This window comes from Punica granatum, chromosome 2 (genome assembly GCF_007655135.1).
Source record: "Punica granatum isolate Tunisia-2019 chromosome 2, ASM765513v2, whole genome shotgun sequence".
NCBI lineage: Eukaryota > Viridiplantae > Streptophyta > Magnoliopsida > Myrtales > Lythraceae > Punica > Punica granatum.
Genome location: NC_045128.1, coordinates 1,029,992 through 1,164,475, shown reverse-complemented (window position 1 = coordinate 1,164,475; position 134,484 = coordinate 1,029,992). Strand labels below are relative to the sequence as shown.

At 37.9% G+C, this 134,484-nt stretch overlaps 22 protein-coding genes and 2 non-coding genes across 36 annotated transcripts in view; 7 read left to right on the top strand and 17 right to left on the bottom strand.

Moving 5' to 3' along the window:
* The window catches only part of LOC116196423, a 1,706-nt gene extending 1,317 nt beyond the window's left edge, over positions 1-389 (bottom strand). Inside the window, exon 1 of the mRNA XM_031526128.1 lies at positions 1-389. This exon is cut by the window's left edge and continues 347 nt beyond it. Within this exon, the coding sequence (XP_031381988.1) occupies positions 1-249 (249 nt within the window). The 5' untranslated portion in view covers positions 250-389.
* Positions 390-8,872: 8,483 nt separating this feature from the next.
* Positions 8,873-12,329, top strand: LOC116197867 (protein PHR1-LIKE 1-like). 3 transcript variants are annotated; one of them, XM_031528124.1, is made up of 9 exons: positions 8,873-9,029; positions 9,368-9,546; positions 9,990-10,490; positions 10,725-10,881; positions 11,013-11,089; positions 11,185-11,230; positions 11,368-11,425; positions 11,585-11,654; positions 11,749-12,329. In XM_031528124.1, exons 3-9 carry the CDS (start codon positions 10,014-10,016, stop codon positions 12,079-12,081), a joined length of 1,218 nt encoding a protein of 405 aa, XP_031383984.1. In that variant the 5' UTR covers positions 8,873-9,029; positions 9,368-9,546; positions 9,990-10,013; the 3' UTR covers positions 12,082-12,329. The 3 variants fall into 3 exon arrangements, with proteins under 3 accessions (XP_031383984.1, XP_031383982.1, XP_031383983.1); XM_031528122.1 differs by having other exon boundaries at positions 10,707-10,881; XM_031528123.1 differs by having other exon boundaries at positions 9,977-10,490; positions 10,707-10,881.
* Positions 12,330-13,515: 1,186 nt separating this feature from the next.
* LOC116197907 (peroxisome biogenesis protein 12) lies at positions 13,516-17,816 on the top strand. Its single transcript, XM_031528179.1, has 10 exons — positions 13,516-13,804; positions 14,244-14,349; positions 14,687-14,835; positions 15,106-15,355; positions 15,557-15,666; positions 15,892-15,966; positions 16,609-16,695; positions 16,792-16,878; positions 17,070-17,207; positions 17,384-17,816. The coding sequence occupies exons 1-10, from the start codon at positions 13,697-13,699 to the stop codon at positions 17,453-17,455; spliced, it is 1,182 nt and encodes a 393-aa protein (XP_031384039.1). The 5' UTR covers positions 13,516-13,696; the 3' UTR covers positions 17,456-17,816.
* A 3,448-nt stretch (positions 17,817-21,264) lies between these two features.
* Positions 21,265-25,262, top strand: LOC116196478. 2 transcript variants are annotated; one of them, XM_031526218.1, is made up of 10 exons: positions 21,265-21,656; positions 21,831-22,143; positions 22,240-22,498; positions 22,869-23,263; positions 23,369-23,618; positions 23,705-23,870; positions 23,967-24,069; positions 24,186-24,314; positions 24,407-24,622; positions 24,705-25,262. In XM_031526218.1, exons 3-10 carry the CDS (start codon positions 22,270-22,272, stop codon positions 24,981-24,983), a joined length of 1,767 nt encoding a protein of 588 aa, XP_031382078.1. In that variant the 5' UTR covers positions 21,265-21,656; positions 21,831-22,143; positions 22,240-22,269; the 3' UTR covers positions 24,984-25,262. The 2 variants fall into 2 exon arrangements, with proteins under 2 accessions (XP_031382078.1, XP_031382077.1); XM_031526217.1 differs by having other exon boundaries at positions 21,831-22,498.
* Positions 25,263-26,902: 1,640 nt separating this feature from the next.
* LOC116196890 (diphthine--ammonia ligase) lies at positions 26,903-32,872 on the bottom strand. 3 transcript variants are annotated; one of them, XM_031526820.1, is made up of 12 exons: positions 32,645-32,872; positions 32,460-32,531; positions 32,046-32,125; positions 31,288-31,513; positions 31,165-31,197; positions 30,877-30,959; positions 30,703-30,775; positions 29,909-30,251; positions 29,500-29,831; positions 28,407-28,741; positions 27,955-28,294; positions 26,903-27,418 (listed from the first exon to the last, which is right to left on the bottom strand). In XM_031526820.1, exons 1-12 carry the CDS (start codon positions 32,720-32,722, stop codon positions 27,206-27,208), a joined length of 2,208 nt encoding a protein of 735 aa, XP_031382680.1. In that variant the 5' UTR covers positions 32,723-32,872; the 3' UTR covers positions 26,903-27,205. The 3 variants fall into 3 exon arrangements, with proteins under 3 accessions (XP_031382680.1, XP_031382679.1, XP_031382681.1); XM_031526819.1 differs by having other exon boundaries at positions 29,500-29,834; positions 32,645-32,871; XM_031526821.1 differs by having other exon boundaries at positions 29,500-29,834; positions 32,470-32,531; positions 32,645-32,856.
* A 914-nt stretch (positions 32,873-33,786) lies between these two features.
* LOC116196321 (probable serine/threonine protein phosphatase 2A regulatory subunit B''delta) lies at positions 33,787-39,885 on the bottom strand. 2 transcript variants are annotated; one of them, XM_031525986.1, is made up of 13 exons: positions 39,352-39,885; positions 38,347-38,589; positions 38,119-38,224; positions 37,922-38,021; positions 37,440-37,545; positions 37,200-37,290; positions 36,518-36,659; positions 36,057-36,204; positions 35,795-35,904; positions 35,500-35,656; positions 34,985-35,110; positions 34,714-34,864; positions 33,787-34,256 (listed from the first exon to the last, which is right to left on the bottom strand). In XM_031525986.1, exons 1-12 carry the CDS (start codon positions 39,496-39,498, stop codon positions 34,724-34,726), a joined length of 1,617 nt encoding a protein of 538 aa, XP_031381846.1. In that variant the 5' UTR covers positions 39,499-39,885; the 3' UTR covers positions 33,787-34,256; positions 34,714-34,723. The 2 variants fall into 2 exon arrangements, with proteins under 2 accessions (XP_031381846.1, XP_031381847.1); XM_031525987.1 differs by lacking the exon at positions 38,119-38,224 and having other exon boundaries at positions 38,451-38,589; positions 39,352-39,881.
* Positions 39,886-41,876: 1,991 nt separating this feature from the next.
* LOC116196471 (serine/threonine protein phosphatase 2A regulatory subunit B''beta-like) lies at positions 41,877-49,643 on the bottom strand. 2 transcript variants are annotated; one of them, XM_031526204.1, is made up of 13 exons: positions 48,947-49,643; positions 47,267-47,509; positions 47,049-47,154; positions 46,838-46,937; positions 46,294-46,399; positions 45,917-46,007; positions 45,361-45,502; positions 44,921-45,068; positions 44,672-44,781; positions 44,007-44,163; positions 43,385-43,510; positions 43,129-43,278; positions 41,877-42,488 (listed from the first exon to the last, which is right to left on the bottom strand). In XM_031526204.1, exons 1-12 carry the CDS (start codon positions 49,109-49,111, stop codon positions 43,138-43,140), a joined length of 1,635 nt encoding a protein of 544 aa, XP_031382064.1. In that variant the 5' UTR covers positions 49,112-49,643; the 3' UTR covers positions 41,877-42,488; positions 43,129-43,137. The 2 variants fall into 2 exon arrangements, with proteins under 2 accessions (XP_031382064.1, XP_031382065.1); XM_031526205.1 differs by having other exon boundaries at positions 41,877-42,477.
* A 987-nt stretch (positions 49,644-50,630) lies between these two features.
* On the bottom strand, positions 50,631-54,888 carry LOC116197282 (casein kinase 1-like protein 10). The gene is made up of 14 exons (XM_031527378.1): positions 54,311-54,888; positions 54,174-54,214; positions 53,719-53,788; positions 53,488-53,636; positions 53,296-53,391; positions 53,145-53,215; positions 52,814-52,875; positions 52,659-52,722; positions 52,495-52,579; positions 52,216-52,342; positions 51,940-52,013; positions 51,808-51,856; positions 51,548-51,678; positions 50,631-51,159 (listed from the first exon to the last, which is right to left on the bottom strand). The coding sequence occupies exons 1-14, from the start codon at positions 54,384-54,386 to the stop codon at positions 50,878-50,880; spliced, it is 1,377 nt and encodes a 458-aa protein (XP_031383238.1). The 5' UTR covers positions 54,387-54,888; the 3' UTR covers positions 50,631-50,877.
* An 8,867-nt stretch (positions 54,889-63,755) lies between these two features.
* LOC116196879 (pentatricopeptide repeat-containing protein At1g08610) lies at positions 63,756-66,714 on the bottom strand. The gene is made up of 2 exons (XM_031526803.1): positions 66,546-66,714; positions 63,756-66,055 (listed from the first exon to the last, which is right to left on the bottom strand). Exon 2 carries the CDS (start codon positions 65,898-65,900, stop codon positions 64,128-64,130), a length of 1,773 nt encoding a protein of 590 aa, XP_031382663.1. The 5' UTR covers positions 65,901-66,055; positions 66,546-66,714; the 3' UTR covers positions 63,756-64,127.
* Positions 66,715-68,193: 1,479 nt separating this feature from the next.
* On the bottom strand, positions 68,194-76,030 carry LOC116194159 (putative lysine-specific demethylase JMJ16). 3 transcript variants are annotated; one of them, XM_031522909.1, is made up of 13 exons: positions 75,767-76,030; positions 74,262-74,339; positions 73,782-74,103; positions 73,558-73,629; positions 73,244-73,321; positions 72,606-73,133; positions 72,289-72,513; positions 72,011-72,172; positions 71,518-71,886; positions 69,959-71,216; positions 69,783-69,886; positions 69,033-69,230; positions 68,194-68,941 (listed from the first exon to the last, which is right to left on the bottom strand). In XM_031522909.1, exons 3-13 carry the CDS (start codon positions 74,097-74,099, stop codon positions 68,618-68,620), a joined length of 3,636 nt encoding a protein of 1,211 aa, XP_031378769.1. In that variant the 5' UTR covers positions 74,100-74,103; positions 74,262-74,339; positions 75,767-76,030; the 3' UTR covers positions 68,194-68,617. The 3 variants fall into 3 exon arrangements, with proteins under 3 accessions (XP_031378769.1, XP_031378768.1, XP_031378767.1); XM_031522908.1 differs by lacking the exon at positions 75,767-76,030 and adding an exon at positions 75,686-75,735 and having other exon boundaries at positions 68,559-68,941; XM_031522907.1 differs by lacking the exon at positions 75,767-76,030 and adding an exon at positions 75,246-75,597 and having other exon boundaries at positions 68,559-68,941.
* Positions 76,031-76,664: 634 nt separating this feature from the next.
* On the bottom strand, positions 76,665-79,734 carry LOC116194160. Of its 2 annotated transcripts, none has more exons than XM_031522911.1 (10): positions 79,539-79,734; positions 79,159-79,246; positions 78,946-79,050; positions 78,755-78,832; positions 78,586-78,641; positions 78,148-78,205; positions 77,873-77,998; positions 77,569-77,664; positions 77,299-77,370; positions 76,665-77,040 (listed from the first exon to the last, which is right to left on the bottom strand). In XM_031522911.1, the coding sequence occupies exons 1-10, from the start codon at positions 79,640-79,642 to the stop codon at positions 76,978-76,980; spliced, it is 846 nt and encodes a 281-aa protein (XP_031378771.1). In that variant the 5' UTR covers positions 79,643-79,734; the 3' UTR covers positions 76,665-76,977. The 2 variants fall into 2 exon arrangements, with proteins under 2 accessions (XP_031378771.1, XP_031378770.1); XM_031522910.1 differs by having other exon boundaries at positions 79,159-79,255; positions 79,539-79,733.
* Positions 79,735-79,818: 84 nt separating this feature from the next.
* TRNAR-CCG lies at positions 79,819-79,891 on the top strand. The gene has a single exon. It is a non-coding gene; the product is annotated as a tRNA-Arg (tRNA).
* Positions 79,892-81,321: 1,430 nt separating this feature from the next.
* Positions 81,322-81,394, top strand: TRNAR-CCG. The gene has a single exon. It is a non-coding gene; the product is annotated as a tRNA-Arg (tRNA).
* Positions 81,395-81,618: 224 nt separating this feature from the next.
* On the bottom strand, positions 81,619-83,031 carry LOC116194162 (transcription factor MYB15-like). The gene is made up of 3 exons (XM_031522912.1): positions 82,693-83,031; positions 82,396-82,525; positions 81,619-82,274 (listed from the first exon to the last, which is right to left on the bottom strand). The coding sequence occupies exons 1-3, from the start codon at positions 82,823-82,825 to the stop codon at positions 81,860-81,862; spliced, it is 678 nt and encodes a 225-aa protein (XP_031378772.1). The 5' UTR covers positions 82,826-83,031; the 3' UTR covers positions 81,619-81,859.
* Positions 83,032-90,537: 7,506 nt separating this feature from the next.
* On the top strand, positions 90,538-92,163 carry LOC116195431 (phosphoenolpyruvate carboxylase kinase 2-like). The gene is made up of 2 exons (XM_031524618.1): positions 90,538-91,431; positions 91,593-92,163. The coding sequence occupies exons 1-2, from the start codon at positions 90,630-90,632 to the stop codon at positions 91,640-91,642; spliced, it is 852 nt and encodes a 283-aa protein (XP_031380478.1). The 5' UTR covers positions 90,538-90,629; the 3' UTR covers positions 91,643-92,163.
* Positions 92,164-98,404: 6,241 nt separating this feature from the next.
* On the bottom strand, positions 98,405-102,745 carry LOC116195430 (serine/threonine-protein phosphatase PP1 isozyme 2-like). The gene is made up of 5 exons (XM_031524617.1): positions 102,299-102,745; positions 100,794-101,353; positions 100,017-100,238; positions 99,672-99,749; positions 98,405-98,891 (listed from the first exon to the last, which is right to left on the bottom strand). Exons 1-5 carry the CDS (start codon positions 102,471-102,473, stop codon positions 98,868-98,870), a joined length of 1,059 nt encoding a protein of 352 aa, XP_031380477.1. The 5' UTR covers positions 102,474-102,745; the 3' UTR covers positions 98,405-98,867.
* A 1,971-nt stretch (positions 102,746-104,716) lies between these two features.
* LOC116197399 (ethylene-response factor C3-like) lies at positions 104,717-105,723 on the bottom strand. Its single transcript, XM_031527543.1, has one exon. It carries the CDS (start codon positions 105,662-105,664, stop codon positions 105,065-105,067), a length of 600 nt encoding a protein of 199 aa, XP_031383403.1. The 5' UTR covers positions 105,665-105,723; the 3' UTR covers positions 104,717-105,064.
* Positions 105,724-109,361: 3,638 nt separating this feature from the next.
* LOC116196726 (peptidyl-prolyl cis-trans isomerase CYP19-3-like) lies at positions 109,362-111,311 on the bottom strand. The gene is made up of 2 exons (XM_031526596.1): positions 110,825-111,311; positions 109,362-110,025 (listed from the first exon to the last, which is right to left on the bottom strand). Exon 2 carries the CDS (start codon positions 110,006-110,008, stop codon positions 109,478-109,480), a length of 531 nt encoding a protein of 176 aa, XP_031382456.1. The 5' UTR covers positions 110,009-110,025; positions 110,825-111,311; the 3' UTR covers positions 109,362-109,477.
* LOC116196725 (tRNA N(3)-methylcytidine methyltransferase METTL6) lies at positions 111,067-113,508 on the bottom strand. Of its 2 annotated transcripts, none has more exons than XM_031526594.1 (7): positions 113,250-113,508; positions 112,917-113,026; positions 112,301-112,506; positions 112,128-112,213; positions 111,846-111,948; positions 111,622-111,764; positions 111,067-111,477 (listed from the first exon to the last, which is right to left on the bottom strand). In XM_031526594.1, exons 1-7 carry the CDS (start codon positions 113,442-113,444, stop codon positions 111,376-111,378), a joined length of 945 nt encoding a protein of 314 aa, XP_031382454.1. In that variant the 5' UTR covers positions 113,445-113,508; the 3' UTR covers positions 111,067-111,375. The 2 variants fall into 2 exon arrangements, with proteins under 2 accessions (XP_031382454.1, XP_031382455.1); XM_031526595.1 differs by having other exon boundaries at positions 112,301-112,341; positions 113,250-113,507.
* A 454-nt stretch (positions 113,509-113,962) lies between these two features.
* On the bottom strand, positions 113,963-117,567 carry LOC116197948 (AT-hook motif nuclear-localized protein 14-like). Of its 2 annotated transcripts, none has more exons than XM_031528230.1 (5): positions 117,104-117,567; positions 116,004-116,056; positions 115,009-115,140; positions 114,694-114,846; positions 113,963-114,496 (listed from the first exon to the last, which is right to left on the bottom strand). In XM_031528230.1, the coding sequence occupies exons 1-5, from the start codon at positions 117,471-117,473 to the stop codon at positions 114,329-114,331; spliced, it is 876 nt and encodes a 291-aa protein (XP_031384090.1). In that variant the 5' UTR covers positions 117,474-117,567; the 3' UTR covers positions 113,963-114,328. The 2 variants fall into 2 exon arrangements, with proteins under 2 accessions (XP_031384090.1, XP_031384091.1); XM_031528231.1 differs by having other exon boundaries at positions 114,694-114,840.
* A 1,589-nt stretch (positions 117,568-119,156) lies between these two features.
* LOC116195625 (60S ribosomal protein L18a-like protein) lies at positions 119,157-120,104 on the top strand. The gene is made up of 3 exons (XM_031524916.1): positions 119,157-119,410; positions 119,517-119,634; positions 119,742-120,104. The coding sequence occupies exons 1-3, from the start codon at positions 119,253-119,255 to the stop codon at positions 119,814-119,816; spliced, it is 351 nt and encodes a 116-aa protein (XP_031380776.1). The 5' UTR covers positions 119,157-119,252; the 3' UTR covers positions 119,817-120,104.
* On the bottom strand, positions 119,977-121,956 carry LOC116195626 (c-Myc-binding protein homolog). Its single transcript, XM_031524917.1, has 5 exons — positions 121,588-121,956; positions 121,410-121,482; positions 121,263-121,311; positions 120,444-120,567; positions 119,977-120,338 (listed from the first exon to the last, which is right to left on the bottom strand). Exons 1-5 carry the CDS (start codon positions 121,603-121,605, stop codon positions 120,258-120,260), a joined length of 345 nt encoding a protein of 114 aa, XP_031380777.1. The 5' UTR covers positions 121,606-121,956; the 3' UTR covers positions 119,977-120,257.
* Positions 121,957-121,986: 30 nt separating this feature from the next.
* LOC116195623 (putative GPI-anchor transamidase) lies at positions 121,987-126,111 on the bottom strand. Its single transcript, XM_031524914.1, has 11 exons — positions 125,759-126,111; positions 125,396-125,437; positions 125,145-125,289; positions 124,369-124,598; positions 124,111-124,168; positions 123,850-123,927; positions 123,638-123,726; positions 123,370-123,451; positions 123,098-123,283; positions 122,865-123,007; positions 121,987-122,336 (listed from the first exon to the last, which is right to left on the bottom strand). The coding sequence occupies exons 1-10, from the start codon at positions 125,935-125,937 to the stop codon at positions 122,867-122,869; spliced, it is 1,230 nt and encodes a 409-aa protein (XP_031380774.1). The 5' UTR covers positions 125,938-126,111; the 3' UTR covers positions 121,987-122,336; positions 122,865-122,866.
* Positions 126,112-126,489: 378 nt separating this feature from the next.
* On the bottom strand, positions 126,490-129,865 carry LOC116195624 (GRF1-interacting factor 1). The gene is made up of 4 exons (XM_031524915.1): positions 129,228-129,865; positions 128,049-128,125; positions 127,739-127,823; positions 126,490-127,273 (listed from the first exon to the last, which is right to left on the bottom strand). Exons 1-4 carry the CDS (start codon positions 129,306-129,308, stop codon positions 126,812-126,814), a joined length of 705 nt encoding a protein of 234 aa, XP_031380775.1. The 5' UTR covers positions 129,309-129,865; the 3' UTR covers positions 126,490-126,811.
* Positions 129,866-134,484: the final 4,619 nt, after the last annotated feature.

Sequence of the window (134,484 nt, the reverse complement as noted above, 5' to 3'; positions counted from 1 at the left end):
GAGGGCGTAGATCTCGATCGTGACTTCGGAGGTGTTGGACTCCAAGGCAGCATCATCGACGCGGAACACAAACTTCTCGTTCCAAGTGGGGTTGGCTGCGCCGTTCTCATCCACGCGTGTCGTGAGCTTGCGGTCGGGCGTGACCCACGCAACAGCATAGGTGCGCATGGACTTGGACACCGGGGCCAAGTCCTGGGCCGAGATCAGGCTGAGCTCCAGAAGCCTCCCGGTGGAGACTTGAGGAGCCATTGATGTCGCACCTCAAGCGGCAGGGTTTTAACCAATGGAAACTCTAGGTCAACGAGACGTGGAGGCCGGTGGCGTCAGGGAAGGCGGCGTTCCAGCCCACACGCCACCGAGGATGATGGTGAGGGAGGTAAAGAAGAGGTCTCTTTTGGTCGTGGTCCTAGGAACATTTGATTGAGGGGAATTGTGTGGACTTAAAAGAGAAATGGTTTTTGTTAAGACAGATGGGTCAGCGCGTATTCTTAGGGAAGTCGTCAATGAAAATTTGTTCCTATCACCACTATTTTCTTGCATTTTGACAGAGGTTTCTGGTTGTCTGCTCCTCTCCGTTTTCTGTCAGTTTTCACTTTGGATTTTTTTTATACCCCTACAATAAAGGGGAAAAAAAAAGAAAAAGTTATAGCAAGAAGAAATTAGAGCAAAAGGAAACGGAAAATTTATAATTCCAGATGAATTAAATAAACATAAATTAGGTTTCATCATGGCCGTACATTGCGCGATCGTTTTTATTTATATACTTTGATTGATTTATATTTTAAAAAATATCATTTAATGATGACTTTTTACTAACTAATTTTGTACTCTATATTTTCTCTTGTTATACTGTAAATTGAATTTACAAAGTTTGTACTAATTATAGATGGCATGAAATATATAATTGGAAATTAACCCAGAAAAAGATACATACTAGTAATTGAGAATAGCTTTAATATCTATTATATATATACCATGTGACTGGTTGTCAATGAAAAAATCTTACTGAAGATATTTAAAATGAAATATTTTGTAATAAAATTTAAAGGTATGTAAAGGATGGGAAATATTTTAAAATCGGAGTTCAAGAAATAATACAAAGAAGAAATGATAGAAACAATATTTGATAAAGTCTATTATTCTTTATTCACCCAAAAAAATATAATACTCTTTCTTGGTGAGTATCCTGGTATCTGAAACGGACCATGCTTAATCTAGTTCGAGTCAAGTGGGCTCGCTAAAGGATAAAGCTCTCACAATCAAGAATTTTCTTCATTCATCACAAGATTTGAATTTGAACCTTATCTTAAAGAGATAAGTGTTGAATCGCTTGCACCAACTTTGTTAGTAAAGCTTATCTTCTTTTGATTATGTTTTTTTTTTGTCATTTTAGGTTCATTCTTTTGAGTGCATCTATGGACACTATTTCACTTCAGTAATTTGCTTGATTTTTTTTTTATGACAACTTTGCTTGAAGAATGTTTTTATATATTAATATAATTATACATTATTTCAACCAAATAATAATATTGATTCAAAAAGTTTCAGTTGATTAAAATATATTCTATCAATATGTAAAAGAAAAATATACATAATTCATCTATGAGAATATTAGCCTAATAATATAAGAAAGTTCGGAAAAAATGATATGTAATAATAATCAAGGAGAATTTTATGCCAATTCAAGAATAATTAATAAATATTTATAATAATAATTTATTTTTAATGATTGGGAATGAGGAAAGAGAAAGATGGTGCAAATGACGCAAAAGAGATATGAGGGAGGCTTTTTGGGGTTTGGGAGATTTCGGGGATGGCGATAGGAAAATATTTGGACATTTAAGAAAAATTGAATAATTAGAGAAAATTTTGAAAATTCTAAAATTAATGTAAATATTAATGGGAATATTAATGTACGGGATGCAAAGAACCAATCAACCATGCTGAGAGTTTACCAAAGAGCTTATGTTAAAGCTCTCATAACTTCAATATAGAAGGCTCTTGTGAAAATAGTAATATTGAGGAAAATTTCATTACTCAAATCCAGTGTTTCACCCAATTAATTGTTGAGTCCCAATTAAACACACTTCCGTATCATTCCATTCTCAATCTATTTTATTGGTGAAAATTTTAAATGATTCTATCTACTGACATTGTGAGAAAAAATCAATAAAAATTATTTGATGAAAAATAATTATGACAATTATCCGAATAATTAGTACCAATTTCTCCAGTTCATATAATTTAATTGGTGTTTTTTCACGCCACGTAGCGCAGATAAGATTACCCAATAACTTTTCGTTTTATTGACACATTGACCGCATTAGCTTCCGTGAAGCCTGTGATATGATATTGATGACCTTTTTAGAAGATCAACTGAATAACTATAGCATCTTTTCATCTTCATGACAGATATAAAAACGTAGGTATATTATTGTTGCCATCTCCCATATTCAAGTCCTCTTTCCCTCTTTAACATTACTAAAGGTTAACTTCTACTAATGCGGGGACATTTGCACATCAGTATTTAGTTGATGATTTGTAAATAGGGTCCTACAGTGAGGGCCTTTCGTGTCATTGTTTGACGTATATCTATTTTGCTTGTGATCGAAAAACTTTTAAGTTTTTGAAATTAAATTTATACATTCTTTTGGTAAGGAATTATATTTATACATAAGTTGCGTTCCAAACGACAAATTAGTTTTTGTGTTCTATTTACATTTTATGTGAAAGAACAATCCAATCCTCTTGAGTTTGTGGAATTCTATATCTTAAGGAGAATCTCCTGTAATTTTTATAAGTGATATTTTCAATCAAACAATTGATGACATTTTAAACAATTGATTGATATATAGTCAAATAATATCTATATTCTCTGTTGCTTTTAAAACTGGGATGTTCATTTTAAGAAAAGTGCAACGCCAGTGTCCTACTTCTACCAGAAACTTTTATATCATTTACATGTAATTATATTATGTTATGTTATGTTATTTTGTATTTAGGCTCTTCAATTAATGAGGCTTTCAGTTAGTTGACTGATCTTAATCTATACAATTATACAGTTAATTAGAAGAAAGGTTTTTATCTAACTCTTAGTTTCCAAAAAACTCCTTAAACATAATAATAACCACATGATTAAAAACATAATTATATAACTAAAGTGGATTAGTTCAAGCGGTTCGCACATGTTCTCCTTAAATAAGGTCTCGAGTTCAAGTCTTGTGAATGGAAAAAATCTACGCTGGAAAAGCTCTATCCCTTAGTGAGTCAACCCGACTCGACTAGATTAGTCGGGATCCAATTGAACTTTCGAATATCATGATTTCATACTGAAAAAATATAATGTATTTATAACTTTATCTACATAATTACCCATTTTCCTAAATGTTTTTCTCCCACTCCTCCCCCCTCACTTCTCCTCCTCTCCCCATTTCTTCTGTTCCAAGCTTTATCCGTCCATTTCAATTTTTTGTTACTTTTTCCTTTTCTTTTTAATTTTATTTATAATAAAATTTTAAAGAAATTTTATATACCCCTCTCAAATTTGCTAAGGCGATATTTGGACACTATATATAAGTTTTTAATTTTTTCATTACATGTTTTATGTCATCCCATGCATAACACAGGGGATCGCTAATAGTTCTCAAAGAAAGGAGGGAATCCTGTAGTAAAAAATTTCACGACACTAATTAGTGAGGATAATAAACAATCCAATTTATTAGATCTAATATTACATCTCCATTCAAAACGCATAGCAAAACCAGCGCAACCAAATCCTGATGAAACAAAGTGATGCCAACCAACACTGAAATGACCAAAATATTGAGCAAATCGATAGATTACAATTGTGGGACTCACATCTTATTTTTGCAGTAATTCAAAATATTTATCAAATGCAATAATCTCACCTTTTGACCTACAAACTAGGTAAAATGATTCTATAATTAAATTGTTCCTTCAATCTTCACTTTCCTTGTATTCTAACCATACTCGAACCAAACGTGTCCATGATGTGATTCCGGTGACGATAAATGATGATCAGATTACCCATTCCATTTTGGCATTTTATATATGTATGTATATTTTGTGCGAGAAAGGGGAAGATTGAGAGATGGCAATTGAAAGAATTATATGTGGAAGTCAGCAATCAATTAATTCAACCTGCAACAATTTAATTCGGGCAGACAGATTGTACAGAAATTTTGAAGATTCGATTAACCATAAAACGCATAATTACTGGCGGAGAAGTCTATGTGATGATTTTTCATTGCGCGGACGGAGGTTTATCATCACATAAGTTTGGCGTCTATCTTAATTACCTATATACTATATATAGACAGATTGTCCTCAAAAAAAAAAAAAACAAAAGGTTAACTTCTATTAAAAAGAAACTATAAGAATTGCAAATCCATGTATGAAACTATATACGGGAAAACAAAAAAGGGCAAGTTCAATGGATAGTCAATACTTCGATTACATCGAGGAACAAGCCAGCCCCAATCTGATATCCCATATTGTCTTTCATCCACAAATTTAACTCGAACCATTTCTGCTTCCAATCTTATATTCTTATGAATGTTTTTTCCACTACACAGGGCATATCCTTTGTCTTAGATACGAATATAAGTACATTTTAATGTCATGGACTACCCTTTATACTGTTAGGTCAATTTGCAAAAGAAGTTCTAAATAGTTCATTTTGAAAGACGTGATTTTTGGGATAATTCTCTCACTAATAAAATGTATTTTTTATGATATTTTTTTCTCCATTGCCACTGCAAAATTATTATGCTAGTAGCTACGCATTATTGCGGTTTGAAAATTTTGAATAATGTAAATTTATTTTTAATTTGGAAAATTCTGAAATAAATGTAGATAAATATTTGCGGATATAGATAGTTATAGAGTTTTTAGATGTAAAGCTTCTCTTTTTCCCTTCTTTGCATGAAATATATTGATATGTGTGTATTTCATGTTGGAGCCTAAGTACGTAAAAATGAGTAAACGAAAAAAATTAGAAACATTGTAATTGAAAAGGAAGTTGCTATGAGGATATATGGGACTGCGTTTGTAAAAAAAGGGGAACGCGTTTAATTTAATTATCGTTTGGCTTCAGCCCCTTCTCTATCGGAAAAACATAAAGGAACGGGAAAAAGAACTTTGTAAAGGTACAATACTAAACAAAATAAGAAATGAGTTGGTTTTGATTTTTAAGCACCTGTTTTATTCATAAATTTGTTAGTAGCTTTATGTCTTTACATACATATAAGAAATAACAAGAAATAGGCAGAGTTTTGAGCCCCAAAAAACAAAAAATAAAAAACAATGGGGGGGTGGATAAATTGAAAATCCAGCTATGTATCTTTTATATGAACTTCATTGGAATTTTACTTATAAGTATATATGTTGTCCGCTAAAATTTTAAAAAGATCTTCGCATTTTGCTTAGAGTAAAGGTCTCACTTACATATATCCTATCAAGAATGACGATTCATACTTCGTATGAAGATTATCAAATCTTTTCATACTCTAAATCACTCTTAAGTCCTGTTTGGTACAACGGAAAGGAATAAATTTTTGTATGGTGACTATAATTATATTGAGAGAAAATTATTGATTTTTAGATTGAACTATAATGTTAACTCTATGAAAATAAAGTTATTTGATAGCTTTTATGCATTTATTTGGAGTTAAATTCTCGAGTTTAGGTTAGTTTTAGTAGGTTTATAGCCTAATTAGCATACATTTACATTTTGGTAGGATTTTAGACTTTAAAGAGCTTTTTGGAGTTTTTAGGTATTTTGGGAGTTAGTTCATGAATTGAGTTTTTGCAACCTCTAAGAGTGCGTTTGGATTGAGAGTTGAGTTGAGTTGAGTTTTGATTTTAATTGGTTTGTAATGATTGTATGGTTGAATTATGAGAAAAAGTGTGAAAAATAATAAATAATTGAGAGAAAATAATGATTGTGTTGTTGAATTGTGAAAAAGTAATGAATAGTTGAGAGAATTTAATATTAAAAATTGAATTGAATGGTTAAAAAAATTTTAAAAATAAAAAAAGTAATGATTGTGATGTTGAATTGAAGATAAGTGGAGTTGAGTTGAATTGAGTTGAATATTTTTCCGAAAACAAACACACCCTAAGTTTTCGGTATTTTGAACAGGCTAAACTGGAAGTAAAAATGGTACAAATTGCATATCAATGGAAAGCCCATCGAGTTAGGAGCGTAACAGTTCAACAACTCGTCAATCAGAGTTCGGACAAGGAAGATATGATTGAAAGAAATTCAATGTGCGACAGAAATTACAGACTTGGACGACCCCCGCGAAATTGGAGGGTTGCTGCCTTTAGCTCACTCCGACTCTTTTTAGTTCAAGATTTTTCTGGATACTAATGGTGTGTTTGAATTCAGAGTTAAAGTAACTTTAATTTTGATTGTGGAAAATGACAAATGATATGTGATTATAAATTTGATTTGGGAAACGTGTGTTTTTATTGTGTAGTGTGTTGAGTTAAAGTTAAAGTTAGAATTTTTCACTTGGGAAATGTGTGTTTTTGTTGTGTAGTGTGTTGAGTTAAAGTTAAAGTTAAAGTTAAAATTAAGTGTTTGGGAATCCAAACAGGACATAAGAGTTCTAAGAGGAGGTTAATAGTGGAGATATTTTTACATATTTTTAATTAGATAGTTATAATAATTCTAGAGATAAAAAAAATCCTATTTAGGTGGTTTAAATTAGGAAACAATATCTTTTCATAGAGAGAGATTTCGGACATTCTAGGGATGGCCTTTTTGGACGTTTAACCTAGAAAAAAAGTGTTGAACGTTCATTCACACGTAGAAGGGAGAGACATGAACTTTGGGAGCAAGAAGAGGTGGAGATCGAGATCGTGACAACCGTGGCTCGAATTGAAGAACCGGCTAAATTATTCTTTCTCATTTTTCTTCCAACCCTTGTTACCATGTTCATGTTTTTTTTTCTAGGGATTTGATATTTATCTTTACGATCATGAGCTAAACTCCTTATCTAGGACTTCAATGGAACCTAGTACTTTTATATAAAATTTTGAATTATTTTCTCTATATCTATTGAATTCGATTGAATTGGTTATTCTATCTTGTTCTTAATGCGATTAATTGTCTGATCACCAATTAATTTTATTAGAAAATCTAGAAGAGCTCGGAAGAGGATATTGGGTTAAGTTGTGGATATGATAACCTAAAATTAGTTTGAGTTGGAAAACCGACTAATTCGTGTGAGAGATAGGAATACACCTAAACATTTTAGTTAGTCAATTAGGGTTTTAGGTAATTCGATACAGGGAATACGGTTTTGCAGTACTTAGAAGAGACGTAGAAAGATTATAAAACACTAGGTTAGTAATTCATGAATTTGATAGAATAGGGAGATAAAGACAGATTATGTATAAGGTACTAGGAAAAATTGATAGTTCTAGATTCATCTCCATCGATTTTACTCGTATTTATTTTATCGCTTAGATTAGTTTTTAGATTTAGTTTATTCCACTTGTCAAAAATTGATCGTATGTAAAAAAAACTAGTTGTGATAGTTTTGCTAATTTATTGAGGTCTAGATCAGTCTCCATGGGACGATACTCTTATTCACTCAATATTACTTATTCGATAACGTGCACTTGCGTTGATCATATTTTTATCGCAACATATAGAAATATGAATGATTAAATTTAGTTTGAATTATTTTTCATAATATCATATCATATGTTTAGATATATAAAACTAAAAGAAATGGTGGAATGAGCTCTTAAGTTTTTGAATGAATGACCATCTGTCATGTTGTGAAAAAATATTTCTCCAAATGAAATGTACTTTCTAACTCACACAAGTGTCTCCATATAAAAAATATAGTAGGAAAATATATTTCTATTACGTTTCATTCTCGTATACCAAACGGGATATTAGTTTCCATCAAATATATAATTTAAGTTTTATATAACTATGAAGATAAACATAAATAAGTGAAAATTTGTAATTTAATAAAGATTTTTGCATATCATCCTTGATATATCATATGCTTAGATATATAAATTTCGTGCAGCGTCTAGTAAAAAAAAAAAGAAAAGAAAAAAAGAGGGGGAGAGAGAACTAAAAAGCGAAGTGAGAAAGGAAAGAGCATTTTGACGAGTGGACCAATAAAAGAAAAGGTTCTTAACATCTCAACTGTGGCCCACCGGCGACCTCTCTCTCGGTATCATCGGCTTGCCGCTCACACCATCACCAAAGCCCTCCTTCAAATCACAACCGTCCGATTTAGTCATGCACAACGTCCACGACAAAATCTACGGTCAGAGACTGATGAAGAATCTGTTCTGCTCAGACGCGTCTCCACCTGATAACAACCGCGATGGGAAGACAGAAGTGGCCGAATACGTCCTCTCTTGCATCATTCATCATTCCCCTCGAAATTACCCACAAAGGTTCTTCGCAATTGCCACTATGATGCTCCAATTAATTAACTTATTTATTTATTTTAATTTTTTATTGTTGTTTGTTTATTTTACTTTTGATTACGAAGAGACCATTGCCCAGTAAAGTTATCGAGACCAAAACAAAGTAAACACTCCAAATTCTTTCGATCGAAAATTGAAAGTGAAACATCTTTGATTATATATAAGGGAGTCTCCTACGCTATTGAACTTAAATTTAATCGTTACTTCTTCAATGCGATGAAGAGGCAATTTCAATCTATCAAATTAAAGATGATATATGATCGGATCATGTCCATAGATTGCTTTTATTATATTGATTATTAATATTAATTATTCTTTGTATTTTCTTTTTGGAAAGTATTATTAAGTCAAGAGGGCAAACTTATTTTAAGAAAAAATAATTAATTTAAAAAAAAGAAGAAGGAAGGGGCCAGTGTCAATCAGAATCTCCGTCTTCGCCCTCTTCTTGTTCGAAGCTATGGCTGTTCCTTTTCGATTCTCTGCGTCCGCTTCATCGCCAGCAGCAGCTCCTCCTGTTTCATCGCTCCTCAGCTCCCCCTATCGTATGGAACTTCATCTTTCTTTCATGCTCCCCACTACTTCTTGCTGTCGATTCTCCTCGTTCTATGTTCTGCATGTGTTCGCATAATTACATCGTGTATGTATTTTTTCGATACCCAATTGGGAATCTCATCCAAAAGGGTTTTCTCCCATTCAATGGGCGCTTGCATGCGTGCGTCATGGAATTTTAACGTAAGAATTTGTTCTTCTCTTGTTCGGGGCATTCATGGCGCCGAATTGGCGGTTCTGTGCTCGCGGTATGTGTTTGTCTTTCGTTGTTACCCTTCGACGATTGGAAATTTACGTGCTTTCTGTGTTGTTGTTGTGAATCATTCATCAGGGATTGATCGAGGATCCTGAAATGGTTGGGCTGAGTTGAAAGTGGCCAAATTGATATTAAGCTTTAGGTGGCGAAAGTGAAACTTTCGGTGGTACGGAAGGTTTCTGTGGAAATTCGTATGAGAAATTTCGCCTGATGGTAATTATCAGCTGAGCTGAGAGTCGGCTCTGCTTTAATTGGTAAGTATGGGTGATATGCAGGGACCAAGTTGTTAATATGAAATTCAGGTTCAGATTTGGAGTCTGCTTGCTGAGGGAGAGAGCGAAAACAATTGGCCGAAACCAAATCTAGTTCGTTCAGATATTTGGGAGTAGACAAAGATTTCCTGATAAGTATCTGCATATAATAAGCAATAAAACGGTGCTCATTAGGGGTTAATCTATTGCCTGTTGGTGCTGAGAGAAATGGAATGTAAGTAATGAGGTAGTATTCTAGACAAGCTTGTACCAGATGGATCATTAACTGAAGTTCAGTTCATTGATATTCGATATGGACAATAAATTTTACAGGCCATCTTTATGTTAGGGTCGGGGTCTGAGTTGCTGGTTGAACGGAATTTATGAAAAGCACGTGTCTCATCTTCCCCTTGTTTTTTTCATTCCTTAATAGCTACTCTTTTCAGATTTCGCGAACCAAGAAGCTGATAATGCATCCCCTTTACCCACAAACGACTCAGATGTTCTCTGCAAACAGGATCTGTGGGAACACATGCCCACCTAGTTCGGGGTTCCCCAATGATATATATTACCCTCCCGCTTATTCTGACCTGCAGCATGAAAGGCATCATTCTCGTAATTCTCCTTTCATTCCTCAATCATCTACCAATGCACCTTCCATGTGTGGATCCCAATCTCCGCACCTACTATTGACTGATTGCTCTGAAGAAAGCAGAGGAGTCCCATGGGATACGGACTCGCTCCAAGAATTTTTCAATTTTTCCGAAAATGCCCCTGTCCAACATACTCAGGTAGAGGTTAGCAGCGACGTCATGGCAACTGACGACCAGCCAAAGAGAATTACTTGGCAGGAATTGCCAGAGCAGGTGATATCTGTTGAGGATGCGATGGATTCGGATTGGAGCAAAATTCTGTCGAAGGCTGCTACTATGGACCCAAAACCAAAGGTTTACTTCTCATTTCACCTCGGAGTTTTAATTACCCTGATTTCTACGCGTCTATTCCATCCCTTTCTCTTTGTATTATTCCAGCATCTGTCTCAAGCCTGGCTTGCACGTGATGGAGATCTGCAAAGCTGGTCTTAAAATACATAACTGATACACATCCATAAAAGTTTAAGCATTAGAAGATTGGTTTGCTTTAACATTTCCTAAATTTCTTAGGATGCTCCTCTGCAACAGCCCCAGGTTCATCAGCTACAGCCTTCACATTCAGGAGAGTTCTGCATGGGTCCCCCCCAACAGTCTACTGCAGGCTCAAGCAAACCTCGCATGCGTTGGACACCAGAGCTTCACGAGTCCTTTGTTGAGGCTGTCAACAAGCTCGGTGGTAGTGAACGTGCGTATTGATTTTGATAACCCTGTATAAAAGCTGGGATGTCATGGGAAATCTCATTCTTTCTATTATCATTTTTCCCGTTTGAGGAGGAGGTGTGTGATTTTCTGTTGACTTATGATCTGAACTTTCAGGGGCTACTCCAAAAGGTGTCCTAAATCTCATGAAAGTTGAAGGCCTTACAATTTATCATGTAAAAAGCCACCTGCAAGTATGTCTTGTTTTCAACCGTTTTATTTTTGCATTAATTTCATGATCATTTTGTTTTATGCTTATGATACTGTTGAAATATTTTATGGTTTCCAGAAGTACAGGTCTGCCCATTTCAAGCCAGATTCGATAGAAGGGGAAGGTGAGAATCCTTTCCTCTTATATTTTGGGAAAGTGAATTCCTCTTTGTCCTGATTTTTGCCAAATATGAATGAGGTCAGAATTCAATTGTGATTCCCTTCTATTGATTTCTTTACTTATTAAATGTTTTGTGTCCAGAATCGTCGGAAAAGACATCGGGTACTGTCGAGGACATGAAATGTCTGGACTTGAAGACGTTAGTATATTATTGAGCCCCAATCTTAAAATTACACTGTGCTTTATTAATTTCTATTCCTTGAAGTATTTACATTTCATCATGCATAGACTAGTTCATACTTGGATACTTTGGCAATAATATTGAAATAAAAGATTTATCCCTTAATTGTGTTTGTAGGAGCATGAGTATCACTGAAGCATTGCGTCTGCAAGTGGAAGTTCAAAAGCAACTCCATGAACAGCTTGAGGTAAGCATTTTGGTGTCTAATTAAAGAACAAAGCCCAAAATTTCATTCGAAGATCATAATGACTATCTTTAATTTCCACGATCTTATGCTGCAGATTCAGAGGAAACTTCAGCTGCAGATTGAAAAGCAAGGAAAATATCTGGAAATGCTGTTAGAGAAACAGGGAGAGCTCATGGAGGACAGCAACATAAAGGCCAATTCATCTGCGGTATCAAACACCAGTGGGTCCAGCCTCATGGAAGGCAAGACAGAAGTCTCAGAAGTGGATCACGCGACGAAAGGACTGGATGTGAGGAGTGATGCCTCTTCACTCGAGGACATAAGTAAGAGGAAGAAGGCTTCAGAAACTATAGTAATAGAAGATGATGACTGGGTTAATGGTCACCCAGGTGTCTCATCCGCGAAGCGAGCAAGAGGGGACAATTAGTGAGATGTATGTTAGATTCGTCATTTCGCTGCTTTGGGTGCACTCACTGCCATGTCGAGACAGACATTGAGAATAAATTTGTACTTAGGGGTTCTATAAGCTGTGCAAACAATAAGAGGCATCCATTTTCCATGACAAAGGGCTCTTTTGGGTGCATTTGAATGTGGATAAAGTCATGTTTTATCTGTTTGAGAAGGCTAATAAATGAGGGGAAATCAATGGACACTTGAAGTGACCCTTAAATTGAAGGGTCATGACCATTTCAGTCGATCAAAGTTGATGAATTTTTTCCACGATTTCTGCATCGGATCTAGTGACGATTGGAATTAGGAGCATATTGAACCATTGGTTAATCGGTATGCTAGAAAGAAAGGAGAATCCATGTGCTATAATCAGGGGTGTGCACGGATACCGGTTATATTCGAAACCGGTCGGAGCCTATAATTAGGGTAGGGTTCGGGTAACTCCTATTAAAGATAGAGTAAGATCCATGTATTAAAATAAGGAATCGATGAAAATTAGTTTCGATTTCGGTTCGTATTAAAAATAGAGTAAGGTCCATGTATTAAAATAAGGAATAGATAAAAATCAGTTCCGATTTCGGTTTTTGCATATGGAGTACCTAGAATCGGAACCTATACTCGAACCCTGATAATAATTTCTTCCATTATATATTTATATATATTCAGATGTTCTTATATTTAAAAAATATACTCACTAATTTAAAAAAAATCTAAATGTATGTTAACATTATGTTTTGCGTAATTACTGATTATGAATGAGACAATTTCGAATTTATTTAGCGAGACAAAAAAATTTACAGGTTCCAATAGGGTACTCGGAACCTGTGGTATAATATAGGTTCTGAGTATGTTCCGGTTCTAAGACTCAACAGAATATAGTCCGGTTATCTTGGAATTTGTCCCTTACAGGTAAGGATCCAAGTACCGTATAAAAAAAAAATACTCGAACCCGCACACCCCTAGCTATAATATAAGTGAATTTTTAATAAGTCCTTGGAAACCCAAATTGGTCCAAATTGATCCTCATTTTTCTTATTTAGCTTAACGCGATATATGATGAAGATATGGGAGTGTTTAGGGTCAGAAGGATCCTAAAATGGGGACATTTTTATGGACCTTCTAAAAAATAAAAAGATTTTTATTATTTAGCAAGTCATTTGTTATCCGGTAAGAGACTTGTTATATTTAACATAATTAGTTTTTATATAAAATAATAATTTTATTATTATTTAACAGTAAATATCTTATTATATTTAAAAATAATAATCTTTTTATTAAATAGAAATTATCTGGTTACTATTTAATAAATTTTTTATTATTTTTTTATCGACAATAACCCGATACATGATAATGTAGATCTCTCGAATTTCATTATTTCGTTAATGACAATAGCCTGACCCGTGATCACGTAGCGCTCTCGGATTGTTCTCGGCAAGTAACCCCTTTTAAGGAGCCTCCCGTCCCGAGGGAAGTAATTTAATTTAATCCAAATGAAAAAATAGCAGTGCCCGCTGCCCAGAGGGAAATCGCAGCGGGAGAGAGAGCAGAGCAGAGCGGAGGAAGAGGAAGGAGGAAGAAGGCGGAGGAGGAAGATGTTGTTTCAGGTGGGCGGGCAAGGGACTCGTCCCACCTTCTTCGAGATGGCGGCTGCTCAACAGCTTCCCGCCAGTCTCCGTGCAGCTCTCACCTACTCATTCGGTGTAAGCCCTCCCTTCCCTTCCCTTCCCTTCTCTGCCCTGCCCTATCCTAAACTCCCAATCATTGCTTAGAGCTTCTTGTCTTCTTCTCGTATTCAATCCCGTCAATACCGTTCCTTTTATTCACGGACTGAAGCTTTGTGTATACACTTATCCTAAAAAGAAAATGAAGCTTTTCATAATCTGGAGCAAAACCGAGCAACAGACTAGTGTAGCTTCCGTGTATCATATGTTTATGATTTGGTGAGATTTGTTGAGGAAATCCCTGTTCATGATTCGGTGGAAGGTTTGATCCTAATTATGCTATTCATATGGACGATTATGACTTCCCTTTCCCACATGGGGATTTTAGCTTTCTGGCGAGCTTCTCAATTGTTATCGCATCTTTGGTGGGTGTTGTGCTTTGTGATTGATGGAATTTGTGGTGATGGGTCCTTTGCAGGTGTTGGCATTGAGGAGGCCTTTCTTCCATAAAGTTTTGGATTACGAAGATGAGTTCTTTGCTTTGCTGATGCTGGTTCTCGAAACTCACAGCTTACGGACTACAGGTTTTCTGTCCTCGATGCCTAGTTCTATCGAGAAATTCATAGCCATTTTTGCACTTTGTTATTAATAAATTGTAGTTTTCACTTGCCAAGTGTGTGGTTTGGTACTCTAAAATATGAGCGTTCTCAGGGTTTAGGGTACTCTTCTCTTAGTTTGAGTCCATGTAAATGTGAAATTCTAAGCAGTGCTCTGAAAATGAAATGCTCTAGACTGAACTGCTCGTAAATCTTGTATTTTTGTCTAATTTTTATACCTACTCCGCTGAAATAGTATTTTATAGTCGTTTTCATGAAATGCAGCATGCATTGTGTAAATGTCACCCATTCCTTTCCTTTTCAGATGCTTCTTTCTCCGAATCTCTATATGGCTTGCGAAGAAGAGCAGTGACGATAAGAGCAAAGAAGGATGATGCCCGGCCAAACTCAGGTGATGGGATTCATCACTCTGGGTTAGAAAAGCACCAAAAAGTTCTGTCAGTTGTTTTCTTGGTACAGCCTCAGCTTCTTTCAGTAAATGGAAAGAAATATTTATAGTTATACAATCTAGTTGATCTTGAGTTCATGCTTGCACAGTTTGATATAATATCAAATCTCCCTTTTCTATGAATTCACCATGTGCTCGGTCTTCTGTCACCTATTGTGCTTTATCATTTCTGTTCATGTTCATCAGTTCTGTCTGACAGTGTAGTTGATATGTGTCTTAAGTAGCTTATTTTTGCTCGTGGTTATATGACATGTGAAGTTGGTTTGTGCTATTAGGTCGTCCTGCCATACTTCAAGTCGAAACTGTATTCAATCTACAATAGAGAAAGGGAAGCCAGACTTCAAGCAAGTTTGTGGGGGAATGAAGATGGTAGATTTGAGAATTTGGAGTACTTTGACAGAGGAGAGGATTCTGAAGTCTCGACAGGCACATCCAATGCAGAACTATCAACTAGAACACGCTTGACGAAAAAGATCCAGAAAATTATAGGGGTTTGCTTCCCATGGATTCATGCTAGCAGCGAAGGTATGCCTTTGCCAATTAACTTTGCAAGTGATTAGAATTTATGGCATAATTTTAGAAGGTTTTATCAATTTTAAAATTATCTATTGTGGAGTCTCAAACACTCTGGAACTTTTTTCTAGTTGATATTTATTTCTGTCTTACATGTATGCCATTCAAGAGCGATGAGAAATTTAATCACTTCAAGTTGCACCTGTGAGGCAGGGTTGTCATTTGCGTATCAGTTGTTGTATCTGCTGGATGCCACTGGCTTCTATTCTCTGGGACTACATGCACTGAAGATGCAAGTTTGTCGAGCCACTGGACAAGAACTGGTATAGTCAAATTTGAAGCATTATTGATAAACTCTTGTATTGAACTCACAAATCAGCAGACTAATGATATACGACTTCTAACCTGGATATAATTCCAATTAGCTTATGAATTTTGTGGATTGTGTTGGATGCGATTGCACATCTTATGCTGGAAAATTGAATGTTTCCTGGGTGCTACTTCTCATTTCTCCGATTTTCTTGCCTCTTTTCTCCATGTATGCGTAGATGGATAGCTCTTCAAGAATTTCAAAGATAAGGAGCCAAGAACGAGAGAGGCTTCGTGGTCCTCCATGGTTGAAGGTTTGTCCTTTTCCAATCTCCGGATATATATTGGTGTGTTTGGTTTCAGAGTTAAAATAACTTTGATTTTGATTGTGGAAAAGGCCAAATGATTGTGTAGTGTGTTGAGTTAAAGTTAAAGTTAAAATTTTTGTGATTTTAACTGCGAAACCAAACGGAGCAATAAACTTCTTTCTTCTTTGTTCACTTTGATGTATTATATGTGAGACATGCACTAACCTTATTCGAGACATCTTCCCCCTAGTCTACTTTCTTGAAACTGCAAGATCATATAAAATTTTGGCACTCTTCGTGAAAAAATGAATTGCAAAATAATAATAAAAATAAATAGATGAGATGAAGTAACTTTCACTTTTCCGATCAACCAGTGTCTCAAAATTGATATACATCGTTAACAAGCGGGAACTGCTCTTTTTGGGCTATGGAGAAATCTCTCCTTGTTTTATTACACTTTCTGTAGAATCTCTATCTTATTATCCTGGCTGCGACTGAGGAGCTTTGTGAGGATGCATGATCTTGATTGATATGTATCTTCTTGTATGCATGGTATCTAACAATGTTGATTGGTGAATTTCTATCTTCACATGATCACATATGTCCATGTAATATATGATTTACAGAACGGTGTGCTTCATCGTGCAGGCTATGCAAGGTGCATTACTCACCTGTGCCTATACAATGCTCGACTATGCCCAAACTGGATTAATTGCTGCTGTGTTCTTCTTCAAAGTGAGTCCAGACTCAGACTTTCTTATTCACATGTTTGCATTTTGGAATCCAAAAATGACATGCAAAATGCATTTTCTGGTTATGCACATCTGTTAGATGATGGAGTGGTGGTATCAATCTGCTGAAGAGAGAATGTCAGCTCCAACCGTGTATCCTCCGCCTCCACCTCCTCCACCCCCAAAGGTATTGATCAACGCAGTCTTCTTTTATAACCATAATCTCATCTCTCTAACGAATATTTGTACCAGAGTCCTCACTGAGAATGTTTTAATTCAGTAAGCATAACTTTTATTTGTCGGAGATTAACCATCAGCTGTTGTCCAATTTGATCATAGTTGGTTACCTCATCTGAAACATTTCTTTTCTCCTTATAGGTTGCGAAAGAAGGCATGCCACTGCCAGCAGACAGGACACTATGTCCTCTGTGCTCCCAGAAGCGAGCAAATCCGTCTGTTGTCACAGTCTCAGGATTTGTCTTCTGCTATCCTTGCATATTTAAGTACATTTCCCAGGTGAGATCTCCGCACTTTTATATCATTATGCAACAAAATTATCGCAACAATTCCATTATTGTTATGCTTAGTCAGACCCTGTGCAAGATATCAAACTGAACTTTGATCTTCTCTCTTTCTGCTCCAGTTGGAGGTTCCAGTACCTTTTTCTCACTACTCTGCTTTTGTGCTTACAGTACAAACGATGCCCAGTAACATTAATGCCTGCATATGTAGACCACATAAGGAGGCTCTTCCATGATATGTAGCATGGTACATTTATGACCAACCATCACAGCAGTTGAATCAAGATTGATACAATCGATATAGAGGCCTTTGCAATAATTTTGCAACTTTTCATGGGGTTTCCTTTGTATTAGTAGAAGTTTGTTGTGGTGTCCTTGTTCTACTATGGACACTCCAGGGAGCTGTGTAATGTATATCTTTCTCGGGTAGCATCGGCTCTAACTCTTGCAATAGGAGATGTCATCATTTTTATCACCGTAACATTGTTTTTTCTTTGATCAGTCTGTAGTTGTTACTCGGGCTCTGGCCAATTGAGGCCCCTCTTAGAGTAACATGTCCTCGAGCGATGTTTGCACCTAATGAAATATCTCTCGATTTTCAGCATGTGTTTCAAGAGCCCGTATAAACTACTCATTCAAATCTACCCTGTGAAAGAATAGTTGGTGAGACACTATTTTTTGGGGCAGCTGCTATCAGAGGATCGATTGTTGGGACAGTGCTCCGTGAGTTGACAAAGACTATACAACCAACAATGAAACATGTGAAAAAACATGAACGACAAATACATTAGTTTCTTTCCATGCCTCTTTATGCTCACATGGGCTGAGAAAGGGATGCTATCACCTGCTTGATCTCCAAGTTAAAATGTCGAAGCACTGTGAAACATCGGCAACAGATTTTCCGGTCTTCATGCCTCTCTCTGTTTCATAATTCGGCATCTAACTGAGAATTGAGTTATCGATGATATAACCGGGTCGGTCATTTGCAGTAATCACACGAGTGGATCTCCAATGCTCGTAGGTAATTGATTTTCAAGAAATAAGATCTGGATTCGGGCTGGGAATACTTAATGTTCAAAAGCCGACTTCGCAGCGGTGCAGATGGCTCCCTGTGTTCTCGGTTGTTCATTATATCGTCTTCTCCTTTTGCTACATTTTGCACATTGTTTGCTCCACAGCCATCTCACTACAATTTTTAATCTATTGATGACTAATTAATAAATCATAGTAACTTAAACAGCCATTCATTTAATTAACTTTAGGCTTAAGAATGATTCCTTAATTAAATTGGAAGATCTTGTTTCTGACTTAAAGAAGCTGGGTGAAGAGGTTTCGCGGGATCGAAGCTGCACCCGAGTGGGGTGGACTGTTGCGATCCTCGCCGTCGGGGCTTCATACTATCACGTCGGTATTAGTCTTTTAGATCTAGTTCCCACAGCATATAGAAAGCTCTTCGAGCATCGATTGACATATATTACCTTCATTTGCATTAATATTCAATCAGTCCATTCGTTCATGAATATTATTCTCTTCCTCAACTATCATAGTCTCTTCTAGATTTTAATAAACCTCCACACCGGCAAATGACAGACAATAAAGAAATGTTAATTCGCATGGATACTTCTATATCAGCACGCGATTGCTGCTAGTAATATATCAATAACTTGTGCAAATAATTATTGTTGATTAATTCTTCTAACTAATAATGATATGACGACGACAACGACGATGACGATGATGATCATGCATGGTGATGATAAAGATAATACAACCGGGATGCGTTATATAGCTGTCGTATTCTATGTCTTCATCCCAAGGTCCATTTAAATTTCCTATTTTAGATGTCTTTTATCTTATGATAATCGTGTATTATACGAAATTGCCGTCTGATTGGCCTCTCCATTTGCAGCATTCATATGTACTTCAAAAGTCATACATATGTATGGGAGTTATTGATTAAGCCCAATTTACCGCTACGTCCAGTCAAAATATTACACAAGTGCATGCTCTTTCTTCTAGAACTAAATAATATATCTTTGATTAAATATACATATATAAAAGATAATAAATTTTTATCATCAGTACTAGGAAGGTGATTTCGTTCTTATAAATTATAAATATTTGAGATTTGTGAAGTCAATTTTAAATATTTTTTCTTGGTATAATGACGAGGACAAAAATGGGGAAGAGGAAAAAAAAAAGCAAAAGAAAATAGTATAGATATTACTTTAATTTGTCTAATCCCGATTATATTAGACTCTAAATGGTACAACTCCTCCATCTTATCTTATCCTATAGCAGTAAGCTTTGCGTCTTCATCAATTAAAGTGACCAATGACTTTAATGGCGTCTTATTGCAATTGGCAATATTATTCATTGCTTATTATTGTCACTCTACTCTTCCCTCCTCTCTCCCACCTCACATGCACATATAAATATGTATAGTAAACTAACACATATATATGTGTCTTCTTTTTTTTCTCGAACACACGTAATGTATGTATTAATAGGAGAAATGTTCTTTTCAATCAATGCATTGATTCTCCCTTTCCAATCGTCTTGTTCTTTATACGAGCTCAACGTGTTGCGAGCATCTAATCCCGAAACCCTAGTTAATTATCGATACTAGCTAGTATCGTGGGCTAATTTCTCAGTAGACTTATGATTTTTATAATGCAGACGGATAGCGCGATCTACCATATATATATAATGTTAATCATATATCGGTTTTGTCATGTAACTGTAAAATGCTAAAATGTTCTATATATGTGGTATGGTTAAGTATCATATTTGTTGAATGAATCAACTCATCAATCACTTTTTACAATTCCACGGTTACAACTTAGATTCCCATATCATATCATCTTCGAAATTGAGTGGCTTTTATATTCTGATCTGGAAGAACGAAAAAGAAAAAAAATAATAACAAAAAATCCGTTCAACAAAAAAAAGTAAAAAAAAAAAAAAAAGGTTCCCCGGCTAAAAAAGCCAAAAGAAGCCGTAAAGTCGTTGGGACTTGGGACCATTATATATTATATGTACTTGGGTAAGTGGGGGAGATAATTTATGTTCATTTTCGTTTGAGACACCTGTCATGTGAATTGTTCAATCACTTTGGCTTTCAATAATCTACACGCACCAAAAGTGGATACTATACACCAAAAGAGAGAAGAAGACACTTCTAGAGGAGAAAGTAACTTACTAGCGTATTACCAATTTACCATGAAATTACCCCCCTCAATTTCCAAATTCTTTATGTTAAAAACTTTCTGAAAATAACTCATAATTTAATTAAAATTAATCCAATTAAAAAGACTATGAACACCTTATGAATCTTCGTCTTCACCCAAAAAAAGAACACCTTATGAATTTCACCGTAAAGTACAACACAAAATTATATCATGCGATTATGTGAGTTTTATTTATATTATATATCATCCCTTTACATAGAAGGCTGTCCTGCACTATTTTGTTTATGAAGAAACCAGCTATTATGTGTATATTTTTTGAGTGATTTATTATATGGGGCCCGTAGAGTAGGAGAATGCATACATCTTCATGAACCTGCCCCCAAATGATCACTAAACCAAACTCGTGGAATATTCATTTTTACCATTTGAAGTATGAAAGCTCGGTCGACACGGCTGCGCATCATAACTTTAGAACACGCACCCAAGTGCCAAAACGCTCTAGTGGGTCGATTGAGCAGGATTGGAGACTCAAACATTGTAATTTGTACGTTCAACGACTAGGGAGTGGCTATTCGTCAGTCTGTGGAGCTATGGCTTGTATCCGTAAACACGTTCGACCGAGTAGACGTCTAATCCTAAGCACCTCAACTGCCTTCACCAACGTTAGCGTTACAATCAATTGATTTATTAAAAGATATTTCATTATTGTTGTTACAAATAATTGTCGTTATATATTATTATTCGGGTTTGTTGGCGTAATATTTCGACCATAGCGTGAGCGTGACCAGACCCCTTAGAGACTGCCCCGAATAAACAAAACAAAGAATGAAAATCAACACATAACAAACAGCAAATCAGTCACAGTCGGATAAAATAGACATCTCTGCCCGTTTTGCTTTGTTGCTTGAGAAATTCCCATGGCCATGGCAGCAGCATAACCTAGTTCTTTGCTTCTGACAACATCCCCCATTCATTTTCTGCTAAAAAATCTCCCATTTTCGTTTCCAATATTCTCTCTTGTTCCTGAAAATGGTTGGTCTGGCATTGTGGAGGAGATAAGAGGAGGGACCAGTTCTTTCTCCTCACTTATATCAGTTTTGGCTTTGGGTGTTTGCCGGGGGTTCTGCTTTTCTGTTTTTCATTTTCCTTCTTCCTCTTCTTCTTCTCTCTCTCTCCAGAGGGATTCTTAGCTTGAAGCTTTTTCCTGGGCATCTGTCACCTGCATGCCACCCTTTGGCCTCCTGTCCCAAAGTGTGAGCTCAAAATTCTCCCTTTCCATCAAAACTTTCTTAAAACTGTTCATACTTACATATATTATTCATGAAAATATTATTATTAGAACTGTTTTCCAGCAACCATTGATGCTGTTGTTTTTTTTGTTGGGTCTGCTGTTGCACATGTGATGGAGAATTTCATTAATTTTGCAGTTGAGGGTGAAGATGCAAGTGGACCACGACACTTAATTGTGCTTTTTCTCTTTTACTGCTGGGCTGAAGCTGACAACCTTGGAATTTTCTTGCTCTGATCGTGTGGAGTTGAAGGAAAACAGGGGAAAAAAAAAAAACGAATCTCAGTCGGGAAATTTCTTGTTGGGTTTCCCCTGCTTTCTTTTCATGTGATTGTAGATAAGGAGTTGGGTAGGTGGTGAGCCTGGAAATTAGAGCTTCTCAGTGAGTAGAATAAATTCTGTTTCCTCAGAGAACTCTGGAAAACATGATGGAGGTATCATCATCATAATAGGTAAGAGTTCTCTCTCAGAGATCATGTGATTGTAGGTAGAAGTTGGGTCGGTGAAGAAAGCTTATGGGTGAGTTTTATAAGAATTTATTTTCTTAGAAAACTCTGGAAAACGGAAAACGGGAGAAAATGGAGGTATCATCATCGAATCAGAAGACAATAGAGAGAGTTGTCTCTCAGAGAGCCCTGCAGATGGGCAGCTCTTTCCCATGTCAAATTTGTGTTGTGGGCTTTCTCTGTGGAGTCTGCATCGCCTCTCTGTTCATCGCCGCTCTGACTTCATTCGGGACCTTCGAGTTCGGCAGAGTCTCGCTGTCCATGGGGATCACTCCGTGGAATTCGAGTTCGAATATCATCAGTGAGTGGAATTTCTCCCTGTGTTTCCGTTTTCTTTTTTGGATGAAAAACATATTAATTGCTGAAAATTAATGGTTTAATTATCATAATAAATAACTGCACCTATCATTTTTTCTGTTCAAAAAATATGCTCAAGATGAATTTTATATGCTTTGAGTTTTTTCTATGGTAAAAAGAAAAAAAAGATGGAAAAAAATGGAATGCCCATGATGAAAGTGATCAAAGGGTATGTATGAAGCAAAGCTAAAGCTTTACTTGTCTCTTAAACTTTGACTTGACTGATTTAGCTCGTAGTAAAGTTTAAGGATTACTTTGATGTAAATGATGAGAGTATTCGAGTTACTAATCGTTATCGTCGTCGCATGTTCTAGATATCTTTACGAGCCCCAACACAAGCATTGAGCTGAAAGAAACAGAGAGGAAACAGGATTACGACAACAATAGTCGACAGGAACAGGACGGACACAGAATTGCTCTGCTTTACTCTGCCTGGAGCTCAATGCTTAGAGAGTCGTCGGATGTTGCAGACGAATTCTTGCGTAGCGTAGGTCTAAGCCGATCCACGCTTCCAAACGCACCCTATTTGGAGAACTGCAAGTTGAGCTCCGAATTGAATAGACGCCTCGATAATCAGGCTAAGAATGAGAGTTTTCCCCCTTGGGTGAGCTGGAAGGGAGCACTAGACACTCACCCGGCATCATCAAGCAATGAGCAGCTGAAAGATTTTTGGCATCAAGAAACATCCAAAGGTTCTAATCCTCCATGGGTATGCAATTTGGAGACATTGTAGATGGAAAATTGTGCGATTTCCCATTTCAATTTCCTTTCATTTGCAAGTTTAGTTATTGTAAAGCATGTGGATTATTTGCAGATTACGGGGTCGGACGGGGAAAACTACCCACTCACGAGAAAAGTGCAAAGGGACTTATGGATCCATCAGCATCCCATGAACTGCAGCGACCCTAGCTTGAGGTTTCTCGTGGCAGATTGGGAAACACTTCCAGGATTTGGCATCGGTGCTCAGTTTGCTGGGATGTGCGGTCTTCTTGCAATTGCTATCAGAGAAAAGCGGGTCCTTGTTACAAATTACTACAATCGGGCCGATCACGAAGGCTGTAAAGGTCAAAATGCATTAACTATATATCAATTCTGTGTTGATTTTGTCGGGTGAACTACGTTTAACTAATTAATTTTGTTTGAACTCCAGGATCATCACGGTCTAGTTGGGCCTGCTACTTCTTTCCAGAAACATCTCAAGAGTGCCGGGATCGTGCATTCGAACTTATGAGGAGTGAAGATGCATGGGCTAAAGAAATTGTCACTGTGAAACAGAACTATACTTCTAAGGAAATATGGGCTGGCCGTATACCTAGGTAAATTCTAATATTGATGAAATTCAGTAAAAGAAATATATCTTTTTCAGGTCTGTATGTGTGCTTAAAGATTCGCTTCTTTATCTTCATATATAGGCGCTGGGGGAATCCATGGAGTTACTTGCAGCCTACGACAGAGATAAACGGCAGTTTAATCACTTACCATCGCAAAATAGATAGAAGATGGTGGAGAGCACAGGTAGAAACTGACCGACACATTCTTTTCAAGTTTGCACTCCAGACTCGAGAGTCATTTGTGATCATATGACTATCCAGATCAAAACTTCTTGACAATAGGAATTTTGTGCTCTCCAGGCTTTACGCTATCTGATGAGATATCGAACAGAGTACACGTGTGGTCTAATGAATGAAGCGCGCCACACGGCATTCGGGAAAGAAGCTGCAGAGCATGTCCTGGCAAGTCTAGGCAGAGATTGGCCCAAGGTTTGATTTACGGTGTATTTTGCGTACAAGTTTATCATTTACAAAGATAATTTACTTTTTGATGGCTCGCAATGTAATAACTTATATCGTAGAACGCTGTGGAAAATGGGAAATCGGAAATTGAAGAGTTCGTGTGGTCCAGTCACAAGCCATGGATACCTCGGCCTCTGCTAAGCATTCATGTGAGAATGGGAGACAAGGCATGTGAGATGAAAGTTGTCAAATTTGAAGAATACATGAGTCTCGCGTTTCGAATTAGAAAACGCTTCCCTCACCTCGACAGAATATGGCTATCCACAGAAATGCAAGTAAGTTTTTCTATTGACGCTGAATATTGTAATTCATTACTTGTAGAAAATGTCTTAAGTAAGCCTCCTTTTTGGATTTTAGGAAGTGATTGACAAGTCGAAATTATACCCAATATGGAAGTTCTACTACACGAATGTGACACGCCAAGTTGGGAGCATGTTGATGGCAAATTACGAGGCGAGTCTTGGCAGAGAGACGAGCACGAACTATCCGCTTGTCAACTTCTTAATGGCTTCTGATGCGGACTTCTTCATCGGGGCACTAGGCTCGACTTGGTGCTTCCTAATAGACGGAATGAGGAATACTGGCGGGAAAGTGATGGCGGGATACTTGAGCGTCAACAAGGACCGATTTTGGTAAAAATTTCCTTGGAGTCGGGGTAAACCAGGCCTGTATATATAGCCCCGATTCGGTCCGATTGTTTCGCCGGACTTTCTTCATTTTCATTCCGTATCTCTTTATCTGGAGAGCCCAGATATAGAGCGGAAGAGTCTTTTTGTTCTTGTTGCAATGTATTATAGTAGCCTCGCTGGAGCCACCTTGTATATGTATCGAGCAAAATCGCAATTCAGATCGATGTGTACATGAGAAGACACTGTACTCTTACATGTACTTAATTATCGGTACTTATTCTCGACCCGTCATGTCGATGCTTATTTCTACTCATAAAGAATATGCGATGCCACATGATTTTGGATCGTGGGACAGATGACAATGGAAACGCTTTGTACGTACATGTGGATATGTAATGCCAGTGTTTGATAATTTAAATGCTTAAAAGTGTTTGATAATTTAAATGCTTAAAAATTAAATGCGTTTAAGGTGGTATTTAATAAATTAAATACTTAAAAATGAAACACTTAATTAGTTAAAGGAAAAAAATATATAGGAAGAAGGGATGAACGAATAAAGATAAGAAAAGTTTCGTAAAAGATAAAGAGTATCAATAAGTGAAAAATATTTTATTTTATTAAGTTAAAATTTTCGAATTAAGTTATACCTTTTTCTTAATGATTAAATAGTTTAGATTTTTTATCTCCCATTTTTCCCTCTTTCTTATATTCATTTTCCCTTATGGTTAACTTATAATTAACTTTTAAGCACTTAATTAATTAAATTGAAAAAAATACTACCTATGTTAATTTTTGAAACTGAACGGTGGCTTACACGTTACACGGATGAAAAGAATAATAATAATTAATATCAGGTAGATCACCTTATATTTGAAATTCAAAAATATAATATAGATTAATTATTTAATAAAAGTATTATCAACATAAAGAGTTATAATGAAAAAAAAAAGGAATTTATACTAATAGAAAATATAACTTACGTATTTATAATCAGCTTCATCTCTTATATTAATTTATACTAATAGAAAAATCATATAACTTGCGTATTTATAATCAGCTTTATCTCTAATATTGACTTATAAGGTCCAACGATGAATTGTTCTCTAAATAATATGTAAACCCAATTACATAAGTTTAGATAAGAAAAAATTGAATCTATTCAAGTATAATTTTTTTTAATGTAAACTCGCGATTAGTTGTCAAAATAAAACGACAAATTACTTGTAAGCATAAGTTTGCATAGAATTAGAAGACGATAGAGTTTGAAGGGAGAGGAAAATCTAAAGAAAGAGCTCGGAGGGGAGGAAATGGAATATGAAATTTGTAATTATGCATTAACAATTAAAAGGATTTTATATTATGAATTAAAAAATATAATAGGATACACCATATATGAACTATTTCATTCTCACTCTCATTCTCAAATTAGTAGATATGGCTTTAGGTTAGATTTTCTCTCTTTGTATGGTTTTTAGGGTTACCTTGTGACAATACCCTTATTAGGGTTGAATGAAATCGATGTTTATAATTAAGAGCGACCCACGGAGGATGTGAATATCGACAATGAAAAGCGACCAGTCAACACGAGAGACTTTTTCACAATATATATATACCTCGCAAAATTAACCATCCACTGCGGAGTAATCCTGTATAGACCGAAGGACAGTATGGATTGAGATCCCAATTAGTCGTGCATGCTAACTCAGCTCTTGGTCGGATTAGTGTCTCAAGGGTGTTGGATTAATACTTAATAATAATGAATCCTATGTTAATTCCATGGATTGAGGGGTTATAGAACAACCCGAACAAGTAACTAAAGTTGCCAGGTGAAGGAAATTTTCTCCAAATCGGAACCTGCAGTGGAAATATGATGGCAGGAGGGACGTGGTAGTGTATAAAAACCTCAGAACACAAGGAGGACAAAGATCTGGAGACAACTATAGAATTTAAAATAACACCACTGTGAAGATTGTTCAGGACCATATTCTAAGATTCTTTCTAACTTTCAGGCAATGCCGAGATATAATCTTCGATTACAGCGATCCTTAAATAAATGTCATTCCCTTAATCCTACCTGCCTCCCATGCCAACTTACAGCAAGATTATAAAAGACAATGTCGGTTCTCCAAATCCTTCCCCGTACAAAAAACATCCAATAATCTCTTGATTATTTGCACAGAAAATCTTATTTGAGATAAAAGAATACGGGTACCCGAACTCAACCTCAGATCAGAATCTTTGTGCAAACAGTTCACAGGTTAGTATATCATCCATGGAGGCAGCAGATCTTCCCGCGCCTAAGACTGGAACAAGGTTGAACATGGGTTCCTCTGCATTTACATTCTGACCAGTCTCAATGAGCTCAGTAAACACGCTCTTGAAGATATCTGACAAGGTCTTGTGGGACATGCCAAGTCTCGTTGGGAAATAGAACCTTAGGTTCTGGATGCAAGAAATGAACGAGGAAACATAATAAGTGAATGAGAAAGGCATGACAAGAAATTGGTGCAAAGTCTGGCATCTACGATAGAGTAATATTTTCATTTCCTCCAGCTTACAATGTAACCCTATTTCCAGTGATGCTGATGCCATAGCTCAACTAGATATGTACATGCAAATACTTCATGGTCCTAGAATGATTTGACGTCTAACTCATTGGACAGGTACTGTTATCCAATGACATATTCAAAGAACAATTGCTAAATATGCAATTTGGAAACTGTTAAATCAAATAATAAGAAATAATTAGAGAAAGACTCTGCTCCGTTTGATTTCGCAATTAAAATCACAAAAATTTTAACTTTAACTCAACACGCTACACAATAAAAATACACATTTCCCAAGTCAAAAGTTTTAACTTTTAACTCAACACACTACACAATCATTTGTCCCTTTCCACAATCAAAATCAAAGTTACTTTTAACTCTGAAACCAAACGCACCATTAATATCTTTGAGGACTAAGCTTAGGATTCTAACCATTATCTCTTCCCAAGAGAAGCTGTGCTCCATGAGAATCTTATCAAGAAGACAGATGCAAAATCTTGATATTCTCTCCATTGTTCTCTTCGAAAAGTTAAGTTCGTGGTCTTGACTCTTCTCATCAGCATCAGAACAAATCCCCACAACAACCTCACTTGTAATGGATAAGATTACTGCACAGAACCTTTCGTCGACAACACATTTCTCTATGAGAGAATCATGCCAACTTTCAGGCTGAAAACTCCAACTACTTGGTATCCTTGTCGAAGGAGTGCCTTGACTTATAGTTTCCGCATCCTCTTGTATGTGAAGTAAGGGCTTAACTTCAACCAATGCACTGCAAGAAGTGGTAAATAAGTTTACTGTATATCGTTAAGTTCCAAATAATCAATTCAAGAAAGAAAAGAACAGCACAAAATAAAGGATAGATATGCACCAAATTATAGTACCTCTTCGGCAGGTTAGGCACCAGGGCATACAGAAAAACAGGATCAAGCACCTTAGCAGAAGGTCTGCCTACAAAAGATGACCCCATTTGCTTCAGGAAGGCATGCAGCTTGTCCTGAATTTTACATCTTTCTGATGATGGAATATTTGCGGAGCAGTAAATGACGAAACTAATAGCGGAAGTGGATATCGAACACCCAAATGATTTTGCTACTGCTTCACTATTTCGGAGTGCCTGTTCCACCTCAGCTAAGGGGCCATCGCTGCAAAGATTCATGGTTGGAGGGTCAAGCCCCAATTGCCCAGCCATATGAAGTATGTTCTTGTGCAAGGTAGCCTAAGAACAAAAACATCCATACACAGTAAAGGCGTGTCAGGCAAATGAAGAGAGAGATCTTTACAATTCAAACAAGACATTTCCACTTCCAATAAGAGAAACTCCATCAGAAACTTCGATTTTTTACTTTTAATTGAGTTACTGATGGAAGTCCTTTGTAACCAACATGAACATATCAGAAAAGGAGGATGATTTCACAATCCTCCAAACAGATTCATAATATTCCTGTGAGCAGATCCTTCATATCTTCAACTCCTTTAATAGCCACTAGACCCTATACGTTTTCAGTCCTTGTGACACAAATCATAGTTCTAATAGGATGCCAAACTGGGACGATTTTAAGTCTTCACATGCTTGACTTCAGCATAACTCAAAAATAAAAAACAGTTTTCATTCCAACAACACTAGTAAATAGGGGTGTAAGCAAGTCACACCTACTTGTGAGCTGTTCAAGCTCAACTTAGTGAAAGCTCGAATTTATCTAGAGTAGCTCAGCTCAGGCTTAATGCCTAATTGAGTGAAGCTTGAGCATAAGTATTCTCAGCTAAATCACACATGACCCTACTAGAATAACAAATATAACATTATTTTCTATATTTCTATTTTTGGTTTTAATTATTCTATTTCTGTTAATATTTCTTTATCAGTAATATAATATACTAGTACATATATAATCAGGCTCTGCTCATCTCTGCGCGCTTACACTCGAACTGATAAGCCTAACAAGCACTAATGCTGTAAAAAGCAGATCATCCAACCTGGCTGTATGGTCCAATGCAGCTCGGTGCCCAGCAGGAAATACTTTGAACATGAAGAACTCTTTTACTCTCATCACTTGCAACCAAAACTTCAATGTAAGCCTTCCCCAAACCAACTTGTGAAAGGGGAACTTCAATGGTACTACGGGATGGAACACCAAAAGGGCAGTTGTCCTGTGTGATAAACTTGACATACGTGTCATTTGCCACAGCGAACTCATCCATGTTAGCAATGTAGAGATGAATATAGAAGACATCCTTCCAATGTAAACCATAACAAACAAGCCTTGCTTCAATTTTCCCCAAGACATCTTTCAGATCCTCTTGCAATCCTGCTAAAAAAGGACAATCCTTAATAAGAAAGTTATTTTTATGCTTTCCATGTGAAACTCAAATTTCTCATATCTACCCGTGGAAGCTTCACATGGATCCTGCAAGCAGCAAGAAATAGAAAACTGGGTCTTTTGCTTCACCGAAATCCGAAGCCTATCCTCTGTGGCATCAACTAAAGCAGTGGCATCACCAAGAGATTCACATTTTCCTTCACATCCATCGAGCCCGTCATCTTGAACTTCATAGACTAAACCAGTTCTCTTGTGGTAGAGATCATCGGCTCCAGGATGGATGACTAACAAACTCGATTCTGCCTTATCCTCCAATTGAAAAGCCAAAGGATGCAGGATGCCAACTGGAGCAATAGAATCTGGAGAATGCAGCACAATTTGAAATTCTTCAAGCACAATCCGAGCATTCTGGAAAACATAAAATGTGTACAGATGAGAAAACTTGAACGCCCATATATTTCGCATTCATGGAAAGTTCAGAACACTATAATGCACAAAGTTCAGATAGTTCTTTCTTCCAAGTAAAATGATCAAGGCCAGAAAACTTTGGGATGGGGGCCTGGGTGGGAGGGCGTTTTTGGTTGGGGCCTCATCCAACTCAGCATTCAATTTTTGCGGTATCCCTTCTTTTTAATGTAATCATATAATCGAATGAGATCTCTCACTCTCATCAAGTAGTGCCATTCAAATGTAGATCTTTAGGATTAATTGGTCGAATAGGTTTTACTTGAAAAGTTACACAAAAACAAATTGACAGAAGTCCATTGAAGGTGGAGGGAGAACAATAAAGCAACATGAATGATTCAAGAAAATTGCTATTTACCAGGTAAAAAAAAAAGAATGTTAAATATACACTTACGATGAAAAGGGGACAGTCAAGCGTCAGAGTTTCATACTCCCCTCCTTCTCCGCAAACATTTATCCCATACAGCCTACCAGAGGTTGAAACCAAACATAGTATATTTCAGTACTATATTTGGAAACTAACAAATAGAGTGGGATATAATAGCAATAGAAACAGTCCCTTACATACTCTTTCAACTTATGAAGATATGGAAACAAGATAGATAATTCTTTCCCCAAATGCTTTGCAGGGTCCAACCCCATTGCAGCAACCTGCGACATCAAAAGATCATTTCCCTTGACATACAAACCAATAACTGTCCAAGTAATGAAAGACGCAAAATCATACGGGAAGGGTTCTACTCGTGTACCATTCAACCACAGAGCGAAGGCTGAAGGGATGCAAATGCATTAAGATGTATCCCAAATATGTAAAAGGAGCATAAAATTGAGGCAAAATGTGAATTATCAAGTATACCTTCACCGTGATGGCCTTGATACCGCTATCAATCTGGAGCAGACAATAGAAAGAAAAACTTAATGAGATGAAATAAATCTAAGCAATGATGAGTCTGATCAATACTGCCAAAGAACAATTTACCATTTCTTGAAGGAGCAATGACTGATCCTGTTTCCATAAATAGGCCAGAGAAACAAGCCCTAACCTTGAGCAGACACTTTCCACCCGAAGCCTTTGATAGTCAGAGGCAATAGCACCAGAAGACACAGCTTGGACCGAAGGTATCTGCTGTTTAACCCTTTTCAGTAAAAAGTACATATCCTCCACTTCATCTCCAGGAGTCCGTCTGTAGCTAAGGCTCTGGTGCCTGACACAGCAAATGACACGAGAGTAAAATAATGCTAGATGTGTAGCCACAACTACAGAAGAAAAAAGAAAAAGTGAATATTTCTGCAATTGCGTATTGATCTCTCTCTCTCTCTCGATTAATTGCCTCTTCATCATGCAGTCCTAGTAAACCAATAAAATGATAAGAATTGGCAAAAGCAAGATCAACATAGGCATAAGGAAAAGACTTCTAACACGCATGCGCGCACACTAACACACACATACTCACAAAAGGATACTCCTGGAATTCTCACTTCACCTAATTATAAAAATGTCCACATCATTTTGAAATCAAATCATTCCACTGTTCACTCTCTAATTATATAAAAAAGAGCATAGCAATCAGATATGATGTGACTACCGATAGAGAGACTCATCGACGGCCCCTCACTTTCACTCACAACAGGCAAATCTCTCACAATTTACCTAAAGACTCGACATATATGTCTTTCCTAGATCAGCAATAACCAATATCTTCTATGACATTTGACACGTTTAGTGAAAGGATTTACCTTGTTGATCCCTGTATTCGTCTTCTAAACAGAGGAATGCCCATGCATTTTGCATAACTTTCGATTATTTGGTGGCCAACCTAAGAAAAGCATCGATCATACCATGAAGTTAAAAGAAAGATAACAAAACAAGAGTAACATGTGATATGGTGGTGCGTTTGTAATTCATCCATGTCCTCGCTTAGGCAAACTGAAGCAAGTAAACTATCGGGCAACTCTCAACTAGTTGCCATCCTAAGTTACTGTAGCATGTCGACTTTAACTCACGAAATTGCAGCAGCAAACAGCGACGGCAGTGGGCAGTCGGATAGGTCGCCGAGCTAAGCTCAACTACGGTATTGCAGGGAATTGAGAAAGCATATCCTGAGAGAACGACAAGGGGAGGAGGGGAGAGAGAGAGAGAGAGAGAGATACAGTTTGATACATGTAGCTGTCGAGCTCGTCGACAGAATCATCAGCGGGCATCAAATTCGCCAATGCAACAATCTGCATAACAAGCCAACAGTGAAAAAGGAAGTACGATTCACTTCCTCCTCGATATAATTGAGCTGAGAAACCCAAAAAGAAGCAGAGAGTGGGAGGGATGAGAATGAAAGTACGTCGTGGCCATAGTGGATGCACTTCATCATGGCGAAGCAGCTGTCCTTGCCGCCGCTGACCAGCGCCACCACCTTCATCTCAGCCTCTACCTCCGCCTTGCTTGAGCTTAGGGCTAGAGCCGGCGACACTGGACAAAAAGCACACTGGCCGTCGGCGGAGAGAAGGCTTTCTGCTTCGGAGAGTGTTCCGTATTATTATCACACTATAAGAGTACCCCCACCTGCGTATTTTTATCGTCAATTAGCCCAAACATCGCCATTCCGTCTAATATTTATACCAATTCGTAACCTATAACGAAAAAGTGATATGGCATTCAAAGTGAAGGTAACACCATCATGATATTTTTTGTCACCGAAATTAACGTAAGGATCTAAATGTTAGACGAAATAAAAATATTTTAAACTAATTGATAACAAAAATATGCCGATGACAAAAATAATGGTAATTTAATAAGTGAAGAATGATAGTAATAGTCTACTTTACACTACTACTAACGCATACATGCATTCCAGTAAGGAAAAAAAGGTATTTTTAGGGTTCCCAAAAATCTGTAGTAAAAATTTGAAAAACTAAAATCTACGGTATGTAAAACCTAAACATCGCGTAATTTTAAAAGTGGAAATCTACCACAATGCAAAACTTAAATTACCAATAATGGTAATATAACAAACACCACACCTAAAGAACCCGAATAAGTTTTCAACTATGCAAAAATCTGATTCTTGTTGGGGGCATATCAAACACTTCATGTTGGAAACTAATCATGTACTAGAATGCGTGCAATATAAACGATAAGGTTACCAAATTCAGAAACTTGACCGAAAAGTTGATCAATACATCCACACATACGGAACTTTAAACGGCTAGCAGATTCAGAAACCTGACCGAAAAGTTGATCAATGCATCCTTTACATACGGAGAGATTTTTTAAACTTCAACAATGTGCGGCCATCTCATTCATTCATCTTGCTTAATGCAAATAAATCCGTAATTCTATCAGACTTTCTCACTTTGCATGGAGGATAGTCTTCAGTAGGGTTAACTGCGGTACTAGGAAAAAGTGTTTTTCCGGAAGCACCGCACCGGGCTTGCTTCAGAAAACGTTTTCTTTTCATCTACAGATAAGCTCAGGAAACAAAACTGAGGAAAAATTCGACAGCCAAATACCTCTTACAGCCACAATAATCCATATAAAGAAAATGAAAACAGCTTTGGTACCAATAACTCTCGAGAAAGAACAAACCTATATAATTCTCAAAATTCAATCTGAACCGGAGCCACCAAGAGCTGATTATGATTGAAGCATAACTTACAATCAAGAACAGAAAAATTAAGTACTAAAATCGTCCCAAATTACTCCCACATGAAAGCCTTGGTTAGTTACTCTTCGCTTTCCAATTTCCATCATTGCAGGCACCTCTTGCTCAGTTACCTCGGGCCAAAAGATCCCCAGACTGCCCAACAGAAACCCAAAACTTCCATGAGATTGGTGGGCGGACCGCAGATTTTCTCCACATTAAAAGGCCAGCAAATCTCCACGCAGTTTGTTCCTGAGTTGCCTCTTTCATTGGGTTTGCCTGCTCGGGGAATGATCCAATCTCTGTTAAAATCCTGCCAATAGATCACCAAACCCATCCATCTTGTTATTCAAGTGGTGTGCAGAACAAACCAAGCGACCCACACATGCATTAACTTATTAAAGCTCCACGGTATTCTTTTCTTTTTCCTGACAATCTATTTCCTCTTCTTTTCATTAAGAAATGAGCAATGACAAAACCTTCTCCCACGTGTGATCAGCTATGAAAAACGACTGCTATTATTGCAGTGTTGGGATTATCTAAAAGAAATTCAGGCAACAAAGTCAGATGCTTCATGCCTGATTCAACTATTTCAATATCTCGGAAACTTCAAAAGTGATATATAATCAAGAAAGATTCCTCGTCTCCATTGATCACTAGAGGCCCTACTTGCCATCAAAATGCAGCCCTGATGCAGAAAAACGAGGAGGATCCAAGTCCCCATGTAAAGAATCCAAACCATTCGTTCAGTAGCATAAACACCGACTTACCACAATGTTCTTAGAATGGAGCCTCGAGCGACTCATCCCATACTTCTGCACTTCCATTAGAGGCATCTTCAACATCTTCTTCCATTGAAAGCCTTATATACTCCCTATGTGCAAAGCGATCCCACTCTGTCAGAGTAGGGTTTTCACGTTCCTGGTCCAGGTAAAAAACCATCAGTATACTTCAGGCAAAGGTGGCATATTGTTAAGTAATTAATATCAACTCTCTCCTTGTATTTCATCAACAAAGCTATGAGAAGAGGCCAACCCCTACCTGGCGAATGAGAAATGGATCGCGCGTCTCAAAAGCCATAAACTTGTTGAGGTTGAAAAGAACATTAAAAACACTTCCTGAGAGCTTCGAATTTTTCAGGTCTTGCAGAGTGATATAACTCTCATTCTGCACGTCAAGAAAAAGAACATTCCAACTGTCAAACCGAAGCAATAATTATCCAGGAAAATAAAAAGGATGAATTACATCTAAGAATCAGAAGACTCAATATAAGCTTAATTTCCAAGGCTGTCCGATGTAAATGTAGATAATAGATCTAATTGGAGCCGAAGATTAACGCAATGCTCTATAATCAAATTCAAACCTGCAGGAATCTGTAGTTTGTCTGCAACTATTACATGTACAAAGCCTAATAGAACTTTTTCTTTACTGATGATTAAAGTAAACCTTAATCTAATATGAGAGGCCTTTGCAAAAGTGTCTAGGCAGCTCCCTGACGCATCTGATATATGAATAGGAACTTGAGAAATGAGCAGGAAAAGATAGAAAGGACAAACCTCAGGTCCAATCATGTCAATAATCTGGCACAATATATCCTCGAAGAGTACAGGCTCCTGTGCCATACACTCCATACGATGCAACTGTTCCTCATAGAAGTACTGCAGTTCATTCCGTGTCAAAATTCCATTTCCATCCAAATCTACGCACTTGAACCTAACAAAGGCAATTTAATCATTATAACTATACCACATAAAGACATAATTAGCTACACAAAAGCATCAGTTAATGTAACAAGCGAATATGTATTAGGGATCTCAATAAGAACGTGAAAGACCAAAAATGGTAAATTACCAATATTCAAGGCTAGGCTCCGAGGATTTATCCTCCTCAGACAGTATGAAGTAAACAAAATCTTCGTAACCCATTTTTCCCTCAACTTTGCTGGTAAATTTTCTAGGGACCTGAAATGATATAGAGACAAAATTTGAACTGGTGCATCAATTTCACAATTAGAAAAGATGCTGCACAAGAACTGTAGATGGATGAGCAAAAACAAGCTCTTAATCAAATAGCAGGGATTTTCAAAAGAACAACCATAGGAGTTCATTCGAACCTGAGAAAAAATCCGATCAACAATCCGATATGTAAGTGCATGGTTTCCATATCTGATAAGGTTCTCCTTGTCTATGAAAAAATCATGATCTGTGTCCAGCTCCCAAAACTTGCAGTATATAACATAGAAATGTTCATACGAGAAATACCTGCACATGGTATAAAATATGCTTCAAAGTCCGATAGATCTAGAAACGATAACAAATATCTACAAAAAAGAGCAATCTGAGAACTTTTCTCATGGCATCATGACTAGTTAAGTTAACCACTAATCAATACATACACAAGTAAATTTCTTACTTATACCAACAACTGTAACAGAACTATTGCGAGAAAAACTCGTGATTTTTTTTTTTTTTTGGTTTTGGTTGGGTGGGGTGGGGGCCGGTGTTGGTGGGGGACTGAGCAAACTAGAACAAAGAAGATTTTATTGATTAAAAGACGCTGGCTATATATATTTACCTCAGAACTTTATTGATGTCTTCTTCTTCATCTGCATGTTGCATTGCCTCTACCAAATTTCCACGCTTCAGCTCCCTGAGGGTAAGATGGCCATTTCCTGATCTATTTATGTAGTAAAAGATTCTGTATATTACAGTTTCAGCTGGTGCATACCAACAGATGTTATAGTTAGATGAAGGAAAAACCTTGAACACACACATGATGTAACATTAGAGAATGACCTCAGTAAAATAAGAATCCACCAAAGTTGGCATGCTCCATGATACCTTAATTAGCGACCAATATAATTCAATAAGTTACACAAGAATACCATAAGGCCAGCTATAATTTACCAGAGTTTGTTTTTAATAAGCATAAAATCCAAGTTCTTTCGGATTGTCAAAATTTAGAATTATAGAGTGAATTTGTTCTTGGTAGTCGACAATAAATGAAATATTGTTTGACGGGACAGAACAGGAGGCTCTTATGAGAAACAGAGGTACCAAAAGAGTTAAACAAGTCCTCAAGTGTGAGAAAATATATTTGTACTTTGGGCAGCTTAAGATTCTAATTCAGTCAAAGTCTTTCTCCAGCGTAACCTCTTTTTATGAGATTCCAAAGCAAAATATGCTGTAAAATAATTATAAGAGCATAAAAGAGTTTGAAAATTTGTAACAACACAAATTAAATGTTTGTAACTGACCATATCTTTCCTGAAATTCAGGTGTGCTCTGTAAGAATTCCAGTCCTGGATGAGTAGCCAAAAGTTCTCGCAGCACAGGTTTGAAGTCTTCCTGTTTCAAAGCAGAAAACAACATGATTACTAGGAATTGAAGTATAGTGAGAGCATTCAGAACGCTTGTTTATATCTCTACAAATCTGAGAGGCAAGATATGCTTAAGGAAAAAGAAAAGAAGTAATATGGAAATGAATACTGTGAAACCTGAGTGAGGTACTTGTGATCAGGTTGTTTTAAAATTTTGAAGACTTGTGTCGCTATATCCACTGTCAACATGCTTCCATTGATCCAATAATCAACAAATGCATCCCTAATAGGAAATCAATGAGAATACCAATTACGTCAGGCAATTGACAATGCAATTCGTGCAAAACCGAAAGAGAGGAAAAAAAAGAAAAAGAATGGTACACAGAACAGGAAAAAGTGATTCATTTAGGAAGCTAGGGACAAAAACATGAAAACATTCTGCTTCAGCTAGCCAGCAAAATTATGCACTTCTACTGAGAAGTATACAGAAGAATAATACTCATCCTGCAAATGTTCTGCATAAGAGTTTTTAACTTAGCATATCAAATAGGCAATGATGTCAAGGTCGAGAGAGAATAAACTAGCTGGGGCACAGAGGCCCCAGAGTTCAGCCAAAGAGAAAAACTGAAACAGTCACTTATACGGGAATTTAGAAATACCTGGTTACACAGCCGGTGCCATTGATATCAATCTTTCTGAAAAGGGACGTTGAGAAGAATGATGGAAGCTTGCAAATTTCCCTCGTAACTAACTTGAATTCTGTAAGACCAATGCTTATATTAAAAAATAAAAAAAAAAAGAAAATATAAAAATTTCACATGATCAGACAGCATCACCAGTTTCTTCCCACCCTTACCATTTATCTGCAATCCTTCTGAGTGCCCATAAAAAAACTGATTGATTCTAAACATAAACTGTTCCTTCATTTCTTTAGGTGCCGGGCGGCCATTTTGGAAGTAAAACTGCCAGAGTTGAGGAGGAAACCCAAAAAATAAAAATAAATAAATAAAATCATCATTAATATGAATAAGAAACAGTTTCTCACTGCTCATGAAATATCACAAAAACCACGATTTTCCCAAACCTGTGGTATTATTTCTCTAACTGGCTCGCTAACTACTTTTAAAGGGGAACCTAAATTAGACAGGCCGACTCTCTGCTTAGTCAGACGAGGAGAACCAGATGTACTTCGAGGAGAAAGTGGAGGTGCGGTCCCAGCTGGAAACATTGAAGGTAATGAAGTGCCTGCAGTAGCATTTGGACTGGAACAATTGCCGGGAACATTTAGAGGAATGCCAGCCTTTGCATCATTCAGCAATGATGTTACCTTTCAAATTCAAATAATAGGAGAGCCTGTGAGATTTGTGCATTCCATCTAGAACTTACCAGGGGTTTAATACCAAGAGAACGTGAAGGATAGAATATGAGGAAAAACCAAGTTTTTGCTTTCATTAATGCAGTAAAAGCTATAACTACACCCAGAAGTATGGCAAATTTACATTATAAAATAAGAACATACAGTGATTTCCCCTCTATTTTATATCAACACATCAGAAGACAAAAGAATCACAAGCCTCAGCAAGGGAAACTTAAATTGAGCAGCCGTTTTTTATCAAATCATGATTGGGCAGTCAGAAATTCTCAAGCTTAGATTCTGGTCGAAGACAGTAGGAAGCATAATGAGGTGCGTTACAAATTATCCTCGATCCTTAATAAGGAAACCTCCCTCACTCCATCTCGCTCGCTACATTTTTTTCCCACCAAACCAGGATACTTATTAATAGCATTTAAATCCTTCATCATCATTAGATAACCAGCATAAAGAAAACACGGCCAGAGCTAAATCAACAGTAACCAATTTCAGAAAAATTAGTAATTACCACCCCTCACAACTAATTAAACAATTGTGCGCAGAATTCACCCAAAATTCATAAATACAGTAGAGCACTCATAGGGTCTGGAAAATCCAATCCAACACTCTGCCCAGCTAACATGATATATCAATAACAAGGTAAAAGATTTCGATCAAAGTTTCATATATCTACCCATAAGAGCTCATTATATTATCAACTAGGGATGGAAGAGTCACCAGGCGATTGGTTTCAGGAAGAGAGAGCCACTGCTCGAAGATCTTGTCCACGAACGGGGCATTAGACTTCAGGGCTAACGGAGACACCTCATTGAGCTGCAACAAGTCGGTCTCCAAGGAAGCCGTTTCAGCAACGCTGGAATCCATATTCACTCCCTATCTCTCATCCACGTGAAGAAACAGAACGCGACACATCCAAAGCTGCCGTACGAATCCAACAAGCTCTCGATTCGCCTCCCCGGAGCTCAGAACTTCTTATTGGAAGCCTGGTAGTAAAGCCGAAAGGAATTCGAACCTCACAGCTCGCAGCAAGTAGAATCAACCCTAGATCTTCATCGAATTGGGCAATTGGGTGGCCGTTCCGCCGGTGAAGAGAGAGAGAGAGGAAAAGATGAGAATGGCAGAATACAAGGTATCAAGAGAAAATCCAATTGTTCCTCCTCTGAGCACAGAGACAGAGAGAGAGGGAGAGACGGAGAGACGGAGAAAGGGGGAGGCGGAAAGGAAATATACTTCGTCGGATGATCAGAAAATGGTTGAAGAGGAATGGCGCGACAGCACGTGTCCGTCACGTGCATGGATATTCATTTCATGGCCATGTACATATACATACTATTATTGTTATTATTATTATTATTACATATAAATGGTAGGGAATAACATGTCATGATATTGACTATTCCATAAATATTTAAGAGCATGACTATTGCTTAGGTTGGATTTCTGAATTTCTTTTTACTCTTTTTTTTTGTTTTTTGTAAAGGACCGAATGAAAATTTGAAGTTGAATTATCAAAATAGGTGTTATCGCATATGAATAATAATCTTTATTTAAGATATACCAGAAAACAAGAATTCATTCTTATACTATGTATAGTTTCAAATATTTTCATGAAAGGAAATTGATAAAGTTGGTCCATACTATAACGGAGATGTTCTAAAAGGGAAAATAAAAATAAAAATTGAAGATGAATCCATGTTAGGATAGTGGCATTAGTGACCGTTGTTTGGGACCAAACCTAGAAACTTGCTTCCAAAGGTCAATGATTATGATTTACTAGTAAGTACCAAAACTTGATAGACATCGATAATTGCGTTGCAACTCTATATTGAACTAGTTAAGATTATATGCAATAACCGAAACGATGAAAATCGGGTCAAATATAGTGAAGACTCATTGTTATGACTATATTAAGCAAATAAATAAGTGTCGCTGAACAAATTAAATAAGTCGTGTGTAACCGAAAAATATAAATAAGTCATGTCTTGCACACAAGAGAAATATACTCAGTTTGGTTTCGCAATCGAATTTTAAAATTTTAACTATAATTTTAACTCTACTCACTACACAACAAAAATTAACTCTTCAAAGTCAAAAAGGTGGGGACCATACATAAATCCACATACACCTCCATTATAGTCAATTTAATTTTTAATATTAAATTCTCTAAACTATTAATTATTTTTTCACACTTTTTCTCATAATTCAACAAAATAATCATTACAACCCAATTAAAATCAAAATTCAACTTAACTCAACTCTAAAACAAACACACCAATATATCTGGTCGCTCTGGGGGTAGTGTTTAAGTAAAAGACATATTAATCACACACAAAGAAATTAATCGTATCGCTCAAAAGCAGTCCCGTCCATGCCTTAAGGTCAAGCGACTGAATATTCAGCCACTGCGCTCATACGAAATATTTTCATATTCGGACAATAATGTTTCGTAAAAGGAGAAACATTTTCTACAAGCAGAATTAACATTTCGTATAGAACCATCAATCACTGCATGCATATACGAATCATTCGATTGATGTTTTGTACAAAATGTTTTCGTACTTGAACAATAACGTTTCGCATAAGGAGAATAATGTTTCGAATGAGACCTCAACTGAATATATTGGCCTGTTTGGTTTGTGAATGAAATTTTAGAATCACAATTCTAACTTAATTCTACCCACAACAAAACAAAATAACTCATACAAATTCAAAAAGTGAGCCCCATTTATATCACTTTTTTCCACAACAAAACAAAATAATTCATACAAAGTCAAAGGGTGGATCCCATTTATACCACTCTTTTTCAAAATCAAAATCTGATTTTAAAATCCTATTATGAAACCAAACGCATGATTGGATCCAAAAATTGCCCCATTCTCTAATTCTTGCTTCAGTATATCTCCATGAAAAGTCACGAGCCGAGATGAAGCTGCCACCAGTACGAGGATGATGCATAATTTCTACGGTATCAGAGTAGCTGCCGATCTACCTCATGGATGGATAAATAAAATGTTTAAATTTATGTGATTATATTTTAACAGCGATTTCTGAATACAATCCAGGAGCAGTCGAGGGAGAAAACGAGCGTGGATTAAGAAACCTATCCCTGCTCTGGCCGGGCGAATCGCAATCGATTGGATCAATGGGTCCCACCTCTTTACAACAACAGTAACTAACAGCTATGATTGACTCAATCTACTGAACAATCATATATTGGAAATCGACAGCACAAATGGAATCAATTGGACCAAACCAATGTGACAAAACATTTATTGAACGATTGGAAAACTGTCTCAGAATCCCAATTATAAGGAAAGTAAAAGAACTTATGAGAATCGATCTATCAATGAGCATTCATTAATCTAACCCACCAAGCCAAACAAGAGATGAAGAGAGAAACTATGCCACCTTCCCAGAATAAAAAAACGGACTACTGCCGGTACATTAGGAGGATCGAAACTAACAATTCAAAAATTCAAGCTGGAGAAAACGATCGATGATATAAATCTCTAAAAGAAGAGCATGTAATGGTATATTTTACAATGAAGGGAAAGAATCCATTGGGCATCAATTTTGATCAGTCTCGACTCGTTACCTCTCCTCCCAATAGACCTTCACTTTGGTAACTTCAGAGAGCTGGAGGCTCAGGAAACTCCTGTTGCCAATCATTTTCAAACACAAAAGGTTCGATCATCCTGTGAATAATGAAAGCAGGTTGTGAAGACGGGTGGCCCACAGTAAAGGTTAAAAGTCTCTGCAGAAGCCCGTTTGGGGACTGTTCCAAGCTTCACCCAATAATGAGCTGCTTGTCTCGAAGAATGATCTGGCCCTCAAGCACCTAATCTGCGGCCAAACTGATGAGAAAATAATTGCAGCATTATTACCCATATGCATAAGCTATAACATAATACTCTGGCTCTTTGTAGACACATGATCACAGACAAATGCAACCAACAATACCATGAAAAGATATAAGCCTTCGAGGGAATTCATATTTCCATTATGATACTTTTCTATCACTCAAAAAAATGAACTCTTTCCTAATGTGAGTTGCAAAAGCAATACTCTGCTATCAGGGCATATGAAAATAAAGTCCATGTGTAATGCAAATGCAGTACAAAAAAAAAGGGGCTTTTTTCTTCTTTTTTTTTAAATAATTATTTGTAATGCAAATGCAGAAATGTCATGAATAGGGATAAATATATGTAATGCAAATGCAGTACAAACAAAAAAGGGTTTGCTGGTCCATAAAGACTGGAGAAATCGAAGTAAAGGCAAAGGACAAATAATTCGTGACAAGCACAAGAACAATATATTTTCGTACTGCAAAAGGATTTACATCATCAGAGTCACAAGAGTAAGACTACCCTCTTTGAATTTTCAACAACCCAAATGGTGTGAGCACGTCGGTAAGAGTCCTAACCCAGTGACAAGATGGGGAACAATATTGATGCATTGTTGCATCATTAAGCTGAGAAATAAAGAGTAACTTACTGGGTACTTTCAGAAAGGAGCTTCCAGTGATTCATCCCACACTTCTGCACTGCCATTAGAGGCATCTTCAACATCTTCTTCCATTGAAAGCCTAATATACTCTCGATGTGCAAAACGATCCCATTCAGTCAAGGTGGGATTCTCACGCTCCTGCTCCAAGGCAAAACCAGTTAGTAGAGGCGTGGCAAGTATCATGCTTCTAGTACTTTCCCTGACATTCTAGGGAGAGGTTAGGGAAAGAGCAGGAGATCACTACCTGGCGAATTAGGAAGGGATCACGAGTCTCGAAAGCCATAAACTTGTTGAGGTTGAAAAGAATATTAAAAACACTTCCAGAGAGCTTAGAACCTTTCAAGTCATGTAGAGTAATATAACTCTCATTCTGCAACCAGAAACTCGGAAGTGTTACGGATTATGAAGTTATCAGCTCTATGAAAACTTCCAATTCAATAATATGCCAAGTTGCATAAAAATACATCCGGGAAATTCCAGATCAAGTCACTGTACAATCTTTTGCTAGGTCATTCACATTGAAGTGTACCATATATTACTCAGCAAATAACGGTGGACTGCGAAACCTCTTCTCTGATTTAGATAAGATGGTACTTGGCAAATTATTCAGAGGCAGATATTAAAATTTTATGTTTTCAATATATAAGACGAAGATGGATACTGGAGCTGGCAAGTAAAGTTCATCTATGGCTTATACTAGTCAAAGGAAATTTCAGAAATAAGTTATTTCTCAATTAAAATTTCTCAGATCATTCCATTATAAAAGTGGCCTAGCAATCAAAGTTTCCTGAAAATCTATTGAGATGCTCTCAATAACATGAAAGCATGGAAAAATCATCTGGGGAGAAAAGGAGATGAAAGCGTACCTCTGGACCAATCATATCAATTATCTGGCACAAAATGTCCTCGAACAACACTGGTTCCTGGGCCATGCACTCCATTCGATGCAATTGCTCCTCATAAAAATATTGCAACTCATTCCGCGTCAAAACTCCATTGCCATCCAAATCAATGCACCTGAACCTATCATCATCCACAAAGAAAATACAACTCTGAAATCAGTCACTGATTCAAGTAAGATAATCTCTTATTACCAATCTACGATATAAAACATAAAGGTAACATACAACCCGTGTAAGAAATAAATGCTAGAAAAAACTGTATCATATCACTTCAGTTCACCACTTCTTTTACTTGTTGACCATGAGGCTTCAAATGCAAGCATATATGCCCCATCAATTTCCACAATTAATCATGATTAAAAAAGTCATAATTTCCATCAAGAAAATTAGAAGCAAGTAAGATAATCTCTTATTAACCATATACGATATATAACATAATGGTAACATCCAATCCGTGTGAGAAATAAAAGCTAGAAAAAAACTGCATCATATCACTTCAGTTCACCACTTCTTTTACTTGTTGACCATGAGGCTTCAAATGCAAGCATATATGGCCCATCAATTTCCACAATTAATCATGATTAACAAAGTCATAATTTCCATCAAGAAAATTAGAAGCTTTAAAATACCAGAATTCAAGACCAGGCTCAGACGATTTATCCTCCTCAGACAATATGAAATAAACAAAATCTTCATATCCCATCTTCCCTTCCACTTTGCTAGTGAACTTTCTAGGAACCTGAGTGGAAAAAAGTGAAAATAATTTTACTTAAAGAAAATTGTATTCTTGAAATGCTAAAATAAAAAAGTTAACCATAACAAAACTATCTATCACAAGGCATAAATATCAAACACTAAACTACTACCAGCACTCAAACCTGTGAGAATATTCTTTCAACAATTCTGTACGTAAGCGCATGGTTCCCATATCTGATTAAGTTCTCCTTGTCTATCAAGAAATCATGATCGGTGTCCAGCTCCCAGAACTTGCAGTAAATAACATAGAAGTGCTCATAAGAGAAGTACCTGCAAAAGGAACTTCTGATGAAGAAACCACAAGATATAGAAGAAACAGCTAGTAGTTATCAGATCAGAATTCTTTTGTAAATTTTTCAAAACATTACTATGTCCTCGGCACCAATTTATGACCATTGAAGTATTTCAAAGATCGGCTAGCAAAAGGGCTAGTTTAATTTGGCCCAACCAAATCATAAGGAGAGAAATAAATAATAAAAGCATCTACATAATTTCACAAAATATGTGAAGGCAATCTTTATTTCAGATAATTTCTTGAGACTTGCTCATTGCAGTTATTTACCTCAGGACTTTATTAATGTCCTCTTCTTCATCCGCATGTTGCATTGCATCTATCAAATTTCCACGTTTGAGCTCCCTTAAGGTAAGACGTCCATTTCCAGATCTATTTGTGTAGTAAAATATCCTGTATATAACAGTTTCGGCTGGAACACAACAACAAAGGTCTTATCAGATGATGAGGAAACCTTATAGTAGATGAACCAATACGCTGAGAGGTTGAAAAAAGCAACAGGAGCAAAGCAAAATTTCAAAATAAACCTCATATCTCTGTGTCAGTATCTCTGTGTAACAATAACGTTACTAAAGCTTATAGGTGTTCTCATAGAATACAATAATTAAGCCCTCAGTTTGCAGAACCTTTTTTTTTTCTTTTTTATGGTAAAAGCTATTCAACAATGATAGGAAATGCTAAAGGTTTTCACTACATTGTTTGCAATTTTAGACAGATAATGGTGTTCTACAGAAAGCACCAAGTCAAAGATCAAATATAAATGGGCAGTACGAAGGGAATCATTTAAACAAAACAGCTAACAACAAAGAAGGGATTTGCAACTAACCATATCTTTCCTGGAATTCAGGGGTACTTTGCAAAAATTCTAGTCCAGGATGAGTAGCCAAAAGTTCTCTAAGCACAGGCTTAAAGTCTTCCTGTTATACAGAGGGAAAACGGAAATCATACGTAGCTTTACAAGGTTATCCTAATCAATAAAGATATTAAAGACCAAAGCACAAAGCACCGTAGTTTGAAAGTATTGCAAGAGACAATGTAGCTTGTACATATTAAGGTAAAAATCAAGACACCCTACCCTACATAAATTTCAACAATTAGATACAGTTCGAATTATACACAGCAGAAGTGCAAAATATACAGTTTAAAAATAGATAAGGCAATAAATTTGCAGACTGAATGAACAAATGATGAATGGTGCCAGACCTGAGTGAGGTATTTGAGATCAGGCTGTTTTAAAATCCTATAAACTTGGGTGGCTGTATCCAGAGTCATCATGTTGCTGTTGATCCAATAATCGAGGAATGCATCCCTATTAACCATGTAGCAGAAACCTATTATGGTCAGCAATTAACAAATATTTCTACACACACAATTAGCGCTATATATATGATCCTATATATACATACATGTGTATATATATAGTAAAAACAACCTGCATAATGAAAATGATCAAACTGTGGAGAAATATATTAAAAATCCATTTCCCTTTCTACTGCTATTAACCAAGTTTAAAGAAATACGAACAAGTACTTTGACTACTAAGCAAGGAAAGTGTACAATGGCAGGGGAAAAAAGATCTCCTGGCAATTTGCCAACTGCCTGGAGGACCTTGTAAACTAATCCCAACAAGGATGCCAAAATTTTCGGTACATCCATCACCTCAATGTCAATTATCTTTTTTTTTTTTTTAAATGAATGAGCAGTCAGCGAGAAGATTGTCAAAATGAAGTGGCAGAGAAGTGCATACCTTGACACAAGGCCTGTGTTATTAACATCAATCTTTCCGAATAGGGATGTTGAGAAAAAAGATGGCAGCTTGCAAATTTCTCTCGTGACTAACTTGAATTCTGATAAACAAGAAAATAAATAAGACAATGGTTCTAACAATATCTAACACAATTTATCGACAGTTTTAAGAATTTAAAAAACACTTTATAGCACGAATAACATTATCCTACCAGGTGGCTTCAGTCCTTCAGGGTAGACAAAGTAAAATTGGTTAAGCCTCATTAAACATTTGTCTTTCAGCTCCTTTGGAGGTGGGCGACCGTTTTGAAAGTAAAACTACAAGAATTGAAACACAAGCAACATCACGACAAGATAAAATAAGGAAGAACAGCTGTGCAACTGCAACTTATAAAAAATTAAATAAGAAGATGAAGAATTTTCTCCAAACCTGGGGTATTAACTCTTTGACAGGCTCGCTGACCACTTTCAAAGGAGAACCTAAATTAGAAGGGCCAGCTCTCTGTTTCATTACACGAGGGGATCCAGATGTACTTCTGGGAGAAAGTGGAGGTGCACTGCCGGCAGGAAACATGGACGGCAAAGAATTGCCTGCAGCAGATGCTGTACTGGAAGAGCTGCCAGAAACATTCAAAGAAAGGCCTGCCTTTGCATCATTAAGCAATGATTTTACCTGAAAATAAAGCAGCAGACATCAATGAATTTTATTTGTGCATAGCTGAAGGGAAGGGGGATAAACGCAAGAAAAACTTATCAAAGCAATAATAGATGGAGGAAAATGTAGTTTGTTTCTGTCCAAAAAACAAAATAACAAGCCAAATGCACTGACAAATGAGAATAGAATATCAGCTACTTTCCAGATATGGCAACCTGCTGCGAAAGTATCTCCGTACTTATGGCTAACAATTATCATCATAAAGTATTTTCTTCCATCTATGCTAAGAATCGCATATTCAGTTTTTGGTAAGTATAAATCATCTATTCATTCCAGGATCAAACTTTACTGTTGATATATTAGTAAGTGCGAGTATAATCCATGTTATTGGCTGAAACAAGATGTCAGTTAAATATTATCGAGTGTAAGGTACCCAAATATGAATCTGTGCAGCACTGCCCCAAGCTCACAGAGAGAAATATGTACTTCGGAAAACAGGATATAGTTCCTCCTATTTTCTCGTTATTTAAGGTTATTCTGAGTTTATGTGAAAAATTTTCCCCGTATAGGATTTAATAAACAGCTGTAGAGGGGAAATACAAATATATGAATTTCATTAGACACTACTTAAAATTTGGCATAATATAACCATAAGTGGCAGTAGTCTAGGTTTTGGACGAGGTTGTTTACAACAATAGGGTGTTAGAGGATCTACTGTAACACGTTCACGAACTTTAAATTTAAAAAAGGAATTCTTCGAAAAAGTTAGCAGTCCGTCAAGCATATTATGCGGGCTGATCCTTTAACCCGCTTAAAGGAACTACACATTTTTTCAACTCAATTTTACTAAATATTACTTTCGTAGCCATTCCAGGTCAACCTGAAACGAATTACAGGCTATTAACCCGTACTGCCACGTCTAGTCTATAGCTAGTAGAAAATTAACAACTACCACAAACTTCCAAGACTCGCATGTGCGGCTGAATCCGCCACTGATGGCTCTATACAAGGAAAGAAATTAATGGACTATTCTTTTGTTGGAATTTATGTGCTCCAAATAAGCCAGTAGGAGCAAAACTGTAATAACCGCTAATATGATCCCCAAAATCTCACAATTTCAAAACTGGAAACCAAATGTTGACCGAGAATCACCAGTTACTCCTTGCATTCAGCACAACCGTGTATTCAAAGAACTATCCTAGTGTTCCTGTGCATTGCCGGCTTCGGCAATCATTTCTCATCAGTACACGCGTAAATATAAGGTGTTATACAATATGATTACTGACGCCAACATGCTAACGCCATTGACACATTATTCAGCTTCTAATGATATAATCCGCAGTAATAATCCGCAGTACATACAATCAGCAGAGCAACTGCAACGCATCACCACAAACAAATTAAACATGTATTTGTAAAAGTGTCCATTGAGGTATGAGGTGACAAGCAAAGTACCAGTCGATCGGTCTCGGGAAGTGAGAGCCACTGGTCGAAGACCTTGTCGACAAAGCCAGGGTGCGACTTGAGGGCAAACGAGGACACCTCGTTGAGCTGTAAAAGGTCAGTGTCCAGGGAACACCCGACCTCGCCAACAACAGCATCCGCCATTTTATCATTCATCGAAGGCAACAAAGTTCTCTACAGCTCATCCACCGGAACGACAGAAAACGGCATAAAAAGCAGCTGTATCGCAGATCAGAAAGCCTCAGATTTAGTTATTTCGAAGCTCAAAACTCGATCGCGGCGAGGATTATATCCGCCTAGGGAGTGCTAGAGCGAGCATGGCGAGGAATGCTAACGAGTGGATCGGAGGGGGAGCGGAGTAAACCCTAGATCTTCCATTGAATTGGATGATTGATGGCTTCAGTATTGCTGCGGAGACGGGCGGGCGGGGAGGAGGAGGGAGATGGATGATGAAGGGGGCAGTAAGAGATTACGTAAGAGAGGCTGCTTCCTCGGGATCGATGGAGATGGAGAAGACGCAAAAGAAGAAGAAGAAGATGATGAAGAAGAAGAGAAAATTTTAATCATATGGGAATTATTTTTGCTGGAATTTTGCCGCAGAGAGAGAGAGAGAGAGAGAGAGAGAGAGAGAGAGGGATGAGACGAGAGAGTCGAAGAAGGAGAGATAGATGAGAGAGATTGGGGGGAGGACAGCGAGAGAAAATTAAAAACCATATATATAGTATTATATTTTTTTTAGGAAAAATGGATGACGAATAGAAGGGGCTTGCACGTGCCTGTCACGTGCAGATGATGTCCGTATAGTATGTTCTTTAGATCTTCGTCGAGTACCAAGGGTCCAAGAGGCCACGTGAAGTTTTATTTATTATTATACATCATATCATACATACTTGGCCAAAATACATACATATATATATATATATATCATACATACATATATACATTACATATCGAGTGGAAATGTGCCGTGCGTGTGTGCATGCTCTACCCCATGTTCGTATTTGTCAGGTAATAAGAACACATTGTTAACTTGTTGTACATGAGCATGCTAGATAAAGCTAACTGTGGAAATAAACTTTCCATTTAATGGTACATTAAATAATGGCAGAGTCACAAGCGACTGAGACCACCTAGTTTAAGTATCAAAATAGTTATGAAAGAGGATTCTTTGTCAACTGAAATAACGAACGAACGAACGAATGAGTTTTTTTTCCCTACAAAGGTTTCCTTACATAGAGAAGCATAAAATGCTACAAATGGAAACCGCGCCATAATTGGTATGGAAGATTAGAAGGGAATGGACACCGCTCTACAAGTTATAGATAGATCATCTCATCGCAATCGCTTTTCGTTTTACCGTACCAAGCAAAATAGCGTTGAGAGATTAATCATTACCCAAACTTTAACCACAACCATAAGGCCACCATTGGGAGGGATCTCCTTGATCAAAAATACTTTACAAATGGCAAAAGCCGAGAAATGGACACGATAATTTCACGAAGGGAAAGACGAGAGCCACAGAAAAAGGGTAAAGAGAAACCTTGTGGTCTGTATATGATTAAAGTTGAACAGTCTCTCATTAAAAAAAATTTAAAGGAAAAACCTCAATTAATATGTTAAAAAAATCTTGTGATCTGATCGAGAAATAAAAAAAAAAAATCAGTACAAGCACTCGTATTTTAATTTTTTTTTTCCCTTTGTGATCCTTGATTGAAAAAGTACAAGTGTCTTCTCTCTTCAACAAAGGAACAAAATAAAACCTTACAGTAAACTTCACGAACATTAATCTACAACAACACAACCAGTCACAATTATGAAGCACCATGTCCTCGTAATTTCGAAGATAACAATGCAACAACATCATGAGAAATACTCTCTTTCTTGGACTCAGAGGAACAAACCAGGACAGCCCACTCCAATTATCACTTCCTTTTCTCGGACCCAATAGTGAGGAGCTCGAAGCTACGGAGCTGATTATCGCGTATTCCACGTGACGAAGTCGGCCGGGAGAGGGAGGAGAGTCTGGGCTCAGACTCAGCCAGAATCCTCTGGCTCGTGGAGAGGCGGCCGCTGCTTGAGACCAGGCGACTTATTCTGCTGTCGTTCGGCTCTCCCGAAGAGCTCGGTCTGCTGCTTGAGACTAGAGCCCTCTTCGATGTGCTTCCATGTCGAGAAGTAGAAGTCCGCACTCTCTCGGGATCATGCTGCCGATGCAATGGAGAATGAAGCTTAAGTAAAAAACTATTACTAAAAGGATTGGTTCTGTTTAGATTCATCTTTCACACAAGAAAACATGCAAGTTGGAATTGCCTTCCCAACACCAAATAGAGGACCCCATCACATGCCATCTCACAGTTTTCTGGTGCTGGTTGTGGACTACTTTTTTCTCAATGTTTCAGTCTCCATCTCCAAGAACAAAGACAAATGGAAAATCAAAACTTTCATGTTACAGATCAGGAAATATTTGCACCGTGATAACACGTGGGGGTTGGGGAACTATGAAGGAAACTCAGCGAATGGAATGAGAAAGCTAGATGGTCAACCATAAAATAAAGCAAAGCCATACAAATAGACCCGGTACTACGGATTTACCACGTCTTTGGAGGGACCATCCTCGGGTGCCTTATGCTTTGAATGATCACCATGCACTCCAGCACCCGATGCATTTCTACGAGTGAATACCTCAACTGCACCTGATAACTTGTCGCGAATTTCTTGGCCCACTACATGAAACAAGTAGAACATATAAGAGCCAACTGGAACTAAAAGCCCCAAAAGATGCAATTTCGGTAAGCTTTTCTTCATCATTTCTTAACCCATCTGAAAGTATCCCTTCTTATAAAGACGCATACCTGAATGCTTTTCCGGCTTTTCACCAGATTGACCAGCTCGTCCAGTGGCCTGCGTAAAGAAATGCAAGGAGCTGAATACAGAATTACAGCAAGGAAGATAATTACCCTGTTAAATGCATTTAATTGACTAACCCTTAATCTAGAGGTCGAACCAATCTGAGGATACTTCAGTATAGTCCAGTCAAATACATAGTCAAACTGATATCCTGCACGAAATTTAAATGTCAGGGTCGGGGAAGACCATATAAACAATACACGCTATCACAAACTCACGAAGATTCATGATAGAAAATCCAACATTCATTGCCATTTGTTAAATTACTCGAACTCTCACCAGAACCGAATTCCCATAAATGGAAAATTTGTAGAGCATTAATTCCATTCGTCCTTTCCCGGAGTAACAATTACCTTCACGAATGAATAAGTCCCGGAAGAGTCTTTTCAAATATGAATAATCTGGCTTGTCTTCAAAGCGCAATGATCTGCAGTAATGGAAGTATGATACAAACTCCGAGGGATACGATTTGCAGAGCACCTATAACATAAAATCAAGAGGAATATTCCACCATTAATACAACTGGAAAGACAAAGATATGGTTTTGCATGATGTTAATTTCTGGGGAACTGATATTTGCAAAAACTACTAGTTAATGCATGACAGACTGAAGAGAATGTAGATTATGGTACCTCTATGGGGGTTAGCATCTTCTTCTCGCTGATTTTATCATATTTCTGCTTCTTTGTCCCCGCTTTAAGACCCTGCCAGGGAAGGCTGAAGCAAACAAAATATTAGCCGAGAGGTGATCAATGAATTTGATGACACTCGGACAAGGGCTGTCATTATTCCCAACCTTCCTCTTAGGAAATACATAAGCACATAACCAAGGGATTCTAGATCATCTCTTCGGCTTTGCTCTGCATGAATCAAACAAAATTGCAAATGGGTCAAGTCCAAAACTAGATAGAATACTACTAGCAGATAAGAAAATATAACAAAAATTCCTACCAACTCCAAGATGAGTATTAACACTTGCATATCGGGCTGTGCCAGTAAGATTCTTATTTTCCCTGCAAGGAAATACCCAATGTTACATTAAACAAGGCAAAAAGATGAAGGATATTGACAACAATCTTCCAACACATTGAAACATGAGATATAACAACTTATCCATTCATTTACACAAAAGTTGGGCCAGATAATAATAAGTACATTGAAAAAGAAAAAGTGTCCCAAACATGCATGCAGGAGCTCAGTATTAATGTAACATCAACAAGCATCATATGATGCGCTGCTTTCTGTCATCGAGTTTACTTATGATGAGCAGCAAGCTCCTTACCTATACGGAATGTGCTTGTGAGTTTGCAAATCCCTATACTTCTTTGCAAGGCCATAATCGATGATGTACACCTGTGATAAAACCAATAGGTTAGTGAAGAACTCACAATCATGAGCTCCCTTCACCAAATAGTATGTGTGTAAACGAGTACCTGATTTGCTTTGCGCCCCAACCCCATCAGAAAATTGTCAGGCTTTATGTCGCGGTGGAGAAACCCCCTCGAATGCATGTACTCCACTCTATTTATCTAATTTTTCAGAGAGAGAAGAGAACTTGTCAGAATGAATCCCGAAACATGCTAAGGAGAGATAGATGGTCTTAATGAGATGATTCGTTAACATACTAACTGATCAGCCAGCATCAACACTGTTTTCAAAGAGAACTTCCTGTTGCAGTAGTTGAACAAGTCTTCGAGACTAGGCCCTAGGAGATCGATAACCATGACATTGTACTCACCCTCCACTCCGAACCACTTGAGGTGCGGAACTCCCGCTTCAGTAAGAAAGTAATCAGATCAGTATTTGCATCGGACAAGAGAGTCTATCATCAGAAAAGCAGCAGAGTGTTAACTTACTTCCTCCTTGAAGAAGCATGTACAGTTTTGACTCGTAGTGAAGCTGAGGATGTTTGGTCTTGACAGACTCCTGCAAAAGTAAAACCATAACAAGTATCCAGTAAGACCACCAGAAGATCTATCCAAATCGTAACACTGTCCTGTCATAATTTTACAGAAATCTGCATGAAAAATCTCAGAGGAGGACCATGTCCTTACACCAAGTTCCACATAATGTGGAGAGCTACGCAATTAAAAACCAACAACTCATAAGCATAGCTACACTTCATCCGATGCCAAGATCAGGCTTGCATCTTCCAGGGAATTATCGCAAAGAGAACCAGGTCGCATTGACTATCTAACGTCATAAAGCAAGATCTGGACTCGAAGTCAGCTGTGAAGCTTCGAGCACAGTTCACACTGGCAACAAACACGGAAAATTGGAAAAATATTCGTGGTCTCTCGGAGAAACTTACCAACTTTATAGCAACCTCTTCCCCACTCTGTATATTAACCCCTGCATTCAATCAAATCATGAAACCCGGGGTCACGCACACACTGCGACACATCAACGAAAAGCTATAACGCCGCATCAATTGCGCATCGAGCTTACCGACGTAGAGCTCCCCGAAAGATCCACTTCCGATCTTCCGGCCCATCTTGAATTTACCCCCAATAACATGATCCATGATGACACGGGCTCGAACTCTCTCCCCAAAGAAAAGCGATCGATCAGCTCAAAAGCCTCTACGATTCCATCACATCCTATGATTTATCCCAACACAACGCTAATAAAAGAGTTTCCAACAGGATCAGGAACTGAAAGAGACGCGAGATCTCCCCCGGTGAGAATTGGGGGTGGGGGGCGTGCAGCTCGGGGGTGGGATGGCGGATCTACCAGCTGAGCTCGAATCAAAACCCTAATATGAGCTGAACCCGAGCTGCATTTGCCCAAATCAAATTGCTGGGGGGTGGGGGAACAATCCGTTAGGCAGGTAACAGAAATCGCGAGAAAGGAAGAGAGAGAGAGGAATTTGGGTCAGCGAAAGTGGAGGTGAAATTGGCAGATTACAGAAATGGAAACTGCCACACAGACACACACCCAGAGAGAGAGATGGAGAGAGAGAGAAGGAGACGGAAATGGAAGATTTTTTTTCTTTTTCTTTTTTTGGGAGGGGGAGATTTTTTGGTTTTTTCGGTTGATTAATTACAGCAATTCCGCCATTATTGCTTGTCACTCTCTCTCTCTCTCTCTCCTGCTGTCTGTCCACTTTCCCTTTCCCCTTGATGAAAGAGGAGATGGGGAGGGGGCGCACGTGCGAGAAGTTAATGTTTGAGGATGGGCGAGACAGACACGTACGTGCGGGAGAGTTCCGGCACTCCCTCGGATCAGGAGAAAAACTATCCAAACGGATGTACGTACGTACGTGAATTTATGCACACGTACGCTTGCATATATAACATATTATATGTATATGTGTATATTGGAGCATGCCCGCCCTATGCTCGAAAGCAAATGAAATTCAATTTTTAGAAATTTATTATTACATTTTATAAAATTATTGTATATTATACAACTCATCAATATATACAGCCTTTGTCTAGACCATGAATCTTGAAGTTTTTGGAAGATAGAAAGATAAACAATTTTTTCTTCTCCATCCTGTGATACAATATAAATAAAAAGTACTTCAAAGAATTAGACATAATTCCGGATTCGTATTGAGTTACAGATCATTTTGACACGAGCTTATTATGTACTTTATTACCCGTGTACATGTTCTTATGAGATATCACTGTGGCACATGATGTCATGTCTACTAATCGTATTTGTTCTTATGATGTATAATGTATATATGTTTATGTGGCATATTGGAGAGTATTACGCTTACGTTCGAGAGCATACGGAATTTCAATTTAGAAATTTGTGGTTATATTTTGAATTCCTAGGCTTAATTGAACCCTCAAAACTTGCTCCGAGTATTTCAGCCTAAGCTCATCTTCTGCACTGCATGCACCCCGTGGAATTCGAAGTGAATCGTTCGGTTTAATCTTTTATACACACTAGAGAGTGATGCGTGGTGGCGAACAAGCGTATATTATTGGACAATAAGTTATAAAGTCATCATTTGCTAGATTGCATAAAAAATCTCATCAACGTCGGTTACGAAAAAAATATACGATAATAGAAGAAAATATGAACGAAAAGCAAAAAGGACACACGAAATTGATTACACAGTTCATCAGAAAAGAAATTCTGACTACGTCTGGGGGCGCCGCCAAGCCAGGTATTCTACTATTTTTTGAGTTAGGATTATAAGAGATATAAGCTGCTATTTATAAAGGGAACAAACCATAATTACATCACCAATGGGCCGAACTGAAAAAATAAAATAAAACATGGGCTAGGGGCTACACCCCCGGACCCCCAAGCATGGGGGCGCTGCCCCCCTGTGACCCCCAGCCAACTCACCGGCCAGTTGGATCGCCGTTCTCGATCCGGAATCACGGTACTTCAGACTCCATAACTCAATAATCTCTCACTTGGAGACTGAACACGAATGTAATTATCTTTTCATCTTCACAATCAACAAATAACCCATAAATGACGGCGGCACCAATCCTCGAACTCCTCAAGTTCCAAGGCCAGTTGAAGCCATGCATAGCTTCAACTTCTCTAAGGTCACGGCCTTAGTTAACATGTCAGCAGAATTCTCGCTTCCACGAATCTCCATTAGTTGCAAAGCCTTCTTTTCCAAGAGATGTCGAATGTAATGATACTTCAACTCAATGTGCTTCGTTCTCGAATGAAAAGCTGGATTCTTAACTAAGAAAATAGCGCTATGACTATTGTTGTAAAGAATACTGTTCTTCTGCTCTTTCATTAGTTCACGCAAGAAATTCTGCAGCCATATCATTTCTTTACTAGCCTCTGTCACTACTATATACTCCGCTTCTGTAGTAGACAAAGTCATTGTCTTCTGCAACTTAGAAGCCCAAGAAACCGATATACAACTAAAAGTAAACACGTACCCGATTGTACTCTTCCTTTTATCAAGATCACCTGCCAAATCAGCATCAACATAACCATTCAAAACCATGTTCTTGCCTTCGAAACATAGAGCCCTCTCTGTGGTACCTCGCAAGTATCTAAAGATCCACTTTACTACTTCCTAATGCTGCTTACACAGATTACTCATATATCTACTCACAACTCTCACTGCATGCGCAATATCTGGTCTAGTACACACCACAGCATACATAATACTTCAAACTGCTGAAGCATAAGGAGTTTTCTCCATATGAGCACGCTCTGAATCACTTTTAGGTGAATTCATTTTTGATAGCTTAAAAATAGTTACCCATAAGAGTACACACTGGCTTTGCTTTATCCATAAGGAATCTCTTCAAAACTTTTTCAATGTATTCAGCCTGTGAAAGGAACAGCTTTCCTATCACTTTATCTCGATTAATCCTCATACCTAGGATCTGTTTAGCCTCTCCAAGATCCTTCATTTCAAACTATTTGGACAATTGTTTCTTCAACTTATACACCTCTTGAGCATAAGAGCTTGCTATCAACATATCATCAACATATAATAGCAAAATAATAAAGCTATTGTCAAACCTCTTGAAGTAGTAACAATGATCAGCATTGCATCTGACAAACTCGATCTCATGCATGAACCCATTAAATTTCATATATCACTGTCTCGGGACCTGTTTCAAACCATACAAACTTTTTTGTAGCTTACACACAAACTCACTGCTACCTTCGGACAAGTATCCTTCTGGTTGCTTCATATATATGTCTTCGTTAAGACCACCATGAAGAAATGTTGTTTTTACATCCATCTGCTCTAACAATAAATTCTCTGCAGCAACTATGCTCAAAACTAATCTAATAGTAGTTAGCTTCACAACATGAGAGAATATATATGTATAATCAATACCTTGTTTCTGCTGAAAACCCTTCACAACCAACCTTGCCTTATAACGCTCACTTCCATATGCATCTTCTTTAATTCTGTAAACCCACTTGTTATGCAATGCTTTCTTACCCTTTGGATGCTCAACTAGTTCCCAAGTGCTATTGGACATTAATGGCTTGTTTGGTTTCAAAGTGTGATTTTAAAATCACACTTTAAGTTAATTAAATCTACAACAAAACAAAATAACTCATACAAAGTCAAAGGGTGGGCCACATACATAACCATTTATACAACTATTTTTCAAAATCAAAATCTAATTTTAAAATCCTACTTTGAAACCAAACGCAACATAAAGAATTCATTTCATCTTCCATTGCAAGCTCCTACTTGCTCGAGTGATCATTCTGCATAGCATCAGCATAACATTTTGACTCACCACTATCAGTCAACAAAAGATAATGTAAAGAGGGCGAGTACCTTTCTAGTGCGTGATGTTGTCTTTCTAATCTCCTCAACGGAACTACTGGCATACTTGGTCTTGCCTCAACAACCTCCTGGTCATTCTGAATTTTGCTAACACGTGAGTTTGAAGTATCTAATTCAAAAAACTGAGGGCTTTCAACCTGAGTACCTGCACTATCAATGTGTGGTGCACCCGACCTGTATTTGTACAAAACATGCTCATTAAATATGACATCTCGACTTCGAATTATTTTTCGATTCTGATCATCCCAAAATCTATAACCAAATTCATCACCGCCATATCCAATAAAAGTACATTTAACAGATTTTACATCCAATTTACTTCTAGCAGTAATATCAACATGAACATACGAAACACAACCAAATACTTTAAGAAATGACAGGTTTACCTCTTTACCACTCCAAGCCTCCTCTGGTATGCCGTTATCAAAAGGAACTGATGGTCCTTTATTAATTAAGAAAGCAGCAGTGTTAACTACATCTGCCCAAAATGTCTTCGGTAACCCACACTTCAATCGCATGCACTTAGCACGTTCATTCAAGGTTCTGTTCATTCGTTCTGCAACCATGTTCTACTGAGGGGTTCCTCTAATAGTTTTCTCCATGTAAATGCCATTCACAATACAGTACTCTTTGAACTCATCGAGCTCATATTCTCCACCATTATCAGATCTCAAACATTTCACCTTCAGGCCCGTTTCATTTTCTACCAAAGCTTTCCACTTTCTGAAAGCATCAAAAGCGTTAGATTTACGTTTAAGAAAATAAACTCATAATTTCCTCGTGGAGTCGTCAATGAAGGTCTAATATGATGCGCCACCAAGAGATGTGACCGTTGATGGTCCCCATAAGTCACTATGTACTAGCTCCAACTTCTGCTCCTTCAAAGTTCTACCAGCCTTCGAAAAACTAACTCTGTTTTGCTTCCCGAATACACAATCCTTGCATAATCCACGCTTAACTGTTTTCGACCTGGTAGTTTGCCCTTTGAACATAACTATTTCATCCCTTCTCACTCATGTGGCCAAGCCCGCAATGCCACAAATTTGCATCGTTGTTTGCACTGGCAAGTGCAATGCTATCATAGCTGTTCACGGTCATGTACAGTGTATCCTCCTTCTTACCTCGAGCCACCACCATGGCCCCTTTGATTATTTTCCAAGAACTAGAGCCAAATGACAGGTCATAACCCTCATCATCCAACTGCCCTACAGAAATCAGATTCCTCTTCAAACCAGGAATGTGTCTCACACCACGCAACTGTCATACGAGTCCATTCGGTGTTTTAATCCGAACATCTCCCTTCCCTACGATCTCCAAAGGCTCATCATCAGCAAGATAAACATTACCAAAATTACCAGAAGTATAATTCTCCATTATATCGATATTAGAGCAAGAATGAAACGATGCTCCAGAATCCAAAACCCACGATTCCAACTGACTGCTGACACTCAAGATCAATGCGTCACTAATCTCCTCTGTTGCCACGTTTGCTGAGTTGTCGTCTTTCCTTTCCTTTCTCGGTGCCTCACACTGATTCGAGTAATGACCACGTTTCTTACAATTCCAGCACTCAATTGAACTTTTGTCTTTTCCTGACTTATATTTATTTCTCGATTTCGATCTGCCTCGATGCGAATTCCCTGATTCTAATATGCCTCTATTTTCTGTACTCAAAGCTATCCTGAAGTTTTTCCTGATTCTTTTTTGCGAATTTCTTCTCTAACTATCAAATCTCGAACTTCGTCAAACTTTAATTTCTCCTTCCCCGCTGAAGTATTAACAGCTGTGACCGTTCCGCTCCAACTTTCTGGTAGAGACGACAATAAAATTAGGGCTCTTACTTCGTCATCAAAATCGATATCGACTGAGGTCAATTGAGCCGTTATCAAATTGAACTCATTTAGATGTTCGGCAACAACAGTACTCTCCGACATCTTTAGGTTAAACAGCCGCCGCATCAGATTGTTCGCCGCTGATGGCTTTTCGTACATATCGGCTAAAACCTGCAGTATACCTTTGGTGGTTTTCTCCTTCGCTGTATGAAACGTCACGTTCTGCGACAACGACAAACGAATCACACTCATCACCTTCCTATCCAACACGTTCCATTCTGCGTCTGTCATCCCGATCGGCTTATCCTCTAGAGGTTGCCATGAATCTTTACCGTAAAGATAATCTTCGATCTGCATCCTCCAAAACCCATAATCCGATCCATCGAACTTTTCGATCACCGATTTTCCTCCGTCCATCGTAGATTGCTCCAGATTCAAACCCATGCTTTGATACCAATTGTTACGAAAAAAATATATGATAGTAGAAGAAAATATAAACGAAAAGCAAAAAGGACACACGAAATTGATTACCTAGTTCGTCAGAGAAGAAATTCTGACTACGTTTGGGGGCGCCGCCAAACCAGGTATTCTACTATTTTTTTAGTTATGGTTACAAGAGATATAAGCTGTTATTTATAAAGGGAACAAACCCTAATTACATCACCAATGGGCCGAACTGAAAAAACAGAACAAAACATGGGCTGAGGGCTACGCCTTCGGACCCCCAAGCATGGGGGCGCTGCCCCCCTGTGACCCCCAGCCAACTCACCGGCCAGTTGGATCACCGTTCTCGATCCGGAATCACAGTACTTCAAACTCCATAACTCAACAACGTGGATTACAACATGATTTTAATAATAATAATAATAATAATAAAGATTTGCCAAATATATGATGATAAACAATATTGAAGGATGATGATGATTCTACGGTACCACCCCCAAAACTACGGGGTATCGATATCCTAATGACGTTTTCCAATCAATAAGAATGGCCAAATAATCTATAGGATTCTTTCGTTATTGTGACTTTTCAACCACATCCTTTTAGGTAAGGTGATAATTACGAAATCGAGTTTTCGCTTAACCAATAATAACAATAACAATAATAGTAATATAATATTAATGGTGAGTTGCGACGGCAATGACTTTGCTATCGTGGCCGACGGATGAAAATAACGTCCACGGACATCTTCAACATCATCTTCCATTGAAAGCCTAATATATGCCTGTAGGGAATCTAATGAAAGCATTCACAAAGTTAAAATTTAAAAGGAGGACTCCTTAGAAGAAGCTCGTGGCGATGCTAGCAGCCTGTCCAGCAAAATATGTCTGTGGCTGATCCGATCCTTTAAACCCACTTTAACGAGCTCACGTTTTTCTGAAGCAGGTTCTGCTTGCCTGCCATTCCTGGTCAGCCCGAGTCATATACATTACGGGTTATTATTAAGCCATATATGCCACATCTAGTCTACATATAGCAGGAAATATATCTTGTTTGGATTCCGGATTAAAAAATTTTAACTTTAACTTTAACTCAACACACTACATAACAAAAACACACGTTTTCCAAGTCAAAATTATAATCTCATCTCATTTGTCATTTTCCACAATCAAAATCAAAATTACTTTAATTTTGAAACCAAACACACCGTAAGTTACTCCAACAAACTTCCAAGACTCGGGGCATGCAGCTGGACCCGTTGCTGCCGATGACTCAATACAAGGAAAGGAATTCACGTGCTAGCTGTTTCAGTTATAGATAACGTACTATGTTCATTCACTGGAACTTACATACTGCAAATAAGATAGTTGAAGCAAAACCGTAATAACCGCTAACATGATCCCGACAATCTCACAATTTTCGAAACGGGGAAACAAATGTTACTGGGAATCACCAGTTACTCCTCGCATTCAGCAGTGCACTACCAATATATTCAAAATATTTATCCCAGAGTGCCTGAGCATCGTCGACCTGAGCGATCATTTCTCTTTAGTACACGACGAATACAAGGCTATTGTACGATATGATTACTAAAGGCCACTTGCTAACTCCATAGAGACATTTATCGAGCTTCTAGTGATATAAAAGAGCAGCACATGCAATCAGCAGAGCAAACTGCAACGCATCACCACAAACAAAATATGATTAAGGTATGAGGTGACGGAGCAAGTACCAGCCGATGGGTCTGAGGAAGTGAGAGCAACTGGTCGAAGATATTATCGTTCGACTCGAGGGCGAGGGAGGACACCTAGCTCGTTGAGCTGCAACAGGTCGGTGTCCAGGGACACCCGACCTTGCCAGAAACAGTATTAGCCATTCTATCGTTCATCATAGGCAACAGAGTCATCTAAAGCTCATCCACCAGAACAAGAACGATTAATCAATCATGTGCTCTCACCCATCTCTATTTCTTCAAAAGCATAACATCGTGACCATCATAGGTTACCAGAGTATCCTTAAGACAATAAGGAAAACTCGCACTAACTCAACACACAGATCATAAAAGACTTCCATACATGGTTTGGTTTCAACTCGCACTAACTCAACACACAGATCATAAAAGACTTCGATACATGGTTTGGTTTCTCTTTATCTATTTATTTGTTTATTTATTTTTTTGCTGTATCAAAAGGCCGGGAGGGGGAGACCAGCATAACAACCCCCTCTGAAGACTAGAATAAAGCGCACAGTGAACCAGAACAACTCCCATAAGGTATAGGACAAGGGTCTACTAACGCAAGCATTTTCGTATTTAAGTCGAGTTTCGACCCCTTAATCTCTTCTTTGGAAGGTGAAGTCTGTTACCAGCAGGGCTACCACCTTGGTGGTACATGGTTTGGTTACTACTATCATGATTCCAGAGCTTTAAATTGGGTCTGATCCCGACCTTTGCAACCTTTTGCTGCTCGATTTGTCCCCTCGGTGGGCACTGCCATCTCTGTCCAACCTTTTCGTTGGGTTTTGCTTGTTTGGGCCTTCTGGGCCACCAATCCCATTTTCATAAGAGGTCCATCGGTAGCCTCGAATCGGACTCCAAGGAAGCAAGGAATTATGATAGTTTTATTTACTTTTTTGTTTTTTTAATCGTCAGTTGTCACGGACGCATCCTTTCTTCCCCATTTCCAACCCAACGTATAAAGTACAAAGAAGAGGATGCGCCCTGCTTCGAGCTCTCTGTCACTCTCACTCTGTGTTTGTTTCCTCCTAATCTCCAACTTGATCACTTCCTTCCTCCGAAGGAATTGACCATGGCTGAGGTTCATCCTCTGTGCATCGAACTAGGAAATCCCGAGAATGTCGATTATGAGGTTCACCCTCTGTGCATCGAACTAGGAAATCTCGAGAATGTTCTCCCTTAGGCGGCATGGTATTCCAGATTCGCAGGATCTATCAATCTATCGTTCGCTCTTTTTCGGGATGGGATGGGTATAGCTGAAGCTGAGGATAAAAGAATGTGAATAGATCGAGACGATCGTTATGATTAGCCAGTGAGTTTGTTCTGCATTGCTGCTTCAGATTTCTCTGCCATTTGTTTTCTGCATTTACGTAATAGTATTCCGACTATTATACGTGCACAGGAAGACAAGACGAGCTGGTCTGTGCAAATGTTATCTTTGCCCATTCCTCCTAGTAATGACCAGTTCTGGTGGGAGAAGAAGGTGCTCGAACAGAATGCTCTTCGTATTAATCTTGGCACGCGCACAATCTTCAAGCAGGTCATAGGATAATCGATCAAGTGTATGCAACTTAGCATTATAGCTTGTTATACCTGATCCGGTATGAAATGCTGGCAAATCCCATCCCAAGCTTATTAAACTTTGTGACCATCTTTGTAAGAGAATGCTAAGCTACAATTTTCCAAGAGACGAACTTGCACGTGTATATGCCTGTTCTGATCACCATACGCATGAGAATGCCCAGTTGCCATTGGGAATCTAATGCCCAGTTGCCATTGGGTCATGATTCGCGCTAATACAGAAACAAGGGGAATCTGCTTCTTGTTTGATCAACCTCCTCAAGTGACATGTATGAACGGCTAAAGAGGCAACAAGCAACAGAATGACACCAAAGGGGAAGACAATGAAGTGAAAGACAGGAGAGCACCTCGAGAACACTGTGTACATCAACAAAGAAGAAATCGGCTGCCTTGGGATCTCTGACTAAGTTTCTTCACTGTTCATTGGGTAATATTCTTGTCAGTGAGAACTTTCCGTCCAATAAGCTCACGGCGCAACTCGTCAGCTGCTTCCTTCATACCTGCTGCAGCTATGCTGTCGACAAAAGTCGAGTAAGTCATCCCATCGGGCTTCTTCTCACTAGAGATCATCATATCAAGAACTGGTATGGCAATGTCAACTTTCTTATTTCTACAGAGTTCATTGATCATGGATCTGTAAGCAGCATCTCCAATCTTGTGATTCCTTTTACTCATCTCCTTCAGAATGTCTACAGCATCCTCGAGTTGATTTGCCCGAAAGAAGCCCCAAAACATGGACCGGTGGGTGATATCATCAGCTTTGATACCATTATCCATCATTTCATCATATATCGACATTGCTTTCTTCATATCACCGGTTTTGCCAAAGCCATCAATAAGGATATTGTAACTAATCAGGCTGGGAGCAGAGCTCGTACCACACAATAAGTGTAGCAGTTGGACTGCCTCGTTGACCATGCCCTCCTTACAAAGAGCACCCAAGAGGGTGTTGTGCGTTACAATATCAGGTAAGTGGTTTTCCTGAACCATTTGATTGTAGAACTTGATGGCACGATCTAAAAGACCAAACTTACAGAAACCATTGATCAAAATATTGTAAGTCACAACTGTGGGGAAGCGTGAGGTCTCATTCATGATTGCAAGAATCTCGTCCACTTCATCCAAACACCCACGGGTGCAGAGAGAATGAAGAAGAGTGTTGTAAGTTATAACATTGGGCTCCATCCCATGAATGATTAGATTATGAATCACTAAAGCTAAATCATCATACTTGCCCTGCTTGCATGTGTAATTAACCAACGAGTTGTACGTCACAATATCAGGATGGCAACCTTCTATGGCCATCTCTTCCAATACTTCCACCGCCCGTGCAGTTCCACAGTGTCTGCAGACTAACTCAATTAGGATGGTGTAAGTGACTAGAAAGGGAGGGCAGCCCTTCCTCAATTGGTCCTTCCAAAACCCAATAGCCTGATCATAATTACGATGATCAAACATACTGCGGATAATGGTATTATAAGAAATTACATCGGGAGAGCAACCACTCAAGCTCATATCTTCAAAGAGATCAATGGCAGCTCTCAGTTGTCCTCTCTTACAAAGACGACCGATCATCATATTGTACGTGATGACATCTGGAATCCCACCAGACATAACCATTACCGTGAGGACTTTGGCAGCATTTTCTAGCCGGTCAATCCTGATAAGGCCCCTTATCAAGTTTATGCAGGAAGGAAAATGAGGAATTTGGTTGTGCCGGCCCATGACATCTACCAGCTTTGCTGCATGTACTAATCTTCCTTTGCTGCACAGGCTTTGAAGAATATTATTGTTTGTTTCCTCATTGTTTCCAACAAAAGAACCGTCAGAAGAACTAGAACCTATCCTGGACTTGCCTTGCTCTCTGGTTGTTCTCTCCGCACCATTTAAGTAACTTTCGGAAACCCACACATTTTGGGCAGCATCAATTTCATTTAAGCTAATACTTTGCTGCTGAACCCTGTGCAATAAAGTACTAAAACATCTTCCACTACTGCCAATGCGCCGGCTTGAATAGCAAAACTGCGCATCACTGTTGCATCTAATTGAGCAATTGGCGAGAAAGCTAGGTACTCTAATCATGAAGATCTTATCAATACCAGGAATGGGGCCCAGTTGGCCAGAGCGATCATGCAGACAATGAGAAAAAGAAGCTTCCACTGCAGAACTTTGCGATGCTATTGGAAACGCCATCTAACTCCTCTCTCTAGATGCCTTAAGCCTCGAGCAAGCAAGAGAGTGCTATCTTGTGCAGGGTATTCTTTTTCAGATCATCTAAAACACGAAATGATTAATTCCTCAAGGTAGAAACTTTCAGCCTAATTGCCCTCTTTCAGTTTGAATAATCCCTATTTAGAAGAAAAAATATATATAAGTAAGCAAATGAGGAAATTACATATAAAAGGTCCACAGATGAAATGCCAGGAACACATACAATATGATTCATGTCCACTCCAGCTCGACTGATCACTCCCCCACACTCCCCAGAAGAAAATGAAGGAAATCAAACACTCAGTGTAATCCACAGATCACTATATCCAGTATGCGTCCAACCAATCAGCAAAATTAATCAATTCTATCAGTCCCTAAACTGGAAGATTCCCCGTTCACTCGACATCGCAAATAAGAATAAACATCATGGATGAAACAAAAAATAGAACAAGCTCAAGAACCACGAATCTTTGCTTTAAATTCCAAATAGACACCGAGATTCTTGTTCAGCTCATTTCAAAACCATGCATTCAAGTTCGAAGCAGCCGAACCATCTACAACTTCGACCTCGTCACGCCTTATCTACTCAAACGAGTGAAGATAGAAGGACAGAACCGTGAAGAATACCTCCTTTATTCTCCGCCGGCTGATTCGGTCCGCTCCTTGAAGTGAAAGCGACGCCTGCCGGTTCTTCACCGTTTGTCGGTCGGAGGAATGGTCTCAGAGACAAGAACGAACTCAACGAAGCAGCAGGGCTTGGCTTTAGGGTTGCAGAAGTATGACATTGTACGAATTTTGTTAAATTAATATGCTGCATTGAAATATGACATTGTAATAAATAAATATTATAATAACAAGTTAAAAACTGATAATTGAAATATCATTTCACTCTATATGTTTAATTGAAAATATGTTAATTAATTAAAAATGACATATTTCTTAAACTTATAGTCACTAGTTATTTGATCTATATTGTTGTGGGTAAAATCGAAAAGTGAATATTACCCGTCTTCGTCCTAGTCGCTTTAGTTATATAGATAAATAAATATTATGTTTATAAATTTAAATATACATATATAATAATAAATTGTTTATTTACAAAGAAAATTTTAAATAAGTCTATCTCGTAATGATGTGATGAGCAAGAATCAATAAGATCGAAAATGATCGTCGTGGAATCCACGAGCGTCGACAGGCTCTACTCAACAAGGTTGTCATCACCATTCGGATGTTAGTCGACGTCCACGTCTTCGAGCAGCTCTCGGAAGTCTGGCTACGGAGGCATGATCATGATCGACCCATACCACCTTCATGGGGACTATATGGAAGAAGTCCGGCAGCATATCCTTTGCCGTAACTCTTGCCTTGAGGTTCCAAGATTTGGATGATTGAGTGCCAAAGCCAAATGTGGAGGGAGATGGTTACATACGTACATAGGGAGTTATTCGAGAATTTGTTCAGCTTGAGGACGCAAAGGCCTGCTTCTGTAGCCTAGCATCCGTTTATTTCTTACAATGTTGACGAAGAAATTCACAGATTCAGTTATTGTTAAAGTAGTGTCTGTTAAATTACGAATAAATAATACTTCCGACTTTTCAAAATGAAAAAGAGAAGAGGGAATAATATTCATACATGTCATGATGTCATACTTAAATTAAGAATAAATGATACATCTGCTTTTCAATCACATCCTTAAAAATAATGTGGTAGTTATAAAATTAAGTTTTTCGCTTAAATGATGTTATTACACATATCCACGCCATACGCAAAACCTTAAAAAACATTATTTTATAAGTTTATTTATATAAATCACGGAATTTATATTCAACTATCAATATGAGAGAGAGTAATAACATTTACCGAGTAGATAATGTGTAATTTTAATCTTAATATAATAAAAATTGTAAAATTCTCATTAGTTGGGAAAAAAAAAGGACAAGAAAAGGCTACATAAAATTTGAATATAATCGGTTAACTACATGAAATTTTCAATTTTTTTTATATATAAATCACAGAATTTATATTGAATGGGCGCGGTCTAGTTTGGCCCAAATTCTATGTCTTTCTATTGGGCTTATTAGGCACCATGGATGGGGCCTCAACCAGCACGATTCAAATGTCAATCATCGGGAATTCTCCTCTTGTTTGTTGCAGTTTCATTTACGTGCTTATATTCCTTGGCCGAGGAACTTTGAACTTGCCGATTCGAGAGAGAACGACGAGGCCAGTTGAAGTTCGGGAAATCTTAGATTTGGTAGATCACGAAATTGCACCGAGTTAAAACTTCACTGATCACGAAATTTTCGAGTTAAAAATTGAATCATTTCCGGTCAAATGACAAAAATTGGGTTGTCAACCCGATGGAAGGCCATCGACACTGCGAACAAGACTAGCCTACCCAGTTTTGGTTCACAGCTTCGGATTAATTGAGAAAAAGAAAACCTTCATCGTGAAGATTGCTAGGCCTAGAAAAAAAAAAAAAAAATTCCCGTTTCTTCGTGACAACGAATACCCGACACAGAACAACGAAAATTTCTGCATACCCGTCTGCATTTCCCGCTTCTTTCTCCTCTCCTCACCCGGGGAACGGTTGAAGAAGAACCGTATAATTTGCAGATGAAACTTGGGCAGGAGGTGTTATGTACAAAAGTCAGAAACTCAACCTGTGGCTCGGGTTTCAAATTCCTGAACGCTGCAATTCATCGGGGCCGTTTGAGGATTTCCTCAGTGAGGAGTTTAGCAACCAAGCTTCGGTCTATGCTTGAGCTATTCTGCATCAGGATGCTATGTAGTGCTCGCAACTCTTCCAAGTCTGCCTTCTTGAGGAGGCCTTTAAGTACTGAATTGGCCTCACCGGGCAAGACATTGTCCCGTGTTTCCTTTAAATTGTCCTGGAAAGTATTGTCCGTTATGTTGATGTTCTGGGCGTGGTCTGGCCGTGGAATTTGAACTTGGGGCCGAGAATAGGGCCGGGAATCCCAGTAATTGGTGCACACCCTGTTTCGGTCCAATGCTTCTATGGCCTGTTCAGAAATATCAGCAATCAAAACGAGAAGGGTTAACTTTAACAGTGGCATCTCCCAGTATCAGTAGCCAAGTTTTAGACCAATTTACCTGCACAACTGCTGGCGAAGAAAACCCGAACATTTCAAACCCATCAAGACTCCCGGGAGGCTGCAGAGGGGGAAGATTCGACTTCCCCATTCTATGGTGCTTTGTGATCTCCTGATTTACTCTCTCTCTCACCATTTCCCAGCACTTGGTGGGGGAAATGTGAATAAACAGCTCACTCAGGTTATGTTCCACAGAAACCTGGGAAAGAAAGAGTTGAAGACCACAATTAGTCCATATGAAGCATCAGCCTAAACAAAGTGAACAAATTAACCAGAGGGCAGCTGACAGTCCTGAAAAAATTAGAATAAATTTCTCTAAGAGAAATTTGCACATATTGCTACGTAAAGGCACAGAGAATCATGGCCATCAAACTATGTTATACCAAAAGTATCACTTTGCGCCCAAATCATATTAGAGGAATTCCTAGCCGAGAAAAATTACAGTCATCCATCTTAACAATCAAAGCATGCCAGCAGAAACAAAAACACATTTTTGCACCTTAAGGACAATTCAGTGTCTATGGTCAAGTGAGATGTAGCATACTTTCTTCGTATTTTCAAAAGAGTAGGACGAGGAAAACCCAGCAGACCAAATCCAAATAGAACCGAATTTCTCTTAGTTTAAAAATTAGCATACAACATTACCCAGCCATGTCAACTTTCTTAAAGGAACCTCAAAGATTAAACTGAAAGGGGCTGCTCTTGCATACATTGTCTTAGGAGAAGTTCTCACTTTATTTTATGTTCATACCTTAAACAATGGTCCAGCTTCCCCAGCATCCAAGATTTCCGAGACATAGTAGCACATACTTGTTGGCTCTAGTATGCTAAAGTATCTGACCCGGCTTCTAAACCCTGCATCATTTGAAAAACTTAAAGTTAGTCTCTACTCACAAGACAAAGAGGACCCCGAGACATGAACCATACCTTTCGGAAATATGACTTGACTATTACTCCATGATTTTCCAGCAAGTACTGATCCATATTCCAAGGGCTCAACATTGCAGTTGATCCTTCGTACCACCTTTGCGATACGGGGCCCCTTCTGACGGAAATATTTGTCCAGGTTGTTTTGATTGGTGGACGAGCATGCAGCAGTACTTCTTACACTGTCCACTGCATTTGACATCCCAATTGTTCGAGACTTTTCTCGTCTTTCTTCATTGTTCAACTTTTCACTGCCACAAGGTAGAGAATGCTCGAGGTCCACCCGAGAACAAGCGGTGCCATGGGAACTTGGCGAAGTATCAGCTTCAACCTCTCCTGGAACTAAAGAAAGATCTTGAATCTTTGTAGTTTCCGAAGCATCAATTGATAAGGGTACACTTTTTCCTGTGTCAGGTAATGAATTTGCATCCTCCTGAGTTGCGGCCAATTTTTTCTCACAGATAGAGGCAGTTGATATTGCATCTCCAGATGTGTTGCATGTTGCGGCACTATTATCAGAACCAACTACTCTCTCCGAAGATTTTCCTCTTTCTTCGACAGAAGTTCCTTTCAACGTACTGAGAACCTGCTTCTCTACCTTAGGCTTTTCATCTTCATCATCACTCAAGAGAATGACTTCATTCTGTCCTGAAGCAGTCAAAGGCTTCTTTGCTCCAGAATCCTCAAACGCAGATGTTTCAGCACGAGACTCTTCTTTTATGAATAATTGAGAGCTCCGATGGGATGTCTCAACTTCAACAGAGCCATGAGAAGTTGAAGATCTCGCAGTATTCTTAGATAGATTCTTCAAAAGCAAATCCTTTATGTAGGAAACTGAGGAATGAGGTTTCGGCTCCATCAGTGCAGTACCTTCAGTGGAATGAGAGATTTTACCTGTAACTCCGGAAGTTTGATTTGAAACGTAGGAGCTCAGGGCAAGCCCGAGATCAAATCTTGCCCATCGGTAGATAGCACTCAATTTTCCTTCCAGTGCCTCCACAAGAATATTTAGTTCATTAATGTCATAACGGAATAAAAAATATTTGGAGCCCCAAGCACAAGAACAGAGCTGCTTTGCGTGATCTAAGCAGGCGTATCTATCAGGAGAGCAATGACAACCCACAGCAGAAAGATGCAGATCAAATAAACATATGATGCACTCCCTCTCACAAACAGAATCAAAGTTGCTCTCCATCTTCATTATCCTTGAACTGTTGCAGATAGACTCCCTCCTAGCTCTCTCCGTCTCAACACGTGTCTGTAAAATGATTAGATGTCAAATGCTTAATGGAGCTGTATAGAAGTACGGTAACTATTAAGAAAATTATTATGTACATGTAAAAGCTCTGTAAGTGCTAATTTGTCTTAAAACGGGGCTTCTTCACTAGTTCAGAATTCTCTTGGACAGAAAACTGTTGGCGATCTGGTAATGGATTTATGGCCAATAGTTATTATTCACATTGACAAGCGAACATATTTCTTTCTATTGATATACTCCACACAGCCTTTTCTTACGTGCATGTAAACCTAATAAAAGGTGTGAGAAAAAATGTATTCACCTTCAGTGTTTTCATTAAGATCCCATCCTTCCCGCAGACATCATTCCACCTTAAGTTATCCGGAGTGTTTTTCTTCAGTAAATTAATCTCCCAATGTGCTTTCACTGCTTCTCTTGCAGCACCAAGCAACAACTTGTCATGCGAAACAGAAGTCTTTCTTCCCTGAACACGGTATAACTCCACAGCAATCTGTCCATGGGGCAACCAATCAACAGGTGCCACATTTACAGCCTCTGCACAATTGAAGCCAGAATTGAAACCCGAATGATATGCACGAGGGAAGGTCAGCACAAATTCTCCGGCCTTCTGAATACAGCGATATACAGGAACCCCCACAGACTTGAGTATTGAGGGGGAAAGTTGTGTGACCTGCACTTGTAAACAAAGAGGAATAAGTTCAATCAGCACGCAACTTGCACGGAACATAAGGCATATTTTCGCATCCAAGATATCATTAAGTAGCTCCTCCAACATGCAGGAAGAATATTCTTACCAGCTTATGAAGCAAGTCGGGTTGTTCTTCAAAAAGATCCGGTAAATGCTTCTTCATAGCCTTCTCCAACTTAACAGCATCCATTCCAGGGACACCATACCATAACTTTGGAGAGCCCCAATGCATGTAGTTTAGTGAATACAAGTGATGATCCTCAACATGCTGGCTCAGCACATGAGATCAAAAGTAAAGAATCATTTCAGCATCTAATGTCCTCTATATCAAATGCAAGACCACAGAACAAGCTACAGGCTGAGAAAAGATGGCTACACACTTACCCAGCAAAAGGAGGAGAAGCACATCCCTATGTACAACCAAGGCACCAGGACACCAGATATATCACCGGTTTCATATGAAAGTACTGAGCCAGGAAGCCTAGGAAAGTTATTTAAGTTCCACCCTGATCTCGTGTAACATCCTTCAGAAGCAGAACTAGCATCACTTGACATCTTTGGAAAACCACTGCCAAAAACTCCTGTTTCCAGATCAGCACCATAAAGAACCTGAAGCAAAGACAGAACAACTTAGATCAGGCAAACTAGGAGCATCATAGCAGACAGAAATAATTACCAACGGAAAGAACAGAATCTCAAACCTCAATTTCCTCAGTAGGTTTCTCCACCATTCGCCAGTACTCGCCCTCAATGTCTTCCAATGATGGTTCAGAAATATTTCGTGGTGGACTTACTTTATCTCCTATCTCACTACCATTTTCGTTCTGACTGAAGTACATGGCCTTGAATTCATTTGCATACTTTTCAAATGTATCCAAGGTAAATTGAGGCCCTGGTTCAAAGCCAAAAAATTCACTCGGATACACTCCAGATCCACCAAGACATGAGTTATTCCCATGTCCATTCACTGACTCCACCCCATTCCGCATGCATTTTCTCCTTTTCCTCCTCATTTGGCCCTGAATGTGAGACATCTTTCTCATAGAATCTCGATTTTGGAGTTTATCAACCCTCTGGACACGAGTTGCAAAATGTGAATTCTCCCATATATTCTTTTCCTTCAGTGGGCACGGAGGTCTCCAGGATGGTGGAGGAACAATCCGACAGATTCCATATTGTTCAGCTCTTGGGCGTATGCTTGCTATATAGTTTAAAGTATCTTGAAATTCCTGAATAAACAGGATCATGATCAAGTGAGGAATTTATCCACGATAAGACACTTTGCATTCAAAATTCGACAATTCAAACAACTGAAATATAATTATATCGGTGTAAGAACCTCTTCAGTTGGGTAAAAAGCTGGAGCGTCTTCCAGGTCAGGCCGATGAGCATCTTCTGGACGCCATCGTGCAATAACCTGTCCAAAACTGAACTAGTTAATCATGTCGACTAAAAGACTTAGGGTGTGATTGCAGTGCAATGTGCGCAGCTTTTAGCTCATCAGCGTTTTGGTATAGTCCATATATTGTGATTATTTATCCATAAGTAAAGAAATAGTTAAGAGATTACAATTGATAAAGGGACCACGACAAGGGACCCATATAAGAAAGTCACATTAAATCTAAAAGTATAGAAGTCATGTAATGTTATAACCTTTTGGCAGTTACTACAGTCTGAACACCCACGGATAACTCCTTTAGGAAGCTGGGGCCTTGGACAGAAACTCTGCAACAACAGATGCAAAAACTCACCAACAAGATTGGGAAATGATAAATTTGGTAACATAGGACACCCTTTACAGAGCTTGAAACACATCCGAAGTCCCCCTGCAAAAGTTAACAGACAGAGAGAGAAGAGAAAAGAATATTCTCGCAAACCTTCTCACAGTCGGAATCATCGTCTGAACTGCAATCACGCTGGTTATACTTGACCCATGATCTACGTCTTAGTGACCTTGTAACACTTTTGGTATCAGTATGCTCGACTTCCATTTTTATCTGCACTGGTGGAAGCTCAGAAGCAATGGCCGGGACTGAGCAACTCATCAAGCTCACGCTCTCTTGCTTCATCTCTTCCTTTATCTCGTCTTTTACTCCCTTTGCTGGGACAGAAGAGAAGGACTCGAAACCAGGTGGAACTGAAGGAAACTCTTCGTTCTCTGCTTTAGCACAGACTCTCATGAGTTCAGTTCCCATCACTCTGCGAAAAGGCAGGAGGTGGCATCATCAGAATTTGGGCTCACATCATCGAAGGATGAGCAAACAAGCAATTTGAGTCTAAAGTTAGTAGAATATATGGAATTACATGCTATTTACATCCATCTTAACTATAGCAGGAAAGATGAAGTGATAGGGTACCTTCTGTGCCAAATTCCACCACCCAAAAGTAGCCCATACAAATATTAAACTTCGTTGGTGGCAAAAGCAAGGTGTAGCCTGCAAAAGAATGTAAGAAGGAAACTCTTTCAAATACTAAGCACTATAAAAGGAAGAAGGAGATCAAAGAAAGACAAGCCCAACAGACAAATATTTATGTGATATGTAGTGATCAGCTTCATGCATGTTCCTAACAAATTGTACCCCAACCAGTGCACAGGTGGTCTGAAGCATTTCCAGTTCACCTCTTCCAACAAATGCAATAAGAATAAACAATGTACGCATCTAATTGGCGATATATTCTGATCATCATCTTCATCATCGGACAAGACAGTCAATGATCACAGAACATCTCAATATTCATTCAATTCCCAGTCCTCAAATCTTACTTTTCCCACAAATCACCAACGGGTGCAGCACTTAGTATTTAAACAAACTCCAAGAACATCGTTCCAGCAAACTCCAAAATTATTATGAAGTAAAATATAAACGGGTTACGCGGCGCTTCACAGCACTATTAATTACCACTGATCATTGATACGAATTAAGTAAATTGCAACAGCAACTGAAAATCAGTAATTACTGGATAACAAAGAAATACTGTCATTAAATAATGTGCCCTAAATTTTAGGTTTGCAGACACAGATAAAGCATAAAATCGAGCTTATATTAATATTAACTAAAAAAAAATCACAGATCACCCAAGATCCTCATTCAACAGTCTGATCTTCCCATCAGAAATCCTATTTTGCCTACACCAGAACTTAACGTATCCAGTTAAAGAAATTAATATTAATAATAGTTAAAATCCCAAAAGGAAAATTACTTAATAATCCAAAGGAGGAAGGAGGAAAAAAAAAAAAAAAAGAGGACAAATACAGTAACCCTAATACCCCCAAAAAAAAAAAAAGAAGGAATCCACAACAGTATACTGAGAAACTGAATCTGGAAATCAGCAGATCTAACCCTAACACCAAAGCAATCCGGACGTGTCGAAGATAAGAAGGACCCAAACAGATCTTCGTCTGGAAGCAGCTGAGCGGATTCAATCAGAATGAGAGGACCAGCGGACTCGATCTAAAGACCACTAAACCCGACGGTCATATGATATACGGGATTGATCGATTTGCATATGATATGAGGTGATTTTGATTATATCGAATATCATCATCATCATCCTCATCATCATCATATCAGAGCACAGAATCCCCCTCAAAAAGTAACACGAGATTTCGGGCAAGGGCAATTCCGGTACAAAAATTACCGTTACATAACCCAAAAAATAAAAAACATAAAAACATAAACACGGACAAAAGAAAAAAAAGAGAGCAGAAATTACGAAAAATCAAAATCAACCAAATTCAAACAATCAATTGACAAAAAGTTTAAAAAAAAAAACAGACAACCTAAATTTCAGCAGAAAAATTTCGATGCAGCTCAAGAACAATTTTTTTTTTTTTTTTGGGGGGTGGGTATTTTGGCAGTACCTGCTGGCGTTGGTGTTGGGGTTCACATGTGACGTGACCTAATAACAAGAGCGAAGATAGATAGATAGATAGATAGATGGCTGGATGGATGGATGGAAAGATAACGTTTTATTATTCGTGTCCGTCCGTCTGTCTTGTCTGTTTCTCTTTGGGGGAGGAAAGAAAGAAATTCATCGCCATGGGAATGGAAAGTAAGTTGTCACAAGTGAATTTGACTAAAGTGCAGGGGCAGTTTCGGGATTTTATGGCGGTGGGCTTTCCATTGTTGATGCTGCTCATGATATTTTAATAGATTAATTAATTAATTAATCGGGGTTGGGTGGGGAAGATGTGGACCGGCAAGGCCTGGTGGAATGGAACGCGTGGGTGAAGGTGAAGGTGGAGGTGGAGGTGGAGGAGAATTTGACGAGATCTTGGAGACGAGGAGTTCGTTCAATTTCCCGTCGCCGTCTTCTTCGTCGTCTTCTTCTTCTTCTTCTCCTCCTCCTCCTTCTACGTACAGCAGGTGAGAGAATAATTGCGTGAAGGAAGCGGAGAGGAGAGAGAACTGTGGGTGGTGGGCAGAGCCGGAAGGAAACTTCTTCGATTCCTGCGTGCGCTTTTCTTGTACTCGATCGATAAAGTAATACAAAATATTACGTACGCACCCGATGACATTATATATATATATACATATACCTTATTTTGTTTTCGAATTGTAGTAGTTTTTGTCGAAAAAGCTTCCGACGCGGTATATATTCCGATTCCCGACTAGCATGCATCACAATCCAGAAGGCAATACGTTATGGGGGCAATCGCAAGTAGATCTGTTGAGTACCTCATTATTTTCGGACATGTAAAAAATAATGAAGCACTTACGGAGAAATGTGATGCGGTGGCCGGCATCATGCGACAGTGCTTCGGACCGGATTAGTGAGCCATGCAAATTGAATTAGTGGGGCCATTGACAATTCTGACATTCCCAGCCCATGTTTCGAGGGGATTAGGCCCAGCAAGTAATTGCTTCTTCGAGCACATCAAGAGATGAGATTGAAATTTCTACGCTCCTCAGCCTCAACAAAACACTATCTAATGATGATATAAGAGATCGAGTACTGGTGTCCCGTGATGACTATGAAGGAGTAAAACCACTAAAGTTCGACAAAATTTGATGGCCCGAGTCGACCGTGAGTGAAGCGCTCCTCCCAAAGGATCCATGCCATTAACAGCTGTCACCGATAGTATGATGCCATTATGTAGAGGAAGAGAGCGCTGGTGACGGTCACCAATGGTTCCTGCACAAGCATCGGCAACCTACGCTCAGAACATACAGCACCAGCGCGACATCCTTATATTGCACAATTATGCATGGGTTCAGCTTTTCTCGGAGCATCATTCTCAATAAAGGGTCCTTGGATTTTGATAGTTAAAACTGAACTCGGGCCTAAACGAAAATCGCAGGTCCTATTTTCAAGCAATTGTCAGTAGTTTTTGCAAGACAATATTCCTCATCTGACAATCAGCTCTGCTTATGCAATTCATGTGGCGTGTACCTGGTTATTGTAAAGGAAAGCCGGGATATAACCACCTACAAACTCGATCAAGTTCAGTAGACCAGTGTAAGCCTGCAAGAAATCAACCAAAGATTCCAGTGATGACGATATTATATCCGCTGCTGTACCGATACACTTAATGGAGCTAATCTAAATGTAGCTTATTCTCGAGATAGTCTACCAAAAAAATATCCACAATGAATCCACCTACCATGCTTTATAGATAATAAGTACGGCCTCTAAGAGCGAGCAAGAGATAGAGTATCGTACCAGAGAAGTAAAGGCAATGCAACCGAAAACTAAAGCAAGAGAACGAAGCAGTCTTTTTCCCATTCGCACTCCCCGACCTGGATCCTCACCATCTTCCTGCATAGAATCTCATATCAAATGTCTAGCAAATTGGCATATAAGCGGGTCTAAAATGTATTATATATATATATTTTAATACAGCTATATGGTCCAGAATTCGCTTAACAAGATCGTGCCAAACAATTTGCCCAATTCAGAGAAGCATCCTCGATATTTCTCATTAAAAGGAATGAGTGGGAGTCTAATGATCATTGCTGCAACTCACTGTAAATGTGGGAGATACAGGTGGTTCAAATGCTTTCAACTTCTCAAAAATCCGATAAACAAAAACAAATGACAAGAATTGCAGTGGCTTGTACTCAGCGTTTTGCTTGATCAGGACCCAAGCTGTCTGCACAAAAAGAAAAGCTAAAAGATGAGTATCATAGATAAGAAAATTCAGATTCAATCTAGAATAAGTAAAACTACCATGACATCAAAGATGTTGATCCTAAATCAAACCTGTGCCAGTTTCCACGATTGAAAATTATTCAGACTTACAAATACAGCAGATATTGCCATGTTGATGCGAGTATCTTGGTCGGAGGACTTGGAGAACCTGGTCAATAGAAGATTCAACAGTTATAGTTAACCATCTTAACATCAATTGCCGAATCAGGACATAGCGCTGTACATTAAGTTAGACAAATATTGCTTACAGACAGGCAGAAATAAGAAGCAGCAAGTCAAGAGAGCATCTGAGAACTACTTAAATTTGAAGAATTTACAATTGGTTTATGACTCCTAAATAGAAAAATAAAGTCTATACAATCTTTCAATTTTCCTTTTTTCTTTTCAATGAGTGTCTCTTGACAAAGTTACACACTTCCAAGGGCTGTAGAAAATTGTGTGCTCCAATGATCAGATAGGAGATATTACACACAAAACTATTAACTCAAACGAAGGTAATATATAAACTCTTAGAAGCATTTTTGTTACCTTGGTCCCCAGGGCACAATTGGCTGCTTGTCAGCAAATTTGATATCTTTTGAAACCTGAAGTTACATGCATTGACCCAAAATTAGTCCATTAAGTTAGACGGATCATCGATTTTGAACTCGTTAAGTAAACTACCTCAACGTGATGAATGAAGCCAGAAGAGTAATACCTTGAAGGAACCAAATGTGACGCCCTTTTTCCTGTTGCTCAATTGTGCCATCATCACCTTGTCATACGCCTTCTCCAGCTGATTACATGCATTGACCACTAAGTAAGTTTGCTGAACTCGAATCTAATATATACCCACTTCATTCTTTTAAATATAGATTGAATATCAAGAAAGAGGGCACCATAACCTACTCGGGAAGCAGTTGCTTCATCCCCTCTCCTCTCAGCATCCTTACGTTTTTTTGTATATGCCGCCTTAATCACGTCGAATCCTTCAATAGGGCTAACTCCCAATACCTATGCTCAAGCACAAGAATTTAACGACAGAACCGAAACAGTTGTAAAACGACAATCGTCTACATCTGAGTCCATTGTATGTGCAAGCTTTATCTGAGCATGTATTACCTCATACGGATTAAGGTCGCCACCTGAATTGGAACTTCCTGCTGCAGATGCTGCAAAGCAGGTTACTACACTTCTTCGAGGCACCGTCCTACAAAATCTGTCAAAACTCGATGAAGTCATAAGGTGGAAACAAGCTAAGCTTATAATTTGAGGGCATAGTATCAAGCTCAGAACAACACGACCAGATAGGACAGAACAGTGAACAAAAAATCTCTTTGCTGATACCATGAAGTCTTATCAAGCAGATTCTTGCCGACCAGTTACCCCAACACAGACAGCAGGCATTTCTGGAAATTGGGTACCGGAGAATACCCAAAAATTCAGAGTTTTCATATCATTTTGCTGTTTCCTATCACAATCGCAAAGCTTAGGATTTTCACCTGACGAAGGAAGGAGAGAGTAAGCCACGAGGACTAGGAGTGTAATTCTTGTGGGGGAGGTGCAGCTTAGGGCAGTGAAGGGAATTGGATATGGTCGTCGCCATTGAGATGGACTGAACTTCAGATGATTATCTCTCTCTTCCTTTTTTTGCTGAATATCTCTCTCTTCCCTTTCTTCTTCCGCTTCTTCCTCTTCGAGGTTTAGAGAGCTCAAATGGTGGATTCGTCGGAACAGAACAAATTGGTTTAATTATTATAACGAAGCTCTAACTGCGAAGCCGTTCGCGTGGCCTAATGGATAAGGCGCTCGCCTCCGGAGCGGGAGATTGTGGGTTCGAGTCCCACCGTGAACGCTCTTTTACTTTTTTTGGTGAGATCGCAAGCTTAAGGATATTATCCTTTTCCCTTCTTTTTTTTTCTTTTTTTTCTTTTTATTTTTTTGATAAGATCACAAGATTAAAGCATTCTACGCTATTATCGTCACTCAGTGTCAAATTGGCCTAACCATAAGGTATTTCCTGTGATCTTTGAGCTTATTATTTTGCATTTTCTTTCTGCTTATGACATCAAAAGGTGTCAATCATTATTCGTTGCTCGATATCGAATTGCCCCTAATCATGATGTGCTTTGAAGCTCAAGTGATTTTTAAACTTTTCATTTTACAAGTGATTTTCTCACTACTCGGGGTTGAGTTAGCCCTAAATACAAGGTGCTTTTTACGATTTTTGAACTTTGAATGGAGATAAAAATCGTAAAAGTCCTATAGGTGGGTGTGCTTTGTGTCTAAACTTAACCCGACATTGGGGCATCCATCATGTACCACATTTCGATTCCCATGAGTGCTATTTGCCATATCGACACGATTACAAAGTGTCTCTAGCTTGATGGAGAGACGAATCTATGCTTGTATATCAGCATATTTTGACTACAAAATGCTTAGGGAAAGGTCTTCTCTCCTACTCTCATAACTTAGTGTTGAGTTGGCCCTAAAACTCAAGATATTTTGAAATTCCTAAAAAGTTTTTTTGGTGTGCACTTTGATATTCAGAAATTAATAGGCTGTCGACTAATTCAATCGAGTCGAATAGGCCCACTAAGGAGTAAATACTCCAAACAAGAATTTTTTTCATTCACAAGACTCGCATTAAATGACAGTTAAAAAAAAGTATGTATGAGAATTTACTTTTATATCCAGTGATAATTTAAAAAAATAATGATTGTGTTGTTAAATTGAAAAAAAAAAGTAAAGTGAAGTATAGTGAAATTAAGTTGAGTATTTTCCACTTCACAACCAAACATAACAGACAGTTGTGTAATCTAATTTTAATTATTCATAAACATCTAATTGATAAATAGATCAAAATTATATGTCACTATATTAATTATCAATATATTAATAGATATATTATTAATCATTAGATTCTAGAATAATATTTTTCTATAATATATTTAATAATATGTTGAATTTATTTCAAATTCTACTTTTCTATGAATATTATCTATGAGATGATTTATAATCTTGATTCATGCGGTAATATCGTTTTAAATTCATTGAAGTTGAATTGGTATTTTCTCCATTACAATAATTATCATAATTACTGCGAAGAAACAACTACAATAATCAGTCTTAGACACCGGACAGACTAATCTCTTATTGGACGTCGGCATGTTTCTAACTACGAAATAATTCCAGTAGATTTCAAATACTTACCCTGCAAATAAAAGTTGTTAGAGTACGTACACGTTAGTATCTAATAAACAAAAGGTTGCCAGCCATCAGTCAGTTCGCGTGGCCTAATGGATAAGGCGCTCGCCTCCGGAGCGGGAGATTGTGGGTTCGAGTCCCACCGTGAACGCTTTTCCACCCCCCCCCCCGCCCCCTTCTTTTTGCATTTTCTTCTCTTTTTGGTTTTCTTTCTTCATAGTATTTTGCATTTTCTTTTCTTCCTAGTGAGACCAGGAGGTGTCCCCAGCCTGTTGGTAAGACTAATCCCGATATGCAATATGTCAATACATCACATATCGTGCATCTTTTCAATGGATCTGTCTCGTCAGTGATGAGCAAAAGAACAACAACATGAATGAAGTAAAGCTACAATACAACTTCCCTTTTTATGGATTTGCACCTTTATGATACATGTCTTATTTGAATACAGCGCTATTTTGGAACGATGTTGCGTTTGTTCGAAGCCGAGCTTTTTCCTCTGACTTACACTCTCTGCTTAGAGATTGAAATGCCTCACATAAGAAAGAAAATATGGAGGCCGCTTTGCATGATGTCTGGAACTTGAAGTGAAGGGGCAATTGATTATTTGATCACGTCAATGGGATGCTCGGCTTGTTTCGATGATACATTCCAATTGGTCTCCTGCTTTTAGGAAGAGGCTATACCAGAAGTCCATGTCGTCGTTGTTGACACCATTGGGCCTGCTCTGGTTCATGGTTTCGCCCGACGTCGAGTCATGTGGCTGACGTTGATTGGGAAGAAGGCTTTGTGATTGGCGTGGGACTGATCTCTGGAGTAGCTGCTCATCAAACAGGTTGTTTCGGCTTAATGTAAACGGTACTTTTACAGAATTGATCTCATGGTTGGATCCCCGACTGTTTTGGCAGATATTCTTCCTCTGAGCAGTAGCGAGCGAATGCTGTTCGGTTCGTTTCTTCAGGTGGGTGTGCCAGAAATTTTTTATTTCATTGTCTGTTCGTCCCGGTAGTTTTGCAGCTATCGCAGACCATCTAGTCAGTGCCCAAAAAAAAGAAAAAAAAATGTCGTCAGGGCACTACTCATATAACATGGATGATGCAGCCAGTAAGTCATTGGTAGACAAAGAAATAACAGCTCATATGATGTGCGCACCTGTTCCCGAGAAGTCCATGGAGCTTGATAATGATGTCTTCTTCATCCTCGGTGAAGTTCCCGCGCTTAACATCCGGTCGCAAGTAATTGAGCCATCGGAGCCTGCAGCTCTTCCCGCACCTCAGAAGACCTACCATATACAGATGACCTATTTCATGAGTACTGAGCACTCTTATCTCGAAAGCTTATTTGGTTGCAGGTCTCTTACTTGGTCAAGTTACGGTGGACGTTCTAGTTATTCGAGTGCACTGCAAGAAGAATCAGACAGAATGAACCGAGCCCTGATTTCGTATATACCTGCAAGTTTAGGGAGAGCTCTCCAGTTGGAATGGCCGTGCTGTTGAATATAAGAAGTGAGGATGAAGTCTTCTTCGGGAGTCCAAGGCCCCTTCTTCAGCCCCATCTCCTCACAGCATGGCGTCCTCCCCATATTCTCTCCTCTGCAGCACTTGATCTTCTATGATGAGCGAGAGAATGAATGTACCTTTAATTCTATTCTGATCAATTTATTAGTATTTTTTTTTCCATAGGTGCAAATGTACATTATTGACTTGAATGCCCCGATAATATATTATTCTATGCTCGACGAAGACGCCCTCGTAAAAGGATTCTAAAGAAAGAAAGAGAGCATGTCCTTTCGTCTCTCCGGGCAAGATGATCCCGGTATAGCGTAAATAAAGCAATGGAATGCTTATATCGAGCGGCTTTATGATATACGTCACTTGGAGAAACATTACGATCATATAAGTTCTTTCTTCAACCATTCAATTCATTCATTCGTCTTCTAACATCGATGAGGATTTTAGGACAATACAGCAGCACGAGATGCACGACCGATACAAACAGTCGGCAAATGAATGTGACCAAAAGAGTCATGAGGTGTGCAACTGCGTGTAACTATAATCATGCCTTTTTCCAAAAGCAAAAGCATGGCTGTATTTCGAGGAAGATAACTCCTCTCTCCTCACTCTCTTATTGTAGCTAGTTTGTAATGAAATTGATGGTGAAACTTCATGCCCACTGAGATATGCATGGGCCCCAACATTTCGAAAATTCCCCCTCATTTTCTTCGTTGTTGGATATATATGAAACCCAACATGCACTTCACTTTTTGTGAATCACATCACTTTTTACTTTCTTTTTATAATAAAACTCTTCGAATGGTAAAATTTATCCGTTTAGAATACTTGAACCGAACGCCTTATCTCATGTTTATTTTTTCTGGCCGCGTGGAAAAATGTTTTTGGTTCTTTCGTGGTTGCTGCTCATTGGTGTTCGCAAGGCTTTCAATGCACCACTCTTATATCTCCACTTTGTGATTCGTGATATGAATGTGGTCAAAAAACACGTGCGCCTGATTTAGCCGCCCGCGTCCCATTACATCTATTTATTATAAATAAATAAATAAAAACCGAGTATACATAATTATATACATCGTAATACAATAGAACTATATTAATCGGGTTTAATAACTTAATTTTAGATTTTGGAACGTAAGTGATGACTATATCACGGATCACGATAGTAGTGCAATCCCAAGTGTCATTGAATGCTCGAACATCAAAAAAACCGTAAGAATGATCATTTGTCGATAGGTCTAATGTTTTGGCCCTCTTCTCCTCCATGTTGGCATAGAAATCAGCAGATTAACTAATTAATAAGTTGATGGGTATATTAAGGAAAAGAGATGTAATTATGTGGAAGCCGAAGTATATCACTTTGTACAGCATCAGGTGTTAAAAAACTTTTTGCTATGGTCAAGGCCATATATGATGAACCAAATCTCTTTGTATCCGTCGGCCTGCGAAGATGAAGATCTCACTATTGACTTTCTACGATTCAATAGCCAAGAGAAACTTTACCAAAGCCATATATTATTTACTTTTGTAAAAGTTTTGCCTACAAATTTTTCTTTTTGGGGGACATTATAATTTGGTAGATACCCATGACCATAGATTTTTAAAAGCATTTGTGGATGCGACTTTATATATGATGGTTTACATAGTCATCAAAGCAGAACGTTTACTACTATAGCAGTATCGATATATTTATTGGTACATATGTTTTATACGCTCTTCTGTCTATATTGTTGAAGCCGTAGAATAGTGTTAGGTCGATGTATATATACAAAATAAGCAAATATATAATTATAAAGTGTGGAAATTGGTCCATTGTTGGGATCCCAAAAACAATTATCCTAAATCTGGTCCAAACGTGCTACATTAGTTGGATCCATTAAGGCCCGTTTGCATAACTTGCATAATTCGAATTATTGGGCTCACAGAAATTACAGGGTCCATTTTTTGTGGCCCAAGTTTCTTAAATATATATAGTAATCATCGCATTTGTGGATGGATTATACGCAAGTAATTGTTTTTTTTTTTCCTAAGACGAAGAGTATGATTATGCATGTTGTGAACTACTTGATTTCCGCAGCGCGTATTGGTAAAAAGGAATTTAAAAAAAAAAAAAGACCAGATGTAACAGAAAATTAAAATGGTATGAAATGCAACCATTTCGCACAATGACCTAAATCCATGCCCTTTTTTTTTTTTTGATAGTATTAGACTTCATTGTGTAGAACTTTTATTCTGACGAACAAATTATTTGTTTTATACATGAAATTTTAATTGTATACTTTGCTTGCACATGAAGCGTATCGTAAGACATACGTAAAACTCGCTGCATTCTGCATATTATAGTTGTGATCTAATTGAATATGCATCCCATAGCAAGGAGGAGGCTCTGGTCGTTTTCATGGTTTGCTCTACTATCACGTTACCATACGATGAATGTGATGTCATTACACAATTATTATAAACTGCATATATAATTGAGCATGTCATGGTCACCTGGTTGACATATTAAAGTTTAGGAAACCGGCCAAGAAAGACCATTCGATTCCCTATTCTTCTGGGTAAACCTAAGACAATATTCTAACGCGAATAATTATATACATAGAATCTATATATCATTTCATTAATAATTATATAAATGCGGCATTAGATTGACGTACACATCCACGCATGCACTCATCGGATCTAGCTAGAGGACGACTTATTAATTTAATTTATATTAATCATCCATTATTTGACTATACACTACTAATTTTCTTATAATTCAAATTAAACATCACGAAAACTGCATATCCTATGCTGTCGTCACCCCACTATGTGTTTACTGTACTGCTCGACTGATTGATGGCATGCACATAATTTAATTGTAACATTATATAATCTTATGTAATAAAATATTTAAAGTATATATTAATGAATTAATTAGTGAGCCGCATGTATGACAAGTGTTGTATGGTGGCATGAACCAAAACAATGGGACGGGAAACTTCATATGATAAAATAATAAAATAACCTCTCTCTTAGTCATGCATTTCAACTTATATTTCAGATATATTTTTTCCGATAATAATAAAAGTATATATATATATATATTCATGATGATAAGAGTGAAATTATTATTAGTATAATATTGTATTATCTTCCAAGCAAATTATTAGTATAATATTAACAGTTCTTACGTACGTCAGAGGAATGAGAGAGAGCTCTTTCTCGAGTTTCTAAAATTTATTATAGTTTTCTTTGATTTTTCAATTCATGCGTTCTATCTATTATTGGGTAATTATCAGATAATTAAATAAATGGAACAGCATGGAATTGGAGTCTTCAATTTAAGAAGTACCAAGGAGCTGATAATTGGCTTCTCTGGCATGGCAGAATCTCGAAAATAACGTAAGCTATGAGGTATTTGTTGTGTTCCATCAATAATTTCTTCATTTTGTCAATATCAATTATTCATCAATTCCTTATCCGAAAGGAAACTTTTCATCCTTTTTCTTTTTCTTATAGCAGAGGGACTGATTGAGATTCCAATTATCATAATTAATTTTCTTAAATGGACCCAAAACCCAATCATTTTGTGGCAACAACCGGAGCATTAGGGCAAACTGATTGATGGGAGAGAGCGTCCACGCAATTAATTTCATTAGGGAGATAGTAAGACGGAACATCGTCATCTAATTTCATTAATTCTTTCAACTAATTGATTATGACGGCCGCATGGATATCGCTATAGCTTTTCATGTCTCAAGACCAATGTGCAAAGAGATAGGCACGACTTCACATCTGCTCGCCGGTGCTTTTTGGTGAGTGTCCACTGCAATGGGTCTTCCATGTCATATATTATATGCATGTAATTTTATTTATTAGGTTACATTTAGTACACGGAGAATCGAATCGAAAGGAATAGAATGGACTTGATATTTCATCATTTCCTTCATTTTTCTTCTTAGTATCTCTTTTATGAGTTGAAAAGAATAATATTTCATTAAAATGAGATTTTTTTTTTACAGTTTTAATGAAATGATATTTCCTTTAAAAAATTTAAGCGATACCTTTATTCCATCATTTCAATTGATTTTTAATTAAGTATGATATGATATATTTTATTTGAAATTCATATATTATATATAGAATGAAGTCTTGATAAATAAATTGATCCTTTTTAATTATATTCCTCAACATATTCAAGTTCAATTAAAAATAAATCATTTTTCTCTCGATGAAATTATACTTCATATTATAAAATCCATTTCATTCCTTTTCACTATTTCATAATTGCGGTGTACAAAAGTGATCTTAAAAGTATCCTATTTAAAGGACGAGAGGCGAAATATCTACGCATTATAAAACACAACAAACTATTAAGAGCAAGACATGGGCATGTTCCCTGTACAAAGGTTTAGATCATGTGGACCGAGCAAAATGGCTATATATGTGCAGTGTGAGTGTCTTCGTCTTCGATAAGTTATAATTATTGGGATATATGAGACAGACATTTATTTAATGTATGGAATGACTGTGCCATCGTAAGGACCAACAACAATCAGACAACAACTAGAAGACCATGTCCTACGTCCGCATATACGCACGAATGATCCAAGCCATGACATTTAAGTAGATAATAATGGTGATCGCAATGTATTCTCACTTTGAGACTGACCAAATTATCATCACATGTTTACTGCATTAGGTTATATATGATCTTACCTGATCCAAGTGTGAGAACATATTATCAAATTTCAGATAAATTCGAGTGCGCGAATACGACATATGAGCCTTCGAATTTACTGGCTCTACTCAAAACCGTAGCAGCCTTCGGAATCATTAAATAAACTAAAACCATTGTTTATGTTCTGTTGTTAACCTACATTAGGACACGTGTCCTTTTTCTTTTCCATTCTAACTTTTTATTTTCTTCGTTTTTCTCATTTACAATCTCTTTACATCCCCCAAAAAATTTAAAAAATTAACGTGTCTTAAACTCACATCCTACAAAGTGGAGTAGAGTATAATTTTGAAATGCACATGCAGTTTTTCAAAATGGTACCATACGCAACCTTTTTTTCACTATAAATTTGTAGAGAAATAACAATGATGCGAGTGCTATAAAAGTGTTAAAATATTTCTCCTTTGTGATGTCTCTGGTTCTAATCAATCTCTCAATTTTTTCTTCAATCTTTCCTTTTTATATATGTAAAAAATTACTATTATTAAATCACTCTATATATATTTAAAATTACGTCATAAATCATAACTAATAATCTCAACTATTCAATTTTAAATTAATATATATGATATAATAAAATGAGTTAATTCTTCTTTTGGTACGCATAAAATGAGTTAGTTTTATTATATTTATTTATATACTTATATATTTTAACTAATAGTGCCGAAATGAATTTTGTTTGTAGATTACATTTTGTATTTATAGGACAATATAGGTGCTTAGCAAGAACATTATAGTATAGTATTGTGATTTAAGAAGTGACAGACATAAATATAAAAGTATTGTACTTAATATGAACACATATAAATATTATACTTAATATAGACAAATATATTTTCGACTAGAAGAATTGTAAGATTGTACTAGCACTACTATATGATAAGGTTAAAAGAAATACAGGCACATAATTTCCTTTATTCTCTTCTTTCCCTCTTCTTTTAGCTAGATTTATTCATTTTAATTGTTCGAACTCTCTGTTTACCGTTTTAAACATGCTATATAATATAAAGGATAACCAACAAATAAAAATTATTTAGATAGATTTTTAACAACCTAATACTTCAAAAATATATTTTACCTTCATGTTATACATTAATATTGATCCATCTTAACTTTAAGGAGTCATGTGACTTTGTGGATCTTCCCCTATAAATGTCCGCTTTATTACAATTTTCTTTTAATTTCTATAACTTACGATAATCTTTACTTTGTTGTACCTTTTCCTTTATAATCTTGCACTTTTTATTCAAATACATTCCTCACTTTTTCTCTCCCTTTCATGTAAAAACTATTTAATCATTATTTTAAAATTTTCATATAAGCATTTACATTTCATACGTATCTTATAATATCATTAATTAAATTTCTCATTTATTTTTCATCTGCGTTCAGGTATGTTCACAAAATTGAAATAATTTTGAAATTAGAGCGTTCAATTAGTTTTAAAATGAGTCACGCGCTATATTAATTTGTCAATATGCTTTCCAATATTACTAATAATATATGTTCTCATACTTCGATCGTATGAAAATATTAATTATTGACAAGAAGAGCTTTGGAGACCTATGGTGTAGCTCACGCTCCTTCCTAGTATGATATATTTAGCCTAACTTGCATTCAAGTGAATGAATGAGAATGCATGAGGTATACCAAAAGAAGAATGACGATTTTTTTTTATTCAGTAATTAAATAATATGAGAAAGAGTGGTGTATGCTCTCGTTCAATAACTAAGAAGTTTTTAAGTTTGATTTTCATGTTGAAATTATTCGTGTTTTTTATTAACTATTAGGCTTCTTGTTTCATTATATTAAGTGCATGAGTTAGCATTTCATATATTTGGTTCGAATGGATCCTCGCAAGAAACGACTTCGATGGAAGATGTTTGTCTGAGTACTTACCATGTAGTCATGTATTTTGACCCAAAAAAATTACAATTAGTCATCCAAAAAATATCGATTCTATAAATATTGATTATATCTAATTTACAGTAGTAAACTTTAGAAAGGACATTAAAACCGAATATTTTTTAGATTAAATGATCGAATTGACTTTTTGAATTAAACTAGTCAATATTCAAACTTGTCTTAGATTCATTGAGAATTAATTTGGAGCACTTTAAAATTTATTAAATTAATTCAAATTAGGTTGCAGACAATTTAATTTATTTGACTTTTATGGAAAAAAATTCATTTATCGATTCATGAATGGGTAAAAAATTTTATTTTGAAAGAAAATATAATATTTATTTGTGAATCAAGAAGTTCGAGCACTTAGTCGTATTATTCTGCAGTTTTTATATAATATCATAATTGATTAGCATGTCTATTCCTGAAATTAAATGCCACATATTTGTCTCGATTCTAAAAGTAAGTTCTTAATTAAACAGTCCATTTCAGAAAATAAAATAAAAAAATTCCATTTACCAAAAAAAGAAAAAGATTTGTCAAACATAATGGAGGAAATCAAAATTTGAAAGAAAAATAATCATATATTGCTACTACCGAGAAAAAAAAATAAAAAAAATCATATATCGCGATAATTGTGATTTCCTTCGGATTCAAATTTTGGGAACAGTTTCATGGAAAAAGGAAATTATCATAACTGTACATTTACGTAAGATCGATCGACCATCACCAAAGATTATATTTTGATCTATAATTTTATTTTAATTTTTGGCTCCAATATAATTTTATTTTAATTATTTGGTGTGGACACATCAAATCTAACGAAGGCCTGGCTGGAAAGAGCAGATTCATCTGTCAGACAGAGAAATAGCCAAAAATTCTTGCTGTCATCGCATACGTATTTACTCCATTACCGTATACTCCGAAATCCTACGTATGGTATAGGAGAGGAGACAGCCTTTGACTCCGTGGCAGCCGGTCATGCGATCGCAGCCGTCCGTCTCTCGGGGAGAGTGGTGAATCTTGACGGTCCACCGGGTAGACCGAATATTCCTCGCCCCCTCAACTTTGATTCGAACTGTAATTTGTGAGCCCCCCCTGTCTCTCTGTATCTGTCGGCCCGCTTCTATATAAATAAAACCTTAACCTTCGTTGGCCCCTTAAAACAAACTGTAAAACCCACAAAAACACAGCCCTTTCAGGAGGAAGAAGAAGGAAGGAAGGAAGGAAGGAAGGAAGGAAGAATTATGTGCGAGGCATTGAGGAACAACTACCAGCTGTTTGAGGAGATCGGTCGGGGACGGTTCGGGACGATAATCCGGTGCTTCTCCCCCGAAAAGGGCGGCTTCTTCGCGGCCAAGGTCATCGAAAAGAGCCTCCTTGAGGACCCGACGGACCGCGAGTGCCTCGAGAATGAGCCCCAGATCATGACCCTCCTGTCGCCTCACCCGAACATTGTATCGATCCTCGACGCCTTCGACTCGTCACCCGGCTCCTCCGACGGCTCGCTTGCCATCGTCATGGAGCTCTGCGGGCCGCATACCTTATATGATCGCATCGCCCTGGCTGGCCGGGCGCTCCCCGAGCCCGAGGCGGCAGCCCTGGTCGAGCAGCTCCTCCTCGCCGTGGCACACTGCCACCGCCTTCGGGTGGCACACCGCGACATCAAGCCCGAGAACGTGTTCTTCGACGCCCACGGGGCCGCCCTCAAGCTCGGGGACTTCGGATCCGCCGTGTGGCTCGGGGGAGGCTCGGCGTCGGGTGTGGTCGGGACGCCATACTATGTGGCCCCAGAGGTCCTGATGGGGAAGGAGTACGGGGAGAAGGTGGACGTGTGGAGCTGCGGCGTCATCCTCTACATCATGCTCTCCGGTGGGATCCCGCCGTTCTACGGGGAATCGGCGAAGGAGATCTTCGAGGCGGTGGCGAGGGGGAACCTGAGGTTCCCGCCGAAGCTCTTCCGGTCGGTCTCGGCGCCGGCTAAGGATCTGATCAGGAAGATGGTCTGCCGGGACGCCTCGAGGCGGATATCAGCAGAGCAGGCATTAAGTGAGTAGCTCATTCCCATCCCGACTGTTTTAATTTCCGAATCAAATTGAGATCCTGCGTATTGTTAAATTTGATTAGGAAGCAAATCGAAATCGAAGTCGATTCGCGTCATTCATTTTGTTAGATTCTGATGGGATTTATGGTTCTATGTCAAAATGCAGGGCACCCATGGATCCTAAATGGAGGAGAGACAAGCTCACTGTCCGACTGATTAACCGAGCAACAGATCAAGTGAGGCTAACTACCAACCACCACTGTAAATCCCAGCAGCAGTTTCGGCTCGGAATAAAGGGCGCGCGCGATGTTCCGGCGAGTTCGATATGACCTGATAGATCGGGTTCAGCAGGACGATCTCGGAACCCCCTAAGTACAGAGAGACAAGCAGAGGACTAAAAGGATCTTTTTTTTTTTTTTTTGGTGATGTTTTTCCGAATAGGAGATGTTGACTTTCCCCGCCTCATCTGTTTTTTTTTTTTTTTTTTCGGTTATGGAGGAAGTGAGAAAGCTTTTGTCGAGGAAGAAGAAGAATTTGCTTACTGTTTTGGTCTTTGCCATGGAAATGGAACCGGCTTGGCTTACTTTGACTTTTGCTCTGAGTCCCTTCCATGGAAGATCGTAGAGAATATGCTCTGTTGTGAGGTATTGCCACAAACTTAGTACAGAGACATGTCTTGTGAATTAATAAGTTTATATGTTTTTTATATTTGAAATGCTAATCTCTTCTCTATCTCATTCGTTCCGTCTCTGAATGCGATCCGTCACCTATGACTTTTACACTCTTATCAACTAATTAAGCATATGTCTATTTTGAGTTTCAAGCTACTTTTTTCGTGTTGTTGACGTACACAAGCGTATTGAACAATTTAGAATTGATTTAGACAGATTTATATGTTTATAAATAGGATAAATTCTACTGATGGTCCAAAAAATTTTATAAAAAATTTCAATATGATATAAAATGTTTTTTTTTTTGCTACTTGATGGTACACAATGTTTCAAAGTTGTTTCAGTATAGTACAAATCGTTATCTCGCCATTGACGTCGTCAAGTCGTCCTCTATACATTTTACACCATCATGTAACTTACGTAAAATATTTTGTACTATTAAGTTACAACTTCAAAACATTTTGCACCATCATATAATGTCCTACAAAAATTGATTTTGCACCGTAAACATTGGTTTAATGGCGACAATGATGACGGTTTGTACTATACTAAACAATTTTGAAATATTTTATACCATTAAATAGTAAAAAAAAAATTTGTAACATATTGAAATATTTGTAAAACCTTTTAGATTACCAGTGTAATTTATCCTTATAAATAAATATTTGGATGAGAAAAATATCCCGAAGTTAACGATGAGCTATTGCGGATGGAGAGAATATGCTTTTGTCATATTGAACTAGCTGACCAAGTTTTCCATGGAAACACAGAGCATGAAAATTAAGATATAAAATAAGACCCACCATAATAATATGGTAGGAGAATGAAGATAGTCGGAACCGACTGTGGTCCCACAATACGTCATATGAGCATTTTAATATGCGCAATCGTCGTATCACATATGATCCGATAAAGAATTATGGTTAGCCTTATTTTACGGAAAGGTTCGCCAAACGGCATGTGAGGTAGGAGGAAGAAGAGTGCTGTGGGAAAGAATCCAAGACCACGGCGATTGTGCAAATAAGAGGTCTAATAAGAGTCATATTTGTGAGTCGTAAAGGCATATGCTTTTCCATATGAATAAAATTCAACCCATCTCAAGACAAAAGTTCATCTCCACGATCAAAGCAAAGTCATAGTGCTATTTTGCCTATTGGGGTTTGAGTCATGGATCAATATTTCTCGGCACAACTTAAGGAATATAATAATAAGTGGACGTTTGGTTTCGCAGTATAACTTTATTTTACTCCTTCAAATGGAAACAAAATAATTGAAGAGAATTTATTATTAAAAAATTAATCGTAATAATTATTGAGAAAATGTATGAGAGAACTTGATATTAAAAAATTAGTCGTAATAATAGTTAAGAAAAAAACATATGAGCAAATTTATTATTAAATTTCAAAAAAAAGATTAAAAAATTAATGATTATATTATTGAATTGATGGAATATCAGAGTAGAGCGGAGTTGAGTAAAATTTTAATTTTGAAATCATATAAAGAAATTGATCATAGGATATGATACAATTAATAAATTATGTTATCACTGCAATAGACTTCAGTACATGTCCTAGTGTATTATGGCGTAAGAGTTTCAATCCACTAGGAACACTTTATGATCACGATAAGCCGAGGTTTGATCGATAATTAATTTATGTAATAAATTTGTGATATTTCATAATTTACTAAAGAGGAATTTAAACATAAAGCTTCTGATCAGTGCAACAACGGATCAAGTGGGAAGGGCGGGGATATATGACCGTATAAGGGAGGGCGGGCCAGGGAGAGGGGACGGGAATCTAAAGGTGTGAAACATTGAGCAGACATTGATAGGTTATCACATGATATGCCGAATTCCTGTTCAAATTCCAACCGTGGAAAAGCTATCGATTCCTTCCTTCCATCCTTTGACCCCTTTTTTGTTTCCCTCTTTTTTTTTCCTTCAATTTTTTTTCGTCGAAAATTTCAAGGAGAAATTCAATGCAAAACTTGGAAAACGCGAATCTGTCTGCCCCATTGAATGATAAGCTATCTGCTGCATTCCTTTACTTTTACCAAATATCAAATTTCCAAGCCTATATTTTTATTTTATTGCCACTTTATTATAAGGTGAAATATCAAACTCAATCTATTTCTTTTTTCAATTGCAAAAAAGACACCCGATTTTAATATAATAAAATAAAAATCTTAATAACGGACACAAAAGGTCTCACAAAAAGTATCCAGTCTAAAATCTCTTGATTATCAGATACAAGCGCGTGCTACAGTGCTATCACTATGCCATCTTTTATAAAGACAATTTATTAGTTATATATATTTATTACTAATTCCGATAGTTAAGCTGAAAGTTATTACATATATATTATTTATTTTTGAAATAATAATGGAGGCCTGATATTGCGGGGGCTACCCTCCCCGCATGTGCCAGCACAATAAATCATGGGGCCCTACCATGTGAGCCCTGTGATCTGTTGATGATTAAAGTCTACAATTAATTTATCAGTTCCGTACGTAGCAAAAAAAATTATACATTGATATTTTTTAAAAAATTAGATAGATACTTAGCATTTTGATAAAGAAGTTAAGTTTGATTTAATTTGATATAGTTTAATTTGAAGATATAAAAATAAAAATAATTAAAAAAAGTACGTTAGAGAATTTAAAAAAAAGATAAAAAGTAATAATTGTATTGTTGAATTGAGAAAAAATTATTAAAATTGGAGAAAAATGTTGAATAGTACGAGAATTCAGTATTAAAAAATTTGTAATAATAAATAAGAAAAAGTACGAGAAATAATTTAAAGAAAAAATAAAAAATAACGATTTTAACGAAAAAGTTAAATTAAGTTAATATTTATTTTTTAAATAAGTAAACCTATTTATGATATTTTAGCTAAGTTGAAGTTTCTAGTTACTTCTCCAAGCAAGCAGTCTCCGGAAAGAATGGGTATCAAATAAATATATGCTGTCTAGATTAGCAGCATAGCGACAATCGACTGCAAATGCATCGTCGCGGTCAGTGTAATACATTTATATATTTACTTATAAAATTAAATATAATTTTACTTCCATTAAATTCAACAAAATAATCATTACATTTTTATTTTTTTTTCGAATTCTCTTTTATTTTTTTATTATACATTATTACAATTAATTTTAATATTAAATTCTCTCAATTATTTAATATTTTTTTTACTCAATTTCAATATTTTTTTCTCAATTCAACGACATAATCATTACTTTTTTATTTTATTTTTTAAAATTCTCTTATATACTTTTTTTCAACTATATTTATCTTTATCTCCTCAAATTAAACTAAATCATATTTAATTTCATTACCAAATACAATGTTAAGCTATTATGTAATATCGTCATGGTTAACGGGCAAATTATAATTTCTTGTTGACAATTACGCCACGGGATCACCCATATCCAATGTTGATCGGATTAGTTCTGCATAATATGAACAATAAGATAAAGTCTATATCACAGATTTTATTTTTTAAAAAGATAAAGTCCATTTCACAATGTGTTGTACGTTATCTAGGTCTAGTATCTAATCATGTAAACGATTTGCATGTTAGACTTCTCTTCGAGCTAGTGTTTAATTAGTTATTAGCAATCGTATTTCTGTGATCAATACAAAGAAGTATTAATTGTTTCGATGGATGACTTCATTTTCGTTTAGTTGTATGTATTTTTATTACTGATGCGCATAATTTGTAGGAGCTGAGAATGACGGAATATAACGAAAATGTATATTTCATTACTACCAAAAAGAAAAAGAAAAGGAAAATTTGCCATCGAGGGAATCTGAGAAGTCTCTAGGCTGGTACTGAAAGTGTGTACGGTATGCCAAAAGCATATCAAAGTAATAAATATGTGAAAGGGAATGAGTGCAAAAGTGGAAAAGTGGAAAAAGAAGTTGGAAGAAAAAAAGACAGGAGGGTCTTGTCTTGTCCTTTCTCTTTTTTTTTTTTTTTTTTTTTAAGGATGAGAATGGTTTTTTTTTTTTTAAATATCACTCTGCTAGACTACTTGATTTTAAGTTCCTTCTGGAACGTAATCTACTCAGACAGTTGGGGCCGAAAGGGCTCATCATGTAGGGTCGCTTTCAATAACAAACGGGATGAATGAGTGAACTACTTCTTGTTTCCATACACAATGCAAACTCCTTGCACATAAATATAATCAAAGTGATACGAGATCGATAACGTATGCAGTTCCATGACTTGTTAGAATAGATCGTCCAAATACTGTATCAAGACGAGCGATCACAACTCTCGTTGATCATATATAGAGTATAAGGACGAATGGGAACAACTACAGTGACACGAATATGTGAACGATCACGAATTGTACAAATTAAAAAAGTCAAGTTTCTTTGTTGGGTAGAAAAAAAGCAAATAATTTTGGTTGGAAAAACATATTTAATTCTCCTAAACAATATTTATTTTAATCATATTCTTAATATTCGCATTTAATAAAAGTAACTATAAATAATTGTAAAATTAACAATACAGAGGATAATTTGGTAGGACTTTATTATTATTATTTTTTGTCATCCATTTGGGCTTGGGGTATAAGTATCTGTATATATTTATTTATTTTTCCCCTAAAGCGAAGTAATCGAAGACCACCATCAACTATTATTAATGCAATTCATTAATGTCTGTCAGGAAATAATTACAAAAAATAATTAAAAAAAGGAGATGATGAAAGAGACAAAGGCCGAATTGCCTGCCTTATGCACTCCACGCCATAACCACTCCCGCTTGATTAGAACTTTACTTAGCGTTTGATAATAAAGTAAGAGTATAATTTTACTTAACTTTATGGGATGAAAACAAAAATAATAGGAATAATTTATTATTAAAAATTAATTGTAATAATGATAAAAAAATATGTGAATAAATTTAATATTAAATTGAAGGAGAAAATAAAAAAAAAGTAATTAATAGTTAGAAGAATTTAATATTAAAAAATCAAGTGTAATAATAATTAAAAAAATATGTGTAAAAATTTATTATAAAATTTTTAAAAAATAATTTTATTATTAAATTGAGAGAAAAATAATGTGAAATTAAATGGATAGAACTCTTATGTGGCTTGATTAGAACTTTATTTGAGTGCTTTATCGCGAAGATAAGAGCACGGACTCCATGTAGATGACCCAAGTGGCCCTATCAATGAATTATTCGAAAATTTAAAAGAGAGAGAGAGAGGTCAGTCAGTCTGTATGTCAGAAAAATTAGGATGTAATTAATTTAAAATATTGATAAAAAATTGGATAATTATGGGTGTTAAATTATTAATGGATCTAGAATTAAGGGGAACAGGTCCGCATGGAATCTCTGTAACATATAAGGAATCCGGACAGCATAAAATTTAATCCTGCTTGTACTTGGCTTCATGTCCGGTGTAGATTCATGCCAATATACTCATATTTAAATTAACATATTAAAAAAAGGTTCTTCCTTTCAATTTGTTTATTGATTGATTCATCCAAAAATATTTACTTATTTATTCTTTAATTATGTAGGTAAGATACAATTATTTGGTCTGAATTATCCTCGAATAATAATTTCCAGAATCTGGGCGGGTCTTGATCGGAGGTGGCGCAATAATTAATTAGCCCAATCACTTGCTAACAACAATTACATTACCACTTGATTAGTAGTATACGAGGTTCCCCCGGGGGACCCACCTGAGCTTCGGAAAAGAAGTATCGCTAATGACAATCGGTTCATAAACAGAAGACGAGCATTTTATAATTTTGGCTCAGATCGAGGGCTTCCATCACCATCTCCTTTCTCGTAGCAAATATCGATTTGGCTCGCGCGGATTCCAGTCACGCCAAAACAGCAACTCTTCGGGTCTGAAAATCCAAGTTTTTACTCATTCAAATATCTCGTCAATAGGTTGCTTGAATTAGCCTTTATCCTGAAGCGCCATGTGAAATCGTTTAATGATTGAGCAATGAAAAGAATCAAATCCGCAATAATATAAACATCATCCTGGCTCGAACCATTCCATCCGAATCGCAATAGAGCTAGCAGCAACAAAAGATTTCACACAAACAGAAAAAACCAAGGAGAGGCACAGTTACGATGGTAAGTGATGGACCAGGTACTCAATATATTGTCATATAGGATGGTCCCCATCTTATGTGGCATCCCTCGGATCTTTCTGTTCTTTGCGCTAATTCTTTGTGCTAAGCGGATATAGTAGAATAAGAAAAGCAGTCAGAGTCTAGCCTGTCTACGCCAGGATGCTCACAACATGCTCAAAGGTTCCACAGCCAAGAAACAATCAAATTGACGCTTCACAGAAGAGAACACGAACAAAGCTTCTCCATTTCTGCGACCAATCCCTAAGCTAACCCCTGTGCAACCACAAGAAATTCGAGTTCTCACTGCAGTCTCACACGGAAAAGGGACTGTACAATGGACATGTACAGCAACAATCTGATAATTACCAGCTAACCGAGCAGTTTTAGTGTACATGCAGCAAATGGAGGAGTTAACAGCCTTCTATACACTTAAATCCGAGGCATTATATGAAGGCAGACAATCTCTTCTTCTTTCATAAGTTTCCGAATCATTTTTCACCCCCAAATATTTTCTTTTACAATTTCCTGCATTCTTTTTAATCCGGCGGGAAATCTAAAAATCACCTCGGCCTCCCTCTTTGAGAAGTTTTTAACTTGTCCTTCCTTCTGCGTGCCACCCTGGGATACTTGATGCCGAGTCTCTCTTCCATGCTACTTCTCAAAATTTTGCACCGATGAGAGACTGCAAAGAACAAATGAATGAATACAGACAAGCTCTAGCATGCATCTTCATCTACCCAGACTTGGAGGACGACCATATTTTATAAGAAAGATGATGTAGAATTTCTAGAAGTTGCAATGCATCCAACAACAACAACAATGACAGCTTCAGAGTTTCTTTCTTAAAACTATTTCCCAGCAGTCAGCAGATCTCAACAAATAAAGCATGAATATGAGTATCACCAGCTCATCCTATCCCTAATCAATCTATAGGGCAGATATGACAGTCCAACACTTCTAAGTTGGCATCCCACCTATTGTACAGATGACTCAGGTAACAAGTCTAAATACAGGAACTTAACGGGTGGTATGAAGTTGGATTAAAGTTGTGTAGCACGGGGATTGTTAAATAACTTAAATTGATGATGCAAAAACAAAATCACCACAGATGCACCAAGCTGCAGAAAAAAGGGTAAATATATGACACTCCCAATATTTGTTGCATTATCTGTATGGACTATAACTTGCAACTTCTCGGTGATCATCTAAATGAAATTTACATATTTATCATTAAAAAGAAAAAAATATAAAAGAACGGATTCCTAGTTGCGAATGCTTACCTTTTAGAAGCAGCGTAATAAGCTCGCCATCTATCTTCTCAAAAAATAAATGACACATGTACTTCAAAAGGATTAAGAGAACTGTACAAAGCTAGGAACCCTTTTGACTTCTTTTATTTGGTCCTCGCAATGAATCTAACGCATTAAATTAAATCATTTATTTAAAGAACGCTTGTATTTACCATAACTCCTGTTGAAGGACTCCCGGACTTGGCAGTACTCATGTCACCAAAGTTGTACTTTGGCTTCTTATCTGCAGGCTTTAGAATTTGGAAGGAACACATCAGGGTTTCATCCACACTCATGATTGCACCAGTATTACCAAAATCTCCACAATAAGTGAGTACCGTGAGCATTGCTAGAAGCAGGGTATAATAAGCATGCAATCTATCTACTCATTAAACAAAACCAGTACTTGAAAGGTGCTAAACTGTGGAATGTTAGCAACTGCTCTCCTTTTTGTTCATCATAGTGAATCTAAAACATCAAATTAGATCATTTCAGTAAAGGAAAATACTTGTATTTACCTTAACTCCACTTGAAGGATTTCCAAGGTTTGCAGTACTTGTGTCCCCAGAGTTATACTTTGGCTTCTTATCTGCCGGCTTTAGAATTTGGAAGGAGCACATTAGGGTTTCATCCACACTCATCATTGCACCAGCATTATCAAACTCCCCACAGTAATTAGGCGCTGAAAATATCGTCACTAACTGCCTATTAGCAAAGAACTCATATCCATCCTCGACAACCTGAAAAACGAGAAGAAAATTAGTACAAGCCCCAAAAAAGAAAAAAAAATTATAGCCTTAAAAGAAAAAACCATTATCTTCGACTGAATGCCAAAAATCCACAATGTTCAAGTTCTAATATAGCCCCTGGCTATGATAATAATATCAGAGTTAATGAGTAATAAATTGTTAAGGAGTTCAGTCCTGGAGGCCTTTCTAAATGAAGTTCAGTCATGTCATTATAATGCTCAAAAGTTGCAGATTCTGCCTGACCTTACTATATATGGTTATGTTTGTACATATATTCAGAGAGAAAACCTAATTGCATATATGTGCATGCCTCGATATAAAATATAGTTACAACTACTGTATATTTGAAATATATAATTATCAGAATCAAACTTGACGCCAAAAGGGTTGAGAACCATGAGGCATGGGTCGATGGATCCAATGATGTAGAATATATAAGCTATCCTTATTTAGCTCTAGTTCAATAAAAGAAAAGAGCTGGCCCAAATTTGCAATCTTCTGCTGGAAATAACATAATACATCAAACCAGTAAGCCATAAGAAAAACCTGATGGGCTCGGCAAATAAGATCCAAATCAAACTTCTGAAGGAACTCCGACACCTTATCCGCACCAAAAGTGTAAGAAACTCCTCTGTCGTTCATTCCCCAGCCTTGTACAGCCCTGCTAGGATCTGACCATAGAAGATCGCAGAGCAATCCTGTGTCTGGCACATCAGTGGGACGTTGCATATTCCTAATTTGATCCAATTTTTGTAGGTCAGGAGAAAGACCACCATGCATGCATAGAATCTTCTCATCAATCAAGGCAGCCACTGGGAGGCAGTTAAAGCAATCAGTGAAAGTCTTCCATAACCGCACATTAAATCTCCTCTTACACTCGTCGTAAAATCCGTAGATACGATTTATGGAAGCACACTCATGGTTCCCTCTCAAGAGAAAGAAGTTCTCGGGGTATTTTATTTTATATGCAAGGAGTAGACATATCGTTTCCAGACTCTGTTTGCCTCGGTCGACATAATCCCCCAAAAATAAGTAATTGGCCTTAGGAGGGAATCCACCATATTCGAAAAGCCTCAACAGATCAGAGTATTGACCATGAATGTCACCTGAAAGTTGAGAAAGGTGAGTTATTTTAGCGATATATTCATCAATCTGTTAGAATTGTCTTAAGAAGAACAGTCAAAACAAGGAAAAAAATTGAAATGCCTGCTATGCTGGTTTCTTATTGCCCAGACAGAACAATAATTTTTTTTTTTTCCGAGTAACACAATGTGTGTGAGTGTGACATGAACAAGACATATAACTGACTTGAGAACATCAGATTAAGCGATTTTGATGAGTATAAAGCACGGGCCTAACTAAAACAAGCAAAGCAGAGTACTCAACAATAGCAAATGAAAGCGCAGATCCTGAAATGAGCTAGCAGATATGAATGGTAGAAGTACAATAAGAAATAACCCCTCGCAGCTCAAAGAGCCCAAATGAATACGGACTCATACGAAATGTCATCTTATTGATCGAGAATGTGCAGAACAAAAACAGAATAGGTCTTGGCAAAATCCCACCAGAGGTGCAATTAAATCACTTTTTAAAGGAAAGAATATGAATCTGCTTTCATGATTCGTCCATCTTCAAAAACCAACCAATGCAAAAATTAGACCTATTCGCCAAGAATAACATCACGGTGCTAAGGCAGAGCAGGAAAGAATAGCCAATTTGTCCCATAGACTTTGGGCATACACCAGAAACATTATCTCGGGCTCTCGAGAGTGGAGAGAGCTAGCTTCCGGCTTTTAGCAGCAGAGAGCTCAGTCCCAAATGAACCGAAATGTCTAAAAATGTTTAGCAATCCAACCAAACTAAGAAAAAGCAGGAACTGAGCTGAAAACCCAATATGTTATTCCTTGCACTATAACATGAGCTTGATTCTAATGTTAACCCTAGAAAGTTCCCCCCTACACAGCTCACACTAATCTACAAAAGGGAATACATACACGCACACATACATATGTTTAAGGAGATGAGGAAAGGCAGCGTTGAGCTATTTATACCGCATATCTTAAGGGGAGCTTCGAGCTCCAAAAGATTGGGCTGCCGCAAGAAAATCTCCTTGGAGACCACGCAGAGCTGCCGGATCTCCGATTCCGACAGCTGAACCTGCTTGCCCGGACGGTTCCGGACCTCCAATAGGCGACTGATGATGCCGTCCAACACCGATTGCTCCATCCTTATCCGGAACCCACAAAGTCAACGAATCCACCGCGGAACTTAAGGATTCATCGGAACCCTAGAACAGTGCATGCTCAGAGAGTGCGAGGGCAGGGAAGTTCGAGGGAAGAAGGCGGCAAACGATACTGTCTGAGGATCGGAGAGAGTTCGATAGCAAATTTTGGAGCTTTTGTGTAGAGAGAGAGAGAGAGAGAGCAGAAATGGCGAAAGTAGAAAATTCAGAGGAGGGGAGAGAGAGAAGATGTGGGGGAGGGATGGGGTTTGTAATGGATCATGGACAGTTTTTTTTTTTTTTTTTTTGGGGGGGGGGTTCAATTTCTGTTAGGCGGTTAAATTATTTTAAATTTCAAAATAGAAAACCAAAAAAGAAAGAATTGGAAATTTTCGATTCGGAAAAACCACATGGATAATTTAATTTGCCACATTCTTCACATTTGCCTCGAGATACCCGAATCGTTTTAAACCCCAATCCAATAAGGATATGCTATTTTGGTCTTGTAATTCATGCATAACTCCCAAGTTAAAAAGGAGATACTATAATGATGTATAATGTACAGTTTAAAGCGATTAATTTTGACTGATAAAAATGATTCTAAAAATAATAGTAATGAGCTATGAGCATCTTTCATTGTAGTTTGAAAGAGTATATATGGGTTCGGGACATAAATGGAAAGGATGAGGCGTTTTGATCTTATTTACTACTCGCTTGAAATCACGTAAGAGCATGAGCAAATTTGAATATTGAACTAGGTGAAAGTGTATGAGTGGTCGAGATACACTAAATTTGTAACAAATCGAGAAAATACTAGAAATAAACTCTCTTTTTTAAGAGTAAAATGCATTTTGGCCTCGAAAGTATAACCTTGGTGGTAAAGTACTCTTCGGACTTCAACATTTAAAAAGTTACACCATACTTCCCGACTTATTTAAAAAAAAAAAGAGAGCAAAGTTCGGCTACTTTTCCAGCCATTTTGTTCCAACTGAAAATTAATTTATGATTAGTTTTCAATTTCAGATAAAAATGAAATAAAATGTTCCAATTTTTTTTTTAAATTACAAACACTAGGGAAAGACCGTTAGATCAAGGTAGTGGTGGATTGCCACGGAAGAGGAAGGGTTTTAAGAGGCTTCATTGATGTCGAGGAAGAAGGAATGAGGAAGGGGAGCAACATATGTTTCTTTTTTCTTTTTTTTTTGGCTCAACGGGGAGCAACACATGGTATCTCCATTGATGTATGCTTTTCTAATTCCATTGATTTGTATTTTCTCGTGTTGCTGCTCTTTCTCCCTATAAATTTCCATTTTTTAGTTATTTTATAAATTATTATGAAATTAATAAGTTAAGAATATATTATTTTTCAAGGTGATCGGTAAAGTAATCTTGGATAAAATTTGCTTATTTTAAAATAGGTCGAAAAATATAATATAACTTTTTAAAGGTTGATGTGGCACCTTGTGCATTTCCTTTTTCTTTTGTTTTATTAATCATATGTTTGACATTTTTTTTCCCTTATTTGGAATATATATGATTGTTTACTAAGTATGTGATGAGGAAATTATTCATCATATAATATTATATTAATTTTAAATAGAAAATATGGAGCCAGGTTTGGTTGAGACCACATTTTCCTCTTTTGAATGTTCCAGAGAGTACTCCACAACCCATCTAGATTGTGCGATAGAAGCCCAAGATCACATCTCAATTCATCCTTAAAATGGATGGTTTCAACTAACATATTTTTAATATAATATATATTACTTTATCTTGTAATAGTCTATTCAAAAACAATACTCAGAAAACTGTATAATTTACGACTTTAAATTGAATCATATAAAAAAAATATTGAATTTTCTTTTACAATTCACTGTAAACACATCCCTGATCAAAATTGTTCGCACCCGAGAAGCGATAAGCGAAAATTTGTGCGGTCGTTCTATATCACGTGTCTAGATAGATTAGTAATAAGACGATAAATTTTCGAAATAGTTGTTATAGTGAAGAGTCATGTCAAAATTATTCCTTACTTGAGCAGTCCCTTTTAAAAGTTATTAGAATTGGATCAATTGATAAACAGTTATACACAGTAAAAGATAAACAATTATACACTGTAAAAGCCCATTGTTATGTGGCCCAGTTTGGGTCTACCAGCCCATCCTTAATGGGCCATAAAAAAGAAGAAGAGGGCCCAGCCACTGCAGCGTGGGCTCTCAGACCACACAGTGCTGTGGATGATGATCAGGATGTGCACCAAATAACCAGAAAATGGTACTATTTAGTGCATGCATCGTGATTAAACCCGTGAATTAGTCACGACATGATTGTGTGAAATGTCGAAAATATCTAATAATTTACCACGAACAGTTTGTTGCTTATTCTGCCTCGACAATTTTTAAGCATGGATTTGATTTTACTCAAGTGGATTATTCGTATAGTGATCTTTCTTTTTGTCGTAAAATAGAGTCCAAGACACAACTGAATATAGATCAATGAAATGACATTTATGCCAATGCCGGCCATTTTGGTTGAAGTTGAGTCCGCAAGAATTGGCGAGTTCTCAGGGGAGGCGAGTGCTGATGTATTTTACGTTTCACCAGGGATTCGGGTTCTCCGATATACGAAGGATCTCCTCCAGGAAAGCCGCTCCCAAGTCCTCCAAGACCACCACATTTTTCTTTACCTTTGCCGCCTTCAACCTCGACTCGCTCTCCCTCCTCTTCCGGCTCTCCGCTTTCCTCTTCATGTAGTGCTTCTTCTTCAACGCAAGAACCGGTGAATGCCCTTCCCATGTCCCTCCTTCGATCCCGACACTCCTCATGTCCTCAGCCACCAGCGACCTTTGCACCACCTCCGCCGGGAAGTTGAGCACCGCCGCCGACCCCCTCACTGCAAATGCAGCCTGATCATAAGCCAGGGCAGCCTCCTCGCCCGTGTTGAAGGTCCCGAGCCAGACCCTTGCTCCGTTCCTTGTGGAGTCCCGGATCTCCGCTGCGTACTTTCCCCAAGGACGCTTCCTCACACCACGGTAATAAACTTCTTCCTTATGCACACTGTTCCCGCTTACTTCAAACTTGTAGTTGGGTCTGAGAGGACCCGGAGTCGAAGTTATAGGGTGGTTTCCGGTGAAGGGATGGTATTGGTTGATTGAAAAGAAATCGGATGAATTGAAAGAAGAATAGTAAGAATTCATTTCGTAGATATATATATATATATATCTGTGCTGTCGCTGAGTTCTTCTTTCTTCTTGAAGAATAATTAATTAGCCTGAAATTGGCCTCATCAGGTGTATGAATATTTATAGGCTCAGATGGCAGGTGGAAAAGAAATATCCAAGCAAAAAAGAGGCGGAAAAGAAATATGTTAGGGTGTGTTTGATTTCAAAACTTTTTTTAACTCAACTCCACTTATCTTTAATTCAACAACACAATTATTACTTTTTTCTCTTTTTTAAAATTTTTTTAACCATTCAATTCAATTTTTAATATTAAATTTACTCAACTATTCATTACTTTTTCACAATTCAATAACACAATTATTACTTAATCATTACTTTCTCTCAATTATTCATTACTTTTTTACATTTTTTTCTTATAATTAAAAAAATACAATTATTACAAATTAATTAAAACCAGAACTCAACTCAACTCAACTCTAAAACCAAACGTATTTTTATTCAAAAAAAAATACAACTTTATATTAAAAAATAATTTATTCAAAGAACAAGAAATTGGTCTGACTGACTGATTGAAATTTCGTGCGGATCTACGACTGTCATTGGTGCTGCTGTGGCCGCTGAAAAGCCAAAAGGTGTGCTGGGTGGGTCCCACATTAATGAAGGACTAAACGCACGTGAGTCAAATGACTCGGGCGCATGGCGGCGCAGGGTCAGCCCCTCGGCCTGTTTTTACGTCAGCCTCTCCTCATTATCGATGAATAATTAGTTAGTTCAATGATGATTTTGCACTTACGTGCATGTTTTACGCTGCACATAATAATATTGCACGTACTCGGTTGTATTGTTAACGTGGTCTGTGGATATTGAATTCTTGTGTTTAGTGCATAAATCATGTCACGATGAAATTACATTATACAAAGAATGTTTGAGTTGATTGAATATCATCTTACTAGATGTGGTCAGAACCCTACATCTATTATCAGTTGGGCTCGGACGATTACTAATTATAATCATAAAAACTCGCTCTAGTAAAAATTGTTTCCTATATAAATTTCATAGTTTTTTGTCTCATCATCTCTTACGTGTACATCTGAACTATGACGATTGACCATCATAATGCACGTATATGCTTCCATAAGCACTTATTATCCTCATGAGCTTATTATATTCAATTAAATACATTTCAATTGAATTAATAATGTCGCCTTTTTGACGACTTTGTAGTTTGTATTTGCTTAATTGTTTTTACTTTGTATACTTTTAGGCGTTTTCCAACTTTTCCCCTCTTGTTTCTACCAAAAAAAAAACGATATGATAAGATAAATCTTTTAAAATAAATGGTTGTAATCATAAACAAAAAAAGGTTCATATGAGATCAGGCTCATATTTGAAACGGGACGCGCGTGAAGATGAGTAATGGATAATAAATAATAAATCATACGATATCTACATTATTAACTTTTAGAGTAGACGGAAATAATTACTTCAAAATTTTGCGAGCTTTTATTCACTAAATGGGCAAACTAAGTTTGTTGCCATCAGAGAAGAAGTCCAAGTCCGCGTCTTTTAGAGCTAGCGGTCATAATTTATGCAATATAATCAGTCACAGACTCACAGTTGAGAAATTCAAAAGAGATACATATTTTTTTTCGGGTTCACATGATTCAAAGTTTATATAATATACTAAAAAAGTTGAATTTTTATGGGCCTTGTAGTGCCCTTATTTGGTCATTTACTGATTGTATCCAGTTAGTGCTTGCGAGTCTTTTTACTAGCACTTCCGATCCAAGGAGGATCGATATATGGTTAGGTTTGCATTTGATAATTTCTTCATGTGGTGAGCCCATTGAAGGTTAGTGACTCATTAAGAGCTAATAATAAATTATCGACTCTCTTCTCTATAAAGAGAATAGAAAACCTCATATTGACCTCTTATCCGGCGTAATTCACTTTCTTTCTATCGTGATTGTGAGAATGAGAAAATTGATATGCATAATCATAATTTGAGAATTCGAATATTAATTCCCGTAATATATAAAATCATGGAATCATAATGTATATCGTGATAAACTGAGTTTGTTTCATATAAATATTACTTGTGTCTAGCAAATGGGACAAAATTAATTATATATAAAAAGATATATATCGGGCTAAATCACGAATGATGTGCCAGGGGATGAGTCCTGAGAAGATCCAATCAAACCAAAGTTGCAGGTCTAGAAAATCAACCTTACAGATTTTTTTTAAAATTTTTATTCTGTTTAAATAAAATTTCGAATTTAAATTTTGCCAATGTAAAATATCTATATTATGAGAATTTTATATATTAATAAGCCGATCAAACCCGATTGAATTAGTCGGAACTTAATTAAGGGTGTGTTTGGATTTTAAATTTTTTTAATTCAACTCAACTCAACTCAACTTATCTTCAATTCAATAACACAATTAATACTTAATCATTACTTTATCACAATTATTCATTACTTTTTCACATTTTTTTCTCATAATTCAACAACACAATCATTGCTTTATCTCAACTATTCACTACTTTTTCATACTTGTCCTCATAATTCAACATGCAATCATTTCAAACTAATTAAAATCAAAACTCAACTCAACTCAACTCTAAATCCAAACACATTCTAAATTTTTGAATATCAGATTTACATCGAAAAATATCCTTAAATTTTCCAAATTTGCATGAATATTGATTATGAAAAGTAGGATTTTTCTGTACAGCTCAGAGTTTGATGAGGTAAGTGTCTGCGTAAGCACACTTTGGAACCATTGGATTTGTTTTTTTCTGTTTTTTTTTTCTCTTTATATATTCAAATAAAACGGACTATTATCAACCCCAAGTGAGAGTCCATATTATGGAAAAGGCGTGTTGCTAAAAAATACTAAAAAATTCTCCTAATTGGTGCGCTTGGAGGTTCTATTATTTCAAAATTTCGTTCATAACTATAATTTTTTTTGGATACTCAAAACTATTGATTAATCCTCGAATTTTGTAATATATCATTTTGAGTTAGGGGAATTCTTAAATTGACTGTTATTATATCAATTCTGTAGATTTTTTGAAATTTATTATAATGATCAGATCAAAATATCATTTTAATTAGCTATAATCCATGACTTGAGCGATATTAAATATTGAGCTTTATTTGATTTTGCAATTAATTTTTAACTATACTTCACTTAACTCAACTTATTTTCAATTTAACAACACAATAATTATTTTTTTTATATTTTTCTTCAATTTTTAATGTCAAATTCTCTTAACTATTTATTATTATTTTTTTCACAATTCAATAATATGATTATTATTTTCTCTTAACTATTCATTACTTTTTCAAACTTTTTTTATAATTCAATAATATAATAATTACAAATCAATTAAAATCAAAATTCTATTCTAAAACTAAATACAACTGTAAAATCACACTGAAAAACTCTACTCTAAAACCAAATACAACTGTAAAATCACACTGAATATTTGACAATATATTCCGTACCTTGCTAAAAATCAGATTCTTGTTTACCGGATTTTTCCAATTTGCGTCAGAAATTGTATCAAAATACATTGGAAAAAAGACGAAGTGCCAAAATTTATCCATTGAAAAAAAATCATTGGATTAAATAATAAGGTAAGTTTAGTTTGACCAGACTTCTCTACTTCAAGACGCACGGGTCTAAATAATAAGGTGACCTTTCAGGAAGACGAACCAATTCTAGCTTTATTTGAAACCAAAGGGTCATATAGTTTACAGTAGTTTGCCATAACTCATTACAAAATCTGCATTTTCTAAAGTCGGTAATATCTGCCGATCAATTCTCCGATAGCTGCCCAGAATCTTCGATAACAACAGTCTCCCTGGTCCTCCCACTATCCGACCCTGCCTTCTCCATCTCCTTCACCACATTGTACCCTTCCACGACCTTCCCAAACACAACATGCTTCCCGTCGAGCCATGAGGTCTTCTCCGTACAGATGAAGAACTGGGACCCATTTGTGTTGGGCCCTGCATTGGCCATCGAGAGAATTCCAGGCCCCGTGTGCTTCATCTTGAAGTTCTCGTCGGCAAACTTCGTCCCGTAGATTGATTCTCCTCCCGTTCCATTGCCTCGAGTGAAGTCTCCGCCCTGGCACATGAACTGGGGAATTATGCGGTGGAATGTCGAGCCCTTGTAGTGGAGGGGCTTCCCAGACTGACCGATCCCCTTTTCTCCGGTGCAGAGTGCTCGGAAGTTTTCAGCAGTTTTAGGGGTTACATCAGCAAAGAGCTCCATTACCACTCTGCCAGCCTTCGACTTTCCGATCAGTATGTCAAAGAAGACTTTCGGGTTTGACTTCGACATCCTCTCAAGCCTCCTGCCTGCACAAACAAGAGACCATTTGAACTTACGAACAAGGATTTATTCGCAATCACATCCTCTCTAATTCGTCAAATACGGTTTACTTTCCAACCATAACATGTTTCCTTCTGGTCCTCCTTCCCCGATATCTCAGATAACAGTAACAAAATCCTACTTTTTCGACTGAGAAGAATCGATGTAATAAATGGCCCTGGAAATGAGATCCATTCTACTGGAAAACACAAAATCATTTTCCTGTTATCAATCAATTCATTTGCAAATTCAGCCTATGAGTTCTATCACAAACAAAAACATGGCCCATGTACAATCGAGGTTCGCAATCCCTAGATTGCTTCTACTCAAAATCCACGACATAATAAATTTTCCACATTTTTTCATTAAAATGAATGAGAATTCAAATCGCCGCACAAAACAACAAATCAAAGGAAGCAACAACGATGCTGCAGCTGCACAATGTAGAAACTTGACCGCGAAAAGTTCGATGAGCAGAAACTTTTAGAATCATCTAGATATGTTCATCACCCTCTGCGAGATCCTCAAGAGAAGTGGATTCATCAAGAGGAGTTCAAGAAACAAAGTGACGATTTTTATCTTGCACAAGTTTTGAGCTCCCAGACTTCGGATTGAAACCGCCTGAAAGCCTTCGATATGTGCATTTCCCGTGGAGGATTTGGAAGAGCAGAGCAGAGATTACAATCGAACAGAGCTATGAAATGGAGACGGATCGCAGAAACCTTAAGACAAGAGAAACAATGGGCAGAATAAAAGTGAGAAAAAGAGAAGCTGAGAGGTTATTACCTCGATCAGGAACCTTCGGGGTGGAGCTTCAATGGCGGAAGCGCTGGAGGAGAGGCTTGGAAGATGGCGGAGTAGGGTTTTAGCCGCAGGGATTATATAGAGAGAAGATGGAGATTTTTAGGGTTTATGCCTTTTTGCAAATATACCCTTACACTTTCAACTTTTGCAACGTGCGTGGGAAGTTAATTACTGGATAATTACATTCAGGTACTTCGTGGGTTGGATATTTTTCGAATACATCCTTCAGAAAACACCATTTACTATAACAAACAAACCAGGGAGATCCTTTCGACTGTTGTGAGGTTTACATGAATCATGAGAGCTTCTTTCGGTGATCGTTTCTACTTCGATACAAATTCGAAAAAAGCCTCGGCCCCGGGATCCGGATCCTCAATAATCGAGGAGCACTTACTCTTTCAAACAAAACTGTTGAAAGTCATTCAGCCTGTCCGGCATGAAACTCTGTGCACTTCAACTTCAGCCACCCTTCTTCCCAGAAAATTGCATGAGCAAGACCAGAGACAACAGAGTACCCCTCCTTGAAGCTAAGGTCACAAGGGCGGTTTCTGAAACTTCCCATGGACCCAAACTCGACGCATGCTCTTCCCCTTCTTGCGGTTCAGTGACTTGATACAGCAGTAATCGAGCTCAACCTGCAAACATTTGGATCATTCGCCATTAGTAAAGATGAAAAAGCCAGTAAAAGCATTTTATGCTCTCTCTGAACTTCTTCCCGTAGAGGGAGAAATCAGAATAACTAACGCACCACGAATTTACTATTGGGATGATACTTATACCTCGATGAAGCCTGCCCGGACAAAAAGATCCCTGACTGTCTCCAAACTGAAAAAGTACGAACGGGTCCCATCTGAGCGCATATACTCACAAAATCCCACTCTCTTGTCCAGTTCGAATCGAAGCATAGTCATATCAAATAGCCCTGAGATTTGTGGTCACAAACTTCGGTGAGAAAAGCTAAACTTCCTATTCAGAAATGGGAAAAACATTAACTGCCGCTTACCATAGTCCCTAAATAGAAGGAATCCACCAGGTTTTAGAACAGAGAAGCACTTCATAAGGGCTGATGGCATCATATGCAATGGTATAGCGGATAAAGTAAATATCTGCACAATGAATCGTGAACCAATATTAAACATCCAGTATTAACCAATAAATTCGATTCTCTCTTTTCAAGTACACCGATCCTTATTTTGTCCCAGAAAGGAAACTGAATAAGTACTGAGTTACAAATTAGCTGCTCTAACAGGACCAAATTTGCTGATGAGGTAAGCGGAAAGCCTACCAGAGTAACAAAGTCCAATCCACCAAGGCAACAGCTAGTTTCTTTGGAAGGAACCCCTGTTAGTGTTCTACCAGCCTCTTTAATATCTGAAACAGAAAAATGAGAACTTGTATCTTGTTAACCTATATTAGCGGTGGTAGGAGTGAGAGATCAACAGGGGGATGGTTAAAGACCTGAAGGGAAGGACTGGCCTAGAGATGTCTTTCGACAAGGACTGCAAAATAACCAGTCAGGGAAACTGCTTAGAGAAAAGTCGAAAACAAAAGGATGGAATCGGTGTTGGAATGAGGCCACATTTGAGGCATCAACCATCTCCCTCGCATATTCAAGTGCCTCAGAGCTACAATCGCATGCATATAGAGTAACATTCTCATTGCCACTACAGAAGACAACACCAGCGAATGTAAATTAGGATCAATAACACGAGAGGAAGCATATGTTATGACCAACAGGGAAACAAAAAACTGGACTGAAGTGCATTGAATCCCATCATGAGGAGATCTTTCACGAATGACTCAAATTCTTACAGGTCATTCATCTTCCATTATTGAACTAATTCCGCCCTGTGGTTTTTGAACACCTAGACTGAACTTGGCTCCATCGCACTCGCTGTTTGTTAACTCCTATGACCGCTTACATATATCGATCAGAAGCTAACATATTGACTGGAACTAAGCAAACTATTGTCTGAAAACCATTCAACTGAAGTGACAGCTCAAGCTGTTGAACAAGCAGGGCAACTGAACCATGTGAAGCTTTGAGAAGGAAAGGGAAAACTTGGGAAATTACCGCAATATCGGGAGAGCAGTGCTTCCATTACCACAACCTACCTCCAAAACCCGGGAACCTTTTCCGCAGGAAACAAGTTCGGGAAACTCCTTCAGCAAGTACCTCCTCTCCTATCACCAAACACATAAATTTTCAGAAACATCCACCAAAAAAATCTAAACTTCGCAGCAATTTCCATATGAGGAGGGTCCGATACTCCACAGTCATTGCCACTAAACTCATCTGACCTAAAGCCGTGAACTTTGGTGCTTCTTCTTCTTCTGTGAATGCTAATGGCTACCAAAATGTGCGAATTGGCAATTCCAGAAACGGAAGTGGGAAAAAAGTAGGAACCTTGAAGAACTTGCCGGTGTAGTGACGGCTATGGAACTTCCTCCAGGCGTTTGATTCTTCTTCCGGCGGGCGAATCGCCGACGAAGAAGACGGATCGAAGGGAAGAAGGTGGTACTGGAAGGACGGGTCGTTTTCAATCTCACTCTTCAGGTCTTCCCACTCGAAGTCTTTGGAGAAATACTCCTCCGCTTCCATTCTTCCCCGCGAATGCTTTCGCTGCCAAAATAAAGTTTGGACATGTATCTTCTTCTGTTGGCAACGCCTTTTTTCTGTTTTCTGTTTTCTGTTTTCTGTTTTCATTTCATGGGTGAGTTTTCCATTTTTATGTTTGCCGAGAAACATGTTTCGTTTTTTATCCGGTCACAAGAAAGAATTTGCCTCTCTTTCTTGGTATATTTTCTTTTCCTTGATGGAGAAACATTTAGCAAATTTGCTCGTTCCAAATTTTCTTGACAAACGAATACCGCTTCTCCGATATAAATCGTAATCGTTTCTGCAGTACCAAATTTTTTCAGTTTTCAGATACGGTGTCGAGTTCTGTTAATATTAACTGGGAAAGACAATGGACTACAACATCGTTCCGGCACGCTTAAGATCATCAACCAAACTTCACAACCAGAGCTGCTCGCTTTTCTATTGTCAGATCGAAAAATTGGGGAAACTAAGAGGGGAATGATCATCAGTCAAAGCATCAGGTATGTGAAGAAATGGTCTGGGACGAAATCAACATTGACTAAGTTATCAGCAATGGCGCGACCATGTGATTAACCTCAACTATATACCTCAAGACCATCATTCACTTATACAGAAAACAGAACCACCGAGAAGTGTCGATCTGTACAGTAAACTTTATACCTTCAATGGAGCAAAACGAGTCGAAATTGAAAGCTTACGAGTACCTTCGGCAAAAGAACCTGTTATCCATAGCTCTAAACATATCAAAGGACCAAAAAGAGAAGGCCGGCTTTGTCAAATCCCGAAAAGCCAAATCTCTAATCTTGAAGTTGCTCCTTTGAGGTCATCACTTTCTAATGACGAGATTTATCCATGTCGGGTTCTTAGTGGGTCATGAAGATTGGTCACATTCTTGTCCCAGACTGAGTGATGTAGGGACTCGGGCTCGATGAATCAATCCCTGCTGCTCGGAATCCGCCACTTGGAGCTGCAGGCGACTTCCCTGAAGGGTCGCCTCTTGCGGCGGTGCTGGTGTCCTTCTTTGGATCAACTGAAAATGAACCAATGATGACCTGCAGACACGTATAGACTCAATATGTTGGGCAATTTGTGAATAGATAAAAAAATTGATTAAAGATATGAATCCAAGACTTGGAAATAGCAGGAGCAACAAGGGTGGCAATTGCTTTCCTCAACTCCCGATCACAGCCACAGGACATTGAATATAGGACTTCATGAGCCGAAGCAATGTAGATCATTTCATTATTACCTGAACAGGGCCTCCAGCCACTAAGGGTCCACCAACGCCTCCGCCGATAACTTGGCCAATTATATCAGATAAACATATGCTCAATCCACCCGTTCTCCCTCCAAGGTCAGTACGCACATATGATCCTGATAGAGTGACAATCTCGAACTGACCCTAAAAACAGGCAATTGTCGGACCTTTAGCTTCCACAGGGCAATCTAACAGACTGCACATATCTTACTAAAAAAGAGCTTATATATTACATGACAGAATATTTTTGGTTCCTTCATGTGTTATATGTAGATAACATAAAAAAGAAAAGTAAAACATATTGACCTCGTAGGTGACGTTCCCTCCTGATGTAGCCGGCTGGCGAAGAGAGACACTAGAAACTGAACCGGATGCAGAGAGAATGCAAATCTCGCGCTTACTTTGCTGCATGAACAACATGATCTTCTGGGCGATGTCCTACATTTCATTGAGAAATAAGATGCCAACACAATAATTAAAACGGCAAAACATCAGTCTGATAATCACAGCAAATGGGCATCTATCACTTTAACTAGAGTGGCATTTACCAAATGCTAAGTAGCCACCAACTTTTGAAATGTGATATTAGTAGTCATTGTAAAATGTTGAAACAGAAGAGAACTCCTCTGCATCCGTAAACAGAGGAAATCAAATCCTACTTTGGCAAATTCTAGCATCAATCTCAAGTATACCTTACTAAAACAATTAGTAAAATCTAAAAGACACATGCGTGCATACTTCATATTAGAGAAAAAGGATTTCCATATTTTACTCATTTAGGACCAAGAAGATAAATCTTTCGAATACATGAGCAAAGAATACTAGAATACATAAAGAAATTTCACCAGAGTTCCAAGATACATGCCAAATTCATATTAAAAATTGGGGGAAGTGTCCTTCCATACTTCACTCATATAAGACCAAGAACACAAATTTTTCTAATAACAGAACACAGGATACTCGAATATATAAAAAGTTCATCAAAGTTCCAAGATACACGCCAAATTCATATTGAAAGGGGGAAAAATATTTTCCGTACTTTTACTCATTTGGAACCAATAACATCAAATTTTCAAATAAGCGAATGAAGAATAGTGCAATATATACTAATGGATCTAAATCTCCAATAAAGGGCATTTATTCAACATACTATCCTCCACGCATGAAAGTTGTTCCAACGTGAAAATATCTAAGAAAAAGCATGTTCGGAGGTATAGCAAATAAATGAGAAGAAATTATGAACCGTCCAAATATGAAGAAAATTGAAAATCATGGGAAAAAAAGGTAGAGAGAGATCATACTTCTCCAGCAGCTACAGTAATGACATGCGGGGTAAAACCTTGTCCAGTATTGCCTGCATCATACAATACAGACCCAGTCAATTTTTGGACATTAAAATTGAGGAAACTCGAACAAGAACCTCAAAAACATAATTGTTTGTTTCAGACTTGGGGTTCCCTTGGGAGATGGAGGGATTCCAGCTTTTCATTGTCATTCTCAAGGAAAACCAAAAACAGGGAGAGACAATGGGCATCACCTCACCACTCGTATAAAATAAGGAATCAACAGAAGGAAAAATGGAAAACAAGGAAACCAACTTTACAAGACAAAAACTGCAAAAAGCACGTTGTGAAATCATATATAAAACCATAAAACCAAAAACAAAAAAGACTCGGTATCACCATCACCACTTTTATTAAATCAGGAAAAATGGTTTGCCAGCAAATTTAGCACTTTTCCCAATTTCCTGCAGGAACGAGAAGAACAAACCGCGAAAACATGCAGGACACAACAAGAAAACAATTTCCAAGATTTAAAAAATAAAAAAGCAGAAAGCACAAAAGTATAAAAAGGAAAATAGAATTTTAGAAAGCTTCAAGAGGAAAAGAATTCCCAATCTCTGTACTAGATGAATACGCAAAAACGACTTCAAGGGAAATCCATCAACACAAAATTGGCCCTTACAAACAGAGCGAGATGCTTAACTAGCACAATAAGCTGAGGAAATTAGCTAATCCATGCAGAGTACCTATACAAGCAACATATATATTTATATATATATACACACACAAACACACACATAAAAAAAAATGCTTCAGGATGTAAAAGAGAATGATTCTTTTAGGAATTCGATTCCATGTGTTCCGGGAAAAGCTCGTCCTGCTATATGTTTTCAGTGTTCTATATTCAAGTAGGAAAACGCAGTCAACAGAGTGAACAGAAGAATGGAAAAACTTTCGATGAACTTTGCACCAAAGGGGTTGACTGAGAGAGCTGTAAACTCTGCGAATTCAACAGCAACAAGACAAGAGGCCCCAATTCAATTCGCATGATGAGCCGAGGGGATACATAATAGCCGAAATTGGGTATCAATAATAAAGCTTCAGATCAGAGGACCCACCTAGGTTGGACAATGGGGACTTCCGGGAAGAAGGGCCCGAGTAGGAGGAAGAGGGAGGAGAAGACGAGCTGCCACCAAACCCATGCTGCTGCTGCTGCTCCTTCCTCTCCTTGTGGGACGAAGCGGTAGCTTTCTTGGCGGCGAGGGCCTGCTCGGGAGTCCCGTACTTCCGGGGCCGGCCCCTCTTCCTCTTGGGTGGCTCCAGCGGGGCGGAGACGGCAGCGGAGGGGGCAGAGTGGGGGTACACCATCTCGGCGGAGGAAGCGGGGAGGAGGCCATTGGTGGGAGAGGCGGCGGCGGGGGACTGGTGGTGTTGGTGAGGGTGGTAGTAAGAGCTGAGCTGATTGTCATTGGGGGGCTGTTGGTCCATTTTCAAGAGGACGAAGAAGAGGAAGAAGAAGGAGCCGCAGAGACGGGGACCGGGGGGGGGGGGGAGCGCAGAGAGAGAGAGAGAGAGAGACGAAGCCTCTGTGGGAAATGATATTTTATTTTTATTTTTTAATCAAATTAATAGGATTTTTGAAATTCGATAAATATGATTTCGATTTGATCCCACCACTGGAAAATTGACATATTGTTGGGCCTTTCTCGGTGGGTGGATAAACTTGGGCCGTCCGATTGGGGTGTCTGTCTCACATGAGCCGTTGATTCTTGAAATTCCTATACCTGTGTATCTTCTATATCTATCTCCTATATATATTGATTTTAGTTCCCAGCAGATCGCACTAACAATTCCAAGGGATTTCTCTTTTTCTTAAGATCAAACATTGTAAGATATTATTGCCGAAAAATATTTTAGAAGAAAATATTTGGAATATATGCACTTAATTTTTTTTTACTGAAAAAAATATATGCAATACTAAATCCAAACACTTGGCCAAACAAATAATACTAATAAATAATAAAATGAAGACCAATATATGGCTAACACTGGAAGCCATTTCGTGAAAAAAGGTAAGTCGATGGCGAATTGAGATTAATGTCAGTTAACAGATTATTGATATATATATATATATATGTATATATGTATATTTGCATACGAATATATGAATTGTGCTAAATTTATTTTGCTTTACTATTTTTCCTCTATTTTTGAGAATATATTGAAATTTAAAAGCATCATCATCATAATATGGAAGTAATTTTAATAGGGAAATTATATATTATAGATTTTGTTACGTTAACGCTTAATTCAGTTTTTTAAATTCACGCTGACATCAGAATTTTGAAAAATACCGAGTTTATGTACTCAATTGCACGCACCGTGGCCCAATGAAGGCCCTATAATGGGCCGAAACCAATATCAAATCGAAACTGTAGATCTGGTCTGGGTTGGGCCACCATCGAAGCCCATCTCGTATTCCACTAAATTCTTATCCAAGGGAATAAAAGGGCTCAGCGGAGGCCCATTTGGTGCTTCAGATTTAGTCTGGGTTGGGCCATAATCCAAGGCCCATCTGCTTTCCGACTCCTGGAAAAAATTGATCCGAGGGAATGAGAGAGCGTTCGGAGTAGCCATTCCTTCGTTCGGAGAAATCACGTAACTTATCCTTCATTGCCATCCTCAAACAACCCTCTCCTCTTTGTTGACCCGTGCTAACACAAGAACACCTCGTCAGTTAACCCGGTTCCTTGGAAAGTGGGCCCTAATGGGACGCATTGACAATCGATTATAGCGATTAAGCTCGTCATTGGCAAGTAGAACTATGTTCCATGACTCTATAAGATCGACGAATATTGTGCTATTTTTGCAATTAATTGGATGGATGGATAGGCCCCTTGGCCCTTGGATTCTCGGATTGTTAGAATCTGTCATCTTATGTTTGAAAGTACTCTCAAGAGAGAGTAAAATTTATGTTGAGAAACTCCTCTCGTGACACTTGGTTCAATATCATTGGTTGTGGCAGGCCAAGCGACGGTTGCTTCAGTTGGAAATGGGGGAAGCGAGCCCTTCCATTCCAAAACAAAACAAAAACTCCTGGGTCTGTCTCCTCTCTCTCTCTCTCTCTACGAAAATGGAGAATAACGATAACCGTGATTCTGATGAAGTTACACTAACAGAGCAAGGTCAGTGTTCGGATTCATCGAAGGCAGTTTGCAACTTCTATGGAATACATTTCTACATTCATTCCGCTTCGAGCCGTCTCCGATGAGTTTTCCTAAACAATCTGCAGGCACTGACGAAAAGGTTCCGAGGACTTACAGAGGAGGGGATTTCTCTTTGCTAGAACCGGCAACGATAGGAGTCTCGAGGGGTCCCTATGACAACCCCCTTCCTTGCTTTGGCTGCGGGATTGGATGGTTCTCGTAAGTACCAAGCAACACAACTCGGATATGATTTATCCTCTCATTGCATTTCAATATGAGAGATGAAGTCGAGAATTCCCTTGCTGATCATCCTCCCGTGTAACAGGTTTATAGTAGGGTTCGTTTTTCCTCCATTCTGGTTCTATGCTACTGTTCTTTATCTAGGAAATTATTACCACAAGCACCCGAGGGAACGAGTCGGCCTAGCAGCATCGGCAATTGCTGTAAGTACCAAAACCGAAAACTTCCAATTTACCGATAAAAATGCATGCATTGTGTTCTTATAACCAAATCCTGCGACCCAGGACTGACTCTGATTATTCACTGGCAGGCTATGATATGCTTGGTGGCCGTTCTCATTCCCGTGCTCGTGGTTTTCTGTTTGCGTGCCACTCAATGGCATTGAATGATTTAGTAACAATATGTAGTGGCTGCATGTAAAATAAGGATATGTTTCTTTATGCATATGAAAGAGTCCCAACTACTTCATGATGATTATTTCTGAAAGCCGATGGCCTATAAATGTATATATGGCATTAAATCTTCCGATCTATAAGATGCTCTTATGGTTTTCACAAGAATGTCTTTTCTGTCGCTATTAGGAGCAGTCTCATGTAAGCAGATAATGTTAGACTTGAATAAGTAAAGAAGGATTTTGTAGATAGAAGAGTAACAATGATGAACATACGAATATCACAACAAACAGCAGATCAAACCCGGAATGAATGTGTTATAATAGGCTGTACTGCTTGCAGGTGCCAGGGAGGACAAGGAATGTATACTTTCTTGTCAATTGTTCGTTCTCCCACCCGTGAATTATAGAAGCGCCAATCCTCCCTCACTATGTTCAAAATCCATCTTTAGGGCCCTCCTCGTCATTGGTTTCCTTGGCTGATTCGGCATGATGTGAATTCTTTAGTTCCTCTAACTGCATTGCAAGTTAAATGCTTCATAATGATGCTGGCAAGAGATAAAACAAGGTTCCATTGTGTAAATCACTCGATTAGTAGACATCTTAGAAACAGAATTTTACCTCCTTGCAAATTTTCTGGTGGGCTTCCAGAAGCTCACCATACTTCACCTGCAAATCGGACATTTCTGCTTGTAACTTCTCGAACTCGGACACGGTTGGACCACCCAGCTTTTGTTGTATAAACCTGAAATATTACATTCAGGGCTAAATAATGATGTTGGCAAGATGCAAAATGATCAATCCCACCCACTATCTCAAAATCGAGCCGCATTTTTGTACAAGAATATTGTGCTCAAAGCAAAGCAACATTGAAATATCAGCATCCATTCGCTCTTAATAAGAAGAGTAATCTCTGCAAGTGATCTGGAAAAGGTAGTATATGAGATAACTACGAAACTGAGCTTATAATACACTGTCAGTGTTAGCAATACACGAGGCTGACACTCAGTTTAAATTACCCCATTTTTTTCTTCAGATCATGCATATTCTCTAATTAGTCAAAACACACTCGTTACTGCAGCTTACAGTATACCTAGTCAAAATTTCAAGTAAACTGAGGTCTTCATTGAATTAAACTACAAGTATGCCCCGAAAACATGGGCCTTGGTACAATTACACAGACACAAAAAAGAAGAAAAATTGTATTGTCTCTTTGAAGGAAATCCGTCGAGGGAGCAGATCCTTGACGTATCTAGGCTTGAACCAGAGGATTAATGGGATTTTAAAGTGGTTCCTTCATGCCACAGACTCTTCTAATTCGACTTAATTACACCAAATTTGATTGGACGATTGCTTCATCATTCTCGGAGAGAATTCTCAACTCTTCCCAGCAATTCAAGTAAATGGGGGAAATAAATTAAGTACAGAAGGTAGACTCACTCAACTGCAGAGGATGGCTTGTCGTTCTGCTCGTACAACGCCACCAGAACTGCAATGACGCGGCAACAAGCAGCAAAATGATGTATCAGACCGATCCAGAAAAAGAACAAAGCTGCCAAATTCAGAAAGAAGGGGGTAGAAAGAAACCTTTGGTGAGTGAATCGACGACCCCGCTCGACTCCAAGTACTTCCTGAAAGCTTCCTTCTTCGCTTCTTTCTCCTGATCATGGCGAGATTGAACTCCGGCGCATGTCAATGTGAATCAATGAGTGAATGCTCATGCATCGAAGAAGAAGAAGATGATTGAGATAGATTGGTAGTGTACCTCTTTGTATCGCATCATCTCCTTCTCCTCGATCTTCTTCTTCGCGGATGCTCCGGTGAGAGTTGGTTTCCGGTCCGATGCTGATACTACTGGAGCAGCTCCACTGTCAGTGGAGAGTTGGTGATGAAGAAGCTGGCGAGCTGGCACTGTCTGTATCTGATGGCCGCCAGGACTGGGCCGAACGAATGGGCTAAAACCAGGCCCGGTTGAGCCTTACATGAAGCCCAAGGCTCATTCAGTGGCAGCCACAAGCCCACAACATCGATATATGCGTATCGAAGAGAGAGAAATTAAGAGAAATTAGAATGAGAACTTAATTACAGAAAATAAACATCGATATATACATATCCAAGGCGAAAAACCTTCTTCATAAATTTTTACTAGTCATAAAGTTTTGCATTTGTCAGAATCAGATAGGATTTATGTGGTAATTAATTCGTCGTCTTGAGATATGAAGAACATCAACGGGCCTAATGTATGTTTGATCATGGATATAACGTTCACATGAGAACTTCAATACTCAAAGAAGGCGCTAGCTTTCTAGCATTCCCTATTTGCGTGTTTTTTCACTAATCGGATTTAACAGCGAACTCTGAAGGCATTCCAGTAGACTGATATTCACTAGGATAATTTCCAGCGTATGCTTCCAACGAGCAGCAAGATTAGTATCCCGCAAAGCTCCGATGAAATGCTGCCCAGATATATTCTCTCATGATTACGGGTGGCACTTGCATGTTTATTATGTAAACCTGATGACAGAAGATTAGAAATGAGAGCCATGTTAAGATGCTGCACAAAGAAGCAGAAATTCAGAGCCCAGAGGAGGAAGACGGACAACTTCGACTCAGAGCTCGGTTCAAGTTATCCTCACCTAAAGAGGAGCTATAACTCAGTGTCTACAATTCGATCAACAGTTAATGTAAAATCATAACTAATGGAACCAGTGGAGAATAATTCTGAATTTTCTGCTTTCTTAGATTTTCATACAAGAAGAAACAAATGCCCACCAATCGAGGTCCGGTGCATTAACACATAACTATGCAAGCAAATACTACCACACATCACGTTGTCTTTCAAGAATAAATGGACAGACAGCTAGTTTTCTACAATCATACAAATGAGATTTGTTCTATCACTCACTGTAATTTAGGAAATCCGACACCTCAAATATTTATTTCATAAGCATGCTCCCTCCGCCGGGATACTGGCTTCTTACATTTTTTAGAAACTTCAACAACAGAGAGTCCAACAGGGAGAGAAAAAGTTGCTGGACATACCTTCATGATGAAAGCCACGAGGAGACTGCTAGCAGTGGGAGCATCATGACCAAGCCGTAATACACCAAGGTATCACGATCTTCAAACTTTTCTATCTCATCAAGAATACTGTTCCACATGTGTATCATAGAACCCATTGGACACTGCAAGATAAATCAGCCCAATTCGAAATTAGTCCTATTTACAGCGTATCTATAAGGGAGTAAATGAGGTAAAGAAAATGATAGTCTTACTTTTGTATCTGAGTCAATATTTTGGTCCCCAAGATTTGATAATATTCTTCTCTTTTCATCCTGAACTGCCTGATCCAGGGACATTTCGATTTTGCCCTTGCTAGAACCTTTTCGTTTGCTATATCTGTATGGATGGTCAGTATGAATTGTTTCCATGACTGAACCAAAGAAGTTTGTTACTGGTACCTAGACAGAAGGAAACAAAAGTTAAGTGCCACGACCTTTCAAGAACAATCTCTGACGGAACCAAAGCAAATTAATCAATTTCCTACCTGCTCCATTTGTCTTGGATATAGATCTGTGCGGTAATATGCAGTAGACAATAATAGACTAGGATTATAGGAGCTGAAGAGGCTGCAAGAGACCAAAAGGGTCCAAGCTGCACATATTAGTTTTACTGATACTACAATGCCTGATTTAACAGGAAAACAAGAAAAGCAGCGCATCGATGTTGTAGTCAAAGGAAAGGAAAATTACATGGCAAAAGAAGATACCCAATTATAAGAAATGTAAAGCATACAATATAAACCTTCAATATACCTGCTTAGAGAAGCATTGTCATACATATTTAGCCTTTCAAAGAAAGCAAGAGTGTAAAATGTAAAACGATCCACCACAGAGACTCCAACCTGTATCACAGAATTAAGATAAAATCAGAGAGGTCAATTCCCAAACAAAATGGTATTAGATAACACAGGATCAACTAAACAATGGTTTAGTGGGAAAAGGAACTACTGTCAGATATCCCATACATCAGAGTCCAAGTGATGCGAGTATGAGTTCTCCCCTTTCAAGCTGCTTCCAATAGCCAAAACACCTGGTGAATGGAGCTGCAAAACCCAATGAATGAATGAATAATTAATCTCAACCCGTCGTAAGAAAACACTCTTCTATTCAAACTGCCTAAAGTTTGGCATTACACTCAACCCTAGTTAATTACATGAACACAATTCAAAGCTGCATCAAGTCATAAAAGTGGGCTATCCCTGGGTCCTGAAAAACCGATTACAGACCTGAGAAAAGAGAGTAGCAGCTTGACAAGTATCCACCATTATCAAAAGCTCCTTAAATCTGAACATAGAAATAATAACAGATTATAACACTCTGTGAGTCCCGATTATTTCCACGCTTCAGCAATAATGGATAATAAACATGATCATGCAGAACAAAACCGTGCATCTTCAAGTACCACTCCACGTTCTAATAAAAGCAGCATTGAACAAAAGGTTTGCATGTCAACAGAGATGGTAACTTTAGAAGATTAGCCTGACCTGCCCTTTTCTTTCATTTGTTTCACAGCATCAGCTAAATCATGACTCTGGAGCTCTTCGGAATCCTGAAATTTTAAAAATTCATCTCCACCATGTCCAGTCATGTAGAGAAGAATATGGCTTCCTTCATCACTTAAAAGGCGCTTCGATCTTGGAACGGCAGTTTCATGACGCCCAGTTAGGACACGTAAGAAATTCTCAACCGTAACTTCATACCCTCGGTAGTCTACCTGAAAACAGGATTACATCAATATAAGAAGGCAGAAAGACAAAAAGAAAGGAATTCTGTACTGCCCATATTAAGTTCAAATTATGCATATAGTAATTTTCAGATTTTTATTGATATTATCACTTCAACCATGCCGCTCCACCCATTTTCCCAAGTATGATCAAACTTAAACATCAGCAGAACTTTGAAATAAACTCTAACTTTAATAAAACAAACATAAAAAGTAAAATCAGCTAATACGATCAAAATACTCAAATATAAGTCGAATTATTTCCGCATCATAATTGGGATGACCATTCATGAAAAATGGAAGCCCAAAAACATTTCAGGGATCCTCCTTTTTTAGCTCCACATTAAAGCATGATCTTTTTGCTTAATGGCATGGCCACTGAATTCACAACTTGAACTTCAACACACTTTATTTCAGATACGATCTATAGATCACGGATAATCTTGATATCAGCTGAACACCGAATGGATTACTTAATTAGCGAAATCTAGTCAAATGTACAGTTTGCAATAGGAGAAAGAATGAATGGCGAATCACCTCAACATTATCTCCATATAAATTAAGTCTATGGTTTTCGTTGTTAAAGACTTGTGCCGGATACTTATTCCTGGCATTGCAAGCCATGTCATCAGCGAGCATCAGTATAATCCTCTCATCAGGTATCCCAAGCCGCTTAACTGTTCTGCAGAACAGAAAAAAAAAAAAAAAAAAAAGAAGAAGCAAAGATGGTTTCACTTATGATATTCCTATAACCACGGCAATTCATCCACCAAAATATTAGTGCTTACCGATACAGCGACAAAGTGTTCGCCATGTGACGATAATTGAACCTGAAAGAGGGAACTTCCACATTTATAACCAGATAAAACTGGAAGGTAACCTTAAAACCAGTTCGATTATTTGATCAGCACGAAAACTCGGTCTTTTCAAAGAAACGCAACAAATTACATGTTCATTTTCAATCTGTTCTCTTTTAAGCATATTACAAGAACTTCTTCCCGTTCATTATTCATCGAATTGAAGAGAGTGAGAGACGAAAGCCTCAAGCTTGAACTTAACAAATACACATGGTAATTAAGAATGAGCTGAAAGAACTGCCCAGCCAGCAGAAGCTTTAGCAGGCAGAGTATCGTTCAGAAGCAGCTTCTTACCAGAACCGAGAGGTGCAGACCAGCACCGCCCAGTTATTCGTGTGCATAGTGGTCTCGGACGAAGAAGAAACAGAAGCGGATGCAGAACCGCATAGATTGCTCAAGCAGAGTGACAGAACTAACAGCGGGATCGCCATGCTGTTGAATGCGCTGAACAGCTTCAATGGAGCCGTCGTCATCTTCTCCTCCCTTTGATCATGGAACAAGCTATATGCACAGAGAAAGAGAAAGAGAAAGAGAGAGAGAGAGATCTGAGCTTGACGGAATCAGGAAGCCAAGGAAATTTTCGGAACTTTGTTTTCCGTCGTTTCAATTCTGGGTTTTCAATTTGCTCAGAGAATGGGCTTTTCTTAAAGCTCAGTGTTGGGCTTTTCTTAAAAGATGAAGTAGGATTAGGACAGCCATTCTCATTGAAAACCGAATTTCGGATTGGTTGAGGTTCAATTTTTCGATGTTTCGGTAAATTTCATTCTATGTTCTTTCAATTTCTTCGACGCTTCCGCCGCAGAAGTCGGGACGTAGATGGTCTCTACAATATGCACCACCAAACCTTTTGCCTCAGTCATAGGATGAAAACGGAGGTGGCGAGAACAATACTCCAAGGGGCACGAACCCGAAACTATGACATGAGTTACTGCCATGTTGTCTAATGTCCCGGGAGAACGAAATTGGGAAGTAAATGTAAGATAACTGAGTCAAGATAGGAGGACTATAAGTAGAAGAGAGCGCGGTGAAGGATCAAAGAAGCCTAGCCTATCAAATTTACACCATAGCTATTAAACTTAGCATAGACGACATACAAACAGTTCAAGACCCCAACATCATCCTCAAAATCCAAATCCCACATTGCAGTTTCTTTGCTTCCTTCTTTCTTGCCATTAAATTAAGGGAACCAACCGAAAAACCGAAAACAGGAGAAAAAACTTCCCACACCTCGTCCCTTTGCCTTCCAGGAAGGAGGTGAAGGTGGCACCCCCGACATCCGGCCTTAGCACTAAACCTAGCCCTACCTGCCGCTGCTGCTTCATTCTCTGTCCCTTCATTGTCAGCTTTTCAGTTCCCGTCATCGGCAGACTTCAAGTAGAGAGTCTCCCCTCCGTCCGCACTACCTGAACTGCCACCCCGACCTTCGGCTGAGCTCGAGCTCCCCATCTCATGCTTGCTCCCACCACCAAGCACCCTCCCGCTACCACCTGCGAGCCCGCCTTCTCCACGGCCGAAATCCGGGAATCCTCCACCACCACCCCCCGAATGGCTAGACTCGCTCTGGAGGATGTTAAGCCCCGAGCTACCACCCCCACCCCCACCCCCACCGCCAGAGCTAATGCTAAGCTGGCCATGGAGAGCTGCTGCAGCTGCCTGATGCTGCTGCAGGGCTGAGAAGGGGGACTGCTGGGCATAGAGCATTGAGGACCGGGCAGCCATTAGAGACTGTGAGGTCATTGCCTGAGCCTGATGGTGCTGCTGCATATAGTGGGCTGCTGCTCCAGGCTGGACCATCCCGCCGCTCGAGTACTACATGGTAGATCAGCCTGCTCAGTTAATGTAGCAATAAAAATCGGAAATTTTTTTTATTGCGTGGTTTTCTTTTTCTTTTCAAAGGAAAGATGCCCCGAGCTGCATGTTATGAAAGGTGTCAACTAACAAGACATCTTGCTATTTACAACCTGATGTGTTTTATCTTTTTGTTATTCTCAACATCTTCTAGATCAGAAAAATGGGAAACCAGTTTCTAAAGTCAGTAGACGCTAAAGATTTTGTGAGGTGATTTGGAGCACTTTGTCGTCATTCCTATTGATTGCACAACACAAGCTTCTATTCATCATAGAGAATGGACAGATCAAGAACCCATCCAAGTAATGTAAAAAGCGTAGTACTTCCAGAGTCAGTCATGCTCTAAATGGACTAATCGATCAAAAGCATTACAAGAGGGGTTTGAGTTGTATCTTGAAGTTGGAATAATAGAGACTGGAAATATACCTGAGAGTGCATGGTGGGGGGTTGAGGTTGAGAATCGGCAATGGCTGCCAAGTACATAAGGTTCCTCTGTAGCTTAGCTTGATTCCTGCAAGGAGGAAAAGAATCAAGCTCGACCTCCATTCAGACATAGCAAGAAAGTTACTTATGTTTTCGTTGAATATACAAGAGGAAGAGGTCCCCTTTTCTCTAACTTTTTTTTCACAACCACAGCCTTTGGCATGTATCCAGACCTCATAAACTCTAACAGCATTCCTCCACATCTGGCATACGAGCGAGAGTTATACAAGACATCAGATCAAGACATGCTTACTCAGCACATTCGCTTAGTTTCCCCGAATTCTGGCTCTCGACAATCTTCAAAATCAATGACTTGTTCTCGTCCAAATACTGCAAGGATTTCAAGTGAACAAGAGATAAAAGAAACAGTGGCAGCATTAATAACTTCTCGTTAAAAGGCAATGACGTGATGCAGTTGATGAGTTTCAATCCTGCTAAGAAGACATCATTGAAGAAAAACTCGATACAGCTTTAAACACGACTACAGCCATCAATAAGAGCCTCTGATGGAACCCTTTTGTTTTTCATTGCAGCTTAAGAAAACGACATTAATCCGTTGATCAATCAAATGAAACCCAGCCCAAGCACGTCAAAAGTGAGTTTTCAGCCTTTTAATACATTATTCATCAAACATAATCGAAACTCGTAGCTGGTCTCCTTTTACCAAAGGACAACAAGAAAATCCGAGACAATCAGGTAAAAAAACTGAAGCATGAAGTGTGATAATGCTTTATTTACTTTAACAGACAGGGAGACATATAAGTGAGACAAATCAAGACAAACACGGATTATGGTGAGCGAAGAAGGTTATACCAAACAAACAACAGAACCTAAGGGCATGTAGATGAACTGCAAAATGCGTAGTGTATATGAGAGAGAGATATGCTTAAAGGAAAAGGCTACCATCTGATTAATCAGCAAATAAATACAGAAACATATATTGTAAAGAGCTTGGCCTAAGCAAATTAGGAATCTCCCAAGAGTACATAAAAGAAGAGAACAGGAAAGGAAAGACCCCACCACAAAGTAACCATCAAGATTTAAATTTTCAGGCAGAACCCAAGACAAGGAGTTACATAGCCCAACAAGCAAGCAATACATAAGTTATCAAGACTTAAAATTTCTCCTTTTTTTTTTCTGTTCTTTCTCAAGATTTGTTCTTTAAAGGGCAGGGGGGGGGGGGGGGGGGGGGGGGGGGGGGGGGGGGGGGGGGGCTGCTCAAGCTCACAGAATCGTTGGCCATCACAAGTACTAGTGCTGAGGCAAAAGATGACAAGATGAGCTACAGGCTACAGCAACGCGGAGAATATGAAAAAAGGGGGTACGGAGAAATGGTAAATGAAGTACAGAGGGAGGGAAGCTTGGAGAGGGGAAGGGGAAGGAGCAAAAACAGTAGAGCAGTAGAGAGGGGAGAAGAAGGAAGGAAGGGAACCTGTTGAATATGATCAGTAGTGACGTTGTTGGGGTAATAGGAAGCCATCATGGGCTGCATCTGCATCAGGTGCTGCTGCATTTCTTGAAGAAAACACAAACTTAAACTGTCCCTCTCTCTCTAGACTCTCTCTCTCTCTCTTCTCTCCCTCCTCTTTATATAGCAGCTTCCTCAACAGCTCTGCTCACACACACAAAGTTCGCAACTTTCTCTTTCTAAAGAGACGCAGAGGGAGCAGGGGCAAGAATTTAGAGGTGGGGTTTGCCTTTATCTGTAGTTGGGTTTCTTTCCTCCTTAACTTCTTTTCACTCTTATCCTTCTCTCTCTCTCTCTCTCTCTCTGCTCTCTATCTGTTCTATCTCTGCTCTGTATGCGTTGTGTGTATAAGTTTGTGTGCGAGAAGTTACTGTTGACGATACAACTCAAAGCAGAGAGATATTAAGACGGGGAGACAGGGGAGGTAGGCAGTGAGTGAGAGCAAAGCTTTCAATGATCTCTCTCTCTCTATCTCTATCTCTTTGAATGCTGGAGTTTTTGTTCATGTGGAAGTGTGCACTGTGCACAGATAGGGATTGAGGGTTTTGGGCTTTTGCTCTGTTCTTTGTCCTGGAGCTCTGGCCCCCCCGTCGCTTCCCTGGCCTGCTCTGCTCTGCTCTGCTCTGCTCTCTCTCTCTCTCTCTCTCTCTCTCTCTCTAAACGGTGATGGCTGGCTACTCTTACTCACGTGATGGATGAGAGAGAGAAAAAGGTTTCTGGAAAATAAAATAACCATAAAAGAATTTACCCGTTATAACCTGTTTTGTATTATTATACGCGTTAAAAATTAATGCAATAATACTCACCGTCGATAGTCAAAATTGGAGCTTCACTTTCTCTCAAAATGTGAAACTTTCTTCGATCGGGCTATAGAGCTCCTTCAACTTATAAGCGGAGACTAGTTCTCATTGAAAATTTCAAGATTGGTATGTCGATGCAAGCGATTCTACTGTCCATATCTCACGTAGGGTCGTCAGAAGTAAATTTTTTTTACACATGTATGTGCCATAACTGTAGGCTTTTTTGGCGAAGAAACTGAGTCTAATGAAATCACGATTTAAATGGCTAGTTAGAAATGGTCATACTGAAAAATGAGAAAATTCTTGTGACGGATAGGACAAAGCTCGACGAGCGATAGGTATCGTGATTTTTTTTTTTGCTGCATAGTATCGAGAGTTTATGTGTATATCACGTTGAAATAATTACCGTTTATGTACGGGTAATGATGAAAATAATTAATGGAAATTCTATTTATATTGTCACATTTGACATGGCCATGTTATCGTTTGGTGGTCTTTGGACCCAACCTGGGTGGTCTTCTCTGTAATGGTGACGTCGTGTTCCTGTCACAGAGAGATTCCAAACCAACTGAACTTGGGTATCGTCCACGCGCCATATTTTCCTTTTTTTTAAAAAAAAAATTCAAATATGCTATCTTTAAGAGCCAGAAATAATCCACTCTTTAAAGAAATTTTTTTTAGCTTCTATAGAAAAAAAAATGTTCATTATTAGCATATCTGCATTTTCAGTTCTAGGAATTAAATGTTACAATCTAATGAATTATTCATTATCCCATTAATAGGAAAGAAGCAATTTTTTTTAAAAAATTTTTGCTTTTTACAGAGGAATTTACTGCTTAAAATATAAATAATTTCCTAATCTTACATTACTATTTTAGTGAGTGTTCGATTTTATAACTACCTCCTTATTTAAATGATAGTTAGCTATTTAAGTGAGCGGGTGGAAGTTAGTGTACATCTATGATTGATAAAAAGAATGACTGCAAAGATCACATGAAGAAAAATATGATGTTTATTTATTGCATATTTTTCCATATAAATGATGTAAAAGATTAATGTTATTTGTTAGAAATTAGAACACGTAATTTCAGTAATAGTTTTGTTTATAGCAATTTTGAACTTCGTGAATTTTTACGTGCGAAATTTTTTTTTTTCAAATCAATAATAGTTTTAGAAGATATAAAATTAAGAAAATTGAAAGAGACGAGAGTGAAACGAAGGATGATTGGCGAGAGAGTGAGCGACGGTAGTGGGGGACTTGATATCCTGAGAGAGGGGAGGACGAAATCCCATCAGTATTAAGCCGATCTCAGACATCACGCCCATGCAATATCGTGGCGCTCTCAAACATCGTGCCCCCGCTGTCCCTCTTTATCTCTTCCTCTACATATTTTATGATTATTATATTTAATATTGTTTTTTATTTGCATTTTTAAAAAAGAATAATTAAAAACTGATGAAAAACATATACAAAACGGAAAACTTAACGGGGAAAGGGGAACTTTCTGAAGAAGAGCATAAGTGATTATAAACAAAATAATTATAAAAGTACAAGTCTCAACTTTACTTGCTTCCTAAATATAATAAGAAATAAAGGTGTTTTATTATCATATAAATATATATATATATAAGCAATTCTGAAACCTCTCCCGGTCGATGCCTCAATTTATAATGAAAAAAAAAATCAATAAAATAAGTAATTCGATGGCAGCATTTAAAACCTTTTCTACATGCAAATCACCGTTTCTCACTTGATTGTTTTTGGAACCTTGATTTTATTGTTGTTGTAAGGACAATGTTCACATTGTAATGTCGATATTCCCTGTTTTGCACAAGACAACCGATGACCATAACACGACATATTATTTTAGTTTTTAAATTCTAATTAAATGATATTGCTCGGGAACTTGTTTTTCAATGATGGATTTCTGATTTGAAATTTACCAGGCCACAAAAAAAAAGAAATTCTTAAAAAAAAAGAAGTATCATGAGCCCTTTTTTTTACGAGTAATTACGGTGGGCAGCAGTTATGTCAACATTACCGTCCTCCGCTACGCAATGTTTGAGTTATCGTATTTAACCGCAAACATTTAGACGGACTAAATAACCAGCGGAAGTATTGGTCTAGTCAGCGTAACACCACCAGGGGACTAGTCTTGTTTACAAAAGTCAAAAATGATATCAGGCACAAGCCAAATAGTCCACCTTAGCATATATTCTCGGGAAGATTCGAACTCGAGATCATATGGGATGAATTTGAAACCACTAAATCATCACCCGAGATTGTTCAAGATTTGTGAGGGCTATGACTTGGATTCCTTTCGGCTAAAACATGTTATCGTACTTATGCTCTCAGTTACTAACCTAAGCATTAGATTCCCTTTGTCCGCCTCACAGAAGAAAAAGGCAAGAGATTCACATTAGATAATCAATGGCTACTTTTCATTGGTCCATTGCCTTCCCCGAACATATAATCCCATATATACGTATACGAATACGTATATGTATATGTATATATGTCAGCCCAACTGAAAAAATTTAGGAGCTGTTAGGCTCAATGTAAAGATTTCACTTACATTATAAAATTCGGACATTATATCGTATTTTACATAATTTGATTGTCAAGCTAACCATTGCAATCATTTTTCCGAGTGAAAATTTTACAACCGTGATTGGTAAAGATTTTTGCATTTGAAACATATGGAATTGTTTAGATTACAACGGATATTACGATCGTGAAATCCATACCTAATCTCTGTAAAAATAAATTATATATCATATTATCACTCACATTTTCAGTAATAATTTATCAAACACAACAATTTCACATTTAAGCCTACAATCCAGTGAAAACAATGTCTTAGATAAATTTTACCTCCAATATTTGTTTTCCCTACAATCTAACAATATTCGAACCCAACGTTCCGTTAGGGTAAATAATTAATGGACAATCATTAGGCCCAATAGAGCATCTGGACTATGGTTTAATTACAAGATGGCTCAAATGGAACTCCACCAAAGCTTTACTAAAGCAAAAAAGGCAGCCTCGTCTTTAGGTCGATACAAGCTCTTTAATTTAATCCTCAATTAATATAAATTGAAGGCCCATCAAGATACTGGGCAAGGGCCGAAGTTAGAAGCACTGAGGATTCATAATAATGAGACTTTTGAAGGTTGAAGCAGACTTATCGATAAATTAGTGAAACGTGAGAATCGACATATAAAAAACACATGCGGGTGGTGAAAAAGTGAGAGAGAGAAAAAGGTGGGGTAAGTTTTGTTGATGTTTGTGGGTCGGCGTTTGGGGAGGCATTATTTTGAAGGATTCTAATGGACCACGAAATCAAGCGATGGACCATACCATAGGTCGTGCTTCATTACACCCAACAATGACAACGACTTGTCGTTCCCCAAAACTTTTTCGCCTTTTTTTCATTTTTCCCCCCTCAATTTCCGACCTGTCTAATGACCCATCCATCTTGTTCTTGTACCCAACGTGGGGGGAATTCGTGGGCTTTGTTTCGCCAACACCGTGCATTCACCACCTCCATATTTCTTTTCCATTTTGACCAAAAAAAGTTATATCAGATAAATTCTAATTAGGTAGAACAAGATCCGGTGGTCGCGAGTGCCAGCTCGATCTCATCCAAAAGCAATGTAGTATATTTCGGATCGTATAATTCTTAATTCTTGCCAGCTACTTTACGAAGTCGCGTGTGGGATCCTGTACGCATATAACAACGTTCCACTGCTCGTTATAGCGTGGAGTTGATCTCAACAATGTTCCACTACACATTGCGGATTGAAGAGAGCTCTTTTCTTCTCCACTAAATCAAGTTAACCTATAATATGGCTGAATTAATGAGAGAATGTGGTCTTATATATATATATATATATATATTCATCTGATGATCATACCAGAAAGGACTTGCAGCATAATATATATGCATGCTAGGGGATTATTTTGGAATATACAAGGAAATTGACAACAGAGGTATCGTCATTTTCTCTCTTTAAATAAAGAAGGACAAAAAAAATCCCAAAGCTTATCCTTATGGCACAGCATGCTATGGACTGGAACAATCCACTTGTCGACGAACGATGCTGGTTGTTGCTGTTCCTTTCCTTTCACATTCAAGGACTGGTCTTTTCCGCCTAGCTAGCTAAGGAGACCCCCTATGACCTCTTCTTCACTGTTGTACGAACAAAATTTGTTCTAATTAGTCATAAATTCACAAATTTATCGAGCGTCTTTGTAATATATATATTTTTACCTGCAAAGAAATATATAAATATAATATAATAAAATGGAAAGTTAAATAATTAATAAAAAGATACACATGGTTTCATAAAATTATCGAACTTTAGTTATCAGGTGAAAGCGTTCGTCACTATACTACACAATTTTTTTCGTACTTTTT

Excerpts from the sequence above, each read along its gene's own strand:
- LOC116197867 (XM_031528122.1), top strand. The coding sequence starts at position 10,014 with ATGCATCCCCTTTACCCACAAACGACTCAGATGTTCTCTGCAAACAGG. Across the intron at positions 10,491-10,706 it reads CTATGGACCCAAAACCAAAG|GATGCTCCTCTGCAACAGCC; the intron begins GTTTACTTCTCA and ends TAAATTTCTTAG. Across the intron at positions 11,655-11,748 it reads AACTCCATGAACAGCTTGAG|ATTCAGAGGAAACTTCAGCT; the intron begins GTAAGCATTTTG and ends CTTATGCTGCAG.
- LOC116197907 (XM_031528179.1), top strand. The coding sequence starts at position 13,697 with ATGTTGTTTCAGGTGGGCGGGCAAGGGACTCGTCCCACCTTCTTCGAG. Across the intron at positions 15,967-16,608 it reads GTGGTCCTCCATGGTTGAAG|GCTATGCAAGGTGCATTACT; the intron begins GTTTGTCCTTTT and ends TTCATCGTGCAG. Across the intron at positions 17,208-17,383 it reads TATTTAAGTACATTTCCCAG|TACAAACGATGCCCAGTAAC; the intron begins GTGAGATCTCCG and ends TTGTGCTTACAG.
- LOC116196478 (XM_031526218.1), top strand. The coding sequence starts at position 22,270 with ATGGAGGTATCATCATCGAATCAGAAGACAATAGAGAGAGTTGTCTCT. Across the intron at positions 23,264-23,368 it reads AAGGTTCTAATCCTCCATGG|ATTACGGGGTCGGACGGGGA; the intron begins GTATGCAATTTG and ends GATTATTTGCAG. Across the intron at positions 23,619-23,704 it reads CGATCACGAAGGCTGTAAAG|GATCATCACGGTCTAGTTGG; the intron begins GTCAAAATGCAT and ends TTTGAACTCCAG.
- LOC116196890 (XM_031526819.1), bottom strand. The coding sequence starts at position 32,722 with ATGAAGGTGGTGGCGCTGGTCAGCGGCGGCAAGGACAGCTGCTTCGCC. Across the intron at positions 32,126-32,459 it reads ACAGCTACATGTATCAAACT|GTTGGCCACCAAATAATCGA; the intron begins GTATCTCTCTCT and ends TGCTTTTCTTAG. Across the intron at positions 27,419-27,954 it reads TCTCTTGGGAAGAGATAATG|AACCTAAGGTTCTATTTCCC; the intron begins GTTAGAATCCTA and ends TCTTGCATCCAG.
- LOC116196321 (XM_031525986.1), bottom strand. The coding sequence starts at position 39,498 with ATGGATTCCAGCGTTGCTGAAACGGCTTCCTTGGAGACCGACTTGTTG. Across the intron at positions 38,590-39,351 it reads TTCCTGAAACCAATCGCCTG|GTAACATCATTGCTGAATGA; the intron begins GTGACTCTTCCA and ends TGAATTTGAAAG. Across the intron at positions 36,660-37,199 it reads TGAATTTCAGGAAAGATATG|CTGAAACTGTAATATACAGA; the intron begins GTCAGTTACAAA and ends GGTATGCACCAG.
- LOC116196471 (XM_031526204.1), bottom strand. The coding sequence starts at position 49,111 with ATGAATGATAAAATGGCGGATGCTGTTGTTGGCGAGGTCGGGTGTTCC. Across the intron at positions 47,155-47,266 it reads TCAAAGAGTTAATACCCCAG|TTTTACTTTCAAAACGGTCG; the intron begins GTTTGGAGAAAA and ends CAATTCTTGTAG. Across the intron at positions 44,782-44,920 it reads TTGAAAGAATATTCTCACAG|GTTCCTAGAAAGTTCACTAG; the intron begins GTTTGAGTGCTG and ends TTTTCCACTCAG.
- LOC116197282 (XM_031527378.1), bottom strand. The coding sequence starts at position 54,386 with ATGGATCATGTTATTGGGGGTAAATTCAAGATGGGCCGGAAGATCGGA. Across the intron at positions 52,580-52,658 it reads ATGTATTTCCTAAGAGGAAG|CCTTCCCTGGCAGGGTCTTA; the intron begins GTTGGGAATAAT and ends TGTTTGCTTCAG. Across the intron at positions 52,014-52,215 it reads GGACTTATTCATTCGTGAAG|GATATCAGTTTGACTATGTA; the intron begins GTAATTGTTACT and ends AATTTCGTGCAG.
- LOC116196879 (XM_031526803.1), bottom strand. The coding sequence starts at position 65,900 with ATGGCGTTTCCAATAGCATCGCAAAGTTCTGCAGTGGAAGCTTCTTTT.
- LOC116194159 (XM_031522909.1), bottom strand. The coding sequence starts at position 74,099 with ATGGGAACTGAACTCATGAGAGTCTGTGCTAAAGCAGAGAACGAAGAG. Across the intron at positions 73,322-73,557 it reads ACTGTAGTAACTGCCAAAAG|GTTATTGCACGATGGCGTCC; the intron begins GTTATAACATTA and ends AGTTTTGGACAG. Across the intron at positions 72,514-72,605 it reads AACCTACTGAGGAAATTGAG|GTTCTTTATGGTGCTGATCT; the intron begins GTTTGAGATTCT and ends TCTTTGCTTCAG.
- LOC116194160 (XM_031522910.1), bottom strand. The coding sequence starts at position 79,642 with ATGGCGACGACCATATCCAATTCCCTTCACTGCCCTAAGCTGCACCTC. Across the intron at positions 77,999-78,147 it reads TGGCAATATCTGCTGTATTT|ACAGCTTGGGTCCTGATCAA; the intron begins GTAAGTCTGAAT and ends CTTTTTGTGCAG. Across the intron at positions 77,371-77,568 it reads GCATTGCCTTTACTTCTCTG|GCTTACACTGGTCTACTGAA; the intron begins GTACGATACTCT and ends GATTTCTTGCAG.
- LOC116194162 (XM_031522912.1), bottom strand. The coding sequence starts at position 82,825 with ATGGGGAGGACGCCATGCTGTGAGGAGATGGGGCTGAAGAAGGGGCCT. Across the intron at positions 82,526-82,692 it reads AGCTCTCCCTAAACTTGCAG|GTCTTCTGAGGTGCGGGAAG; the intron begins GTATATACGAAA and ends TGTATATGGTAG. Across the intron at positions 82,275-82,395 it reads CATGGACTTCTCGGGAACAG|ATGGTCTGCGATAGCTGCAA; the intron begins GTGCGCACATCA and ends GGCACTGACTAG.
- LOC116195431 (XM_031524618.1), top strand. The coding sequence starts at position 90,630 with ATGTGCGAGGCATTGAGGAACAACTACCAGCTGTTTGAGGAGATCGGT. Across the intron at positions 91,432-91,592 it reads ATCAGCAGAGCAGGCATTAA|GGCACCCATGGATCCTAAAT; the intron begins GTGAGTAGCTCA and ends GTCAAAATGCAG.
- LOC116195430 (XM_031524617.1), bottom strand. The coding sequence starts at position 102,473 with ATGGAGCAATCGGTGTTGGACGGCATCATCAGTCGCCTATTGGAGGTC. Across the intron at positions 100,239-100,793 it reads TTATTTGCCGAGCCCATCAG|GTTGTCGAGGATGGATATGA; the intron begins GTTTTTCTTATG and ends CTCGTTTTTCAG. Across the intron at positions 99,750-100,016 it reads ATCCTTCAAGTGGAGTTAAG|CCTGCAGATAAGAAGCCAAA; the intron begins GTAAATACAAGT and ends CAAATTCTAAAG.
- LOC116197399 (XM_031527543.1), bottom strand. The coding sequence starts at position 105,664 with ATGAATTCTTACTATTCTTCTTTCAATTCATCCGATTTCTTTTCAATC.
- LOC116196726 (XM_031526596.1), bottom strand. The coding sequence starts at position 110,008 with ATGTCGAAGTCAAACCCGAAAGTCTTCTTTGACATACTGATCGGAAAG.
- LOC116196725 (XM_031526594.1), bottom strand. The coding sequence starts at position 113,444 with ATGGAAGCGGAGGAGTATTTCTCCAAAGACTTCGAGTGGGAAGACCTG. Across the intron at positions 111,765-111,845 it reads CCTTCTATTTAGGGACTATG|GGCTATTTGATATGACTATG; the intron begins GTAAGCGGCAGT and ends CACAAATCTCAG. Across the intron at positions 111,478-111,621 it reads TCCGGGCAGGCTTCATCGAG|GTTGAGCTCGATTACTGCTG; the intron begins GTATAAGTATCA and ends AAATGTTTGCAG.
- LOC116197948 (XM_031528230.1), bottom strand. The coding sequence starts at position 117,473 with ATGGACCAACAGCCCCCCAATGACAATCAGCTCAGCTCTTACTACCAC. Across the intron at positions 114,847-115,008 it reads GAGGGAACGTCACCTACGAG|GGTCAGTTCGAGATTGTCAC; the intron begins GTCAATATGTTT and ends GCCTGTTTTTAG. Across the intron at positions 114,497-114,693 it reads TGGCTGGAGGCCCTGTTCAG|GTCATCATTGGTTCATTTTC; the intron begins GTAATAATGAAA and ends ACGTGTCTGCAG.
- LOC116195625 (XM_031524916.1), top strand. The coding sequence starts at position 119,253 with ATGAGTTTTCCTAAACAATCTGCAGGCACTGACGAAAAGGTTCCGAGG. Across the intron at positions 119,411-119,516 it reads TGCGGGATTGGATGGTTCTC|GTTTATAGTAGGGTTCGTTT; the intron begins GTAAGTACCAAG and ends CCCGTGTAACAG. Across the intron at positions 119,635-119,741 it reads TAGCAGCATCGGCAATTGCT|GCTATGATATGCTTGGTGGC; the intron begins GTAAGTACCAAA and ends ATTCACTGGCAG.
- LOC116195626 (XM_031524917.1), bottom strand. Across the intron at positions 121,312-121,409 it reads CGTCGATTCACTCACCAAAG|TTCTGGTGGCGTTGTACGAG; the intron begins GTTTCTTTCTAC and ends GCGTCATTGCAG. Across the intron at positions 120,339-120,443 it reads ACCAGAAAATTTGCAAGGAG|TTAGAGGAACTAAAGAATTC; the intron begins GTAAAATTCTGT and ends CTTGCAATGCAG.
- LOC116195623 (XM_031524914.1), bottom strand. The coding sequence starts at position 125,937 with ATGACGACGGCTCCATTGAAGCTGTTCAGCGCATTCAACAGCATGGCG. Across the intron at positions 125,290-125,395 it reads AACACTTTGTCGCTGTATCG|AACAGTTAAGCGGCTTGGGA; the intron begins GTAAGCACTAAT and ends TCTGTTCTGCAG. Across the intron at positions 123,284-123,369 it reads ATCCAAGACAAATGGAGCAG|GTACCAGTAACAAACTTCTT; the intron begins GTAGGAAATTGA and ends CCTTCTGTCTAG.
- LOC116195624 (XM_031524915.1), bottom strand. The coding sequence starts at position 129,308 with ATGCAGCAGCACCTGATGCAGATGCAGCCCATGATGGCTTCCTATTAC. Across the intron at positions 128,126-129,227 it reads CTACTGATCATATTCAACAG|TATTTGGACGAGAACAAGTC; the intron begins GTTCCCTTCCTT and ends AAATCCTTGCAG. Across the intron at positions 127,274-127,738 it reads CCCCCACCATGCACTCTCAG|TACTCGAGCGGCGGGATGGT; the intron begins GTATATTTCCAG and ends TCTACCATGTAG.